Source organism: Phoenix dactylifera, chromosome 6 (assembly GCF_009389715.1).
Source record: "Phoenix dactylifera cultivar Barhee BC4 chromosome 6, palm_55x_up_171113_PBpolish2nd_filt_p, whole genome shotgun sequence".
In the NCBI taxonomy this organism is placed as follows: domain Eukaryota; kingdom Viridiplantae; phylum Streptophyta; class Magnoliopsida; order Arecales; family Arecaceae; genus Phoenix; species Phoenix dactylifera.
The window spans coordinates 10,673,422-10,817,600 of record NC_052397.1 but is presented as its reverse complement, the minus strand read 5'-3'; the positions used below and the strand labels follow the sequence as shown (position 1 = coordinate 10,817,600).

Below are 144,179 nucleotides of genomic sequence, written 5' to 3'. Positions count from 1 at the left end.
TAACTTTCTGATCTTGTAATACCTTACATCTATGTGCTTAGTTCTCGCATGATACACCTGGTTCTTCGCTAAATAGATTGTACTCTGACTGTCACAATGCAGCTGAACTCCACCTTGCTGAACACCTAGGTCCTTGACTAATTTCGTCAACCACAATGCTTTCTTGGCAACCTCAGCTACTGCCATATACTCTGACCAAGTCATATATAGTGCAATGAGAGACTGAACCATGAACCTCCAATTGATAGGCTCTTCTACAAGAGTGAATACATATCCTGTAGTCGACCTCCTGTCATCCAAGTCTCCTGCATAGTCTGCATCAACATACTCCATGATTGAAAGATCATACTGTTGTCTGACAAACATGATACCATAGTCTGTAATACCCCTCAAGTATCTGAAAATCCACTTAACTGCATGCCAATGTTGTCTCCCTGGATTCGCCATAAACTTGCTTACTGCGCTAACTTCATGTGCCAAATCCGGCCTAGTACAAACCATAGTATACATCAGACATACCACTGCACTAGCTTATGGAACCTTTGACATGTCTTCAATTTCTTTCTCTGTCTTTAGGCATTGTGAGGTAGACAATTTGAAGTGATTCGCTAAAGGTATGTTCACTAGTTTCGCATTACCCATGCTAAACCTCTCCAACATCTTTTGTATATAACTACCCTAAGATAACCATAAATTTCTGGAATCTCCATCCCAAGAATCTTCTTGGCTGTGCCCAAATCCTTTATGTCAAACTCTCTACTCAATAAAGTCTTCAACTTGTTGACTTCATTCATACTCTTTGCAGCAATCAGCATATCATCTATATAGAAAAATAAAAGAACCATCATCAATGCTTTTCACATTAACACAACAATCATACTCACATCTCCTGTAGCCAATTCGAATCATGTAGGAGTCAAAATGCTTGTACCACTGCCTCAAAGATTGCTTCAGCACATAAAGTGACTTTCTCAATTTACAGACTAAGTGCTCCTATCCAGGTTCAGAAAACCCTTCTGGCTGCTGTATGTAAATCTGCTCCTCCAACTCACCATGAAGAAAAACTATCTTTACATCCTTCTACTCTAACTCCATGTCATAATATGCTACCAATGCCAACACTACCCTGATGGAAGTGTGTTTGACCATTGAGGAAAAAATCTCATCATAGCCAATCCCAACTCTCTGTGAGTATCCCTTTGCTACAAGATGTGCCTTAAATTTTTCTCCTTTTTCTGATACTGCTTTCTTTTTCTTGAACACCCACTTGCATCCTATCGCTCTCTTCCCCTTCAGAAGCTCTACCAACTTCCAGTCTGATTTTTATTCAAAGATTCCATTTTCTCCATCATAGCATCTATCCATCTGCTCTTCTTCTAGCTGTGTACTGCCTTCTAAAAAGTAGTAGGATCTCTACAACTAATGATTAATGCATAGAAAACCAAATCTTTGAAACCATGGTTGGTGGCCTGATAGTGCGCCTGAGTCTATCTATGGCTATATTGTGATGTACTTAATTTATTGAGATAGAAGTCTCTGTACCCTGAATATTGTTCTTCCGGACAAAACTCTCTAACTCCACCAGCACCACCTGCTCATTGCTGCTGCAATTTTCTAGCACCTACTTCTCTTCTTCCTGAGTACTCTTCAACATGGCTTTCTCATCAAAAACCACCTCTGCTGATCACCACCTTGTTTGCCTTCGGATTCCAAAGCTTGTACCCTTTCACTCCTTTCTGATACCCTAGAAAGATATACTATCTAGACGTCGAGTCTAGCTTTGACCTCTCCTCACTAGGAATATGTACGTAGGTTGGACATCCAAACACTCTCAAACCTGAGTAGTCTACCTTATTACCTGTCCATACCTCCTCTGGAACCTTACCATCTAGTATTGCCCTAAGTGACATATTAATTAAGAAGCATGTCATATTCACTGCCTTTGCAAGCCCTACATTTAACCCGAGACACCGTGCTCTTTTGGCTATAGTCTTGTTCGTCCTTTCCACCACACCGTTCCGCTGAGGTGTCTTGCATACTGTGAAGTGCCTCTTAATCCCATGCTGCTCACAAAACTCTATGAACTTTGAATATGTGTATTCAGTCTCATTATCTGACCTGAGGCATTTGACCTTTCTCCCTATCTGGTTCTCTACTTCAGTTTTCTACAACTTAAACTTGGCAAATGTTTCTGACTTGTGCTACATGAAGTATACCCAGACCTTTCTTGAGAAATTATTAATGAAAGTAATGAAATACGTATGTCCACCCTGTGATGCTACTCTGACTGGTCCTCAAACAACTGTATCAATATAGTCAAGAATACCCTCTGTCTTGTGTGTGGCAGTCCAAAATTAAATTTTGTTCTATTTTCCAAGAACACAATACTTACAAAAATTCAGTTTGCAAGTTTTAACATCCTTCAGAAGATTTTTTTATGCAGTTCCAGAAAGTGAATCCTAGGTTCTTCGGTGTTAAGCATGCTGATTTTTTTTTCTTAAAAAAAACCATGGCTGAACCTGATCGGGTTGCCTACGTACCCCTTCATAAGGGGGATCAAGCCATACGTAGTTCTTTTTAAGTTTAAAAATGCAGCAAAAAAATCGAATCAAACAATTTAATTCATGCATGCTTACAAGATCAAATCTAGAAATCAGCACCTTAAGAACACATAGGATTATGCCGGAATCGTTTAAACAATTATGCTAAAACTTTCATGCATGATTAACTATCAGATCTGAAACTTAAGAACTCTATTCCGATTAATTCCAAATATCCATTGAATGGATTCTGGAGATATCTCCGTGAGGAGCCCCAAAAGAGGGTAAAACCTCGGGAAATCAGACCTAGATCTTGACACCATAATAAAAGATTAATGTAGGATTAATACCTTTTATGATGGATGAAACTTATGGATCTGATCCTCGACTTCGCAGCCACGCACATGAATGGCCTCTATGAGAAGTCCACGCGAAGTTTCTGAAGAGATCCAATCCTGCGGAAGTGCTAGCTTGCGCAGAATTTCTTGAGGCTGAAATTTGATCTTCCAAACGCTATCAACTTTTGATCCGCCTTCTTGGAAGAACTTGGAAGAAAGGTTTAAAGGGATTGAAGAGGACTTAGATCTGATCTAAAGACTCTTATCAGGGACCCCTAACACTAATGGCGCGATGGACTTAGAGGAGGAAGAAGTCAGCTAGATTGAATGCAGAATTTTTCCATGCATGAACTAGGGTTCCTCTCTTTTCTTTTCCCTTTTTTCTTCTTCTTTTTCTCTCTTTTTTCCTTGAATTCGACCACCAGATGATGGAGGTCCTTTTAATGTTGCTCTCCTACCTAACTTCATGCCAACCATCCCATATTTGTGGAGGATTTTGTGGGGTTTTGAATTTTGAATTCAAAATTCAAGTTCATGTGCCATTACATGATGAAGCTTGATCTAATCTAAACCATTCATCATGTTGCCACTTTCCTCTTTCAATTTCGAAATTCCCATGCCCCCAAATAGATTAGAGGGTCACGTGGTGATTTTGTGATGATTAAATTCAAAATTCAACCTTAATTAGAAGTGAGATAAAGATAAGGATGACATATGTCATGAAGAGAGAGAATTTGATCTTATCCAATTCTTTTCATGAATTTATCTCTCCATTTCGACCCATCTAATGATGAAAGAGATTTCTGATGTTGCCAAGTGTCCCATGGCACCATTAAATAAATTAAATTAATTTTTAATTATATTAAAAATCAATTTATGGCGCCATGCATGGATATGTGACAAGTGGATTTCAAGATCCGAACAATTTCAGATCAAACCCATTTAAATTAATTAAATCCTAACAATTAGAATGATCCAATTACCATGGGTTGAACCTAATCCAATTAGGTCAATCTCTAATTAAGCACAAATTTAATCTAATTTAATTTGGTCAACCTAAGTCCTCTTGATTCAGACCTAATCCAATCAGGTCAAAAATCCTGATTGAGCCCAGAATTGAATCTAACTCAATTTGGCTCATCCTTAGTCTAATTACTCAATCCAATTGAGTTCATTAGCAATCTAATTACTAATTAATCCTTCGATAATTACTTTAATTATTTTATAAGATAATTTGCCAATCGAATTGACCAAATTACCCCTGAATGATTCTTAATCATTCATCAGCCTTCTTGATCAATCAGGAATCTTCTATGCGTGTGACCTCATAGGTTCGAACCTAAGCCGGTAGTATAGGAATGACTTCCTACACTAATCGATGTGACCATCTAGCAATGGTACCCGACGTCCGAATAGGCCGAATATATGCGAAGCAAATATTCTGGAACCCTGAACTATGGTTACTGTATAATTCAATCCCTTTGACTCTTAATGCCAGGATGACTTAGAGCTCACTGTCAACCCTATAATTAGTACATCCATTATGTGATTAACTTTAGATATCCCGTGACTCCTCACTGGGATTACCCTGGCCAAGGTTTTGCTAAATTAATCACAAGACATTATTCCTGTTTCCAGGAGAGGTCAATTCCATCTCGACTCACAACTGACTACGCAAGTACTTGACTGCACCCAGTGACCTTCCGTCACTGAATTAGAAATCCAGGTAGTCCGGTACCAAAGTACAATGAGTTGCTTGCTAGTCACAAGTTGCGGTCTCAAGTCAGAGGGCCAAACTTATACCCATATCCACTCGGAACATCTTTTGACAGTATAGCGTTCCGGAATTGGTCACGTTCAGTGAAATGTACTCCTACACTTCACCTGTATGGCATACCAGTGTCTCCACACTCCTTGGTTAAGAGGACAACCAACGTATATGTCACACAACGACCTAATCTTGATAATGCTGTCGTCCTTGTAACAACATATCATTTGGTCGCGAACTAGTTTAAGGACTCGAAGATAAATCCTTCTTTATCATTAATAAGTCCTAAGGACTTCATCATATAAGAGTTCATTTGAAGATGTAAAATGATGAATAATGCCAAAAAAAACTTTATTGATTTGTCAATTCATTTAATCATCAACATGCTGACGATTGACATTTAGGATACATTTTCCAACAACTCCCACTTAGCCTAAAGCCAATCGGCACAGTATCTAATACCCATCTTCGACTTGTGTTCGTTGAACTCTTTGATGCCGAGGACTTTGGTAAATGGGTCAGCCAGATTTTCTTTTGTTTCGATCTTCTGAAGATCAATATCACGTCGTTCGACGATTTCTCGAACCAAGTGGTAGCGACATAGAATATGCTTGGTCCGCTGATGTGCTTTGGGTTCTCTTGCTTGAGCTATGGCTCCAGTATTGTCACAAAATATAGGTACTGGACCATCAATGGAGGGTGTCACTCCAAGCTCGGTGATGAACTTTCGCAACCATACAGCTTTCTTGGCGGCATCAGATGCTGCGATGTATTCTGCTTCACATGTAGAATCTGCCACTGTATGCTACTTGAAACTCTTCCAACAGATGGGCCCACCCTTAAGAGTAAAGATATATCCCGACACACTCTTGCTATCATCTTGATCTGACTGAAAACTTGAATCGGTATATCCTTCAAGTTTTAAGTCAGAATCACCGTAGACCAGCCACTGATCTTTAGTATTCTCAAATACTTAAGGATGGTTTTTACCACCTTCCAGTGGTTGATACCTGGATCAGACTGGTATCTGCTCACTACTCCTAGTGAGTATGTCACGTCTGGTCTAGTACATGTCATGGCATACATTATAGATTTCACTGCCGAAGCATATGGAATTCTATCCATACTCTCTCTTTCTTGAGGGGTTGTCGGACAATCCCTTTTAGAGAGATTAATTCCATGGCCCATCGGAAGATAGCCTTTCTTAGAATTAATCATACTGAACCTCTTCAATATAGTATCAATGTATGTGGATTGGGATAATCCAAGCAATCTTCTAAATCTATCTCTATAGATCTTCATCCCTAGGATGTAAGATGCTTCTCCCAAATCCTTCATGGCAAATTGAGATGATAGCCAAACCTTTATTTCTTGTAATGCAGGAATGTCATTCCCGATTAAAAGAATGTCATCCACATACAAAACAAGAAATATGATAACTGAACCATTTGCCCATTTATAAATGCAAGGTTCCTCTTCATTCTTAATGAAGCCATATGATTTGATCACCTTATCAAATCGTATGTTCCAACTCCGTGAAGCTTGCTTTAATCCATAAATGGATTTTTGAAGCTTGCACACCTTAGACTCATCTGCAGATATAAAACCTTCAGGTTGCATCATATACACCTCCTCTTCTAAATCTCCATTTAGAAAAGCGGTTTTAACATCCATCTGCCAGATCTCATAATCTAAGTGTGCTGCTATCGCAAGCATAATCCGAATAGATTTGAGCATTGCCACAGAAGAAAACATCTCGTCATAGTCAATACCATAACGTTGACGATATCCCTTGGCAACCAGACGGGCTTTATAAGTCTCTACTTTTCCGTCTGCGCCCCGTTTCCTTTTGAAAATCCACTTACACCCTATGGGTTTAATCCCTTCGGGTGGGTCAACTAATGTCCATACATCATTGACCTTCATGGATTCCATTTCGGATTGCATGGCTCCAAGCCATGCATCAGAGTCATACCTCTGCATCGCATCCATGTAGGTAATCGGATCCTCATCGTTTTCATCAAGTTCGATAGGATCCCCGTCCCGGACCAAGAAACCGTAGTATCTATCCGGCTGACGTGGTACTCTACCTGATCGCTTTAATGGTGCATCTAAGATGGGTTTTGGATCTGATCTAATCAAATCCGACTCAATTGGTTTAGTAGATGGTATCGGATCTTCTACATGTTGAACTTCCCTAAGCTCAATATTAGAGCTTTTAGTTCCTTCACTAAGAAATTCTTTCTCTAAGAAAACAGCTCTATTGCTTACGAACAACTTTTGTTCTTCAGCAAAGTAGAAGTAATATCCTTTAGTTTCTTTAGGATAACCAACAAAGAAACATCTGTCAGACTTGGGTTCAAGTTTGTCTGTTTTCAAACGTTTGACATATGCTGGACACCCCCAAACCCTAAGGTGAGAGAGCATTGGCTTACGTCCAGTCCACATCTCATGTGGTGTTTTATTTACAGACTTACTTGGAACCTTATTTAGAATGTAGCAGGATGACTCAAGTGCATATCCCCAAAAGGATATGGGCAGACTCGCAAACCCCATCATGGATCGAACCATGTCTAACAGAGTTCGATTTCTTCTTTCTAATACACCGTTATACTGTGGTGTACCAGGAGGAGTCCATTGGGAGAGAATCCCATTCTCTCCTAAATATGTCAAAAACTCATTGGAAAGGTATTCGCCTCCTCGATCTGATCGAAGAGTTTTAATACTCTTTCCAGTTTGTTTTTCTACTTCATTACGATACAATTTGAACATTTCAAATACTTCAGATTTATGTCCAAAGTAAGTACTAAAGTATCGTATCTTATCATTATCAATAATTTTATATGTATCTTTTGAAAAAAAGTAAACCAAATAGACATAACCATACCTAGAAAGGTCGTCTGTAAACGTAATGAAATATGAATACCCACCTCTAGCATCTGTGCTTATTGGCCCACATACATCAAAATGTACAAGGGTCAATAAATCACTGGCTCGTTCACCTTTTCCGGTAAAAGGTGATTTGGTCATCTTACCAAGAAGACATGACTCACAGGTTGAGGATTCCCTCTTTACTTAACATGTTCATCCTGTTCTTGTTAATAGGACCTAGCCTATGATGCCAAAGGTAGACATTCGTGACATTATCTATTCTAGGACGCTTACTTGACGTGTACATTACATTAACAGGTTGTGATAACAAGTAGATGCCATTGCTCAATTGTCCATTCATTACAGTAACACCATTCATAATGATATCACAAGAATATTTCTTTATTGAAATTTCATAACCGTTCACGGCCAAAAGGCCTACGGAAATTACATTCAATAAGAATGTAGGACAATAGTGACAATCACTCAAGACAACTACATGAGAATTGAAAACAAGTTTGAGATTTCCTAAAGCTAGAACTGGAACAGATCTTCCATCTCCAACATTCAGGAATCTCTCGCTGTTTTCAAATCTCTCATTGACTTGAAGTCCTTGCAACGAATTGCATATATTAAACGGACTTCCAGTATCTAATACCCAGATCGAATTATCACATATAGAGAAATTACAAGGTGTTATCATATAAATACCTTGATCAGCAACTGATTGCCCTTTTCTCTTGCTTAGCCTGTTCGGGTCAAGTGAGGTAAGGTACTGAGGACAATTCCTCTTCCAATGCCCCTGCTTCTTACAATAGAAGCATTCTGCCTGACTTTGGTCATCCTTAATCCTTTTGGTCTGACTATGCTGAGTTTTCAGCTTTCTATACCAATTATTGAAGTTGGGACCAGTCAACTTGTCATTATCCAATAATGAGCGAAATGACAAACTTGTGGCCATTTCTACATAAAAGAAAATTTAGCTATTAGCATATGAATTGACTAAACACAGTAGACTTGGACTTTAGTCTAAAGATACTCCCACTATTTTATACAAATTGGTAGCCTCTACCTCCAATTCGAAAAATTACTCCTAATTCTTTAGTGGGCACTAGAACCCAATAGATCGCATATAAGTCCGAGTGTGGCTCGGCTAACCCATATGCACCTATTGGTAGGTTCTAAACCAGTTGCTTCACCAAGCAACTTCTAGTGATAATTTTGCCCTAGGTTCTTCGGCAGGCGTGTGGCGCCTCCACCGAATACCCTAGTCAGGTCCAACCATTAAATGATAGGGTTAAGTCTAATCAACTAATAGACGACCAAGCCCGAGTGTGGCTCGGCTCACCTGACTGCCTATTGAAGGTACACTTAACTCATCATATATTGAATGATAATTCCAATGCTTGATAAGTACCAGGCGTGTCGCGCCTCTAATAATTATCAAAACATTGGACCCATTATCACCCAACTTAATGGGAGGCTATGACCTAGTTATCCCCATAACCATTTCATTTTAAGGACCTAATAATTTTAGAAGATTTTTTAATTAGGATAGATAAGAAGATCCGGTTAGTCTAATTTTTTCCACTGACTTCACCAAATCATATTAGACTCAAACCGGTTAAGGAGGCACCTAAATCAGTCAAACTGATTTTCCTTATAGGCATGGGCTAACTCGAATCATTAAGTGATCCAATCAAAATGTGATTGACCATGTCGGCCAGGTAAGTGAGATCGGTGGAAGGGATATGCCATTAACTCGACAAAGACAAATCAGTGCGAGTAGCTCCCAATTAAAAACCACCGGTCAAAACTGCCAAACTTACCTTAGACACCGACTGGTTAATCAATTTCGATTTGATTACTCAAATGACTCGGGCTACACCTCTGAGCCTAAATCAAGTTCCATCTTGGTCTAATCAAAGACATGGACTTGATCCATCTACAACTATTGTAAATTGACCTAGAATTTTCTTGACCTAATCTAATTACTACTTAATTAGATGTGATCAATTAATTCTATTTGTCCATGCATGATTCTAACCTTAGGTCTAACCCAGTCCTAGAAACTTGATTCAAGCCAACCCATATGCCCAAATAATTATGCAATGTCAATTAATTGAGTTACAATTCTATTTCATAATACTTAATTCTCAATTAAGTTTAGACTTATGAAAGTTTTGATCATTGCATATTTTTTTTTAATTACATATTAATTACAATCTTTCAGTTCTTAAAACATATTTTCATATCTGAGTTTTTATAATTAATCACATGTAATCAGATTTAATTCATGTTTAAGTCATTATATTTAATGTTCATGCATCACATATACATGAATTAATACAAACAACAAACATCTTATGTATTTATTTTTTCACTTTTATTTTCAGATCTGATTTGTTCATTAAAATCAGAGATCATATAAATCATAAACTTTATTTAGATCTAATCTAAATAATATTATAATTTCAGATTTATTCATGTTACTAATCCTAACACAAACATGCATCATATGCATCCAAAATTTCAGATCTACTTAATCATGCATAATCAGCAATTAAATCAATCATAAAAAATACTTTAGATCTAATCTAAATATGTTAATGATTTCAGATTTAATTACAAGAATTAAAACATAAAAGTTTAAATATGAACCTGGCCCTGATACCACTGAAAGTGAATCCTAGGTTCTTCGGTGTTAAGCATGCTGATTTTTTTTTAAAAAAAAAAAACCATGGCTGAACCTGATCGGGTTGCCTACGTATCCCTTCATAAGGGGGATCAAGCCATATGTAGTTCTTTTTAAGTTTAAAAATGCAGCGGAAAAATTGAATCAAACAATTTAATTCATGCATGCTTACAAGATCAAATCTAGAAATCAGCACCTTAAAAACACATAGGATTATGCCGGAATCGTTTAAATAATTATGCTAAAACTTTCATGCATGATTAACTATCAGATCTCAAACTTAAGAACTCTATTCCGATTAATCTCCGAATATCCATTGAATGGATTCTGGAGATATCTCCGTGAGGAGCCCCAAAAGAGGGTAAAACCTCGGGGAATCAGACCTAGATCTTGACACCATAATAAAAGATTAATGTAGGATTAATACCTTTTATGATGGATGAAACTTGTGGATCTGATCCTCGACTTCGCAGCCACGCACATGAATGGCCTCTACGAGAAGTCCACGCGAAGTTCCTGAAGAGATCCAATCCTGCGGAAGTGCTAGCTTGCGCAGAATTTCTTGAGGCTGAAATTTGATCTTCCAAACGCTATCAACTTTTGATCCGCCTTCTTGGAAGAACTTGGAGGAAAGGTTTAAAGGGATTGAAGAGGACTTAGATCTGATCTAAAGACTCTTATCAGGGACCCCTAACACTAATGGCGCGCTGGACTTAGAGGAGGAAGAAGTCAGCTAGATTGAATGCAGAATTTTTCCATGCATGAACTAGGGTTCCTCTCTTTTCTTTTCCCTTTTTTCTTCTTCTTATTCTCTCTTTTTTTCTTGAATTCGACCACCAGATGATAGAGGTCCTTTTAATGTTGCTCTCCTACCTAACTTCATGCCAACCATCCCATATTTGTGGAGGATTTTGTGGGGTTTTGAATTTTGAATTCAAAATTCAAGTTCATGTGCCATTACATGATGAAGCTTGATCTAATCTAAACCATTCATCATGTTGCCACTTTCCTCTTTCAATTTCGAAATTCCCATGCCCCCAAATAGATTAGAGGGTCACGTGGTGATTTTGTGATGATTAAATTCAAAATTCAACCTTAATTAGAAGTGAGATAAAGATAAGGATGACATATGTCATGAAGAGAGAGAATTTGATCTTATCCAATTTTTTTCATGAATTTATCTCTCCATTTCGACCCATCTAATGATGAAAGAGATCCCTGATGTTGCCAAGTGTCCCATGGCACTATTAAATAAATTAAATTAATTTTTAATCATATTAAAAATCAATTTATGGCGCCATGCATGGATATATGACAAGTGGATTTTAAGATCCGAACAGTTTCAGATCAAACCCATTTAAATTAATTAAATCCTAACAATTAGAATGATCCAATTACCATGGGTTGAACCTAATCCAATTAGGTCAATCTCTAATTAAGCACAAATTTAATCTAATTTAATTTGGTCAACCTAAGTCCTCTTGATTCAGACCTAATCCAATCAGGTCAAAAATCCTGATTGAGCCCAGAATTGAATCTAATTCAATTTGGCTCATTCTTAGTCTAATTACTCAATCCAATTGAGTTCATTAGCAATCTAATTACTAATTAATCCTCCGATAATTACTTTAATTATTTTATAAGATAATTTGCCAATCGAATTGACCAAATTATCCCTGAATGATTCTTAATCATTCATCAGCCTTCTTGATCAATCAGAAATCTTCTATGCGTGTGACCTCATAGGTTCGAACCTAAGCCGATAGTATAGGAACGACTTCCTACACTAATCGATGTGACCATCTAGCAATGGTACCCGACGTCCGAATAGGCCGAATATATGCAAAGCAAATATTCTGGAATCCTGAACTATGGTTACTGTATAATTCAATCCCTTTGACTCTTAATGCCAGGATGACTTAGAGCTCACTGTCAACCCTATAATTAGTACATCCATTATGTGATTAACTTTAGATATCCCGTGACTCCTCACTGGGATTACCCTGGCCAAGGTTTTGCTAAATTAATCACAAGACATTATTCCTGTTTCCAGGAGGGGTCAATTCCATCTCGACTCACAACTGACTACGCAAGTACTTGACTGCACCCAGTGACCTTCCGTCACTGAATTAGAAATTCAGGTAGTCCGGTACCAAAGTACAATGAGTTGCTTGCTAGTCACAAGTTGCGGTCTCAGGTCAGAGGGTCAAACTTATACCCATATCCACTCGGAACATCTTTTGACAGTATAGCATTCCGGAATTGGTCACGTTCAGTGAAATGTACTCCTACACTTCACCTGTATGGCATACCAGTGTCTCCACACTCCTTGGTTAAGAGGACAACCAACGTATATGTCACACAATGACCTAATCTTGATAATGCTGTCGTCCTTGTAACAACATATCATTTGGTCGCGAACTAGTTTAAGGACTCGAAGATAAATCCTCCTTTATCATTAATAAGTCCTAAGGACTTCATCATATAAGAGTTCATTTGAAGATGTAAAATGATGAATAATGCCAAAAAAAACTTTATTGATTTGTCAATTCATTTAATCATCAACATGCTGACGATTGACATTTAGGATACATTTTCCAACAGCATACCACATTCACTCATATGACCCAAACGCATATGTCACAAAACTATATTATCAGACTCAGACTCTATAGCAGCAACTCCACCTACAACAGTTGTTTCTATCAACCTGTAGATATTTTCTGCTACTTTCTGCCCCTTCATCACTGTCATAGCACCTCTACTAATCTTCATTACTCCATCTTGAGACTTGTAACAAAACATGTTAGTGTCATGCCCCCGCCTGCATGGAGCACGTGAGGCACCCAGTGCCCACATGGGGGCCACATGAGGGGGAATACACGGAGCTCCCCTGCCAGATATTATTCAGTTCCGGAGCTTCACGCAAGCGTTCTTCACCCCTCCCCAGTTTTGCTTTCCTCCCAAAATGCGTCTGCGGGATTTGGAGATACCCACCTCATATGCTTCGGCTCTTGAATGAGTCTTTTTGACGTGGGATTATTGGGCTTCACACCCTTTCCACCATCGAACAAAAGCCGTCTTCGGCTTTGATACCAAAATGTCACGCTCCCGCCTGCGTGGAGCACGTGAGGCACCCAGTGCCCATGTGGGGGCCACATGAGGAGAAAAACATGGGGCTCCCCTGCCAGATATAGTCCGGTTCCGGAGCTTCACGCAAGTGTCCTTCACCCCTCCTCGGTTTTGCTTTCCTCCCAAAACGCGTCTGCAGAATTTCGAGACACCCGCCTCATATGCCCAGGCTCTGGAAAGAGTCTTTCCGATGTGGGATTATTGGGCTTCACAGTTAAGGTCTAAGGTACCTAATGAAATCATATTCTTTCTCAAATCTGAAACATGTCTAACATCACACAACGTTCTAACCACACTGTCAAACATAGTAATCCTGATATTTTCTATTCCAATGACTTTGCAAGATGCATCATTCTCCATCAAAACAGAACTAGAATTAACTAATCTGTAGGTGTCAAACCAATCTTTATTGGGTGTCATGTGATAGGAACATGCTAAATCCATAACCCAAGAATCCACGAGATGATCTAAACTAGATGAAACTGAAAGTATATCACTGTCACTACTATCTGTGTCTTCTTTCACTATATTTGCAGACTTGGACCCTTCAGATCTATCACCATCTTGACCCTTCTTTCTCTCTGGACAATTCCACTTTATGTGATCCTGTTTTCCACACTTGTAGCACGTTATATCCTTCTTTTTTCTGGATTTAGACCTAGATTTACTGCAATTTGATCCATTCTTTGTGTTGCTTCCTCCACGCTCATGGTTACCCTTCGCCACTAGACCATCTCCCTGAGAACTCTCATCACCGGCTTTCTTCCTCTGATGAAAATCTAACAAGGCTCCAATGACGTTCTCTAACTCTAGGGTCTCTTTTTCCTACATCAGAGTTGTAACCAAATTTTCATACGTAGGAGAAGCGGGTAAAGAATGTAATAACAACAACGCTTTGTCTTCGTCTTCAAACTTTATATCAACACATTGCATATCACTGATAATCTAATTGAACAAGTTGATATGTTGGCTTAAATCAACACCCTATGCCATCTTAAGACCGTATAGTTTCTGCTTAAGATAGAGCTTGTTCGTCAACGATTTGGACATATACCGACTCTGCAGTTTCGACCAAATTGCTGTTAGAGATTCATCGTCCATGATATGATACATCACGTCATCAGCCAGACAAAGTCGTATATTTGAAATAGCCTTAGCCTCCAATTTTTTCGACTCTGCATTACCCATGTCATTTGGTTTCTTTCCGTATAGGACCTTCACCATACCCTATGATACTAACAAATCCTTTATCCTGCCATAGCCCGAAATTTTCAGTTCCATCGAACTTTATTACATCGAACTTTGCAGAAGAAATTCCTACCATCTTATCTTTTGCAAAATAAAATAGAAAAAATATAGGATTTGATAAAAAAAATATATCAAATAACGCTCTTGTTCTCCTGATCAAAATGTGAGCGGCGTCGCACGGATGCAGAGAAATCACTCGCATGGTCCTCCTCCACCACAAGATCTACTCACTGTGGCAGCGGCACGGACGCAGACGGAGACTGGCGTGGGCGGAACACTCGCACGGCTCCTCTCCTTCCTCCTCGGGAGACACCTGAAGAACCGAGGACCCACGGAAAATGGGAGACTTGGGGTTTCGGTTTGGGAAGTAGAAACCCACGAGCCCCCTTTCACGTGAACCACAATGCAAAAAAAACCACTGGACCTTTGTTCCTTCTCTCTCTCGCTCCAATGTTGATGCTATGGGACTTGGGAGAAGACACGCCCAAAATGAGAAGAAGAATTAACACAGGAAGAAGATGATTGTTTTCCCCTTCACGTGAAGCCTTTCCCTTTTTTTCTTTTTTTTTTCTTTATGGCTTGGGAAGGATGCCACCAGCATGACGGCCCTACTTCCTCTCCGCAACTGATGGGCTGCATAACCTCTCTAGCTAGCATGGGGTTGGAAATAAACCACGTGGTTTCGTGAGTTTGAATAAGCGTGCCCTTTCATTTTCCTTATTGTTATCAGGTTGTTATGGTATTTGTAATCCTCTTAATGAGGAAGGTTATCAGGTTGTCAAGGTATTTGTAATCCTCTTAATGAGGAAGGAGTGAGGGTAGTAATCATCTCCTTAATTAGTGGAGATAAGAATATAAGAGGAACCAAGAGTCTCATGGTGTAGGCATGCTAATTATTATCCTTGAATCAGATTCCTGGAGGGTGGTTCCTCGAAGAAATCTGGAGGCTGGGACCCTCAAAGATCCCATCTTCTCACTCTTCCATTTATTTTCTTTTTCTCTGTTATTGTTCACGTGACCCTCAAGGGTCCCATCTTTCAACTTTTCCATTTCTTTTCTTTTTTCCGGTTACTGTTCACGTGATATCTTGCATGAGAATTTAGGTTCTCTGCATTGGTATCAGAGCAGGACGTTCTAATGGTGGCCAACACTGAGCTTTTGTCTATGATCAAAGAGAATGATGCTAAATACAACCAACGCATGGACGAGATGATGAGGATGATAGAGGCGCTGGGCAGCAAGGTGGACACCATTTCCTCTTCGCTGACCGAGAAGGGGAAAAGTTCACAGGTGGTAGATAAAGGGAAGGCGGCAGCCTTGCCTGAACCCCCAACGCCATCCTTGCCACAAGGAGCTAATGGATACACTAGGGGGAGCCTAATGGGGATCATTCCCAGTTCTGGTCGGCTCACCTCCAGCTTCCAAGGTTCAAGGGAGCAAATTCGGAAGCCTGGCTATATCAAGTTGAACAATACTTTTTACAACAGCAAACACCCAACTCCCAGAAGGTCTTCACCGCCTCGTTCCACCTGGATGGAAGAGCTCTATGCTGGTTCCGTCATGAGGACCGGTTCGGAGGCATCAATAGTTGGTCCGATTTTCACAAAGGTCTCATGACCCGTTTCGGTCCCGACCAGTTTGATGATCCGGTGGGCAGCCTATCGAAGCTCCTACAACAATCCCCCGTGGAGGAGTATCGGAGTAAATTTGAAGAGCTGGCTAACAGAACCGAAGGGCTTAATGATCAGTTCATGAAGAGCTGCTTTATTAGTGGCTTGAAGGAGGAACTTCGGTATGATGTACTGATGCACAACCCGACAACCCTACAACATGCTATTCACCTGGCATTACTTCAGGAGCGGAAGATGAACGCTATTAAGCACCCACACCGCTTTGATCACTCCAGGTCGGGCACTAATTCTTTTAACCCCATCTTACAAAATAACAAGGTTATATCTCAGAAAGAAAGGGAGGAACGGCGGCGTAAGGGTTTGTGCTTCAGATGTGGGGAGAAGTTCCACCGTGGTCATCCATGCAAGATGACCAAGGCTATCCATGCCATAGAAGGGGGAGAGCCATCTGTCGACGATGAGGCTAATGCGAGCGAAGAGGATGGAGAAGCACATGGTGAGGAGCACCCTGAGGCCGATTATTCAGTGGAGGTATCCTTGAACGCCATTTTCGAGAGCGTCTCCCCTCAAACGATGCGGGTGAAAGGATGGATCCAATAGGTACCAGTTATGGTGCTCGTTGACTCGGAAAGCACACATAATTTCTTAAACCCTTATCTTACAAAGAAGACAGGCCTCAACATAAACCAAGAGGTCATCCTTGAGGTGGCAGTTGCCAATGGCGACCGCATATCTTGTAAAAGGAAGTGCTCTGGCATCAAGATAACCATCCAAGGAGTCCCCCTGAGAACTGACTTCTACTTGATGGAGTTGGGAGGTTGCGAAGCTGTTCTGGGTGCACAATGGCTCCGTAGCCTTGGTGCGATCACTTGGGACTTCTCCTGCCTCTCGATGGAGTTCCATATTGGAGACCAACTCTGCCGGCTACAAGGTCTTGGTGCTCAAGAAATGGAATTTATGTGTGGACGCAAGGTTAGTAAAACCGTGCCCTCTTTGAATGCATGTTATTACTGCATATCCATGCTATCCAAGGTGAAAAGAAGGATGAAAGCACTCCAGCTATATTGTCGCCCTTATTGGAAGAGTTTGCGGATGTATTTTCGGAGCCGCGAGGCTTACCTCCCACTCGCTCCTGGGATCATGCGATTCCCTTGTTATCGGGAATGAAGCCTTACAACTCTCGTCCCTACCGGTATCCTCACTACCAGAAAGCTGAGATTGAGAAGATTGTTACCGAGCTTCTGGACACTGGGGTAGTGCGGGTGAGCCAAAGCCCCTTCGCCTCACCAGTGCTCCTTGTCAAGAAGGGAGACGGGTCATGGAGGTTATGCGTCGATTACCGAGCCCTCAACAATATCACTATCAAGGACAAATTTTCAATTTCAATGATCGAGGAACGGCTGGATGAGCTTCACGGAGCTTGTATCTTCTCCAAGTTGGATCTTCGCTCGGGTTACCACCAGATCCGAGTTAAGTCCGAAGATGTCCACAAAACAGCCTTTTGGACTCATGAGGGGCATTATGAATTTTTAGTTATGCCGTTCGGCTTAACTAACGCCCCGTCCACCTTCCAAGGCCTCATAAATAAGATTTTTCGACCACACCTTCGAAGGTTCGTGCTGGTTTTTTTGATGATATTTTGGTATACAGTCATAACATGATGGATCATCTACATCATCTCCGAGCTGTTCTTAAGCTTCTGCAATCTCATAAATTGTATGCCAAGGCTAGTAAATGTGTTTTTGGGGCTTCTTCCATTGAATATATTGGCCACATTGTTTCAAGGGAGGGTGTTGCAGCTGATCCAGAGAAAATTAAATATATGCTCAGTTGGCCACAACCCCACAATATTAAGTCCTTGCGTGGGTTTCTTGGTCTTACCGGTTATTATCGCCGCTTCGTCCAAGACTATGGCAAGATCGCGAGGCCTCTCACGGATATGTTGAAGAAGAACTTTTTTTTTGGACTGACGAGTCCTTATTGGCCTTTGAAAGATTAAAAGAGGCAATGACCACACCACTAGTATTAGCTTTACCAGATTTTGAACATGAATTCTACGTGGAGTGTGATGCCTCCGGATCTGGGATGGGCGCAGTTCTCTCCCAAAACAGACGCCCCATATCCTACTTTAGGAAGGCACTGAAGGGTAAATCTCTTTTTTATTTTGCCTATGAGAAGGAGTTACTCGCCTTAGTCCTTGCGGTTCGGAAGTGGCGCACTTACCTTTTGGGCAGACGGTTCATTGTCAAGACCGACCAACAAAGCTTAAAATTTTTGCTCAACCAAAAGATTAGCACTCCTGTGCAGCAACAATGGGCTTCTAAGTTGATTGGCTTTGATTTTTCGGTTGAATATCGAAGTGGTGCATCTAACGTGGTGGCAGATGCTTTATCAAGAAGGAAAGAAGGTACCTTGAATGCGATCTCTTCTCCTATTCCTAATTGGGTGGAAGAGATTAAGAAGGAGCATGCAACCGATCCCCACATCCAAGATCTGCGCCTACAACTAGAGGAAGGGTAGTTGGACCCCACCCGATATATCATACAGGAGGGCATCTTGTTTTACAAGGGGCGATTTTACTTATCTTCCAATTCTCCCTTCTGCCACAAAATCCTTTCATATTTGCATAGCAGTCCTATTGGCGGACACTCTGGGTTTCTTAAGACATCATCGGGTTAAACGAGATTATTATTGGCCACGACTCAAAGCAGAGGTTTGGCAGCTCATTAAGGAGTGTGATACCTGTCAACGCACCAAGATTGAAAATATTCATCCAGCCGGGTTGTTACAACCCTTGGAAATTCCCACTACGATCTGGAGTTCTATTTCCATGGACTTTATAGAAGGCTTGCCAAAATCCCAGGGTAAGACTACTATCTATGTGGTGGTTGATAGATTATCGAAATATGCCCATTTTATTTCTCTCGCACATCCTTACACTGCTTCGATGGTCGCCAAGTTATTTGTGGACCATGTCTTTAAGTTGCACGGGATGCCACAATCCATTGTTAGCGATCGCGATCGGGTGTTCATCAGTAATTTCTGGCGTGAGTTCTTTTTCCTGCAAGGTACCACTCTAAATATGAGCTCGGCCTATCATCCTCAGTCGGACGGTCAAACGGAGGTTGTGAACAAGTGCTTTGAGCAGTATCTCCGTTGCTTTTGTGGACTGAATCCCAAGGAGTGGAATAAATGGCTTTCTTTAGCAGAGTTTTGGTATAATACATATACCCACTCCTCTACAGGTTTAACTCCTTATGAAGTGGTCTACGGAGTGCCCCCTCCTCGTCTCCTATCCTATGTCAAGGGCGACACAAGAGTCCCAGCAGTAGAGGAGACCTTGAAGAATAGAGATACTATATTACGCCTCTTGAGAGAGAACCTGACTAAAGCCCAGGATCGCATGAAAATCTTGGCGGATCAAGAGCGCACGGAACGCTCCTTCTCAATGGGTGACTGGGTTTTCTTAAAACTCCAGCCGTATCGCCAGCAAATAGTTAATAGGAGACGCTTAAAAGCATCGTCGTAGGTCCACTTCCCACGCTTCCTAGCGTCATCTTCGTTTGAGGACTGCAACGATGCTTTTAAGCGTCGTCTGCTCTTTCAAGTTGCCGACGCTCAAGAGAAGCATCGGCAAAATTGGGCGCGGGAACTAAATTTACCGACGTATCTCCCTAGCGTCGGCATTCAAGAGTCGGCTTTGCTTCTTTTTTTTGTAGTGATATTCGCCATGTAACCAACAAAGTGCCAAACCTTCTAAATTAATTTTGAGGGTTCAAACTCAAAATACGATCTTCGCCTGATCTTTGATCCCCTTTGTTTTTGTTTGATGCTTTTCCTTCTCTTTAATTCTTCTATCTTGTTACTCTGTTCGACATGATCTCTCATGACTTGAGAAACTGCAGAAATGTAATTGCACATGCCTGCATGTGTACGTGTGCGTAAGCGCACACACACAGGCACACGTGCACGTGCATGCGTACATGCACGTCACACATTCATATGGTTCAACCCATATACTTTTAGAGGGCTACAGAATGGTTGATGGATTGAAGCCACAACAGCTACACGTACGGGAGGAAAACATGAGCCGCAACTTGCTCAATGCAGGTCTAAGATCTCTAGTCGTAGCTCTCATGCGCCTTTGCAATTGTCTGCTCATGATCATTAAAGAAAAATAACCGTTCTAATTAAAGTTTTGCTTAATCTAGCATATATTCTTTCTCCTGTTAGGAAAACAATGGAGTTGTTCCCAATCCTTAATTTTAATGAAATGATGCCATAATTACCCACTCAGAGAAGCAGCACCAAGATTCAGAAAACATTTGCCAAACAAAAAAGGGGTGCATATTCTAAATGCTGCTTGTTATGCCAATTCATGTTTACTGTAGTTGAGGCATTTCTTGCTTCCAAATCTCACAAAATTGTATGATACCAGATCCACGGTCATATTTGGCTTTGAATTCTTATCAAACTGCCATTTTAGTATATGGCGATCCGAGAAAGAATTTCTGCATTCGTTGCCGGTAATGGTTCTTCTGATAAGGTGGTGATAGATGGGTGACATGTAGGCCTAAAAATGGAGAGAACTGGAGTTCCTGCATGAAAAAAAATCGGAGGAGGAAGGGGAAAGGTGCTGCTGGATATATATCTATGTGAAAGTCTTTCTCAGCATATTTTCATACTAGTGCTTGGATGTTCTACGGCATTTCCATGGATCTTGCAAAAGTTAAATGCCTTTAGAAGAAGATACTCAATAGGGTTTGATGGATCTTAACTCACACACGCACAGAGAAGAGAGGAGAAGAAGAAGAATTGAGCAAGTATGCGACCTATCCAGGAATTACATATATTTTATATAATGCGATATTGAGATTTGCCCATTTTCTTGCGGAAATTGGTATTGAAGTACATTATTTGGGAACAAACAAGGGCCTTGGTGATCAAATCTCATCATTATATTCAAAGCTCATTCTGAATTGATCACTCTCACATTTATCACATCTCACATGCATGCATCACACACCATTGTCCACCTTTCCGCCATGAATGTCCCCCTCAGCAATGAACTTGCCCCAGAACCAATGCTTCTTCCAGACATGGACCATCTCTTCAATGGGCACATTCTTGGTCTCAGGAAGAAATAGGGCAATGAAAATTGTCATCACCAGCTGCCACCCAGCAAAGAAGTAGAAGAGACCAAATTTCATGTGGCAAAGCAACGTGAGGAAGAATTGGCCAATGACGAAGGTAAAGAACATGTTGACAGAAACATTGATGGCTTGACCTGCTGAACGGATCTCCAGAGGGAAAATCTCACTAGGAACCAGCCACCCCATTGGGCCCCATGACCATGCAAAGGCAGCTACGAAGACGCAGACAAAAAGCACCACAAAGAATGCATATTCTTTGGATAGTGTTGCTTCTCCAGTGGTCCCAAACTTGATGCCAATCAAAGTCCCCACAATTATCTATGCCACGAAAAGAATAGTTAAATCATCCGATCTAGAAATACTTGAACATTAATCTAGAATTATACATCGTCCATTACCGTAATGATATTGTTTAGCTAGCTATTGCATGTGTACCTGGCTTATGAACATTTGCGTGCCGCCTTCCAGGAAGAGTATCCTTCGACCAAACTTATCAACAGTTGCAATGGAGACAAATGTTGCAACCACATTAACGAGACCGCTGATCACAGCGGACATAAGGGAGGCATCGTCGCCGAATCCAATTGTTTTGAATAGCACCGGGGCATAGAACATGATAACGTTGATTCCGGTCAACTGCTGGAAGAAGGGGATCAAGATGGCCATGGTGAGCTGAGGCCTGTACTTCCTCTTTATTATGTTGGACCAAGGGTGCTGCACGGCCTTGGCCTCTTCACTGGCAGCCACAATATCCTCATACTCGCATTGGATCTCATCAGTTCCACGAATCCTTCTGAGCATGACTTTTGCATGGTCACTGTGCCCTCGCTCCACAAGGGAGTTGGGGGTGTCAGGAAGGACCAGTGAGCCGAAGGTGATGATGGCAGCAGGGACGGCTGCGAGGGCAAGGCTGACCCGCCACCCCCATCCTCCACTGATTTGATTCGTTCCATAATTAATGAAATTAGCAGCCAGGATGCCAATGGTGATCATAAGCTGAAAGCCAATGTTAAGCATCCCACGTAGCTTGGCTGGGGCCATTTCAGAGAGGTAGAGTGGTACCGACTAAAAGTAAGAAGAAAAAAAAGAGAGGCAAGAGTAAATAAGTATATCTTTATTGCTGTAATATGTAGGATAAGACAACAATATTAATTTTATGTGTTGCATTCTCACCTGATTGGCAAATCCTACTCCAATACCAAGTAAAATGCGACCAAGGATGAGCATGAGGACATTCTCAGCTGCACCATTGATGGCAGAACCTGCAAGGAAGGTGATCCCACCGCCAAACATTGACCACTTCCTTCCAAACACCCTTGTGACTGTAGATGCAAGTAATGATGCAACCAAAGCCGCCAGATAGAGGGAAGATGTGAATGCTGTCAGGAGCGGGCTATCAAACTTGCAGTACTGGTTGTTGCTCACTGCCTCCTTCTCCTTCTCGAGTACTGAGGGGAAGAACTTCGCCAAGAATGGTTCCATCGATGTCACTCCACCTTTATTTCCATGCAAAGTTAAAATGATAAAATTATTACAAAATCCCATAAATAGAATGTTTAGCTTCGAATGGATAAATTGGATAAAGTCAAAGAAGTTTTGGATGTCGAATGTTACCGGAAATCCCAATATCGTAGCCAAAGATGAGGCCACCACTAGAGGCTACAAGGCAAGAAAGGAAGACAAAGAGTGTCATCTTCCCAGGGTACTCCTTCCCTCCTCCTGTATTCACAATTGCACCACCCGCCATTTTTATTAAAACTGAAAGCTTCTCTAATACAGCGAGACGCGGAGGCGGAGGTGGAGATGGAGGTGGAGGAGGTGGAGGAGGAGGAGGAGATTTTTTGGCCGCTGGCAGTAAATCAATGGAGCTTCAGGTATTTATAGTGCAGTTTGAGGTGGAAAATGGTTAGCGGTTTAGGCGGCAGAACCATTGCTTCCGGGATAATATGATCCACATAATCTCAAAATTAGATATCGTCAAACATGTCGAACTACTATATTCTAATTTAAACAACCGAAGCCCGAGTTTACCTCCCTATTAAGAAGGATTCTTATAATATTAGTATAGTGTTTTCCGGTTTACAACAACCCTTCAGTTTTATCCCCTTATCTCCATAACGGCCCTTCATTATTTTTAAAATGGTCCGCTATTATATCTAAACTCGTTTGACTCGGTATTCAGAGATCTCCTCATTTTAGCTCTCTGTGTTCAGAATTCTCATTTTGAAAAGTGTAAATTTTGTAATTCTGAAAGAATCTTTGATTTTATTTGAGTACCAGCAATCCAAGAACAAGAGGTGCGCCATCAAGAAAATTAATATATAAAATAAAAAATGATTGAGAGGCATGGGCTTTAGTGGATTAAGGGTAGAATACTCCTAGATCATTTAAATTTGAATTCGGTGGATTTAATAGGAAATAATTCAAACAGTTGGCAACTAAAAAGATAAAATAATATAACATAAATACTATTTTGGATATCTAATTAAAGTACCATTATTAACATGATCTTTTGGATTAGAAAGATATTTATAATATGGTATAGAAATTGAGTTACAAATTGCTTCCAAGATATGTATTTTTGCTATTTGGTTCTGACCATCCAAGCAAGAAACTTTTCATGATTTTTTGGATTGTGGATTATCAAGGTCACTTCGAAAGTAATACAATGGGCTTCTACTGTACTGCAAGAACGTAAAAATTTCATCCACTCAAAAGTAACAGCATAATATTTGTGATCCAATAATCTCATGAATCATACAACCCCCTTGTCACAAGATGGCATCTTTCACAAAGTTCATTGCATCCACATCATGGCCTACATGGCATCCATTGCAAGTTGCTACAAATGCTAGCAACGATAATGTATCTTTAATTTCCACACTAATATCAATTCATGAACTTGAACAGTGATTGTGATCACCCCTATCTCTGAGACACTGCTAGCTAGTGTGCACCTCAATCTACAAGCCTTCTAGCATTCTCACATATTTAAGGAAGGTAAATAGGTTGCTGATTATCTTGCTGGTTTGTTAGTAAAAAGCATCGGCAAATTTTGGCATAGTAACCAAATTACCAACACTTCTTTCTAGCGTTATCATATTATAGTTGCAAAATTCTGTTTCTCTTATAGTGCTAGTAATGTAATTTGTTCTCCAACTTTCCCTCTTCATTCAATCTCTTGATTAGGGCAGATACAACTAGCCATTTTTACATAAGAGTCCTTTGGAGGTCCTCTTCTTTTGTACCAACCACCAAGAGAAGTCCATGATTATTAATAATTAAGGTTATAAAAAATATATAATGATCTAGAGGCGGGGTGAATAACCGTCCGGCCGGCAATTGATGGGCCGGATACCATATCCCACAGTAGCTACTCTGGATTAATAGTTTTCCCCTTCCACCTTTATAAATACCTTCCTGGAAACCTTCATGAATTTTCTTGTTTCACCCCTTCACAAGCTCTCTTCTTTTCCAACCCAACTCCTCTTTGCAATCACTTAATCCCCGTCCAAGTCTCCTATGCAACTTTGGATGCTCCTTCCACTTTCATAATCCCATGTCAAAGCTTTGAGCATAAGACCAAGTTAGGCTAGCAACTCAAGCACCATCAAGACCTAATTTGCCCATTTTCATATCTTTTATGGCTTGCATGTAATTTTGGATGTTTACTCCATGATAGGCATGCATTATGGCTTGTTTAGGCCTATTATTTGAATGCACGAATATGTTGAACTGAAAGCTAACCATTTGTAGGCCTAGATGAGTATCATAGGATTGCTATAAGTAGCATGGGATTTTTGTAGGTAGAAATCTCTGATCATCTACAAATTTGATCATATTTTTTGCCAAATTCCTAGATTAATAAGCTCCTAAAAAAGTCACTATATGACAAAGGGTTATCGCTTTTTAATGAGAAAAATGTGTGGTAATTTTCTATCTCTTAATGAACCAAAGCATAAGTACCTGTAGATTAAATTACGATTAACATTTTAATAATCACCGAGTTTTCATTCTTACTAATGTAGGGTGTGAGATATGCACTAAGTTTTATCAAGTGATGAGATCAAGGAAGGTCTTCGTTTTTGTGATCCAATGTTCAATGGAAGTTGAAGTCACCACCCTTATCCTTTTGTTGTAGAAGAAATTTTCACTTCCACCAAAATAGACAAGAAGTATTTTTGAATGAAGCTATACATGAAATTTTCAAGAATGGAATAATGTGAAAAGTAGTCTTATTGGAATTCTACATGTCAGATAAACTAATCAACTTATTTTATTGACCTTGCTCAAAATAGTTCAAAACATCGGTCTAAAACTCCAATAGCTTGGAAAACAAAATTATTGGTATATACAGATTATAACTAAATAATTAGTTTTTTAGATTAGTAATTTTGCTCAATATTGCATGTGCACTTTTACTTGTACTATATAAAGTACCAATAAATTTCTATCAACATGCATTTATGATCAATGGATGATGATTATAGCATCTTGGCCGCCCATCTCATGTAATATTATATTTAAATCTTGTTAGAGGTCCACCTAGTCCACCGTTCATGTATGCCATAATTCAATCCACTTTCAACACTTCTTAAAGCTTCCCCAAATCTACTGCTTCTGTGATACTAGCACCTAAGCACATACAATGCATATTTGACGAAAATAATATAATTTTTTTAGTTTTGCATGTTTGGAATGCAATAATATCCCTTGGCAAGCTATCATTTCTTCATGTAAGACTGTCATAAAGAGATGGCCTTGTTATATTAGTTGTAATGGAATGACTATTAACTTCATTGATAAGCGTTGGATTTTTGATTCCCCTGTTAAGCATGGAACCTACTTTTTCTAATATGCAACAATTTTCTGATAATATATCCATTTCTCCTTTCTACAGCAAAATAGTCAGAAATATCTATGTCACAGTAGGTTTTTGGCGACAATATAGTGTACAAGCTCCAAGCTCTCCCCTATTTATTAATGGCTTATGTGGCAGATGGAGTTTGCGGTAGGGATGCAAATGGGCCGGGTTGGGTCATGAGTGACTCCGACCCAATCAGGTTCCTTATTTAGTTCCTAATTTTGAATTCAAATCCAAGCCAATAAAAGATTGGGTCAGGCCGAGTCGGCTCCACTGCTACAATTTTTGACCCAACGGATCATTTGGGTCAAATTGGGTCTATGTATAATCCGGATCCAACCCAAAAAATTCGGATTTAGTTCGGATCCAAATTGGGTCCGGTTCGGGTCAACCAATGTGGCTTCAGAACTTGTTTGCACCCCCGTGGGCTACAGTCCGCGGACCTAAATAATTTTCGAATATTATGACAATATATGATCTTAGTATGGATATGAATGATTTATTTTGACACCTCATGATTTTAAAACTAGAATATGAAACCTAAAACTATTTGAATTTGGACCTAACTATGTTGAGCACTCTACCAATAGGGGCTAATACATTGGCATATGATTTCTCCTAAAGGTTGTGTCCAAGAGAATTAGTGACATACCACCAGCAGACCAACGGTCTTAAAGGATTTTGCTACAAGATGATGTGCAGCTCATCGCAAGATGATTAGTCGGTGTTATGACCCTGCTATAAGATGATGTAGTCATAACTTAGGATTGATAAGATGAAATAAATATTTGAAAGAATTTAAATCCATGAATAGAATTTTAAGATTTTAAAAAAAATGTGATTCGTATATTGGTATTGCATATATGCTTATTTTCTGCAAATTATTATCTATCTGATTGCCTAATTTGTTTAGCTAAAGTGATCATTGCTTAGTAGGTTGTTTAGCTCATTATATGATTTCTTATTTTTTATTTTTTTTACAGATGCGGAGAACTAGCCTACTTAAGTTTTTAATATGGGAGAGTGGCTAAAAGAACTGTGACAAAAGTTATCTTAGATTAGAGTTTATTTAAATTGATGTTTTACCTTAGTATTAGATTTGTGAGACATTGCAAGTTGAGTTAGTTAGTGAAATAAAGTTTGTATATAATTAGTTAAATTATTCTGCTGCATATTTATAATATCATGTTGAGATGCCTTGCATGCTTGTGAGGAGAGTTTTCTACGAGTATGTAGTGGTTGATGCGGCCCCTGGCTCATGATCTCGGGTTGGAGAACTTGATAGAAGTTTGAAGGTGCAAAAGCATTCGCAAATAGAAAATGGCTTGTTGGGATAGGGAATGGGCAGTGAACACGTTGGCTTCCATCATGCGAGACAATGAACATGTTGTTGCATGTTAGGGTCATCTTGGTAGTATTTTCCATCTAAGAGGAGGATCTAGTTGCTTGAACTTTTCCTACGTCAAAAAAATCTGATTTTGTCATCATCTTAAAAAATTATTATTAACTTTTACTACATAAAAAATGATACACCAAAAATCTTACTTACTCTTCTCCCTTCTTGATAGCTTTATTTTGCTTTTCAAAATGCCCTTTAAGCCTAAATATAGATTTATCTAGGTATATAATAAACTCTATTGTGAACCAAACCTCACCCGATAGTTCCAAAAAAGGATAAGGACAATTTGAATGTTCAAAGTAGGTGTGGGGAGTGTGTCCGGTGTTGGGGATAGTGTAGGTGTAGGTTTTGTGATCAGAAGTCATGACTCGAGGTTGATTATTGCAGGGGAAGGCGAAGCATGGCTAGATTGACAGCCATTGGAGCGGAGCTTAGGGCAGCATGGGAAGATATTACCTATATGAGACAGGTGCTGAGGGCAAAGCGCATCCTACTTGAGAAAAATTCAGCCACAATGATCGATTGGATCCAGATGGAGGGGGAGAGAGGGGTGATAACCCTCTGTTGAGTGACATCTAGAGGATGGCAGGCGATTGTAGGGCCTTTCAGACCGTACATGCATACCATGAGGCGAACAGGGCTACGAACTAGTTCGCCTTCTTTGTTGCTCGCATTCTAGCGAGGTCCTTTGGACACACTAGGGGCTCGTTTGGTTCGCGGGAAAAGAAGGAGAGAAAGTGTGGTCAACGGAAAAGTAATGAGATGCCTCTTGTTTGGTTAGAGTTTTCAAAGGAGAGAGATAGAAAAGTTGTATTTCCATGGAAATATGATTCCCACATTTCATAGGAAAGTCTTTCCCATGAGAAACATGGAAAAGTTACTTTCCCATGAGGCGGGAATCACTTCATTGTTACTTTTTCCCAAAAAGGCCCTTCAATATTAAAGAAGCATTAAAAAGGTATTAAAGATCTAATTTTTATGAAGGGCATAATAGAAATTATACATAACTTTCATAGAAAAGTGGATGGCCAACCAAACATAAGCACTTTGGAAATTTGTCACTTTCCCTTGGTCAACCAAACATGCCAAAAGTACTTTCCTAGGCATCCTCTTTCTAGGAATTTGTTTTCCAGGAATCATATTCTTAGGAGAGAAAATGCTTCCTGCGAACCAAACGAGCCCTAAGAGATCTCTCCTCTATTGCTTTGTCATTTCTTGTCTCTTGATTCTGTTGGCTATACTTGTACCACTACAACAAAAATAGTCTTTTCTGGCACTTTTTAGAGCCTATACCGATGCTTATAAGTGTCGGTAATTTTAGTGTCGATGCTTTTAAAAGCGTCGGCAATATGAGAGTGAAAAATTTTTTTACTGGCGCTTTTGAAAAGCATCGGTAAAAATAGAAGATTTTGCTGATGCTTTTAAGCATTAAACTATCCTGGGTCTTTGCTGATACTTATAAGCATCAGTTCACAACCGATATTTATAACGACACTTAAAGCATCGTTATAAAGATTTTTTAAAAAAAATTATTTAAAAAAAATAAAAACTGGAAACCAAAGTTTCAACTCCAATATCTCATTTTAAAACTGGACATCATAAAATCTCATTCTGCATCTCATCCCAATTGTGAATCCGTTCTTAACATCAGCTTACAAAAGAACAAACAAAAAAAGACAATTAGAGCAAACAGGTCTCCTAGTGAAAAACTGAAGGAGCATTCCCAACCATGGTTTGCAGTAGACGATGAACAGACTGCCGTTTGAAATAGCATGTGATGCAGTTGCAAGCACTCCAAGATGTATACTCTGGCTCGATATCACTGATGTTGGAATCATGCTTTGTTGCTCTGTAGAAATGCATCTAATGTTTGAGGGCTTGGCACACGGTACTTGACACCACACGAATGGTGAAAAAGAAGAGGCGGAATTCTTTCTTGCAAGGACCCTTACCTCAGGAAAACAAATGCATCCCCTTTTGATGGTGTCGGCCACCGCTTGGCAGTAGAGGTCGAACAGCGGCTAGGAGGAGGCAGTGGGCGACCATGGCAATCTCCAACAGCTCTTGCTTCTCCGTTTTGACGAAGTCTTAGTCCCACTCCTTGAGAAGAGGTCCCACGAAACCCTAGGCTCTCCAGCTCCAAATTCATAGAAAAACAAGAAAGGATCGTGAGCTCCAAAACCCAAACTCTAGACCTACAACTAGGAAACCCTAGCAAACCCATCAGCTAGGCCGATCTAGCGATCCAGGATCCTAGAACTACAAATCAAAAAGGCAAAGTAGATCACCTTCTTTTCGAGGGCGGAGGTGTGGATCGAGGAGGGGAGGGAGTGCTGGGCCTGCATGCCCTCGCGGTGCTTCTTCTGGAGGCTCTCTTCCTCCCTCCAACGGCATCCCTCCTTTGCGTCCACTGCTACCTTGTCCTTGTTCCGGCTGATAGAGGCAGTACAGGAAAGGAGGGGTTGGGATGATGCAAAGGGGGCTGGGTCGAGGAGGAAAGGGGGGGTTTGGGATGATGGCAGCTAGGTTTAGAGATTTTGATGGGGAGGCGGGAGGAGGAAATTGGGGGGCTGGACTATTTGGGATTTCTGGTGGGGAGGGGGGCGAGACGATTTGGGATTTATGGTGGAAGAAGGAGGGGGGACGCGATTGACCTCTGACGACTCTTTAGAAAGCGTCGTTTTGGGTGAAATACACTCCGAGACGATTAGGCCTCCGATCGATGCTTTCTAAAGCGTCGCCCTAGCATACTTAGGTTTCCAACGACGCTTTTGAAAGCATCGCCTTAGTGCACTATGCTTTCCGACAATGCTTTTATAAAACATCGTGTTGGGTTAGGCTGACGACGCTTATAAGCGTCGTCGTAGTTCTCTTTCCACTTTCGTAATATACCAACGCTAGCCACTCGCATAGGTAAAATTTGGCACAGTGACTAAATTAGCGACATTGTTTTATAGCGTCGGCGGAAAAGAGTCGGAAAATCCTCCTTCTCTTATAGTGTGCTAGAGTAGTGTAAACAGTTGTTGAACCAAAATAAAAAAAAAAGAGGCAAAAGAATCATGAGCTATGTAGTACGCTAGTCAATACATACGTGCAAATATATGTGTTTGAGGGGAATCACCACCATCAGCTAATAGATTATGACTAATTTGAAAAACAAATGTTAAATAGGTAAGGATACTATTGAGAACCCAGCCATCTTCTTATGTTTCACAAATGAAGGTATGGAATCAATATCAGTCAAGTTTATTTTCAAACAATATGCAATACAACGAACTTTTCAAGCACACTTTGGCTATCTTTTTGGGCACTATAATTTGCATTCTTCTCATTGTTGTGCATTCAACATTTCGAACCAGAGATAATCTGAAGCGAGCTGGGTTCTCCCTCTTCGTCACATGCGGCGGCTAAAACCCGACGCGCGGCACAACCTCAGAGACGGACATGCATCATGCTTCGAAGGCCGCTGGACTCCCCTTTGATGTTATATCTAGATTTTTGATACAGGATGCTTCATCGTCATCTTATTTTACTTTTACAATTAAAAATTCTGATTATCTTAGTTTTATGCCACCTTAAATTAAAATTAGTTCATATATCCATATATGTAAATGGGTATTTCAATACTTGTGCCACAAGGTTAATGAATGCATTTTGGTTTGTTGTTTGCAGGTTGTAGATATGAAAAAGGTAACCCTCGAGGTTATAAATTCCTTGTGGCCAGATATGTTGAGATGGTTGAGGGAGTTTGAAAGATATTGAGAAATGTAAATATTTGTTCATTCTACTAAATTCAAGCTGACATTAGTATCTCTATCTTGGATTTGATGGAAATTGTCCTTGTAGTGCTGCAAGTTAGATTGGAGCTTCCTTGTCTTGAGGCTGCAAGAAGTTATGTAGGTATTGTGTACTTGATTATATATTCTACTATGTACAATAAGAAAATAATAATTTAGATAATTGTGCAGGTCTCATTCGTTAGATTCTGGCTATCTGATCGACTTCAGTATTGCATCTCTGGAGCGGAGGTTCTTCATATTGTTGACTTGCATAGCAAAGACCGCCAGAGTTTATGTGCTGATGTGAAGATATTCATAGGAGGATGCCAAAAACCACATCTTGATTTCTATAATTCTTCATTATATGAAGGCTGAGTGTCTGCACAAATACTCTTCATATGAAAGTTTTGGGCATGATATAAAGATTAATCAATGTTTAAGCCATTAATATATAGTAGGTGTTATGTCAGTAAGGGATATTGTTTACTATATTGTTTGTTGGAAACTTTTTGACGGTGTTAACGTGCTCAGGTTTCATATGAACAATTAATGTTCAAAATGAAAGGAATATTGTGCAAGCATATATTATATTTGTGCAGGTGGATATGTTTGTGTGCGCTTTGGGTTCACTGTGTACGGATAGACATCAGTGTCCAAGTTTCATGAACTATTTCAAGATGACACCGTGTTCAGATAGCTATCATTTGTACGTATTTGAATTAATTGTGTATGGATAGATATTAAGTGTTCAAATAGGTATTAACTGTGGCCAGGTCTAATTAACTTTGTTTAGGTTGAAAGCAATAGTGTTTAGCTAGACATTTGTACCGGTGTACTCAAGGATAATTTCGACTTTTTATATGAATTAATTATGTTTAAGGTGACAGCAGCTATGTACGTTCAACTAGACATCCTTTTACATAAATTTGAATTAAAACTATGTACAGGTAAATATTAAGTTGGAGACAGGATGTTGATAGCAATGGATCTCAATCTTCATGGACAACGCTACTAGGACAGCCAAAAACTAGGATCTCATGCCTTTAGTTCCTATTATGGCTCCAGTTTTGTATATGCCTTTGTTCCAATATTGTCATTTTGGTTCTCGTTATCTTCCTCCATCTACCCTTTTTTTAACTACAATCTTTTTCCCACTTGGCATAATCAATCTACAGAAGTTATATTAGGATAGCAAATTAGTATGTGTTAAAGCCATCGATCAGGAAAACCATGAAACAAAAGAAAACCCGGGTCCCACTAACAAGAAACTGATTGCCATGCATTTGAAACTAGAATTATTTAGGGCTATGGACTAGGTGGCCTCGTTTGTGGCTAGTCACCTCGGGGATACTTTGTAGGTTAGGAAGAGGCAATTACTTAGAGCGCTTCGAAACTTATTATTTTCTGATCTTATTAGATGTATCCGTACTAGAACTATATAAATCATCTGTTTCAGCAAAATATTATATATATATATATATATATATATATATATATATATATATATATATATATATATATTGCTACATAATGATGATTTTCTCTCTACCATCACGGCAAACATACATCCCAAGTTGTTCTCATAGGAATAGTTATTTTTGATAAAGATTTTGCCATTTTAAGGCTGTCTAAGGTGGACAGTTGCTATTATTTGTTTGATGGTGACAACACTGTCTAAAATGAAAATGCAACAGACTGCTAGAGATAAAAATTCCATTCGCGTCAATGGGATTTAAGCTTTTAGGCGTACGCAATGAAAGAAAGTAGCTTCTTTATGTATTATATACAGCTTTGTGGAGTTGGAGAGTTTAATGGAAATTCTTGGAAAACAAACTTAGAGATCTTCAACAAGCAAACATCTTATTGCTGATTGCATGCATGCCAATATGAAGAAGCTGCATGGTGCACCACTTTACCCAAGACACAAATTCAATAAAAATGCTTAATATTGAGAAAAATAAGGAAAATTTTTCGCTTGGGATCGCAATGGACATCGTAAGCATACCACAAGTGAAATTATGTCGAATGTAAAAAATATTTAAATGTCAAACTAAGCATCACTTTAATTATACAAAAATATCTGAAATTCTCATTGACGACCAACTTATGGATCAAATTACATGCAATTAAATTCTTCGACTTTAAACATCAGAAACTCATGGTTTTGAAGACCTTTTGCTTCAGACTTTATCCAAATTAAAAATCCACACTCTAATGTAAAATAAAGCATGCCAGAGAGAAAAGAACACTAAGCATTTAACAAGAAGAATAGGTTCGAATCCATTGGGAAATAGAACCTAGGTACCCCAAAAAAGCCCTATATAATACCAACGAGGCCCAATTTTCGAAGCTATGGATTAGCTCAAAACCGCAACGCCCTTCTCGTAATGAATGAATGATAGCTATTTCTCAGGGAGTTGTTACCTAGGGGAAAATACATCATCACCATCCATTTCTTATATTACTCCATGCTTAAAAAGCTATTGTTTACCACAATTTTCTTGTCTGCTGCAGTTGTCGGTCATAGATTTTAGACATCAAGTGTGTGGTCAGTAGAACCCTCTTGATGTGTGACTGATCATGCGAGTCACGGCCCACCTAATGACTTCTCACATGTTTGATGATTTCTATAAATTTCCACCTCCATTGTTTAGAAAGTAGTTAAAGGTCTGTCTCGGACAGGCTTTCCTTTGATAGCAAAGCATAGGCCAACCCATATAATTTGCAAAGTGCAACCTGTAGTGGTCTTAACAATTTCTCCTTTACTACCTTTAGAGCATCCAAGCTTTTTTACCATTACTGCTTGTGCTTCATTGTCACACCCCTGACCCAAAACCCAAGCAAGGCACGCGATATAGCCACATATACCAAAGGCATAGCCCTAAAGATATGCAGGACCTTAGAAATGATACAAAATTCCAATAAAATTGAATAAAATATAATTCATGTTCATTATTTTTGTAATAAAGGGAGGGCGCCCTCAGTGGGGGCGCTCCCCTCTTTGCTGGCAGTTTAAGCCGAGCGTTACATGCCGTTTTGCCAACAAATAATGCCAGCAAATGGCCATTGATGGCCGGATTCAGTTATGTTTTGGGGGGCCTATATAAAGCCCCTCCTCCCTAGTTGAGTGCACATGAATATGAACAAATTTCTCCTCTTAATTATTTTAGCGTTCTCTCTTGATTGCGGCATTCAGGCTGTGGAAATAGTAGGCGTTGCTCTTGTAGTGCGTTCCGTCACCGAGGAGAAACTCTGGCGGATCAAGCTTTGGGGGTTCAAATCTTAGAACATGTGAAACAATCCTTGGAGGATTAAATTTCTAAGATTACTAGGTATGCAAATTTCCGCTGCAATATTTATTTGCATACTTGATGTTGGTTCATAGGATTTCTAACAATTTTTTAAACAAATAAATCATTTTCACTACTACTAGCAAATAACAAAAATATCTAACTATAATTCCAGGCACTAAAGCGATATCAACATGTTCTAATTTTTCTACTACTTGCTAATCACTCCGAACTTAGGTGAGTTTTAAGCATCCTATGGCTCTGAAAGAAGAAACAAAAGAATAATATGAGCTAAGAGATTAGTAAGAATTTTCTACGTATACAAACATATATTTAATAATGGATAAAAGAAATTGTCTAACAACAAATCTAGCAATTAGAATAAGATAAAGATATCATCATTATATAATACACATTATTCCTCTTTCTTTTTTTCTTTTTTTTTTTGCTGAAAATGGGTATTTCATACAATACGTGTACGAATACATCCAAGAAAATCAAAATAAAGCAACTCGCGGAGCGCATGTGGCAGCTCCTCCTCCCCCGACCAAAGGGTATACCCTGAGTGATGAGCCGCATGGGCCGCCACCCAGTCGGCTGCCCCATTAGCTTCTCTAAATACATGTTGAGCCTGGAAGGCTCGCTCATCTCCCATCATGCTCCCTATGTCGCGGATCAAAGGGTGGTCTGTACCATCACCCGTCGCCCCCCTCCGAATCCATCCGATGATCGTGGTGGAGTCGCCCTCCAAAATGATCGACCTGGCTCGCAGGATCATCCTCGCATGGCGCACGCCCGCCCAGGCTGCTCGAAGCTCTGCCTCCAGAACCGACATATCGAACAGCTGGTAGCCACCTGCTGCAACTACCCTGGAGTGCGGGCCTCGTATAACAAAGCCCGCACCACCCCGCGCACCGCCGTCCAACACCGACCCATCAAAATTGACCTTGAGGAAACTCGGGGGTGGGGGCTCCCAGGTGAAAAACACCATATGGTGGGCTGCCGAAGCAGAGGGGGGGCCCCAGGTGTCCCGAGCTGTCAAAGGTCTGTCTGAAGAGGTGGTGGGTACAAACTCAAAGGCCTGAACACGAGCAAGCTCCGCAGCAAACCTCGGTGACACCCTACGATCGCCGAGAGTACGAGCATTTCTTGCCAGCCAAATCTGGTGCGCTGTGCAAGTCGCTCTAATAGCCTCCTGACACGTCCCGGAACTGGGTAGCCCCTGTCGTATCCTGTGAAGGAACTGTGGCCTGTCACTCCGGGCCTCCTGCGGGATCCCGGCCCACTGCCATGTCAATCTCGCCCATACACACTGAAAGAGCACATGGTCTACCGACTCCACAGCCCCACATGCTCCACACTCTGCAGGGATCCCCCAACCACGCCTACTCAGCGCAGCTCTCGTCGGAAGGCGATCCCAGAACACCTTCCATAAGAAGAGGGCTACCCGCGGGTGGAGACCGTGCCTCCAGATCCATGTGCAATCCGGCCCCCTCTCCCGCTCTGACTGGATGACACGGGAGAGGTCTCCTAGCCTGACACTGGCCTGGCTCGATGTGCCCCATACCCTGACATCCCGCCCCCCACATCCTGGTAACGGAAGAGACCGGATCCTCGCTGCGAGGTGTACCCCAAATAGCTGTCGAAGTCTAGTATCATCCCACTCTGCTCCACCTCCTGCCAAAAGGTCGCTAACCCGTAGTCCCTCTACTGCCTCTACATCGACCATGGTCGGCCAACTCCTCAATGGCAAGGTGTCCACCCATGGCTCGCTGGTCACATCAATGCTCTGCCCGTCGCCGATCAGCCACCTGGTGCTCGCTAATGCAGTCGGTAAGTGCCTCACAATCTCACGCCACATGAAAGAGACTCGGCGGCCCCTCCATGCCCCCCCTAGGCCCCCTCGTCCATATCGGGCTGCCATCACCTGACTCCATAGGCTATGTGGCTCAAGTATAAACCGAACTGCATGCCGAGCGATGAGCGCCTCGCGCCTCTCCATCAGGGACTGCACCCCAAGACCGCCCTCACTAATAGGACGGCAAACCTGCTCCCAAGCCACCAAATGCACTCCATGGCCTCCACCGTGTGAGCCCCACAAAAAACTCCGGAGAAGACGCTCAATCCTCAACAAGGTCGTCTTTGGCATAACAGTGTTGGCCATGAGATACATCGGTATGGATCCCAACACTGATCTAACCAAAGTCAATCTCCCCATCATGGATAGGGAAGATGCTCTCCATCCCTCAAGCCTGCTCTGTACCCGCTGCACCAGGCCCGAGCACTCTGCCACTCGCGGTCGCCGGCCGGTGATGGGAACTCCCAGGTAGGTCAGCGTCCCCTCCTGCTCTGGTATCTGCAGTAACCCCCGGATCTCCTGTCGAACTCTGGACTCCGTATTGGGGCTGAAGGTAATAGCTGACTTCCGGAAGTTCACTCTCTGGCCAGACGCTATGCAATAGTCCGTCACCACCCTGCGAAGAACCCGTGCCTCATCCGCTCGTGCCCTGGTCAAAAGAAGACAATCATCAGCGAAAAATAAGTGGGAAAGGGGTCGGGCCCCTGGTGCCGGACTATACGGCACCAGCTCCCGGCTAGCGCAAACTCTCTGCAAAGCTCGTGACAAAGTATCAGCACAAATAATAAACAAGTATGGAGATAAAGGACATCCCTGCCGTAGCCCCAATGTGGACTCGAAGAAATGTGAGGGCGTGCCGTTGACCAAGAGGGAGAACTTTGGTCCCCGTACGCACCCCATGACCCATCCGATCCACTGCCTGTGAAAACCATATGCCTCCAGCGCCTGCTCCAGAAAGCTCCACCTGACCCTATCATAGGCCCTCTCCATATCCAGCTTGATGGCCATCAAGCTGCGCCGCTTCGGTGCTCTCTGAAGGTCCCACATCATCTCCTGAGCCAACAAAACATTATGTGAGATATTTCTACCAGCTACAAACACCCCCTGCTCCTGGCTAATGATGCCTGGCAAAAGGGGCTTCATTCTGCCCACCATTATTCTTGCCACGACCTTATATAAAGTCGTGCACAAGCTAATAGGCCTGAAATGACTAGGCTCAACCGCATCCGGACGCTTCGGTATAAGCGTAACGAAAGTGGCTTTCCAGTCCTCCGGCATAGCAGCCCGGGAGAAGAAACACTGGATAGCCTCCACCACACCTCGGCGGAGAATGCCCCAGTACTGACGAAAGAAAAAAGACGGAAAACCATCGGGCCCTGGGGCTTTGTCTGCTGCCAGTGCCCAAACTGCCTCCTGCACCTCCTGTGCCAGCACCGGTCGGATCAGGGATGCCCTCTCGACATCACCAATACCCGTCTCCACCCTCAAAGGGCGGAGCCCATCACTGACCTCCTCATCCTCCGTCCATCTGGCACGAAAAAAGTCAAATAAGGTCTGTCGGACTGCCTGCTCGCCCTCCACCCGGTGGCCCGAGTCATCTCGCAAAGAATGGATCATGCTCCGCTGCCTCCGAATAACCGTCGACCGATGGAAGAAGCTGGTATTACGGTCGCCCTCACTCACCCACTGCACACGGGATTTCTGACGCCAGAAAATTTCATGCTGCCGCAGCAGGGAGTGGTGAGTTGCTAATAATCCCCGAAGGTCGGACATATCGTCCTCCGGGAGTACACCCCCCAGGTCTTCTCTCCTCTGCAACTCCGCAATCGAGGACTCTACCCCCTCCAAGCGTCGGAATATGTCGCCCACAACCTCACGATTCCAACGGCGGAGACGCCTCTTCGTCAACTCCAGGCGGCGCGACACCTGCTGCATGGCATCACCACGCACCGGAGTACGCCACGCGTCACGAACTACGTCCCACGACTGGGGGTATGATAGCCAAACCTTCTCAAAACGGAAGGGGCTATGGTGGACATGTACCGATGAGGTGGATAGCAGCAGGGGGCAGTGGTCTGAGGCTATCCGGGGCAGATGCCTGACCCGGGAAGTAGGGAACCGGAGGACCCAATCAGGGGATGCTAAGGCCCTATCCAGACGCTCCCAGACTCTAGTATTACCTGACTGGTTGTTGCACCAGGTAAACTTTTGTCCGGAAAAACCTAGGTCTACCAGGCCGTTCCGCAATATAAAATCGCGAAACTCCCTCCTATCCAGCCTATCTGCAAAGGCTGCACCCCCCCGCTTCTCATCCTCACCCTGCAAAGTTCCTCTTTCTTTCACTAAATGGGATAATAACAAAAATAACTAGCTACATAACTTCAGGCATTCATTATTGCCCATTCGTATTTATAATTCTTTATCAACGATCCAATCCAGCAAATATCAATTAACAATTATAATTTAATTTGAATTTGTCTTAAGGCCAATCATGGTCATATTTTTTAGCCTGTAATGGGGCAACGATAGTGTTATATAGCCATGAAAGGACAACAATAATATTACATTTTTAGCTTGTGATAGGGTAGATATTAAGAAGACTAGCCTGTAGCCCAAACTTATTTATACTTATTAAGAGAACATATTAAGTATTTTTAAGTTAGTTTTCATTTTGGACTATCCATGGTTATGTTTCTAGCTCGTGATGGGGCAACGATAATGCCATAATTTCATTCTGAAATGGGGTAATGATAAAAATTGCTAGTTTATCACTACCACCAATCATCAAATTATGCAAGTCTCATTTATATTAATTTCATGCATTCATTATGTTTATATTGTATCATGCAAAATATTATCAAGTTTATTTACCTACAATAATAAACAACATATATTAAAATATACATTGATGCAAGGAAGCACGCAAGGGAATCCTTTCCTCTATCGGCAGCTAAAAGCCAAACACAATAGACCTATCAATTACATTTCGATCAAATGATTAGCGTAAAATCCAGTATGGACACACAGCCATCAAATTCAAGCTCCCTCTATCTGCCACATGGAGGCCCTCGCCATCAGCCCTTGAAGGTCCCGAGCGCTCACCCTCGGTCTACCGGAACTGCTCCAGACCCTCCTGTCAGCCCTCTCCTCGATGATGATCGGCACAACCAGAATTCACTCAGTCAGTGCCTCCCCAAAAGCCTCTCGAATAAGGTTCTCATCCCAACTCCGCTCCCCCAAATGAAAGAGATCGCTGACTCTGCGGTCCGCTAGCCACACTGGATCGAGAAAGATGGGCCACCCACTCAGCAACAACGTTGTCAGCCGCCTGTCCTCAAGGATATCAACTGTCTAGATGGGCCACCCACTCAGCAACAACGTTGTCAGCCGCCTGTCCTCAAGGATATCAACTGTCTGCCTATCACCTATCTCCCATTATTTTGGTTAGCATCTAGCTACACCTCCCAAGACTCAGGCTGGGTCAATTTGGCCAGCTGATCCGAATCGACCGGTTCCAATTCTCACATCCATATAGTCGAGCATAATTCCATGACTCATAGTCATGGTGTTTGCTTTGTTTTACGAAAAATACTGATTTACGTTTTTTTTTTTTTTCAAGGAAACGTTATATTGTGTAATTAATATACTGCCTTAAATCAATTTGGCAAAATAAGCAGTAGACGTTATCTCAAAGTTGGATGAACATACGGAGGGCTCCTTCGTCATCAGGTGCACTTTAAAATGTTCCCCCGAATAATAGTCCTTACATGCCATGTTTAGAATATTGGTCTTTAAATCAGAGAATAAACATATCCTGATTTTCTCTGATGCGGGCATCCGAGAATTTTTGTTTCTTTAGACTTTACCAATCTTTAAAACTTCCATCTTATATTATTGTCTCTTATTTTATTATTTTAGTTTAGTTAGTACTTAACTAAATGGTCTATCCGCGAGTGAGACGCCATCTTTATATTATTTTACTAGTCATTCATGAAAGCTTTATAATTTTACCAGAGTAATTTTATAATGCATCGCAGACGTTCATTTGATCACTAGCATAAGGTTGCAGGAATTAGTGCACCCAGGACAGCTATTGTTTAGTTTCATGCCCGGCATTTGTAGACCCAAACAACGATTCAAATGAAAAATAACGCATTATCAGTACCCCCGAGTATTTTTCATCGCATCCATAAAATTTGTTCACTCCTCCCAAAAAAAAAAAAAAGAGATAAACAAGCCCAACTGCTGACTTTATACTAAAACGAAAAAGAAATAGGTCTACCGTTTTTTTTTTTATACAACCGCGACTCATACTAATCATGCATGAGTACAACCAGCAAAATCAGAAAAGAAAAGTTGACTAAGAGAGAAAGGAACAGTCGCGAGGTTCTTCGAAAGAATCCCTTCCGAATGATGAGCAACATAGAAGACGGCCCAGTCAGCAGCACCGTTCGCCTTCCGATAAACATGAATGGCCTGAAATAAGACACCCTCTCGAGAGTCTATGTATATCCCGGAGTAGCGGTTACCCATCCTCATAGTTGTGCTGGCCTTGAATCCACTCGATCACCGTAATTGAGTCCACTTCAACGTAAATATTGTCTGCACCCACAACAAGCCTCATATAGGTAAGCCCTCTCACACAGCTCTCATCTCTGCACCAATGACGGTCACGTCGAAAATACGTTGACCCCCGACTATGACGAGTTTAGAGTTATAGTCTCTGATCACAAAGCCTACTCCCCCACTACCTCAGTCCTAAGAAACATTATCATCAAAGTTTACTTTAAGAAAGCTAGGGGTGCGGGCTCCTAGAAAACAAAGGTCATCCTAGTCGTTGCATAAACTGAGTGGGAGTCCTGAATATCTCTAGCCATCGTAGGTGAAACCACCGCAGACATACTGGTGAACTCAACAACATGAAGTAGTGTTCTGTCAACCACTGTCCTCGGGTGCACCCTTCTACCCTCGAAGATCAGAGCATTCCTGTCTAGCCATATATGATAGGCTAGGTAGGCACACTTGATTCCCCTTTCTACAATGTTGGGTCTCCACATGGACTCCTTCAAATGGCCCAAAAAGTTCTCAGCCAATGACACACCTTGTTACGTACTGGGAGAGGCCATAGCGCACCTCCATATCTAAGCCGCATGTGGGCATCCTATAAGAGCATGACTGATAGACTCCTCCACATCAGGGCATACCTCGTAGACTAAAGAGACTCTCACTCCCCTACTAGCCATCACGCTCTTGGTCGGCAGACATCCCTATACCACCTTTCAAATGAACAAGACGAAACGGGAATAAATGCGCATCCTCCAGATCCAACCCCTATCAAACCGTCAGGTCGTCCCCCCTCTGACCAAGCCATGTAAGTCTTAGGTACGTACCTTCGACCACCCAGTCTCTTTTCATACCCTCCTGTCTGTTGTCTCCTCTATGGGGATCGAGAGTGCCAAGACTCTCTCGGCCAGCTGATCCCTAAAGGCCCGCCGAATAAGGCCCTCATTCCACCTTCTCTCTCCTTGGACAATCAAATCACAGACTCTACACCCATCCAAGACATCAATAGCCTGCCCATCTCCAATCTCTCATTTGATCGTGGGGAGCATCGTCGGGATACAGGCACATATCTCCCTCCAAATAAAGGAGCTATCACGTCCGATGCGAAAGTCGCGTGCAGTGGTCGAAGCCCCATACTTAATTCTCATCAGGGTGCACCAAAGACTCTCAAGTTACAGAAGACACCTGAACGTATGTCTAGTCGCAAGCATCTTCCCGCCTCGTGATCAAAAAGTAAACACCCGACCTACCACTGCTAGTCGGCTGACAAATCATGTCCCAAGCCAGCAGGTGAATGCCGCTCCTCCCCTCTCACCTACCCCAGATAAAACTCCTAAGTAACTGCTCCAGAGTCCTCTACGATGCAAGTGGCACGATAGTGTTGGACAGCAGATAAACCAAAATTGAGCTGAGTACTGACCAGATAAGAGTGACTCTACCCATCATAAATAGAGCAGTCGCCTATCATCCCTCCAACTTGCACTTGACACTTTGCTCAATGATGGATCACTCCCCTCTATAAAGGCGATGACCAGTAATGGGAGCCTAAAGATATCTCATGATGCCCCTTGCTCACCCACCCCCAAAATCTTCATGACGGAGGCCTTCACCCGTTGCTTGATCCTTGGGCTACAGTAGATAGTTGACTTGGCCAAATTGACTTGTTACCCAAACGCCACACAATACTCCACTAAGATCCTCTAAATATCCTATACTAACTGCCTCATCGCTCGAGCAAAAAGCATACAGTCATTAGCAAACAGCAAATGCACGATCTAAGTAGAATCCGATGCCGGCCTATAAGCCTCCACAATATGAGTCTCAGAAGCGCGCTAGATAAGGCATCCGTATAAATGATGAAGAGAAGAAGCGAGAGCAGACAGCACCTACTTACCATTTTAGTAATAACACCATCATATAATATAGCCTGCTACCTAAGTGAGGCTAAGAATGATTTTTACCATAACCTTGCACCATTACCATACGATCTAAATCTTCCTCACACGGACAGCCCATACCACTCCTTTACCCCAAACCATAATTATTTATTTGTGCAAAATCTTGCTTCTCAAAAGAAAAAAGTACCAAAATCTTGGTGATAAATGACTTTTTTTCTCTAGTACCTCTAGGATCGTCTGTATACAGAAATTTATATTGCCGAGGGATGCTTGTGGGAACACAAACTCCACCAACCGCACAACTAGAACTTGGATCGACAACCAAATAGTTATCACTTACCCAATTTAACCCTAAAAATATGGATCAAAAAAATCCTCTCCTGACCCTACCCTAACATATCCATGCTTAAAATATATCCAACCTCAACTCACTTACCAAGGTGAATGAAATCGAGTAGTAGCCAAGGACTTCTTTGAAAAAGAATGAAGTGGGGCCCGACTAGAATGTTGCCCATCAATCAGAAAGGAGCTTGACAGCACCTCTAGCAAAACCCAAACATCAGCTAGCAAAATAGGTGAAATTATAAGGCACAGATGTATTGAAATTTTCTGCAATAGATAATTTTCCCTTGAGCCCTACAAGCCAGAATAACCAGTCCAGAATATTTTAAGAATTGACGATAACGATGAAGCAATCTCAACAAGATGCTGCCTTTCTGATTGAACCAGGTTGCAGATGAGTTGGCTGCCTATGATTAACTTGGCCTTGCTCACCAAATGTAACTTATTCAAGATAGTTGGATTAGCAAATGACCCAAGCTAAAGCTACATTACAAGGCCCTTCTATGTAGATACCAGCTCACAAGAAATAAGCACATGAAATGCAGCAATAACTAGGTTAGGAACCTATAATTTAGCACAGCATGCAAAGCACGCCCACGATATTTGCACAGAATACTAGCATAACCACCAGTTTTCTTCTTTTTGGTTATATAATTACATTCTGATAAGTATATAATTAAAACTATATATATATATTATTACAAGGCAAAAATAAAGAATGCATCATCTTCTTACTGATTGATGTTTCTGAAGATTATCTTTTTTCTGTAGATACAGAACAATGGTCTGTGCATACTCCATGCCAGATAGCACAAAACAGGGTGATTCCATCTTCTAAATTTACAATTACATAATAAAAAATAATATAACGGACATGACCATGCAGGAGAACTCTTGGTACTTACAGGGCAGCTATCTCTTTGATAACTTGAGATTTGTCTGCCTCAAACTGATCATCCTCTGCAAAATATGATGAAGATGCGATGTCATAAGCTCCAATCCAAATAATTTCTAATAGCAGGAATGTTAGCAAGTGAAGTTTCTACAGTGCTGCACTATAGAATTGATTCAACAAGAAACAACATGAAGATTTAACTTGGGAAAGGTTAACAATCATAAAAAACCCTCACGTGATGATATGAAAATATACACTAAATATGAGAAAAAAGCACATGGATTGCACAAATAATCTGAGAACAGTGCTCAAAGCGGACACTAGTCAAGGCAAAATGGCACCTTTGTCTGTCTTAAAGTCAGCTAGAAGCCGAAGAAGCTTGTTCCTGTTTGTGACGAGTATGCTTATTATCTCCTGGGGCTTATTTTTATTAGCAGCAAATAACTGCAATTTGAAACAAAGAATTATTCATGATTCAGAAAACTAAAAAAGAATGGCTAGTCTAGAAAACAAGCAAAGACACTAGCACCGCACCTTGAATACATGGAATGCCTCTATTTGGATATTCTTACTTGATTCCTGTGATTAAGAATCAAGTCAAATAATTGAGAATATGCTAATAATCATGCAAGCATGTGCAAACAAGCCAGAGCACAATGCATATCTCTGTACTTTATTACTTATTAATGATTTAGAATTGGCACATACACAAATAAATCCCACATTGAGTATAATTTCATGACAAGCCCTACATCACCTATATCAGGACAGTCCAATCATTACTTATTCAAATCACATCATGGTTTATGATGATAATGTAAACCAACAAAAAAAGGAAAAAAAACTAAGATTAATAGAAAGAATCTCAACCTCCTATTATCTGCACCATTCTATCCCTAAATAGAGACCTTAATATAATTACACTAACAAGTATATAAGTAGTTGGCAGCAAAATCAAGGTCTCAAACCAGAAAAAATAAACATTCCCACGAGAGAATTTCATTCCAAATTTACAACTCATAAAGCCTTTGATTTAAATGAAGGACCTCCATTTACAAGAAATTTGGATCATTGATACCAATAAAATCTGATTAATGAATTAACGAATAAGCATACTTTAAGAACGGAAGTAATAAAATCTCTTTGGTTTTTTAGCTCAGATGGTTGAGATTGCTCAACATCCTTGTTCATCCAACTTGTCGGAGGCCTGCTAAGGCCTATTGTTTTGATCAAAAGACCTTTTGGGGCCAATTTTTTAACAATTGACAATTTAATTCAATATTTTAATTTTTTTACTTAAATATTTTTTCTTTGGTGTCCATGTAATGCATCTCACACCCCAATTTGCATCCGTGAGTCACTAGTGGAAACATGTCACACACACTCTCTTCATATACATGCTTGTATCTTTCCCTCACATTTTTTTCTGAGAAAGATCCCTTCATGAAATTTGATAAGTTCACTTTGTTTCTATTCAAAATATTTCTTTTTGAATATGTTCATTATTCCATACAACAAGAATTAAACAAGGTCTGAATGTATCTATTAATGAAGGGAGTAATTGGATATAGAATTTTAGGAGCGCAGGACAAGCAACAAATTTGGTTTGAAAGAGATGAGAGTAGGTCGGGACTTGTAGGAGAATTTTAGGAGATGGCCATGATAAGAGGGCAGACATTGGATATACTTAAACAAGGAAAGAATCTAACACTCTGTTTATCTGTATTAATCAAAACTAATTTCCAAATTATTAGGAAGAGGTTTGAATTTATTGAGATTTGGAAGGAGCCTAAACTCTTAAATTTGCATTAATTAAAATTAATTTCACAGAATATTAAGCAGGAGCCAGAATTTACCAGGATCTGAGACAAGCTGAGATTATAAAGATCCTTTTTTTTATTTTGGACGTCTTTCCGAAAGATGACTTCCCTTTGCCAAACATGGATTTGCTCATAAATGCAGCTAGGCATGAGGGATGTTCTCATTCATGAATGGGTATGGCGGCTGCAAGACCCATAGACATCTGGAAAAAGAAAATTCATAGACCCCGCTGGTCCTCCCTTGATTCCACCCTTGTACAGACACCGAGAGTGGTCTTGACACAATAATTCTCTAAAAATATATTTAAGGCATTTCAAGAGAATTTGATCCTAACTTTCTTGAAGTCTACATGCTAGTTCTCTAAAATATCCATAATATAAGTTGGAGATGCAACAGAGATCTTAAAAGAGGGAAAACACTTGGTTTTTTGCAAACTAGAAGCATTCAGCTGTTGTTAATGGTAAAATAACAAAATGCACATCAATAATTACAAGGGAAGACAAGATAAACCATACCCTGAGAAGATTCATTAGAATCATAAGATTGTCCTTTGAGCTAACATAGTGCATCATAACTGCAGAATTTGATCGTTCCAGTAACATGTCTCCCAAAAGCTGAAAAAAAAAAACTGGGGCTTTAAAAAGACATTGCTCTGAGATGCTCTAATACATAAAAACCATGAAACATCCTAACTAAACCATATAAATACCCTCTTAAAGAATTATTAAAAAATCAATTATTATTTCATTAGTGAAAACAGAAACCACAAAATGCAGGCCTTAGTAAATTCTTGATCATTGTATATGAGGTGTGTTAAAAAGAAATTCCTAAAGGTACAAAGTATTGAGGATAAGATTTGGAAATACTTATTTATACTTCTTGATATGCATTATCAGTAGTCTTTATAATAATCAAAACCATGAACATCAAAGTAATTATACCTTGATAGCTTGCCTTCTTGTTATGTAATTGGGAGACTCCAGCAGCTTTGAGTTAAATTCATTGAAAAACTGAAAGCACAAGAAATGGTCCCGAAAAAATAAATACTATCAATCTGACAACAATGAGAGCAGATAAAAGATCAAAACAAATAAAATATAAATAGTCTGAGTTAAAAACAAAGTGCAAATTCTGACAAAACTAGAAGCTTTCAGTTTCATGAATGCTCACCTGGCTGCTAGTGTTTAGGATCAATTTGGTATCTTATCCAAGCAGAAATTAACTTAATATTTGGTTGAAAACATGCACGCTATGGATCAATGATAATCACAAGTCAACCAGTAAGTCAAGGGTCTAGATCATGTGCTAATTTCTTATTATGATGATGTATACCCTCAACCATCTTCTAGAAGTGTCAATAGAAATATTGGGGCATCAAAGTTATTTGATAGTTCAGATTTAATCATAAAATAAGTTTGTATTTGTTTTAGATATATGATATTAGATTACTTGGGCCTTAAGTTACATGGCATACTAGTTAAATGGGTCGCAAGTTACGTGTATTTTAATATATTAGGTTACCTGGTACTTAAGTATCTTAGAGTCTAGTTACTTGGGCAGCCAAGTTTCTATTTTTATTTCATTCAGTTACTTGAAGCTAAAGCCATGTGGTTATGCAGTGCCTGGGATAGTGAAAGGATAGTCATGAGCTGCATTATATGAGCGAGCATTGCCGAGAAAGAAAGCGTTTTCTTTCCTCTCATCCCTCTCTCATGCATTGTCGAGAAAGAAAGTGATTTCTTTCCTCTTATCTCTCTCTCTTGTCTCCCTCTCACTCCTTCCTTTGTCTCTATTGTATTTCTCTCTCTTATGTTTATTTCCATGATTCTCCTCATGTGTTGAGCCCATCTATGCATAAGCAATCCATCCCCTAAGTGTTCTATATTAGTTTGGTATCTAAAGGCTCCGAGCTTGCTTTTCCTTTCCTTGGCCTTCTTTTCTTGTTTCCTTTCCATTCCATCATGCTATCAGACAAGGAGTTAACTTTTATGCCTTCTATAAACATGTCAAATATGCAAAGAAGGTGTTTGGGCAGATGCATTATGATTTGACATATAGCAAACATGATTTGGCATCAATAAGGCTATGTTGCAAGAAATTGAAGTAAACCTAGGTGCCGGACAATGCGTAAATGTGGTTTTATCATCTCCAACCCTCAAACATCAGTTTCCCATGCAGTTTAAGCTCTATGAGCATCCAACCAAGGTTTCCCCATACAAGCAAAGAGTCTATGCAGGGAGATAAAGGGTCCATAAAAAGACTACAATAAGCCTACCTAATTAAGTTGGTACAAACAGGTTTCTCATACATAGCCAAAGATTCATACATTCAAACGAGCGAACTGGTTTCCAGTTTCATAAATCAGTTGAAATTTAATTGCATGGTATTTTATCGAACAAGGCAATAACTTTAATGCCCTCATGATTAAGTTGACTAATAGCATTTTGAACAGCAAGATAATTATAACAAGTCAACTTGAGATGAAAATAGACTCTCTTTTTTTGAGAAAGGGGAAGAGGTTAGCCTCAGCCCTCGCCAACACCTAGTTGTAGGCAAGATTTCAACCCAGATCAATGAGTAATACAGCCCAATAACTTTACCAATTGCACTAGTTGTTACCAACATAATAAATATAGACACCATACAAGTACTTAAGCATTTCAGGAGATGAATATGGTCATCCTAAAATACTTCAGTGGCACCTTAAACTGCTATAAGGCACGAAGCTATCAAAGGGAACCCTTCAAGCATCTAAAGCTCATGCCGTATGTGAAGTCATTTAGATATCTATTTACATGCTTAATAGGCCTCTCAGATTGTTAAGTCTCCATATAGTGATTTAGTGATTGGATTTGAAACTTAAAAATTAGTGATTGCTCTAAAAGTTGACAAACAATGTCTACTGTATTTTTTAACATGATCTAATATCTAGATCGAACTTTTGTTGAACTTAGTATTTCTTCAACAAATACTGAATAACCTATAATTTGTTGACTAAGTATATCTCAGCATGCAAAGAGAAAAAAGTGTATGCATTGTCAACCCATACCCAACCCTTGTTATCTTTATTAAGAAATGTTTTAGTCAGTGAACAGTTATTAGTTTAATAATGCACACAAAAGCAAAAAAAGAGGTGTCTGTGAAACTACTTTGACAAAACATTCATATAATCACTAACTATAAATGTCATAATGTTCCAACAGAAACTTCAAGAAACTTTACGTCCCATAAATCCATAAACACGTATTCAAGAAACTTTCTAAGATAACCACTTATGCTATCTTTATTACCTTAAGTAATACAACCCTTAGAGAATTTAAAGAAGTATGAAAGAGAACTGAATGAAGAAATTCTCAAAACATAAATGAACTACATACGTGAAAAAAGCATGACTTTGACCTAGCAGTAGATAAGTCTCATATCAATATTAGGTAGATGAATAGGAAGAAAGTAGGTTGTACTGATTTGCCTGACAACCCCCAAACGTTAATACCTCTTTCACAGCATATGTTTCCACCAAAGTTAAGCTGGCATTATCTTCTAATGTAGTCATTTCAACTATTTCTGAAAGTCAAGACAAACGCTTTTAAACGAATGCATAGTCCTCGTCAGTAGGGCTAACAAATGACCAAGTTGTTTGCAAGCAGCTCGTTTCAGCTCAAGATTCAGCTTGAACTGAGTTCATCCCTTTAATAAATGAGCTGAACACAAGCTACGTTTTTGAGCTCAAAATCTATATGAGCCAAACATGAGGTAGAATTAGCTTGCTTGCATTTACGTCAATCTTGCTCTAAAAATGTTTGCAAATATATAAACATAGATATGAGTACATGTATTATTAATTATTATTCAATCCTTTCAATTTATTTGTTCCATTGTATTAACCTACTATGTAATCAATGTGTTTGTTTACTCACAATATTAGAAGGTACGCTTGCCTTCTTCCCTCTAATGAAAAAGTAATAGACAAAAAAGAAATAAACTAAAAACAGACAAATTTATTAAGGATGGGAGTACATATATATGAGAAGAAGAAAACTTTGTATAGGCAAAATCACCTCAGCCACTTGATTTTGATCTAATGGCTGAAATGAAGCTCATTCCTTTAACATATAGAATGGTAATGCACAGCCAGCTCTAATCCTAATCATATTTCACATCTGTTGGCCCTTTCCTCACCTCTTTCCTCCTTGATGCATAGGGAAGAACAGTTTTAACTAAATTACGTATACTCGGAGATGTTGAAACAAATGTATACATTTAGGTGTTTTAATAAGCACGCTACTCATTCAAACTCATAAATTAGCTGAGGGATACAATAATATGACATTACACAAAGTTTTTTTAATACCTACAGTCTTAACTTAAGCTTCAGAATGCATAAACAAGAAAACCTCCCTTCTAATGTCATTATGAAGGGTCAAACTAATTGTTAGAAGCTTCCAACTCAATCTGTAAGACCTGCAATATAAAATTTTAGAGCACTTAAGTGTCTGAAACATAATTGACTCATTGAAACTTATCTGACATGGATTCTTCAAGTTGAACATGGCAGTATGTAATACAGGCAGAAACAGATTGGTATGTTGAACACCAAGCCTAAACTGACCTCAGAATCTTGATTTGAATCAGTTTCCATAAGTTCCACCTGAAGCAAATTATTGTATCTTACTCACGTTCAGCCACTTTCAGATCAACACGTACCATGAAAAGTATATTTATTTTTCCTTTTGATAGCAGAAACTCCATGTATTGATTACTTTAGTATGTACTTTCATTTTTAGGGCATGTCTTCATCTCTCTAAGTATATTTGGCTATATAGTTTGAATTTCTGATCACTCAAACATCCAATAATAAATTAACTGTTAGAAGCATTTCCTTAAAGATCAAACATGCAGTTTTTGCAATGTTCTAAAAAATTGAAAGAAATAAAAGTGTGGCTCTCATAATTTACGAGAAAGGTGGCTTTTACTAAATGGATAATTTCAAGGAATGCTAAACCGGCCCATACCGGCCGGTTCAGCCCGTACTGAACCAGTCAGATCTCGGACCAGTCCGGTTCGGCGTTAAAAAATGGTTTCGGCCCCATACAGAACCAACTGGTACCAGATGTGTACCAGACGCAACCGGACGGTTCCATCTGGTATGGCTAGGAACTGATGCGAACCGGTTCGCACTGACTCCGGTACCACAGTGCATTGCACACGCTATGTCAAGGTAACCAGTTCAGTACCGATCCCAACCGGTCCGAACCGATATTGAACCGGTCTAGTGGCCAACAGATACACCTACCGGTACTGAACCGGTCCGGTGGCCGACCAGTACGCCTACAGGTACCAGTTAGGCGATCCTTAGATCATTTTGTGATTTTTGAGAGATTATGAAATGGAAATGAGGAGAAAATGCATGCATGTAGTAGATTATGCCCCTTAATAGTGGATTTGCAAGATTTAAGCTAGATTTGTTCAATCTTAGCTTAAATCCTATAGGCATTTAGATGAAGTATATTTAATTGTAATCTGATCAATGAACTAATAGATAATAAGTTATATGTTGGTATTTAGTATTTTATATGATGGCAATTATCATATCAAGTTTTTAATTTATATGCAAACTTACACTTGACAATATTTAACCACCAGACATTTAGAAATTAATTTTTATCAAAGAACTGAACATTAGATAATTTTTTCTTAACATCTTAATTTGTTTACAAAAGATTTTGTAATAATCATTTCATGCTTGCAGCTTAGAGGAAAAATCAAAACCACAAATCCAAATGTTACAAACAACATAATACTCATAAATTGTCAAAAATTTTCCTAATTTGATTTATCTTCTTTAAATTTCAGGTTTTTCCTGATCGTTTTGGCCAAAAACTCTAAAACTACCTAGACTAAGACTTAGCCGGGCCTGGCTGAAACCAAATCAAGTGTCTAGATGTTGGGCGCAGAGGTGCAAGCAATACAAGCAAAATTTTGGAGCGAACAAAATGGCCTTACACAGAAACAAAGTTGTAGCCAAACTATGAAAGGGAAGATTCATCATGTACGAGCCAAGATAGACCATTACATGCTTATAATATAAGATCCATAATGGTTTTCACAAATTACTAAAGAAGTATGTTCCATGTGTCCTAAACACAAAACCATGAACTATATATCATAACTTAATATGGATGAGACTAAAACACCAAACCAGCAATTTAAAGGATATAGAGGCTATGTAAGAATCAAAGAAATAATAAAAGCAATTACAGCTCCAATAAATGCCTAAATGCATTCATGAAGAGCTAAATGGGCATACCAGGCCAAACTAGATGCCAAGACCCCAGGACAACTTTCCAATTAAAGAGAAAGGAAGAAACTATGGGCTTACAAAAAGCAACAGAAGATGAATAAAAAGCAAATCTAAATCAGGTTGTTTGACAAGCCAAGAAGACTATAAAAAACTAAAGGTGAACTGATGTATAAAGAAATAATAATGTCCCAAGGACCACGAAGAGATGGAGGAAAGATAAAAGACTCAAGGCAGATCTTCAGATGGTGGTTGGAGGATGAAAGATATCTAGAGAATAAAGAATAGCTCAAAAAAAAAAAAAACCTGCATTTCTACTAATTAGCAAGGTTCGTGCTCCAATATCAATATCTAGAACAGAATATTTGACAAACTCTTCTTAAACTGTACTTGAAAGAAAGCAAACGGCGTTTCATTGCTTGGCCATGTTTTCATGAGAAATCCCACATAACAAGAATCACATGGAATGATATGTTGGATGTCAGTAGATAATGCATTTGGGGTTGAAGTCCTCACCAAACTCATATATGAGATAAAACAATCTGTTACAACGTGACTCCTACTCTCCCAAAAATCTCACAATTGCAAGCTTGGTAGCTAGCCTCTTCAAACCTGCTAACCTCTTCCTCCACCTCTTCTCCTCAGTTGAATAGATGCCTTCAAGTTATATGTTCTGCCGCATGCAGCGCATCACACAAAGAGGATGGTTCAGCACAAGATGACCTTCCAAAACATTTTCCTAATCCACAACGATATTTTAAAGTATCCAGCAGCCAAATACGCCCATGGATGTTGGCATCAAGGGAATAATAGTATCCATGACATCATAAGAATTCAAGCCAACATTAATGTTGACTTGAAGATCGCCAATTTTTAGAATTGATTAACAGTTTTTGTGTCAGTTTGGCATCAAAAACAGCTGCCAACATGTCCTCTAGACAGAAACTTTCAGTAAAATTCCGTAAAAAAAAAAAACTAGAAACATATGAAATGTTTAGCTACTTGATTATCAAGACTATGCATCTATTTTTACTTATTTTCTCGAGAAATAAATTATGCATCTACTATGTCAGCCAAAAAAACTAAAAAGGCATAATCACATCCTGCCCAAGACATCATTTGCAATCACTTCAAGTAAAGCATAATGTCGATACATCATCCAAATAGGAAATCAGACACTGATTCTTAAACCCAGATGATGAAGTTCTAGTTTTGACATTTGAGCACTGAAGATTTCCAAAATACAAATAATTTCAGAATGAAAATTGCTGAAAGAAAGTTGAGATAGTATATGCATACATTATTGAGATACGCATGCATATGCCAATATTTTACAACGTAGACACAAAAAATAAAGCATTCAATTCTTAAAAAAGGAAAAACTTTAGTCTCATGGATTTTCCTACAAGGATTAGAGGCTGTTTGGTTGCTTCTAGGTCTTTCTACAATAGATAACCATATAACATGATTCCATGTAAACAATGTCTTATGAAAAGCAGGGGGATATTTATTTTTCATAAAAATCAGTTTTCAGGTTTATGATTTTTTAACTTTGGAAAAACAGGTTTTATATAAAATAACCAAAGAACCATCTTTGCACAAGCCATTGATTATAAGTTTTCTACATACCTGTTTTTCTAAAACTGCTAAGCCAAACAATCCCAAATAAGCAAGGAAAATGTGAAAACAGGCACGTTAAATGATGTGGTTTGTGTTTGGACTTGATTTTCAATCAAGACACACCTTCCAAATGCCAAATGTATCAAATCTTAATGGTTAGAATATATTCATTTCTGATAATTCCTAGGTTTCAAATTGAATAGCAAATACTTCACAGAAGAATAAGAAAAAAGGATTTATCTGTTTCCTTTAAGTGGCTGCACAAATTTCCAAAGCTTTATGTTATACCTCCCACATGGTGTATAATTTAGGTGCAACATGTCCACAACACGTAAAGCTCAATAGGTAATACATATGACTCGTCATAAATTACAAAGCCCCATATATGATATAAATAGCATCTTCAATTGACAGGTCCAGAGTATGCCATTTAGACAAATGATACACATGCGCATGCACCTGCAATAAGCATGTACAACCATATGCATGCATGTACATTCATACATGTACATGTCTTAATGCAGGACAAAGGTTGTATCTTTCACACGAAAGGATTCATCTTCCTTCTCGCAAATCATCATTTGATCGTGCAATGATCGTTTTGAGGTCTGTGCAGGCAGATGAATGGAGGTTTTTGGAGTGCTTTGAGATCTATGCAGGGCAAGATCCAACAGTCGGTGTTGCAACAGAAGATCAATCATTCTTTCATGTGAAAGATACAACCCAAAGCCCTTAATGCATGCATACATGCATATACATATGTATCCAAACATCCATACATATGTAAGTACATGCATATATGTGCATCTCTACAGATGGTTATCATTTGGCATTAAGTTTCATTTAGTCTACAAAAAGATGGGATCCACTGGAATGATGCTATCATTAAACTTTCATTGGAAATAATGACTATTCCATTTATTTATAAATATCCATATTTTCGAACAATATAAATCAAATATCTAATAACATCCTCTCTCTCTCTCTCTCTCTCTCTCTCTCTCTCTCTCTCTCTCACACACTAATTCACACACATTTAAGCTTACTTATACAATTAACATTCTGTTCGGTTACAATGCCTTATGCAGAAGATAATTGCTCATGAATATTTCAGAAAAAAGGGGGAAAAATTAAGAGCACTTGCATGTGCAAGAACCCACGCATAGACAAACTTCAGTTAGCCTTCTCTTCAAACTAAAGGCAGTGAATTCAGTGCATACCAAATTTCAACTTTAGCAGGACTACAACATTCCATGTCAAATGTTTGGTATACAACAATATATATACAGGCGTATATCATGAAAAAAATAACAACTACAATTATTTTGTTTTCTGATTCATTTAACCTAAATGCTATCCACCGAGTCCTAGTTTGGTTCCTAACTAAGTCTAACCTGAATATTTGAATAACATTATTCAAAAAGGTAATTATGTATCATTATCCGGATAACATAATTCGGCCCCTACCCCCCAAATAGTTTTAACCTGGTTAAAACTGAATAAGTATCCAAAAGGTAATTTACAATTTCCTGATATCTCCAAGTACCCATCATTATTGGGGCTTTATTCAAGTGGACTGAAAAATTACTTGGCTGAAAACAGCTGAATAAAGCTAACAAAAATGGACTTTGTTCAGATTTATTCAGGTTTATTCAGGAACGAAACAGTTCCTAGATGAATGAATCCACAACACACAAAATAACAAAAAAGTAAGTTCAATAGGCCTACCAAAAAGTGTACTTACCCAGTCATAATTTTTAGAAAGAAATTCAGCAACAGTTGATTTATGCCTTGTCAAAAGCTCCTGCAATGCAGTAGAAGAATAATATTACCACTAAACATGAACATGTGCCAGTTAACTAGAAATCAAAATGCTGCCATCAGCATAGAAAGAGCATTGCTAGATCGAGGAATGGCAGAAAAGGTCACTCAAAGGCCATCTAATGCCTTACAAGTTAGAGCCCCAAAAACATTAACTTCCCAACATTTATAAAAAAACAAATATTACAGCCAAAATTGATGAAAGTGATAGTCAGAGTCAAATAAGAGGCCTCGATTAACATCAGCAATATGCAAACGTTATCTAAAGAAATCAAGCTCAAGAACAGATAATGCAAAGATAAAATGAAGCAGAAGGGCATACATGACGTATGCATATGCAAGCATGTACATGTCTGTATATGTGTGAATCTGATAGCAACATCATGAATCCTTCTCTCACCAAAATAGGCAGCCCACTTTGAACAAAATGGTTAAGCACATTTTTAAAAATCCAGCCTGAACACTAACCCATTTTGTGTCCAGGTCACAGGTCAACAATTCAACGACAAGTTGTCTACAGTTCAACTGGTTGCCAGCCCATCCTAACCTAAAATCTCCTCCACTCCATCCTATGCCAAAATTTCTCCTCTACCCTGATCTAACCAAGGTTCCATGCTCCACCTTCACCGCTAAAGAAGATCACTGATGGCCAGCCCAAACTTCGTTGTCAATAAGACAGACCTCAAGCTTCAGGGGCTTTCAATCATCAGCAATGGTTCTCTCAGACAGCAAAGAACCAAGAGAGCAAATCAGAGAAAGAATAATATAAGAAGAAAGGAAGCCCTAGCTAGCCCAAAAGGACCCAAACAGAGTTAAAAACCCTGCCAGGTGATCAAATCTTGACACAGAAGATAGAAATAAAAATAATAATAACAACAACAATCACATTAATAATCCTATTAGGATTAACCTTACATTTGAGTGTTGGAAGAACTTAAAAACCTAAACTGGGGAACTGAAAAGTAGATAGAGATCTTAAAAACCTAAACTAAAAACTGGAAACTAGAAAAGTAAAAATGAAATTCAGTAAGGTGCAAGAAAGCCCTGGAAACACATGCAAGAAAGAAGGTGGAAAATGGTTGAGCACATTTTTTGAAATCTGGCCTGGGCACTTTGTGTCCAGGTCACAGGTCAACAATTCCACGACAGGTTGTCCACAATTCAACTGGTTGCCCGCCCATCCTAACCTAAAATCTCCTCCACTCCATCCTATGCCAAAATTTCTCCTCTACCCCGGTCTAACCAAAGTTGCATGCTCCACCTTCACCGCTAAGGAAGATCACTAATGGCCAGCCCAGACTTCGTTGTCAATAGGACAGGCCTCAAGCTTCAGGGGCTTTCAATCATCAGCAATGGTTCTCTCGAACAGCAGAGAACCAAGAGAGCATATCAGAAAAAGAATGATATAAGACGAAAGAAAGCCCCAGCTAGCCCAAAAGGACCCAAACAGAGTCAAAAACCCTGCTAGGAGATCAAATCTTGACAACAACAACAATCACATTAATAATCCTATTAGGATTAACCCTACATTTGACTGTTGGAAGAACTTAAGAACCTAAACTGAGGAACTGAAAAGTAGATAGAGACCTTAAAAACCTAAACTAGGAAAGTAAAAACTAGAAAAGTGAAAATGAGATTCAGTAGGGTGCAAGGACACCCTGGAATCACATGCAGGAAAGGTGGTGGAAAATAGGTAGCCCACATTGAACAAAATGGTTAAGCACATTTTTTGAAATCTGGCATGGACACTAACATGTTTTGTGTCCAGGTCACATGTCAACAATTCAACGACAGGTTGTCTGCAGTTCAACTGGTTGCCAGCCCATCCTAACCTAAAATCTCCTCCACTCCATCCTATGCCAAAATTTCTCCTCTACCCTGATCTAACCAAGGTTCCATGCTCCACCTTCACCGCTAAGGAAGATCACCGATGGCCAGCCCAAACTTCATTGTCAATAGGACAGGCCTCAAGCTTCAGGGGCTTTCAATCATCAGCAATGGTTCTCTCGGGCAGTAGAGAACCAAGAGAGCATATCAGAGAAAAAATGATATAAGAAGAAAGGAAGCCCTTGCTAGACCAAAAGGACCCAAACAAAGTCAGAAACCCTGTCAGGAGATCAAGTCTTGACACAGAAGATAGAAATAAAAACAACAAAAACAACAACAATCCCATTAATAATCCCATTAGGATTAACCCTACATTTGAGTATTGGAAGAACTTAGAAACCTAAACTAGGGGACTGAAAAGTAGATAGAGACCTTAAAAACCTAAACTGGAAAACTGAAAACTAGAGAAGTGAAAATGAGATTCAGTAGGGTGCAAGGAAACCCTGGAATCACATGCAGGAAAGGTGGGAGAAAGGGGGAGCAAGACAAAAGAATGATAGGGCAACCAATGAGGAGATCAAGTTGGATAAGGAGGATTTTGTTTCATTTTAACTTATAAATCTCCTATTTCCTATATTGAACCATGCAAGGCATGGCTGTTCACTCAGACACTTTCAAAAGTTGGGGCGCTATAGTCAGCTATTCAAACAGTTGATTGAAATTTTCGGGTTTTACACTAACCTGAACCAGGTTTTCTTGTGAATGATGGATCAACATGGTCAGCAACCATCTAAGAAGCACCGCCAAACTTTTAGCAAGTGCAAATTAAGTAAAGAAAGCAGCTTGCCATGAAACCCAAAAGACCAACTAGCAGGTGTTGAGACCGATATAGTCAATGGCACAAATCCAGCAACAAAATCTGTACAATCATTATTTGAGTCCATATCCAAGGTAAGAAGCAACAATGGAGCATATCGAAGCATCAGCAATACTGGATGACTCAAGTTATGCACGACAATAGAGAAACCTGGACGAAGCCAATACTGCTTCCTTCTTAAGGTAGTGTGAAGATCCATGTGGGTGTGTTTAGACCCACATCGACTATGCACTACGTAGATCTTGGGTACTTATACACTGCAAAGGAACTCAAATAATATATTCTAGCGAGCCTTTTTGGGCAAGATCCTATATTGTTACAAATGATCTCAAAGTGAACCTGGGCCCATGGCCTATATGTAGGAACCACTGCAACACAGGCCCATTAAGACTGACCACGGGTCGATCATGGTGCTTGTGATTAAATTTGAATGGATTTGAATCCTTAACCTAGCAAAAACGCCAGCGCTTAGACGAGGGAAGTATATAAGAAACCGTACGAACGTATGTTTAGTCCCATATCCGCTATTCACTGGGTAGATCTTGAATACTTATACAGAGTCAAGAAATCCAAATAATATTTTCTGGCTAGCCTTTTTGGGTGAGGTCCAGTGCTGTTAGAAGTAGTCTCTTAATTTGATTTTAGAGAATTAATTTAAACAAGATTACAATGTAGAGGTCTTATTTTAGTTATATACTTGTTGGGGATTCTTGAAGCCATTAATAATTAGGTTTGGAAAAGTGCAAGTCTCCTCCTTCTATCTCAGATTCTATGGGGATCTGATTATTGTTATATACGGGTTTTAGGCATCAACAATGGGATGAATTTAGATTTTTCATGGCGTACTAAGGAGGGCAGGTTAGTTGGTTTTCAGGGCCTTCTTGGTTGTCGTGCATGTTGCTTTAAGTGCAAAATAATCTCAAAAAAATTTCGATCTTCAATTGGGTATATTCGCCCATAACAAATTTAGTGCAAATCAAAATTTTATCTTGCTTAACTACTTTCTGCAGATTATGCTTAAATTTTCTGCACAAATCAGACCAAGAAACCAAAATTTTAATATTTGGTCACCAAGAAACTCCCCAAAACCTATAAACCTTAGAATACCCCTCCTAGTGTTCATCCCCACCTTCCAAACCTTATGGGAGGTTTATTAGCTCTTCCAAAATTGTATTTATTTATCTTGCCTAGTTCTCCCATCTTCACAAATCTGGACATTAAACTGTCAAATTTACCTAACCCTAGAAAAACTTATTCTTTAAGGCCTACCAATGTTGATACATAATCTTGATCCCTAAAGTTGCAAGCCAACTTATCAGCTTATGATCACATTGCCAAGAAGCAATCCTCCAACAATCCCCTAAACTTTGAAAAAATCTAGAGGATAAGAGAAGATGACAAGGTTTAGTATAGACAAATGAATTTTTCATCTCCAAGGCACAAATTGTATTTTAGGATATTATATCGAAACAAAGTCCAAACTTATTCTGAATACACATATTAGATACATCAAGAAATGCATGTGTGTCTACGTGTATATAAACAGTGAGTGCTTATATTGCATGGCCCATCACTCATTTTAACACACTAAACCCTATTGCTACAGGTTGGATGGATGAAGTAGAGAGTGCTTCTAGTGTGTGAATTGACTTTCATGCCTTGGCAATAGTGTTGTATATCTTAGCATAATAAAATTAGTAGCAATCAATAGGTATCGGTAAACAACTAAAAAAAAAGGGAACCAAAAGATTGGTTTTTTCCAAGGGTCGTCGTACCAGATACGAGAAGCTATACCGGTACAATATAGTATGATACAGCTCCCGCATCAAGACAAGGTCGGGAGACCCTTTTTTCATGCCCAACCAAGGTACCACATGAAACCAAGCAGTATGGTCCATACAATATGAAACTAGATAGAAGTGATTGATTCCACCACATACAAACTAGTTTGGCCCTTGCGCCATATTGAACCTTAGTACCTCATTGGTATGGTACGCTGCACCCGCTATTGGAGCGAGATGGCTGTCGATACAGCAAACCATACTTTTTTTTCATAATAAAATAGCATTTCATAACAAAAGTTTTTAAATATATTTATTTAATATTTAAAATAAGATTACAATATGGCCAATGGTGAAATGTCACATGAACTAGGAAACTTCTTTTTCGCTCTAAACTATTTAAGCATAGCAATTAATCTTTTGTATTAAGGTACGCTATCTCAGTACTGGACCCTATAGCGGTGCCACCCTGTTACTATGTCGGTACGTCTAGTACGGAGGACGGTTCAGCATACCGAGTTTCAATATGCCTCTCGTACCACGCACCGGTATCGAACCAGTACGGTATGGTACGTTCCGTACCATCCAGTTCAGTACGATATGGTGTACCTTGTATATATTGCTGACTCCCTATAATCAAGTATATGAAGTGATGCTTAAAAGGATTAAAAATTTATCTCATGTAAATTTACAGCCCTTCATCCTCTTCCACTATGTAAGACCACTACTCCACCTATGCCTTGTCTTACTTTCAGTTAAACACGATCCAAACCCTACTCTCCAAAATGTGATTGATGTAGCAGTCCATAACTCCCTGTATCATGCTATCTACCCATTAGAAGTCATATCCATCTTCTTCACCTTTTTCTCTTGCATGTGGACCACATGTTTACCCCACTCCCCTAATATCCCTGCTAACATAGGCTGAACAGCGAGCCACTTCCACCCTGACCCAGCATATTCTGTGATGGTCATGTGGATTGTATCCAGAAACTATCTTAAATTTTCAATGGGGGCTCATCCAGTATTAGCACATGTAGTTATTAAGAGTATGTGAATGTGTGATATTACTAATATCAAATGCATTTTTGCTAGCAAAAACAGGCAGGAAAAATCTAATACACAAAAGAAGCCCAAAAAATTAACTAGTGATAATAAATTCTGAAGCAGAGGAACAAAGTGAACCAAAGCAATAACTTGACCTTAAAAGTTGCAGAGGCATCCGATGCTATGTCAAAGTTTGGAAGCTGTATATAATTAAAGAACTTCTTCATATGCTCAGACTCTAAAACATACCTGCAAATGAACAACTTAGGCATTTGAGAAAGCAATTCATTATAAGTTTATAATCTTCAATTAATGTTATAATCGTCAATTAATGTAAAGAATATGCTTGAATAGGAAATGATACCGCTCTATGAAACAGATTGAACTAATACATGTGAAACAGATCCTTGGAGAATAGTGGCAGACATCAACATGCAAATGATGGCCTAGAGACATCACTGCTCATACTCTAGATATGATATTACTTCAAGTCATGGATAAATTAACACATACTTTCATATATAATGGCCAAGCAACAAACCGTACAGGTTTAAAAAAGGAAAAAAAAAAGAAAGAAAGAAAAAGAAGACTGCATCTAGTTAGTAGTTATAACCCCTTTCTGGAGCTAACTTCAAAAGAAAAAGAAAATAATTAAAATAACAAATGGAAGAAAAACATGATATAAAACAAACCTTTCACCAATTTCTGTACATATCTTCTTGTAAATCCTTCACCTTTCTTTACAACCATGGACTACATGTCAAAGTAAACTTTCTTGAGTCCTCTCCTCCCTTTCTCATTCTTCTCTTTTTAGTTGCATAAAGATCTGAAACCTCTCCATAGTCCATATGCAGAAGGAAAATGGTCTCGATATGTTCATTGCTATTCACTTTTATTGCCATGACTCTTAAACCTTCAATAATGTACTCATTTTACTAACTTGATGTCATTGATAAAAGTAGTGAAACCCCATATACTAACAAAAAACCAAAATAACAAGCTGCATCATTTCAATCAAAATCCGCTTGAAACAGAATCCATCAAAAGAAAAATAGATTGAACACAATCATTTTATCATTTTTCTGAAGGTTACCGGTGGAGAGAAGGGGAATAAGAGGAATGATACACATTTCTAAGTGAACAAATATGGCCTTATATGGCATGGCTACCAATCTCTAGTTTTCAATATTTTCATAGACACAAAAACAAAGGCAGAACAGGTGTTTGGTAACCAAGTTTTTAGTTTCAATTTTTCAAAACCGGTGACCAGTTTCTGGAAATTGTGGACACCAGAAAATGTGGTTTTGACCTTTTTGAGAACTAGGAACCACCTACCACTACCTACCACCACCACAATCAGCTGCCACCTCATCCCACCGTCGATCATCATGGGCCACCACTTGCCGCCCATGCTGGCCACCACCAGCCATCAATGTCGTTGTCGATCGCCACCGACTGCCTCTCATAGCCAGTTGTCAACATTGCTGCCAGTCGTATCCCCCCCCCCCTCGGGCACCAACTCACTGCTCTGGCCATCACCAACCACTACCCGCTGCTGCCACTACCTACCATCGAACCACCATCTCCATCACCATCACATTATTCACCACCAAACAAGTTTCAAGTTTTTGATTTTTGAAAGAAAAAAAAAAGAGAAATTGGATTCAATTTTTAAAAAATCCAAAAATCGAAATCTGAAAGCCATAACAAATACTACCTAAACAACTAATATTCCAATATTTATGTAAATATAAAATGAATTAGCATGACGATGAACATGTCTGAAATGTTTATAGTATTTTTTGCATTATCTTAATTGAGCCAAATTCATAATGTGAATTTTACCCTAATATAAATGTTTCTAAATATTAAACAAATTTTAATTTAAGTTACCCAAAAAGTTTAATGTAGACCAAATTTCTGAAGTCATCTACCAGTTGTGTTAGAAACAAGGTCTACTGAATCTAGTTTGGGATGCACTAAACAGGACCAATCAGTCACCAACATGGTTCATCCCATCGATTCAAAATAATTTTCTTTTGTAAATTTCAAATTGAAATCGGCAAATGGTTTACCGATTTTACTTAGCAGAAAGTCTGTAAATCATTTGCCGATTTCAATTCAAAATTTACAAAAAAAATAGAACATCCTTTGTTTCGAAATGAAACAGGGGCGACCCCCTATCGATGAGGGCTTTCGAGCCTTCTCTCTCTTTCGGCCTCTCTCTCCCTCCATTCCTCTCTCTCCCTCTTCCTCCCTTTCTCTCTTTTCTCCTCTCTCTCTCCTCCCTCTCCCCCTCCCTCTCCAACTCTCCTTGTGTCGGTACATCTCAGAACCGATCGCCGGCCAGTACCCCATCCTATACCAATTCGGCAAATCTTAGTTAGAAGCCTATATTAAGAAAGGGCAAAAATGTTTAGACAGAAGTTCATGTTAATAATGGGCGCATCGGTTGCTTTGAGATGAATATAGGCCTAGCAAAGGCAAGAGAACAAAGGAATATAGATCTATCTATGAAGATATAAGATTATTGGATGGAATGATCCAGGGAGAACAAATCATCTTCTTGCAACAACAGATGCACACTTAAGTGTCTACCAACTACATAGTTCATGATTTTGGTGATCGACATGGAAAAGAGAAATGATAAAGCTGCTAAACACCTAACAGGAAGTGAAGACACCAAATTTTTATGAAGTAGCATCTCCTTCCTAGCACAAACCCCATTTTAGGAGAGATGAGGAAGGTCATACATAATGAATTTCCAACTCTCAGGATTCCAGATCAGTGGACAGCATGTTGAGCACATAATCTTTACAACTGCTCTGCATATTGCAGCCCATCAACATCTGATGATCCATACAAGTCAGAAGACTCACTAATCCAGCACATCCAGACTGATAACTTCCTGTGCTTCTAAATGGATGTGTGAATTGGTTTACCCCACAAACTTTTTTCCAGCAATGAAAAAAAATGTGTTAATCTCGTTTAACTTGTAATTAGTTTTCAAAGTAACAAATTTAATGCAAAATACACATGAAATATGCATACGAGGGCCAACATGATTCTGAACAAGACTAGATGCTAATTTTGTTTTGGCAAGCCACAAAGTTATGAATTCACCATTTCATTAATCCAAACACATTAAATTAGATTAAGAGTTGGTTTCCTAGTGTACATCCATGACTATTTTTATATATCTACCTACTTTAGTATATTGATATTTTGTGTCATAGCACACTGCATCACATCTTATAGTAGATACCTAAAATTGGCATAATCTGAATCACTTTTGAACATTACTGCGCAAGGAGCTACACAAGGTATGCCGTACCGTACCATACCTGACGGCACAAAGTGTACCGTACCATATCTGACGACACGGAGTGTACCGTACCATACCAGTTCAGTACCAGTACGCCGTATGGAAGGCATACCGACACTCGATACGTCTAATCGACCCATGTACCAAGTGTACCGATGCAATAATAGGGTGGCATTCGTACAAGGCCTGGTACTAAGACGGCATACCTTGGAGCCAACGCTCCTTGTCATGTCTCGTTGCATATCACATAATAATATGTGATTAGATATATCCTCTAAAGTTAGGATTTGAACCCTTTTATTTCCGCAAATATAAGCCTTGTGACATGGAAGAGATTAATGCTTATTATATAGGATGACGAAATGTTGGAAATCTTAAAAATCCTAAAGCTTTAACTTTTACTCAATTGGTTTGCAACATTTTCCCTAATTCATGCTATATGTATTAAAGGAACAACACTATGCAAAGATGTCAACATATGACTTGTAAAATTGATTGACATCTGAATCTTAGTCTCTAAAAAACTTGTTGTATATGTTAAAACTTGGATGCTCATGATAGAACTAGAATTACTGAGGGATCATACTATATTATAGGCATAAAAATAAGTTATTTTCATCTTCACCAATTTCATCCCAGTAATTCTGAAAAATAAACTTATCAATTACCATCCTTAAAAAATATTAGTAAGAATGATCAAACCAATAAAAAGATATCAGCAAGTGATAATAACAATTATTGCAAAACAACAAACACATACAGAAAAGCTATTACATAAATGCAATGCAACACCTATTTCTACTCAATCCCATGCCACCAACTCTCTCAATGTTTCATTTCCATGATAACCGAAGACATAAGAAAAACACATGCCGATCAACCAGAGATGAATATACAGAACATACAATAACGGCAAGAGAATAGCTGCCACGCATGACATTGAAAAACAATATATATATATATGCTGTCATTTTCCATTCTTTATAAAATATCATCTCAATAGACCAATAAACTTCCAGCACACACTTGTTAGGCATAAAGCTTTTAGCTTTTAAAAAAGAAGAAAAACTAATAGATCAATAACATTCACAATAGTTTACCTTGCTATGCTTTGATGACGAATACACTCCCTCAACATAGCACCATAGTGTAAAGCAATGTCCATGTTCTCATAACTGTATAATAAATCCATTAGTTTGTACCCCACATAAAAATCCCATCAATAGTCATAGTTCAAGGGCAGAAAATCCTGCGAAGCCTAGACATTGCATCTCCCATATAGAAAAATAACATGGAAATAAGTTGACATATAGCTGTCCATAGCAAATAGAAATTTGAAAATTAAAGTATGCTGCTATAAAAATTGCTATCGCTATGCCCGTTTCCCTGATTTTGTGAATGCTTCCACTCATATGACTAAATCTTTTTCATAAAATTCATATAGTACATATTAATATAACCTAACAGACCCTAGGTCTCCAATTTGTCACTCTATATTTCTAGGAAATTTCAACCACTATATCTTAGACTACTAATTCATATGACTTCAAATATCCAGGCAGCTAATACATTGGTAATAGGTTTTAAAAGGGCCTCCTTTTCCTAATCACCATTCATCTAAATGCCCTATATCGAGATGAGATATCTTAGAGACCTCAAATATCAGACTATTATAGTTTGTGTTCGCTTAAAATTAACCTTTTGGAAGAGGTTGAATCTTAATGTTGTCTTGCACGCATCATTTTATCATGATGCCACATAGTGCACAACCCAGGTTCATAATAAAAGACATGACCAACAAAATTTATTAACTGAAGCTTTTCATAAATCCAAAATCATCATCATCACCAAAAAGATAACTTTCTTCAAGTTTAAGGAACCAAAACAACTTCAGCAGCAGAAAAAACCTTCCGAGAATTAATAACCAATATTCAAGCATAAGATTTAGATGCCAAACAAATAACAATAGTAATGGCATTTTTCCTTCAGAAGTAAAAATGGCAAGAGTTTTATCAAAAAAAAATGGAAAAGCTTGTTTCGGACTACTGAATCGTTTTTACCTATAGAGCTTAAAAATCTAGATCTTACCCAGACACTAAAAGATCCAAAAGATCTTTGTTTGCTTCCAAATAATCAGAAGAAATCAACCGTGAATGAACTTGCTGCCTTTGCAAATTTGCAACAACTTGCGTAGCATCTTTCCGAGCCTGCAAAGATTATAAGGAACCAGATTTCAGCAACAAGTTGACAGCTGAATATATATCAATCAGAATAGGATAGGACATAAGCTTGGATACAGTTGACCAGATGAATGCATATCACTGGGATTAGCCAAGATTATATAATAAGCCAAGTTCAAGATACATAAACCTAGATAAGCTTGTTGCGTTCAATTTGTGACAATATCAATAGTATATCTGTATATTTACCTCTAGGTTCAATTTCGGGAGACAAACAATTAGCAGGCGTAATGTGTTTCCTTGAAAAAACTCTTGAGTCAGTTGCACACAAGCTTCAGAAACTGGTTCTGCTTCACTGTTGCCATACAGAATAGATTTCAATTCCCGGATATTCTTGCTTAGCTCTTGCATCTGCAATGGTAGAATTGAAAACAAAATTAACGACAAATAAATAAATGTTAATCAATAAGATAAGGAAGAATACAGGACTTCCACATAATCCATCTTACTTCCATTTTTTTATGCTTTCTATGTAATTGAGACAGAATAGTAGCATATAAGAAAAGGCAGATAGAATTTAAAGGAAAATTACAGGGATGAATCCACAAATTTTTATGGACACCAAGAAGCATTAAAAATATATTCTTAGTGCCAGGAGAAGAATCAATGTTTCTGGATGGACTTGGAAGATGATGTGTCATGATTTTGCACGCCTTGGGCTCAAGTCTAAGGTCCATTTTGGTTGATTGGGGACTTATTTGGTATGACTTTATTTCCAGATGGATGGGGCCCTTTCTCTTATATTCCCAGTCATCTATACTTCACTAAATTAAATCTTGACCGCTAATATTGTGACAAAAGAGTAATGAATGCAATACTGGTGAAGGTTGGTGATTGAGATGGAGAGATTTTAGGAATTATAAGGAACAAAATTTAAAAAGATAATAGATGATTAAATTACTATGTTTAACTGTAGTTAAATAATCAACAAGGATAAAACACGTTATTAGCAACGAAGTAATGCTTTGGTGCCTGTTTTGTGCAGAGAAAAGTTCTCTGGCCCACAAAAAGATGGCATGGCAACTCAGCACTCAATTAAAGCCCAAGGGAAACAATTCTAGGGCTCCACATATCCCCTCCCGCCACATGGCAGACAGAACTTTTGTGCACAGAACTTTTGTGCGCACATATTAGGAGCCACATAGCATTTCTCTTAGTGATTAATGGGGCCAATCACCTCAATGCCCCCACTGCATCTGCTAACATTTCTTGTTGAGGAGATATTGGGGGCTTATTATGTATTTTCCTTCTATAGAGAGATTACAAGAATCAACGGAGGGTTTTTGATGATGAATGCAGTTTTGGGTTGCCAGAGGGGTGGGGGCAGTTTAAATTGCAAACACTGATATTGTCAAGCATGGCTAAACAATCTCTCATAGAGAATTTTGAAACCTTGAAGGAGATGTGGCCCCTGCTGGTACACCCCTATGTCTGCCCATGTGCATGCATTTTATATAAAATTATGACTTATGCTTTCAATGGAATATTTCTTGCATTATTCTTCCAGTCCAAGATACATGGCATAACTTCTGCTTATTAGAAAATATAAGTTACACTCCATCCACAGAAATCATTCAGCAACTTGAACCCCAATATATGCATCCACTGACGCACACTGAAAGAGTGAGCAAGCCAGAGAGAGAGAGAGAGATACCATACCCATCATGAATAGTGCAACATATTGGAAGTAGATTCACACCTGCTTCCACGTATATTAAAATTAAAACTCATTAAGATGACACCTATTTATTGGAAGGGCAATGAAAATTGTGTCCACAGCCACCATTGAGCCGAAATTTATCTTCCTGGAAAAGCAATATATCACATCCACATATGAAATACATAATGCCGCCATTTGTTCGATCCATCAATGAACCTAATGCAGTAGGCGGTAGCTAGGACATATGACAGCAAAATATATGCCAATGATGGTTCTGAGAGTACACATTTATGAATATAACTCTAGACTGTAACTATGAACAAGCAAGTAAATGAAAATGCTGGTACCAAAGCTCTTGCATTTTGCTGGAACTAATGGAACAAAGGAAAAAGAAAAAGAAATTTCTTTAGTCTAAAGGAGGGTGACCTGATGTCTGATGAACAATGTACCTTGAAATAACTTGAGAAATTCAAGCAAAAGATATATTACTCCAGAGCTTCCTGCCTAGAAGTTTCGGTTCCCCTTCTCAAAACTCTCAGTGTTCACTCTATAATTTTCTGCTTTTACGGAGGCCATGCCTGGATTTCCTATGTGATTCCTAATGTTAGAATTTTCTACTTTTAAATCTTTCTCCCTATACGAATTATAATAATCAGTGGAAACCTAGAATTACTGCCTACCTTTCTGTAGAAGAAAAGAGAAAATGAGCACATTGAGCCTCTTCTAGAAGAAACTAAAAGAACTATATTTAGTTTACTGGGTTATCAATTCTACTGATGCATTACGAGATAAAGGCTCCATTAACCACAAGTGAAAAAACTCCTCCAATACCAGCCTCCACTCTCTGCAAACACAAAATGCTTCACTCCAATCTTATTGCAAACAATATAATAACTAAACAAGTCTACAATAGAACGCATTGTGGAAATAACAGACTTCTATAATTTATTTATGTTTGTGAAAACAATTCTCAATCGCCTTTGAGTTTCTCCATTTTATATGCAGAAGAACCAGCTAGTGAGTTAATATTACAATTATTCATCCTCCTTCATCATAAGCAAAGAATTAGTATGCATACCAACAGCGGGATAAAAAAACCAAATAAGAAGCTTTACTATAAGAAAATAACAAAATAATACTTAGTAGTCTCTTCCTGCAAATTACAAAATAGAAATCCTGACTGTAGACTAATACTTAATTATTTTAATTCATATAATTCTCTCATTTACCAAAAGAATCAAAGTAAAATATACCACAACCAAAAAACTGAAAAAAAAGAAGAAAAAACAAACCCCAGCAGCAGAAGTTCAAATTTCTGCATGAAAAGAGAACAAACTTAAACCCAATGTGAGCAGAAAATTGTAAATTTCAAATCAGAATCCATCAAAGTATACTTATGAAAGCAATCCAAACCAGAAAATAAAAAGGAAGAAAAGAAAATGTGCATAACAAGAAGGTCAAAAAGGATGGAAGAAGAAGAAAGAGGCCGGGTATCAGCACCTTTTCCTTCCACTTGGCCTCCCAAGGATTCCAGTTAAGGTCAATGTAGATTAGGAGTTCCTGTGTCTGCCACATGACATCAGCCGGCATCTGTGGCTTAGACTTAAGGATCCCCTTCATCTTCCTCTTCCATGCAGGCGGGGGGCTTCGGGAGGGACCAGGCCTCCATATTGCAGAGCACCCCCGACACCATGGCACTAGGGTTAGAGCTAGAGCAAGGGTCAGAGTTCATGGGGGCAGAGAAGCAAATGGAGGCCGTTCGGATGCAAGAGGAGCAAGTTCTACTCTTATAACATTCTCCTCCACCAGTTTTAGCAATCAATGAAATCCTAGTGTTACTGCATATCTTTCCTCAGGAAACAAAAAGGGAAATAAAAAAAAGAAAGAAAAATGAGCACATGGAACCACCTATAGAAAAGAAACTAACAAAATCTTATTTAGTTTAGTGGTTCGTCAACTCTATCGATGCATCATAAGACAAAGGCTCCGTTGCTTCACTGCACAACAACCTCCACAAGCAAAAACCTCCTTTAGTACGAGCCTCCACTCTCCACCAGCACAAAATACTACATTCTAATCTTATTGCAAACAATGTAATAACTAAACTAGTTGACAGCAGAAATAACAGATTTTTTAAATTTCTCATATCTTTGGCAAGCCTAAATCATATTATCTTACCAAAGAAAAATCCCGATCATATTTGAATTTTGCTATTTTATTAACAGAACCAGCAACCAGTTAGTGAAAGCTTGCAATCTTATTTTTCTTCATCAGAAATGAAACAAGAAAAGGGACAAATGGAAATAAGCAGCTTTATTACAAGACAAAAGCAAAAATTATTACTTAACACTTACTTCATTCATGCACATTATAATATAGGAATCCTGATCACAGATAAAAACTTCGTGATCATAATACCATAAGTTCTCTCATTTACCAAAGGAATGCAGTAAAATTATAACGAACAAAAAACCCACATCAGAGCAGCCTCAAGTTGCAACTCCGGCGAAAATGGACAAATTAAACCCAATGTCAGCAGAAAAATCAAGAATTTCAGCTAAAATCATCAAATAGAGCCTATAAACATGTTTCAAACCCAAAACTCAGAGGAAGCCAAATCGGATCAGATGTTAGAAGAGGGAGAAACAGGATAGGAGATCGGCACCTTGTCCTCCCGCTTGGCCTCCCGGGTGTTCCAATTGATGTCGACGTAGATAAGGAGGTCCCGCGTCTGCCGCACGACATCAGCCGGCGTCCGCGGCTTCGACTTGAATAGCCCCTTCATCTTCCCCTTCCTCGCCTGTGGGAGGCTTCGGGGAGAAGAGCCGGGCCTCCAGATCGCAAGGCAACCCCGCAACACGGTGCTAGGGTTAGGGCGCTCGGGCTAGGGTTAGAGTTACGCGCGGGCGGCGCCGGAAGTAGAAGGAGCCGACGAGAGAGAAGAGAGGCGGGCTAGGGCTTGAGGAGGAGAGGCACCGGGTTAGAGCGGCGGCCTTTCCTCCTTGGCGAGGCCGAGAAAGGGGGAGCGATGTCCATCCGAAACGTAAGTCCGTCTCTCTCTTCCCCTCTTCCGATGAGCGGCCGAGATTTAAACATCCCAGCGGGCGATGGTGGGAGATCTTAAAATTTAAAATATGAGGTTCACTGGATTAAAAAGAAAAATTACATGAATATCCTCCACTGTACGATCCCACAAAAATCTCCGAAGAAAACGCTCGATACTCAAGAGAATCGTTTTCGGTACCACAATGTTGGCCATGAGATACACCGGTATGAATCCTAACACCGATCTGACGAATATCAATCTCTCCATCATGGATAGGGAGGACGCCCTCCATCCCTCTAACCTACTCTGGACCCGCTGCACCAGGCCCGAATACTCTGCCACCCGTAGCCTCCGATTAGTGATGGGGACTTCCAGGTAGGTCAGCGTTCCCTCCTGCTCCAGTATCTGCAATATCCTCCGAATCTCCTGTCTGACTCTGGTCTCTGTGCTGGGGTTGAAAGAAATGACTGACTTCAGAAAGTTCACTCTCTGGCCGGACGCCGCGCAGTAGTCTGCCACCACCCTGCGAAAGACCCATATATCAGAAATCCGTGCCCTAGTCAGGAGAAGACAATCATTAGCAAAAAGTAAGTGGAAAATAGGCCTCCAGCTTCCGGCTGGCGCACACTCTCTGCAAAGCATGGGATAAAATGTCAGCACAGATAATAAACAAGTATGGGGATAAGGGACATCCCTATCGCAACCCCATAGTGGATTCAAAGAACGATGATGGCGTGTCGTTGACCAAGATAGAAACTTTGGCCTCCGGACACACACCATAACCCATCCAATCCACCGCCTGTGGAAACCATACGCCTCCAGTGCCCGCTGGAGAAAACTCCACCTGATCCTGTCGTAAGCTCTTTCCATATCTAACTTGACTGCCATAAAGCTTTGCCGCTTCGATGCTCATTGAAGATCCCACATCATTTCCTAGGCCAACATGACATTGTGGGAAATATTTCTACCGGCTACAAAAGCCTCCTGCTCTTGGCTGATGATACCAAGCATAAGGGGCTTCATCCTGCCCACCATTATTCTTGACACAACCTTGTATAAGCTTGTGCACAAACTAATGGGCCTGAAGTGACAAAGCTCAGCCGCATCCTGACGCTTAGGTATAAATATGATGAAGGTGGCCTTCCAATCCTCAGGCATCGCTGCCTGGGTGAAGAAGCACTGAATAGCCTCCACCACCGCTCGTCGAATAATAGCCCAATACTGCCGAAAAAAGAAAGGGGGAAAACTGTCAGATCCCGGGGGCTTGTCTGCTGCCAAGGCCCCGACTGCCTCCCGCACCTCCTATGCTGATACCGGCCGGATCAAGGATACACTCTCAATGTCACCAATACCCACGTCCACCCTCAGAAGGTGGTCTCCATCACTGGCCTCCTCATCCTCCGTCCATCTGGCGCGGAAAAAATCAAGTAAGACATGTCAGATGGCAGGCTCACCCTCCACCCGATGGCCAGACCCATCTCGTAGAGAGTGGATCATGCTCCACTGTCTCTGAATAACCGTCGTCCGATGAAAGAAGCTAGTATTACGATCACTCTCACTTACCCACTGCATACGAGATTTTTGTCTCTAGAAAATCTCATGTTGTCGTGGCAGCGAATGGTGAGTCGCTAGTAACCCCCGAAGATCGGTCATATCATCCTCCGGAAGCACGCCTCCTAGGTCTTCCTTCCTTTGCAACTCAGCGATCGAGGTCTCTACCTCCTCCAATCATCGGAATATATTGCCGCAACCTCGCGGTTCCAATGGCGAAGACGCCTCTTGGTTAACTCTAGTTTACGCGAGACCCGTTGCATAGCATCCCCATACACCGAGATACGCCACGCATCGCGAACAATATCCCAAGACTGGGGGTACGATAGCCAGACCTTCTCAAAGAGGAAGGGGCTATGATGAGTAGGACCCAATGAGGTAGAAAGTAGGAGCGGACAATGGTCCGAGGCAATCCGAGGTAGGTGACTGACCCGGCAGGTACAGAATCGAAGGATCCAATCTGGGGACGCAAAGGCCCTATCTAATCGCTCCCAAACCCTAGCACAGCCAGACTGATTATTGCACCAGGTAAACTGTGGTCCAGAAAAACCTAAGTCTACCAGGCTGTTCTGCGATACAAAATCATGGAACTCCCTCCTGTTCACTCTATCCGTGAAGGCTGCACCCCCCCCCCCCCCCGTTTCTCACTCTCACTATGGATACAATTGAAGTCACCAACCACCACCATCTGGATACCCTGGACGGCCAGGTTGGTGATCTCCTACCAGAGGACTCTCCTAACCCTGTGATCCGTGCTTGCGTACATGCCACACAGTACCCACAGAGCAGCGTCAGGTTTCGACACGACCATGACTATCTGTTGGGGCCAGTTGTGGAAAACATCAACTGTCGCAACTCCTTGCCTTCACAGGACCAAAATGCCTCCCGACAGCCCCTGGGAATTGACTGCGTAGGTCTCCCAGTCCCTCTCTAAGCGCCACCTCAGTCGTCTAAACCTCTCGCCAGATAATTGAGTCTCGTATAGGAAACAGATCTACGGACAATGGACATGCACTAACCGCTTAAAGGAAGACATGAAGGACGGCTTGGCAGCCCTCCTACAATTCCAAGAGAGAATCATCATGGATCACAGTCCACATAGTCGGTCTCAGACTCATCCTCTCCTAGGGTCGCGGGGGCAGCATCAGGCTCGACGCCCAAGCTACCCCTCTCCTTCTCCTCGTTGCATGCAATGGATATGACACCCATAACTACCGCCCTTACACGCTGCGCGGCAGTAAAATGGTCCGTACCCCCTTCTAGCGATAGTGGCTTAGTGGTGCTCCTCTCCAAATGCGGGACGGGGTGTCCCCCCGCCTCGCACCTACCTGAAGTAGCGTCCTCTAGCACACTCGAGGTCGGGGGTAAAGGGCCAAATCGAAAGACCCCGTCTGGGCCACTCCCAAGGCCCTCATGAGCGTCCCATGGCCGCGGCTCGCTCGACGTGCCCAACATGGGGAGGTCCTGGCCAACGGACAGGGGGATCCCCAACCCTGACTCCAACTCTTGACAGGGTGGGCTGTACTGGAAAGGCTCTGCTGGTGCCTCAGGGGGCCTAACCAGGGTCTGCTCGTCCTGGGCCAGCAAGTCTGGCTTAGTCAAAACCCCCAGCCCCAAGGATGACTGGGCCAGTGGGCCCACCATAGCCTGGGCCCGTGGGCCCCCGATGTCCTGGCCCTGTGGGCCCCCTATAGGCTGGGCCTAGGCTCGCGGGCTCGCCCAAGGGCCCAGCACCACCGAGGCCTGCGACCCTGTCGCGAGATGGGCCCGCGGGGCTTGCGCGTGGCCTTGCGCCCCGATCGCGGGGTGCGGCCCCGGCATCAAGCGCACCCTCGATGCAGGGCGCGAACCTGGCGCGAGGCGCGCCGTCGATGCGAGGTGCGCCATCAGCTTGGGGCGTGCCCTGGGCCGCACCCGCCGGCCCACGTCCCTAACGCTCGGCCCTCTAGGCCTGGGCGTGCTGGTCTGGCATCCTACTGGCCTGCTGGGCCGTTTGGACCGTCGGGCCTAGGCCTTTTTTGGGTTTGGACCCGGACCGCGACCACCCCGCTGGGCCCCGGGTCGGCCCGCTCCGTGGCCGAGTCGACCTGCCTGCTCAGCCCGGGTCCCCCGACTCAGCCAAGCCGTCTCCTGGCTCACCGGCTATGGCAACTCGAAAATGGCTGATTGGGGGTTCCAGGTACAGCCCGTCCTCCTCCGCCCAGCGGCGACAGACAGTGCATGACCTTCGTTGGCTTTTGCCAACCGTCCGGGTCCGTCGGGGATGCCGGCAAGGTCGAGCGGGCTCCCGAGGATGGCGGCCGGGTCGAGGACGACCCAGGCCCCTAATCAGGCTCGATCGTCTCCCCCGACCGCGGCGGACAGTTCTCCCGCAGGATTCTCCTCCACATCTACACCATCCAAAGGCCATAGACTGGCCCTTGGTTCTCCTCCCCAGCGGCCGGAGGCGACTGATCCGACCCGCCCCCCGGGTCCACTGCCCCTGAGGGCAAACCCTCCACGGCTTGGCCGGTCGCCGAAAGACGGCAGGCCGCCTCCCCATGTCCCATCCGCCCACAATGGGGGCAGAGCGCCGGCACATTTTCGAAGATGAAGGGCTGCCAGCGCACCTTCGTCTTCCCTTGAATCAGAACCCTTGGTAACAGGGGTTCGGTGGCGTCGACCGCCACCTTTACCTGGGCAAAGCCCATCACCCCCTGTCACTCGGTGACCCCGTCCACCGCTATCGGCCGGCCCTCCCAAGCCGCAATGTGGAGGATAAACGAAGTCGACTAGTACTCCAGCGGTAGGCGGAGCCACACCAGGGCCGTTTTCACGGCATCCTTCTCGGGCTCGAAATCTGGGACCCATGGGCTCATGGCAAGAAGCTACCTCGCCACCACCCATGGGCCCTCACTGAGGGCTCGGTCCCGGTCCTCCATCGACCAGAACCTCAAGGCGAGGTAGTCGTTCGCAAGTAGGATGGCCACCACGCCTTCAGCTTGGCACAGGCAGCCACGTCTTTGAAAGTGAATCCTAGGTTCTTTGGTGTTAGGCATGCTGAATTTTTTTTTAAAAAAAAAAATCATGACTGAACCTGATCGGGTTGCCTACGTACCCCTTCATAAGGGGGATCAAGCCATACGTAGTTCTTTTTAAGTTTCAAAAATGCAGCGAAAAAATCGAATCAAACAATTTAATTTGTGCATGCTTATAAAATCAAATCTAGAAATCATCACTGTAAGAACACATAGGATTATGCCGGAATCGTTTAAATAATTATGCAAAAACTTTATACATGATTAACTATCAGATCTAAAAGGTATACACTCTATTCCGATTAATCTCCAAATATCCATCGAATGGATTCTGAAGATAACTCCATGAGGAGCCCCAAAAGAGGGTAAAATCTCGGAGAATCGGACCTAGACCCTGACTCCAAAATAAAAGATTAATATAGAATTAATACCTTTTATGATGAAAAAACTTATGGATCTGATCCTTGACTTCACAGCCACGTACATGAATGGCCTCTATGAGAAGTACACGCGAAGCCCTAGGTAGATCGTCTTCCGCGGGAGTGCTAGCTCGCGCAGGAACGTTGCAATGGCCGAAGCTTTCTCCTTCTAAACACTCAACCTTTGATTGTTCTTCAAGAAGATGGAGGATGGACGTGAGGAAGAAGGATAAGAAGGGATGGAGGCCCTCAGAGAATTTTTTCAGAATTTTCTGAAATCTCTAAATATTGTATATCTTGAACCCTAGGCATGGGGGTCTTTTATAGCTAAAAGATCCCCCCACGCCTCACACCTAATTTAGCCAATTAATTTGGCTGATAAAATCTCCAAAAAATTCTGATGATTTGGCAGCTAAGAGGAGATAAACAAATCCAAATTTTGTGCATTTTGGATCCCTAAAAGATAGAAATTCATGCATCCAAAGTTCAGCCACAAACCATCCTATTTTATGCGCCATACAATCTCTACAAATTAGGAAATTCATCTAAATCTTTTTAGGAAGATTTGAGGTGCCATTTTTATAGAAAATATAGCCCCACGCCTCCTCTCTTTTCACGCCAATTTTTGGCCAAAAATAAAGAGGATGGGCATATAAAATATTAGGGATAAATCAATGTATCATTCTTCTCTATGAAGATAAGGATGGGTTCCTAAAATTTAGGGATTCTTCTCCTTATCCAATTCCGATTATTTGGACTCATAATCTTCATCAAATAAGGTCTTCTAATTGATTTGGATCAAGCCCAATCCAATTGGGTCAAGCTCAATCTATTTGGGTCGAACCCAATTTAATTAGGTCAAACCCTCATGCAGCCCAAATTGAATCCTATTCAATTTGAACCTAAGCCCAATTACTCAATCAAATTGAGTTCATTAGCAACCTAATTGCTAATTAATCCTCCAATAATTCAATAATTATTTTAATGCAACTTTTGCTTAGGATAATTTGTCAATCGAATTGACCAAATTATTCCTGAATGATTCTTAATAATCAATCGGCCATTTGATCAACCTAGAACTTCAGTGCATGTGACCCCATAGTTTCGAACCTAAGCCGGTAGCACAAGAACAACTTCTTGTACTGATCGAAATGACCATCTAGCAATGGTATCCGACGTCCGGATAGGCCGAATGATTGCAAAGCAACATTCAAGAACCCTTGGACTATGGTTACCGTATAATTCATACCTTTGACTCCTAATGACAGGATGACTTAGAACTCACTGTCAACACTATAATTAGTAAATTCATTATGTGATTAACTTTAGATATTCCGTGACTCCTCACTGAGATTACCCTGCCTAAGGTTTTGCTAAATTAATCACAAGACATTATCTCCTATTTCTAGGAGGGGTCAATTCCATCTCGACTCACAGCTGACTATGCAAGTACTTGACTGCACCCAGTGACCTTCCGTCACTGAATTAGAAATTCAAGTAGTCCGGTACTAAAGTACAGTGAGTTGCTTGTTGGTCACAAGTTGCGGTCTCAGGTCAGAGGGCCAAACTTATACCCATATCCACTCGGAACATCTTTTAAAAGTAGAGCATTCTGGAATTGGTCACGTTCAGTGAAATGTACGCCTACACTTCACCTGTGTGGCATACCAGTGTCTCCACACTCATTGGTTAAGAGAACAACCAACACTAACGTATATGTCACACAACGACCTAATCTCGATAATGTTGTCTTCCTAGTAACAACATATCATTTGGTCGCGAACTGGTTTAAGGACTCGAAGATAAATCCTCCTTTATCATTAATAAGTCCTAAGGACTTGATCATATAAGAGTTCATTTGAAGATGTAAAATGATGAATAATACCAAATAACACTTTATTTAATTTGTCAATTCATTTACAAAATTCAATAATCAATATGCTGACGATTGACACTTAGGATACAAATCCCAACAGTCTTTGGCAACCCATTCCGTCGGGACACAGTGGCCAAAGCTGCGAGCCACCACTGCCCGCCCTTCCCACTCCAGTCGAGCCGCCATAATCAGTTCCTCTGGGAGTTTGAGGACGTCCGGAAAGCGACGACTCCGCCGCTCTACCTTCGCAGTCATAGGCCACTGAGTAACCCACAGCCTCAGCCTCGACCAGACGCCAGGTTCTCCCCACACCCATGACCGTGTGCCTTACCGGGGCCTCTTGCCGCTCCCGCCGTCGCCTTCCCCACCGGCTGCTTCTTCTTCTGATCCATGGAACCCGAAAGAAAGAGGGTTAGCCGAAAAGCAGAGTGGAGTGAAGTTACCCCGCCGCATTGGGATCTCTCCCGCTAATGGAAGCACAACGACCGGACCACAGGCTGCCTGAGGCCCGACCACCTCGCCTTCCAACTCAAGATCCTTGGTGGACCGCCCCTTGCTTCCTCCAAGCCACCAGATTTGAACGCCGGATGAGCCGAAGGCACTCGCAGAATATTATTCGAAAAAATTCCCACTGCCCTGCCCGTCGTGGGTACCACGCCGGTCGGCCGGAGCACAGTCAAACTTTCCGGCCGGACGCCGCTTGGGCACTACTGACTAGCCATTGGCTTTCTCTCACTACACTAGAGCTTCTCACTCTGAAACTAGCCGTTAGAGGAATCCTCGGATTTTTTTCCTTTGGCATTCAATTTTCTGGCTTGCCTGCTACCATCTTTCTGGGCTTGGTGGTTGAAATCACTTTTTTATCCTTCATCAGCATCATCTTATAAATATTTTTTTCACATGTACTCATTAAGGATATTTTAGTTATTTTAATTTAAAACCGTTAATTTTTTAACAGCATTAGATGGCATGGGTATATATGCAAAAAGAAGGATAAAAAATGAGTAGAATAGCAAAACAAGTGCTTTACGAAGGTATACATGTAAATATCAATTTTCGAAAGATATTTATGCAAAATTCAATATTTAGGAGAGCATTCATGTAAAAAACCAAAAAAAGAATAATAATTAGTTAATTACAAAGGAAAAAATAAAACATAATTAATTATCAATTAAAGTGGAGATAAAAGAAAGGTAGTTTTGTCTGGGCTGGATTCATTGCTGTGTCTATCTATTTGTGTGGTCGTATGTCGTAATATATGATCTGTAAGTTTGTGGTAGAGCCTGCCCACATGGAACGGGGGTGTTGGTGCGTCGGGTGGGACATCCTTAGTACCATTCAATTTTGGTCACATATACCAGCTTTTAAGGTTCCAAATGGAGGTGGGAGGGTAGATATTTTTGGCCCTTTAATTTCACTCGCAAGTTGGTTTAGAATTGCAAGAACGCCAATTGGAAAAATGATTTGGATTGTAAGGTGACTATAATGTCCTTTTGTTGTAGGATCCATGGATGTTTGTATGGGAAGTTGTCATGATATATGTTGATATTGATGGCCTAGTTAGGTTGTCTAAATGATCGGAAAGTAAGCAGAAGAAACTTCAAAAGGATGAGCGAGTGCCCCAAAGGAAAAAAAATAGAATTATAATAGAATTATATTATAGAAAGTTAATTTATGCTAATAATTATAATATTTTATATCTTTATTATTATATTATACTATAAATATTATATTATATTATATTATATCATAACATGATATGTTATGTTAAATAATTTAATAATATATTAAATTATTATGCTATAGTATACAATATTATATTACTATATTATAATAATATTATATTACATTACAATAATATTATACTATATCATATATTTATGTATTAATACATATTATAGTTTATTATCCTCTGTTGTATAATACTTTGCAATATCTTTTATGGTCATTTTATTATACCAAAAATACTTTTTCAATTTGTTTACCAAATATATGTTAAAGTGGCACAACACTTTAGAAATGTAGTTACCAAACATCAAACAACTTTTTATAAAAGCTCTACTTCAGAAAGCTCTACTTCCGAAAACTCTACTTTCAAAAGTTCTATTCCCAACAGCTAGCCTTAATCGGTCGACTTAGGAACAAACCACTTTTATTGGCCTTAAAAAATTAGAACCGACCCAGTCTTCTTTAGAACCCGGACCAAACCAACCCAGCAATTGCTGTTGAACCAAACCCATGTTCAGCCTAGTGTAACAGTAGGCTGGGCTGCGTCCTTATACTGGCCCATGCAACACGGCCCAAATCTATGAGCTATGGGCCTTGCAATGGGAGCCACAACGTGGGAGCCGTGAGCCCGCCTGCATCGCGTTCCCTCCACCGATCGGACCAATAAAACCAGGAGCTGGGGACCGGAGCTTGCTGCACGGAACCGCGACTCGGACGTGGTCCGAATTCCTTCCCTGCCTCTCCCTCCTCCTTCCGCCCCCCTCTTCACAAAAATCTCGCCGACGCGCCGCCACTGTGCCGCCTACCGGTTCCCTTCGACTCTTCCCGCCTTTGATCCCTGGCACGATCCGAACGAGTGCGTTCTCCAATGTTTGATTCTTTCGCCGCTTTGTAGACATCTAAATGATTGTAGATCGATTCTTCTCCTCATGGTCTTTACCACTCTCTCTCAACCCCGTTCCATCTCCCACCTTGTAAATCTCCTCTCAAACCCCCCCGTTTCTCTTCTCCGCACTTGCTTGCGCTATTCTCACAATCAAAATCCGAACTTTACAACAAACCAGGCCTCATTATCAACAGACCACATCCTCTCCCTCTTGGAAAGATGCAGCACGTTGGACCAAGTGAAGCAAATTCAAGCTCAGATGATCCTTTCCGGCATAATCTCAGACGCATTTGCTGCGAGCCGCCTCATTGCCGTCTGTTCTTTTGCGGACCCTCCCAAGCTTCTCTATGGCAGTATGATTCTGAGAAAGCTGGAAAACCCGAATGTCTTCTCTTGGAATGTTGTAATTCGAGGATGCTCCGGTGGCGATGACCCAAGAGAATCGATTTTGTTGTATAAATTGATGCTTCATAGCAATGCTCGGCCCGACAAATATACGTACCCATTCTTGTTCAAGGCTTGTGCTAAAATGGTGGATTTTCAATTGGGAATGGAGTTGTTTGGCCATGCTTTTCAATTGGGTTGGCGCTCCCATTTTTATGTGATCAATGCATTGATTCATATGATTGCGATGTGTGGTAGATTAGGAGATGCACGTAAATTGTTTGATGGAAGTTGTGTCAGAGATTTAGTTTCTTGGAATACTATGATTCATACCTATGTTCAAAGTGGATGTCCTAGAGAAGCCTTGGAACTCTTTCGAGAAATGGAGGTGGGGAAGGTTAGGCCCGATGAGGTGACGATGATAGGACTTGTCTCATGTTGTACCCAGTTACAAGATTTAGATCTTGGAAAGCAATTTCATCAATACATAGAAGAAAATGAGATAAAATTTACGGTTCCTTTGACTAATTCACTCATGGATATGTATGTAAAATGTGGGAGTTTAGAGCCAGCACTAGCATTGTTTGATAGAATGACGAAGAGGACAGTGGTCTCTTGGACCACAATGATCGTTGGGTATGCAAAATTTGGATTGCTGGATGCTGCTCAAAGGGTCTTTAGAGAGATGCCAGAGAGAGATGTCATACCATGGAATGCTTTGATAGCTGGGTATGTTCAGTGCAAGAGAGGTAAAGAGGCAATAACGTTGTTTCATGACATGCAAACTTCACATGTAAAGCCCAATGAGGTCACTATGGGTACTCTTCTGTCAGCATGCTCCCAACTTGGAGCCCTAGAGATGGGGATGTGGGTCCATCATTGCATCAATAAACATGGCTTCCCTTTAAATGTTGCACTGGGGACTGCTCTGGTGGATATGTATGCAAAGTGTGGGAATATTCAGAAGTCATTACGGGTATTCAGAGAGATACCTGAAAGAAATGCACTAACTTGGACAGCTATGATTTGTGGTTTGGCCAGTCATGGGCATGCAGATGATGCCATCAAGCACTTTTTAAAGATGACAGAAATTGGGTTACAACCTGATGAGGTTACCTTTGTAGGGGTTCTATCAGCCTGTTGTCATGCTGGTTTGGTTGATGAGGGTAGGATATTCTTTGACCAAATGACATCAAAGTATAAACTTGTGCGGAAACTGAAACATTATTCATGCATGGTGGACCTTTTAGGTAGAGCTGGCCTCTTGGATGAGGCAGAAGAGCTGGTGAAGGCTATGCCTATGGAACCCGATGCAGTGGTGTGGGGTGCACTGTTTTTTGCATGTAGGATTCATGGAAATGTTGCCATGGGTGAAAGGGCAGCCTTGCGGCTCCTTGAGTTGGACCCACATGATAGTGGAATATATGTGTTGCTGGCAAACATGTATGTAGAGGCAAACATGAGGGATGAGGCTGATAAGGTGAGGGTGCTGATGAGGAAGATGGGAGTAGAGAAGACTCCTGGCTGTAGCTCGATTGAAGTGAATGGCATGGTTCATGAATTTATTGCGAGAGATAAATTTCACCCAGAGTGTAAGGAGATATACAAGTGTTTGTTGCAGCTTGGAAGGCAAATGGAACACCATGGAAGGATACCTAGCACATCTTAATTTGCTACACATAAAGTTATACTCTAAGCAGAGATGAGTCTCAAAGCTGTGAGATGAAATCTTCATCATTGCAGTATTTGCTTGACCAATGAGGATACCATCCTGCCTTGGAGAAGAATACAGAGCCAGTTTTGAAACACTGCCTCACCAACCAGCCAATTTAATTTAATATGCCACCAAAAGTAATGCTAAACCAAGGAGCCTGTCCAAAACTTGGTTGAGAAGAATTTTGCCGTCCTTTCATGGTCAAAAAGGTAACCTGTTAAATTGTAAAAAGGTTAAATTGTCCAATGTGACAGTAATTGTTAGCGCATTGCCTTGTTTTGTGTTTTTGTGTAAACATTGCTTTATTTTTATATAGACAATGCAAAAGGAGAAAGGAAAAAGGATTCTAACTGCTTAACCTTTTATCCTTTTAAGATGGTCCATGTCAATACATCTTATGTGCAATGTTCAACTCTTTTTTTCCTTTTTTTATTTTTTTGACTAAAAACTATGTTCCACTCATTTTAACAGCCTCCTGGTCACTATTACACTTTTACTGAATATAGAGCTCAAAAGCATGAAGCTCAAGAGAGGTGGGATTTCCTCATCATTGCTATTATGGTATTACCTATGTAGGATCACTTAACATGGAGGAGAACACAGTGGAGACTCTTCAAAACAGAACAGTTCAATCAAGTGTTGATGGAGGGGTTCTGTATGCTGACAGGTTATGGTAGGCAAGTATGATGATGCATTGGGATGAGTTATTGATGTCAGCTATCTTTGCAAGACTAATAACCTGTCTTTGACATCTATTTCTTTTTGTCAAATCCATGCTCTATAGATTGTTTTGCCCATATCTAGGACAAGGTTTTTGTGGTGGCAACAAAATAAGTTTAATTGATTTTGTAATCTCTCAGGTGGTGAAAGTCCATGGCATGTCAAAATGTTGGAGCTATATATCATCCTATGGAAAACTCATGTACGTGAGGTGAATGCTTTTTGCTTAAAGTCTTTTCTTTTTAAATAGATCATTAAATTGGACGATAACTTCATCCTGCATTTGTTATTTTATAGTTTATCTGTGAATGACTTTTTCCTGCTATACCATTTAATCATTGTAAATTTTGGTCCGCTTTTGAGAGTAGTTTTCATAATTTTATTTTAGTATAAGGAATATGGAAGACACTTTCATATAGCATCTCATATTTCCTATTAATGCTTCCTAGAAAGACAGCATTTTTTTTTTTTGGTGTAACGGCGTCTCACCACATACGTCCGTGAATACGCCCTGAATAATCAAAGTACAAAATACGCTCCAGTGCCAATGACACATGCTCCAAGGCCCCCTATATGACTGCTCTAGTATGATGTGCAGCAAAGAAGGCGACCCAGTCCGCAGTACTGTTCCATTTCACTGGTGGCAATTATGAAGTGTTTCTGAGAGTTCCATTTTTCCTTGTGAACCAACTAGCAAACAAGCCAGTCTCCAATCTTTCATTGGTCAATAAGAATTTCATTTCAAAGTATGCACTGCAGACCATAATTTCCCTTTTCTTTCTCCAAGCTTGCTTTACAAACCTTCAAACCTGCCAGTGATGTATTTTTCATCATCATAGAGGATTACTTAAAATGAGTGAAGGATACCTCCATATGAGCAAATCAATTTTCACAAATCTTTTAAGCTCTATAGATTTTATATCGTGTATGAGCTTTGGTGCAATAATAAGGCTGCTCTATTGTAAACTGGTTATAATGGGTTTGAAACATGAATACCGTCTCTCTACATGCAAGAATAAGTTTGCGTACATCTGATCCACCAAGCACCATAGTTCTTTCACTGGGATGCCCTTTTTGTACACCTAACAAAATTAGATTGTGCATATAAACTCTTTCACTAAAATCAAGGGATATAAGTAACTTGAACATTAACATACAGGGAAACATATTGCATACATATGTATGTCAGGTTTTTAAATGATTTGAAATATGTCTACAAAATGTTACCTTCAAGATATGTTGTAGATGCAAAACAACAAAAGGAAGCATGCTAAGCTTCAAATTCCAATCTTCTATGCTGTAACTTTGAGAACCTTAGCTACCATTGCTACCATGCTGGACAAGGACTAGCTTTTTACTAGGAACTTACATGTACTCTCATTATTAGAACAGCTTAGCTTATGGGCAACTCATTGGTGCCATGAAATTGTAGTGATGTAATTTGCTCCAAAACCTATGTGGCAAACAAGTGTGCTGCGAGTGTGGATGCAGGACCCATGTTCTGGAGTAGCAGCTTCCAACCTTTTACTTGGCAAGACACTTTAGTCATGTCAAGTGCCATGTCTTCAATACATCGGACAGCTATCCTGCAACAGCTGTAGATTCAGCTAAGGAGTAAAAGAGAGAGAAGGCATAGTATTGTATGTAGGACATATCAAGATAAGACAGCTAGTATTGTATTTGGGTGTGTTTATAAAATCATATATGATACCAGAACTCAATTATTAAATTTGAATTATGTTTGGTCATCATTTAATTCTTTGTATAGCATCTAATATTTTGGCAAACTATAATACCAATAACATAGAAGCAATAAATATAGTTATTTAAAGATGAAAATAATATACGTACATTGTTTCATTTATATTATGTGAGAGGCTAATTTTCTTTGCTATATAGTAACGAATCATTTTTTCAGAAGTTCTAACAATATTTTTTTTTTAAATTGCACAAACATGATGATATTTGCCAGGTTGAAGTAAAATGGGAAAAGCGAAAGACCGTTTTTGGGAATATGCTGATGATCTAAAGAGTAGATTTAGATGTAAATTTTGTTCAGGAGGAATATTGCAGTAAAGTCTCACCTATCAGGATTTATAGGGCGCGATATGGTAGTTTGTGACAAAGTGCCTGAAGATGTTCAAGCTTTAGCTATCTGGCAGTTGGTGGACCTAATAAATAACCTAAAACATCATCAATCTCTTCCGGTGTCGAGAGGATTCAAACTGGATCATCAATTTACCCTTCCAGTTCTTCAAATATTGGTTCATCGGCGGGTTCAAGCTAGACAATATTGCCCCAAATTTATCATGAAACGGTTGTGGCAGTGGTTGATAAGGCTGTAATGCTTTTATAATGAAATAACCTTGTATTCAATGTCATTCTTACCATCATTTTTTGGAATGTGCAATGCTATACCTGAGCTTGTTTTTGGCTATAACTTGCTATTCAACTCTCAGAAAGAGATATGTGGTAGATGCCAGGTAGGTGTTAAGCATAATAACTAAAAGATTCTTGGCCTACTACTGGATGAATATTGATGTCTAATATGCGGACAGAGTGAACCGGCTCCGGAAGCTTCCAACTTTTAAGGGTCGGGGGAAGGGAGTGCTGAGTGGTGGGGAAGCCCATGGGCTTTTGGTCCACCAGCTGAAGGCTGCTGTACAAGGGGCGCACCAAGGGGGGGCCGGTGAAGATGGGAGGCTAGAGGGAAGAGAAGGTGCTGGCCCTGGGGATGGGCTCCAGGACACGTCCCAAGTTGGTAAATAAAGATACTACTCTGGAATTGCTGAGGGGCCAAAAAACCCTCCGACTTTCCGCAGGTTCGTCCACCTACACAACCCTGAGGTATGTGTGTTGTTTGAAACCGGCTATCCGGGAGGAGTTTTCAGCGAGCAATGCGAGCCTTGCGAAGATCCTCAGGGTTATATGCAGTGGAATCTCAAGGGCTGTCTGGCAGCATCATTGCAACATCGAGGCAAGGAGTTTGCAATATTGATATATTTAATGTCTGTAACCAACATGTTATAATGATTATCACTGAAAGTACCAAGAAACCATAGATCCTAGCAGTGGTGTATGCAAGTATGGACTTCAGGGAGAGAAGGACACTGTGGAATAAAGCAGCGAAACTAATCCAACAGAGGCACCCCACGGTTATAGTAAGAGCTTTCAATTGCATAGATCGCCAGCAATAGATGATGGGGGGAAGGCTTTCACCAATAAGAAGGAGGTCAGGGAGTTCCGGGACTTCATTATGGACAATGGGATGGTGGATCTTGGTTTCAGGGGTTCAAGATTCACATGGTGCAACAAGAGATAGAGCCGCGCCAGAGTTTGGGAGAGGCTGGATAGAGCTTTTGCCACCACCACATGGGTGCAGTGCCACTCGGACTACAGTGTGAGTCATCTGCCACGGATCGCCTCGGACCACTGCCCGATTCTACTTAGTACCTTCGACTCTCTCCATTATCAGTGTTCTTTTAGATTTGAGAAATTTTGGCTGACTTATCCCCAATCGGGGGAGATTGTGTGGGAGGCTTGGTGACGCGATGTACAGGGTGTCCCACAAACTGGAGCCGACAAAGCGGAGACTAAGGCGTTAGGACCGAAAAGAGGTGGAGAACATATTCAAGAGATTAGAGGAGGTTGAGATAGCTATCGCGGGTCTATAGTCCCAGGAGGCTCATGATGGAGGCCTGTCGGTGGAGCGGTTGGGGGAGCTCAAATCTCAGCCATCACTACATGATTCGCTTCTTCGACAGTAGGAAATCCTCTGGAGGCAAAAATCACAGGTGCAATGGATCTTGGAGGAGGACCGAAACATCAATTTTTTTTGTTAGACGGCGATCATTCAGAGGCAGAGGAATAGGATCAGAGCAATCAGGAGGGCTGATGGGCAGCTGATGGAGGACGCAGATACCATCAGAGGGGTACTCGAGCAATTTTTCAAGATTAGGTGGACATAGCAGCTAGACAGTGAGAGGACACCCGTCATGCCGATGCCATTGGTAATAGTGCCCGAGGAGGAGAATGAAGCCTTGATTAAGTCGGTTACTGTTATAGACCGAGGTCGGGGTCCTTCCAGGTATCACATCTTTTATTTGCTAATGATTGCTTGATCCTTGCTCAAGCCACAAGACAAGTGGCGATGGTCATTCGGAGGACCCTAAAGGAGTATTGTGTTGCTTCAGGCTAGTGGGTCAACCTGGCCAAGTCAGCAATTTGCTTCAGCCCGAAGATCAAGCCACAGGTGAAGACATCCATCAAACAGGTCCTGGGAGTGGGTGAACAAGATGGTGCCCTGAAGTACTTAGGGGTTTCTATCATTGGGTGGTGCCTTCGTCGTGGGGACTGTTCTGATATGGTGTGCAGCATCAGATAGAGGTTAGAGGGTTGGCAGATGGATGCACTTTCTATGATGGGCAGGGTGGTCATAGTGCGATCGGTCCTCAACTCGATGCCGATATATTTATTATCGAACACCATTGTGCCGATAGCGCCGCTAAGGTCCATGGAGCAGCTGTTTAGGAGTTTCATTTAGGGCAGGAGGGGAGGTCGCGGTGGCATTCACTTGGTGGCATGGGAGACGATTTGCCAGCCAGTCAGGACAGGTAGTGTGGGAGTACATTCACTGATCATGAGGCGGGAGGTTATGATGGCACAACATGCCGCTAGGTACATCCTGGAGCCGGATAGTTTGTGGGGTACCCTCGTGAGGAGCAAGTATGGCACCCATTCAGCGGTGGCTGACTTTCGAGTGGGACACCATAGCTCCTTCATCTGGAAGGAGATCTGTGCCTACGCACTGATGCTTCTCCCAAAGATCAGATGGACGATTGGTGATGGACGATCTATTGATGTGCTAGAGGATGCCTGGATGACTGAGTAGCCATTAGGGAGGATGCCGACGATGGTGGATTCGGTGAGACTGTCGGGGTTCTGGAGCTCCTGATCCCTAGTGGGGAGTCGGTGGACATGTTGGTTTGGACTTCGACAAGGAGGACGAGATGTGTGCTAGGGATCTGTAGGCATTGATGGGGAGGGAGACTATCCTGTGGATAGAGGGTGGGTGGATCTGGAGATTGTGCGTCCATCCCCGAGTTTCCTTATTCTTATGGAAAGTGGCTTGGGGATGTCTTCCGACCCGCATCGTATTGGCTAGGTGGAGTGTCAGGATTACTCCCACGTGTGAGGACTGCCCTGATGGGGAGGAGACCATCAGTCATGCTCTTCTTTGTTGCTCTCGAGCTATACATGTGTGGAGGAGTGCAGCACCATCCTCGTTGTGGGGATGGGGATCGATGGAGGACTTATTATACATCTGAGGGAATCCATGAGGAGACCGGGGTTGGTGGAGTGGGGCGTCACCTATGCCTATCTAGCTTACAACATATGGTTAGATAGGAATGCCTATTTCTTCGAGGGAAGGATGGCACCCCCGCGAGTTATAGTGGACAGAGCTTTCTAGTATGCGGCCGAGATCATCTACTCTATCAGGGCAACTTCACCTGGAGGGACTAGGGACACCTGGGGTTCTCACATCGCTGTCACAGCGCTCAGAGTCACTTTTGTCACTTGGGAACTCCCAACCCCTGGTCACCTTAAGGTGAACTTCGACGGTAGTGTGTTAGCCGGAGAAGACAGAGGAGGGACGGGATTTGTGATCCGTGATCACAATTTCAGACTGATTGTTGCGGGAGGGCGACATATCTGTGGTATGACAGTCATAGGAGCAGAGCTCAGGGCGGCATGGGAGGGCATCACTTATGCAAGGAACGTCCTAGGGGCTGGCGAGATCACCCCAAAAGGAGACTCCGCTATGGTAATTGATTGGATTCGGGATGCCGAGCGACATATTGATGACCATCCTCTCCTTAGCGATATACGGCGGATGGTGAGAGATGGTGACTCCTTTCAGATTGATCATATATACCGGAAGGCGAATAAGGCCGCTGATTGGGTTGTTTCTTTTGCTGCCCATCACTCCGAAGATGGTCTCATGGACATGGGCTGAGATTGTACCCCTATCTTTATGCCACATATTGTATCTTGACTCAGTTGGTTGTATCACGCCAAATTAACATGAGCGACCATGTAACCAAAAAAAAAAAAAAAGAAATGATCATTTATTGATATAATTGCATAGTCTCCTGGAGGAGCTATCTTGTTAAATTCATTTGACTGGTCAGCTGAAATAAAAAACTGGTCATTTTCTTAATGATATACTCTACTATGGAGGTGATCGGAGGTGGTACAAATTATAACAGATAAGGCTTCTAATTGTGAAGTTGCAAGTGATATGATTATTGGAAGATGTTTGCATATTTCCAAGACCAATTGTGCTGCTCACGGAATCTAATTTTTGTTGAAGGATGTATATAAAGAAGTTGAATGGATATGGATAGTATTTGATGATTCAAAAGAAATTGTGGACTATATGTACAAACACATAACTATTTTGAACTTCATGAGAGCTCACACAATCGACAAAGAAATTAAAAGTCATGTAAAACAAGTTTTGCCTCTCATTTCTAATGCTGCAGTCTATTCGCGGAGTAGAAGACAATCAAAGGTTGATGGTAGCAACACCTGAGCGGAGAGCTATGGATTACAACAGATGCCTAGAAGCCCAGCTTGGTACAGGCATAATTTGGAGTCTAAATTGCTGGTCTCCAGACAAATATGTAATATCAGTTTTGGAGCCTCTGACTTTGGTTCTTCATTTAGTTGATGGTGTGGGATCTATTGCAGGTTTCTGTATCATGCAATGGGATGAGCAAAATTTGCACCTCCAACAATGATCCAGCAAAGTATTGGAAACTCTGGGAATTAATTTAATGCAAGTAAGAATGTACCTCACAAGATTCATGCAGCTGCTGCATTTCTTAATCCATCTCTGATGTATGAAGGAAAAACAAAATGTGAACAAACAGATGTTAAAGATGGCATGAATTATTTGGCAGAGAACATGAGGCTCATTTTGCTGCACAGTTTTTACTCTATAGTAATCAAAATTCAGATTTGTTTAACACTCTCTAGCAGTGATGACAGATGCTCATCCTCATTAGAATATCCTTTATCTAGATTATTTTTGTTTCATAATATTATTTAAAGTAACAATTTCATTTTATATAGGAGTATGGTGGCAATTTCATGGTGGAGATGTGATAGCCAACTTTAAAGACCACACAATAGCACGTATCTTGTAGGATAGTGGCTAATTATGGGTATTGATCCACGGGGATTGGGAAATAGTTGTTTTTGAAGAATATTAAACTATAGTAATCTAATAAGAAGTGCAATTGAAAATGTTATGAATAGAAGGACCTAGGACAAGGAATTCACTACTAATATAGCAATAATGATTAATTGTATTTTATTTCATTCTTGGATTAATATGCAAATTGGTGGCATGAGATGCCTACCCTAATCTAAGGTGGCAGCATACCGCATCTTCTTTAAGCATGGACTATCTTATATTTACTTAGTGATCATGAAGAACATAACAGTTGTATAAACATCATACTTAAAATCACAGAATTTAAATATGGGATAAAAAGATATTCATTAAGATCAAAGAAGTTCATACAACTCCAAGAACAGAAATTAAAAATACAAAACCGTTGTTGCCTTTGTTAGGGCTTCATCCTGCCCTAGTGAAGAGATCAGACCTCCATGTAGATGTGAACAACAGCAGCGCATAGGGATTCTTCCATCAAGGCTGGCTTCTCCTCTTTTCTTCCTCCTCTCTCTGATGTCCCCTTCTTGCTTCTGCACCCCTCAATTTATAGGGAGGGGGTTGGCCCGATGTGGAAAGAAATCAACTGATTTCTCGAGAGAAAAATCAGCACAACATCTTTTGGAGATCCCGATTTGATTTGAACAAAAATAGAAGAGCTCACCCCTCATTTGGCTGCTAGGGCCTTGAGGAAGGCTGCGAGGGGTGGCTCCCTCGTCCTCCACAAAAGGAGAATAATTAATACAATGTATCCATGAAGCAGAGTTTGATTTGGAATAGAATCACCCCAGAATCTACCCTTGATTTCGTGTCTTTAATTGCGGTCCACTTTTGACCCAGGAAACGTCCGAATTTTGAAATCCTTGCAATACACTTTTGTTCTTTTTTTAAGTTAGCTTTCCAACGAATCTAATTTCAGCTTAATCAGAGATGTATGTCAAAAGTTATGGGTAGAATACCAATACTTGTACAGGCTAATAATTTCCAAATCTAGCTGTTACATTTTTAGAGATGGGATCTCGCCTCCACTCTTTCTTAATTTGATCATGCACGCCTCCAAGAGTCTATGATGACAAGGAAGTCTTATACTTGGTCCTCCTTTCACCTTGGATTTGGTCTTAGCCTAAGATGGAATGGGTTTGACTTAACTTGCACACATTGGACTCGACCAATATGACAAAAAAATCAATCAAACTCGAATCACTTCTGATAATTTATTAAAATGCAATGGTGAAGGGGAATACATATTTTCATGATTAAATTTATAAATATGTGCATGAAAATAATGATAAGTACAATGAGAAAGGGATTAATTTATTTATTATTTAGCACTTATCAAGATGTTCCTACAATTCAAAAGGTTGCTATATGCATATTAAGCCAACCTAGCAGTTCCTCCCTATGCGAGCCAACCTTGCTAAACATATATTAAGCCAACCATCATGACATCATTTGCATGTTATATGATTTTTTTCATAAAGTTTTCCATGATTTTCAAACATGGATTTCCAATCGTATGTACTTTCGAAAAGAGCTCTAAAACATTTTTGTGAAGCGAATCAATGTTTCTAAACCTTTGTACCTCCAAAACCCTTTGGCATGGGAGCAAGTGGCAGGTGAATCACCTTCCCACAGGGCGTACCACACGACCTAGGACACTAGCAGTGAGGGCAAAATGGCACCTAGCAGCAACCTCTTTTGAAGTCTTTTGAAAACACTTGCAAAGGGGAACTCTCCCACAAAATTTTTTTTGGAAGGTTGTTTCCAAAATGCTCGCAAAGGAAAACTCTCTCTCCCATGAATGGAAGCATGTCTCGAGCCACGCCAGTCAACGAAAGTAGATTTAGACATGGTCTAACACCCCAAGACTAGGAGCTCGTTGAAACAACCCCACATATTGCTTTAGATTTAGGCTACATACAACAATGCAAAGGAATCTGTTGTAAAAAGCCTACATCCAATATTTTTGGATGTGAGTTAGTAGTACCTGTTAGACATCTAGACTTTTTGATGAGTCCAGAAGTCGGCTGTTGGATCTGATAGTATGATTTTGGCGACCAGATCTCTTATCTGATGATAAAACCCCTACCATCTGATCTTTTTTTATGCTGGACTGCTTGCTGTCAAAGATGGCCAAACTATTTTTTTGCTGGTGCGCTTTGGGACCTATTATTTTTTTGACTTTTTTTTGATTACATCCGTATCCGTAATATATGATACATTCGTTTTAGCAAAAAAAAAAAAAAAAAAAGAAAGAAAAAGAAAAAGAGTGGCAAAACTATCAGAGTGCCTAAACCAACATCTCAACAAATCATCCAGCAATTGCTTATTCTGTAGAAAGAAGCCTATTAGCAAAGCTCAGGCAAAATCTTGCCAGGAGCTCTAAAGGCTTATCTGAGCCAGAGAATAATCGTTTGTGGCTGCTAAGTAGTAAGTATGCAAAGGGTTAGGAGGCATTGAGAGGTGTTCTAGCCAAGGGAGTAGCAGTTTCGGGAAGCCTTCTTTCTCTTTTCTTTTCTTCATTTTTTCTTTTCTACTCTTATTTCTTTAATTTCTCTAGTAGGATTAGTTTAAATGTAGCATTAGCATAGCATGACTTAGCCTTGCCTTTCCATGGGGTTGTAAGGGAAAGGAGAGGTTGCCACATCCTCTTCCTTTCACACCAATCTCTGAGGTTGAGGTTTGATTCAATTTGATATCTTGACCAGAGAATACAATTAGAGTAAATTACCTAAATATTAACTTCAAGGCTGCATCTAGATCAGGCCGATAAGGCAAAATCCTCAAATTATAGTTTGGCTAGGATAAAAGTTGATATCAGTTATATCCTATTAACCTCTTGGTTATTGGATAAGAGAATGTGGGGGGCACAACATATTTGCACGCATACGTAGGCCAATGAGCCGGCTGAGCCATATTGGTTATATAATGGGTACACCGAATGAATGGATTGGATAGCTTCAAAGTTCAATAATATATTTGGGTGGGAGAAATCCATCTACCACAAGTTTGAATGTATGGCCAATTAGAGGCAACAAAGTGGGTGAGTGAGGAATAACTGAGCACTACTTGTAACCACATAAGAAGATGAGATGTATAAAAGAAAATTTGTAATGAGAGTAAAGAACCTTTATCAAAATAATACAATTGCTTTATATTATCTTTTTCTATATTTTGCTCTAGTTTTTACAATAGATTTATGGTAGATTTAGATAGCATTTTGTGATCTCAAAAATCCTTGAAGATTCAAGACAACTGAACCTAATCTTATCTTCTTCAAATTCTGGCCGCAGGCTGGTGGCATGCCATGCAAATCTCCTCATGCCGCCATTTGCTTGGTATCTTGGTTTTGGTTTGAAACCAAGTAAAACAATAGGTACAAGCAAAATATTCTTTTTCTATGTTTAGGATTTGTATAGATTATTACATGGCTTGATATGCTAATCAATCGTGAGAAATTTATATAGTGCATATATAATCACATCCCTAAATATAGTCTGAGGTGATATTTTGTTTGATAGCCATGGTCGGAGGAGACAAACTAATGATGCAAAAGACAGATAATGAAAGATCACTTGAGTCCAGAACATGGATCCACATTTCTTGTCCCTTAACAAGGCATAGCATCCTTTGTTGAACATCAACAATAAGAAGTACAAATTTCTTAACAACATCACCTCCTTATTATCCATAGCCTCTCTTTTACATTTTAACACATAACAATTCTGCACTCCTAAAAGGAATACTTATAATAATTCAACAGAGGATGCAACAAGCAGCTAGACATTTAATTATTAAATGGGTCGAAGGATATGAGCTTCTTGATCCCAAAACCGGTGCTCACCAATACCACTGCCTCATAGTCTGACGTTGCTCCATTAAACATGACCTCCAAGATAAGCCTATATTTTGTTCCATCTTGCACCTCTTGGGTCTCGCCATGCAGCACTCCACTTGCAATAAACCTAGTGTTAGCCTGCTTGTTGTGCATCGACACTGCGAACTCCACAATATCTTTGACATGGGGGTCGTTGAGGTTCTCGATTGGTTGCCAATCGTCGAGTAAAGCTTTGCTCTCAATTCCGTGACCTCGATGAGGTTCATCAATGGCGATGAGAAGAAGAGGGACCAAAAGAAGAAGAGGAAGGGATCTCATGGTGATGATTTTTATTTTGGGATGAGATGGGAGGATGAGGAAAAGAATGGGTTGGTCAGGGTGGGCAAAAGATTTTATTGTGGTGAATATAGTAGAATACATGGAAAAACCAATTAATGTACAACTAATGCATTCCAAATTTACTAATAATCTATAGTATTATCTATCTACCAAAAAATTCTATAGCACTATTTACTATAAATACACTACTGATCTACTATTGTAAATGGAGATGTGGTGGGTTCTAAAACTAGTAACACGAGAAATTGAGGATGATATGTATTAATATATGTTTCCAAAGGAAGGACCATAGATCATACATTCAATGTATGATGTAGCACACAATTACATCATACCTAATGCATGTTAATCTTGTATACTGCACATCATAATTTTTTTATAATTTGATGCAAGGTTTTAAATCCTATGGGTTGGGGGTGTCCTTATTTTTTCATGGAACTAGATGTCCTATTGTCCTACCTTATCCCACCGACCTTTCTAGTTAAATGTCTTGGTAATGCTCTCTACCTCTCTCCCCTTCTTCTTTCCTTTATTTATTTCTTGCTTTTTTTATTTTTGTTCTTTCTTTCCTTTCTCCCATTCTTTCTTTTACGCCTCCCTTCATTACTCTTTATCTTCCTTTTTTTCCTCTTTCTTTTGCTTCTTCCTTCTTTCATTCATTTCTTTCTTTTCTTCTCTCTTCCTCCCTTTTTCTCATTTCCTTTTTTCTTTTTACTTTTCTTTCTTCCTTCTTTCTTTCTTTCCTTTCCTTTCTATTGGTTCTCCCTTCTTTTCTATTTTTCTGTACTTTGTTCTTATCCTTTTCTTTCTTTCTTTTCTTCCATTTTCTCCCATCTTTCCTTTAGTTCTTTCCTCTTTTTTCTTTACTTTCCTTGTATGGATGGGTTTTAGAGTCCCTCCCCCATCCCAATCTTCATATCTCATAGCAACCAGATAGGATAGCCGAGGTACCCTCCATCCACCTTAGACCTAAAACCTTGGTTTAATATGCAATCAAAATTCTAAACTAATTATTCTTGAACCATGAATGTGTTTTCCGAAAAAAATGCTTTAAGCCATCTTCTAGTATGTATCAAGATTTTTGACTAGACATAATGCGGATCGGCCAACTCAGCTTCAATTTATTTATATGATTTAGAGAAATATTTTCAATTCTTTTATGACTTTCCAATATTACTTTTACTATTTTTATTAAGATAATTTTAAATGTTAAACTAATATTATAATATTAAAATTAAATTTAATTTTGTTATATTTTCAATGATATATAAATATCTTGATAGCTGAGACCCACAAATTATCCATATTTTCCTAGTTTGATCATTCTTTTCAAATATATCTTCTCCTCCCTATCGGTTTGGGCAATAAATAGAAACAACCAACTAAAATGATGGAGATCTTTGTATTTAAAATCTTGCTTGGAATATTTATCTGGATGTTCTTGGATAGCATTCACTTATCGTAATTGAAAAGATGAATTTGGTTATCTAATTTTGTCAGAATGCTAGATTGCAAGAGATTGGAGAAGAGTCATAATAATATTCAGTACAGTGGAGCTTCCGATTAAAATGTTCTCTCACTCGAATCAGTGCTCTTATATATTGGTTGGCTGTTGACTCTATCTAATAGCCTACCTATCGGGCACCAATAAATAAAAAGATCAATTGTTGCATGGACTCATCACCTAATGCAGAACCAATGTAAGAGGGATGAAAAAAAATGGGAGGAGATTGATAGCTTTCAAGAACTAGGAAAGGAAAGAGAGGTTTATGTCAATTTAGGCCAAAAACTTCTTCATAGGTTGTGGACTCGAGTCCTAATTCTGGGGAACTACTCATTTCACCTAATGTTTAGCACCACACTCTGCATCCTAATGAAAGCCATCATTGTTAACAAACGTATAGAAAAAAAAAATTGCTCTCCCTTTTAAAAAGAGATAAATATGGCGAGCAGGTGTGATGCAGGACGCATAAGCCCAAGAGTGAGGCGTGCGTAGAGATTGAGTTCTTTCCTTGGGCTTGCAACTAATTATATTGGGTCCTAGAGTTCCAATGCCAAATTACATTGAGTCCATGTGGCGTTGAAGAGTTCTAGGTTATTTAGAGTCTTGTTTATTGAGTCCATGTGTTCTTAAAGAGTCCTAGCTGATTAGGAGTCTTAATTTATTTTTAGTTGATTGTGTCAAATTATTGAATTATTTTGATTGAGTCCTAGATTGTTTTGCTTAGCTATTTGCGTGTCCTTTTATTTAAAAATTCAGATGTATGTGAACTCATTCGGCGTGCGCAAGGCTCCTTCACGGGCGTGCGCAAGCCAATCTGAGTCACAAGAGTCCTTCTATTTTACTTCGTGTATTTGACTCCTTCAAAGATTAGTATTATCAAGTCCATGTATGAAGAGTTTGAATTATTTCAAACTCCTAATTTTCAGCAGATAAGAGCTGGATTGTTTTGTTTGTTTCCAACCTCCTTACTCTATATAAAGGAGGGTTGATGAATAAAGCGTACAATGAATTAGAGTTGAAAAGTTCTGAGTGAATCTCCTTGGAGTGCGATGCTCCCTTCTCTTTTTCCTGGTGAGACGCCAAGATTTGGGAAGAGTTTGAGTGACTCTTCACCCATTCTCACGCCCAACCCCTTTGAGAGTTTGAGTGGAAGTGGAACTCTTCCACTCCTCCTCTAATTTATCCTAATCCTCCCACGCCACCTCAATTAAGAGTCCTAGTGTCACGCCCCGAACCCAGCACCCGGGTCCGGTACGCGACCGGCCGCATGAGCCCTAGAGTAGTGCCCTAAAGATCATGCAAGGCCTATGATTAACAAAAATTCTAATAAATCCACAATTAATCTAGTAATTCAAATAGAGCAGTCCGACATGTCCAAATAAACAAATTAGTTCAATTACAAGATCTTCAAATGTTCATCGACATCAAAGAAGGACAAACAAACTAACTAGCTAATGACTCTGATACTTGCACTCTGCGCCCATCCCATCCAAATCTAAGCATCCTGCAACTCTGATAAAAAGAAAGAAGAAAAGAGGATGAGCTTTACAGCCCAGTAAGAATCCCTATACATCCACACCAACACAATAATAATATAAATCTAAAAATCACGACAAGTCGATGCACATATCATGAAGTCATAAACCAGCTATCAAAGCTCAAATAATCAATATAAGTATGTACATAAAACATCAATAAAAGTCCAGCCACACAAGAATGATATAGCATATGATAGCTTATAAACCTGTATTATAGTTTCAATGCCTTTTCTTCAACTTGATCCGGATTAATTATCTTTCCGACTTTGGGCCAAATCTCGGTCACATTTCTCAGCCTGTGGTAGGGCAACCAAATTATCACATTTTGAGCCTGTGGCGGGGCCTGCACATTATAGTTCTACATTTCTAGCCTATGAGGGGGCCTGCCAAAGTATCACATTTTCAGCCTGTGGCAGGGCCTGCACATTATAGTTCCACATTTCTAGCCTGTGAGGGGGCCTACCAAAGTACCACATTTTTTAGCCTGTGACGGGGCCTGCCATAATAACAAGATAAACCCAAAGTCCCTTTTCATACAATCCAGTTTACATCCACACATCAATTTCTTTATATTTATTTCCGGCTTTAAACTAACCACGGTCACGTTTCCAGCCCGTGACGGGGCAACCGATATCACATGGTTAGTTTAGAGCACCATATCCATCAGTCCAATTATGTAGGTGTAAGTTATGCGCATGCATGCATCCATCATAATACCAACCACAAGCGAATACGATCATAATATCAACCACAAGCCAACACGATCAAAATATAATTTAATATAAAACTATTTTTGATTTATCTGGATTATAGCATATCATATATATCTAAGTATAAAAATATTATATCATGCAGGATTGGCGTACAAGGATCCTTACCTTTGTTGAAAACTCAGACAGACTAATCACGCGCCCTCACGGCGATCTATGAACCGGGATACGCAAAATCCTGCTCAACGTCCTCTCGTTCAACAGATTGTTCCCCTACAGAACCAAGTCAATATTAAAAATTTACCCAAGATATATGACAACCCAGAACCCTCAAAACAATGATCTCCCCGGATCTAAGTTTAGAGAGAGAACCCCAACTAGAGAGATAAACTAGAGAAGAAAAAAAAATATATTAAGAAAAGGGGAAGGGAAGAGAAGAAATCTCCCTTTCTCTCTCTCTTCTTCATTCTTCCCGATGGAAAGGGAGATGGTGCTCGGCACCGGGCAGCCCATGGCCAGCAACGCCCCATGGTCGTCGGCCTGTGGTGGTGCCGGCGGTGCGCCACGGCCGGCGACGGCCAGCTAGAACGAAAGAGGAAAAGCAAACCGAAAACAGGGGAGTTTGGTTCACATCGATCCGGCGGCTTGCCGGCCGGATTCCCAAGGAAATAGTGGCCCACGGCCAAGAGAGAGGAAGGAGAGGGACCTCACCTCGCCTCCGGCGAGCTCCTCCGACAAGCCCGACGGCGAACAACCCAAACTTCTTATGGATCTCCCTTTTTTTTTTTTAGCTTTTCTGGAAATGCTCTCGGTTGATGCCCTAGGAGGAGATGAATAGGTTCTTTTATAGATGGAGATTGATGCAAATTAGGTAGGATTTGATCCCGTCTCCCTCTCCCTTTATTTTTTTTTTTTTTGTTTTCTCTTTCGATGGATTCGGGGGAGTTCGGTGAAGGAGGAGAGGAAGACTCCAATCGGGAGTCTTCCTCCTCTGCCTCACGGCTAAACAGCCGGGGCCCTTAGGCCGGCCCGGGTGCAGTGGCCTAGGGTTTAGCCCAAGCCCAAATAAAAAATATGGGTTCTTACATTCTTTCCTCCTAAAAAAAATTTCGTCCTCGAAATTAACATACTTAAGTTTCAGACTTTGAGAGGTTGCAACCGTCACATACTCCTCGAACTTCTAAACAATCTCCCTCTCAAAATACAAGCTCACAAGATTTGACATACAAAATCATGGCATGACAAAACTTGATCTTTTCCATCTATAACACATAGCAGGTTATTTTGATCTCCTTCTATTATCAGCATAACTCTTTTAACGACTCTGAGCTGTACGAAGTCGTTCTCTGATCACTTACACCTTATATATGGTCTATTGCACTATCTCTGGGCCTAATAATTTCCTCTCGCCCACATCATCCCAACAAAATAGAAGATCCATGTTAAAACATTCCAAGTCTAAGGCCAACCAAGGAATCATCAGCCGTTAACGCTAAATTTAATATGCCCAAGGTTCTCCCAAAAATTGTCAACAATAGAAGAACCTACTGGTGAAAATTACATAGCTACCTCTAGATCATCTCTAGAATCAATAACATTCTTCTCTACTAGAAACTAACTCAAGTGTTCCATCATAATACCTTTTAGATCAAATCTTAATATCCTTAACCAGTTTCAAAATAACTCAAACTACCACACTTCCGCTGCGTACTCTGATTTGATCCATTAAATACTCTAAAGCCTCTAAATAATTTATGACTGAAACTCAAGCCATAAATCAAGTTTAAGGTCACTACATGATCTTCACAACCGTTTTAGAATCCAAAATATCTAGATTTAATTAACCCTAAATTCCTTAGCAATTCAATTAGATAATCTAGATTGATCTTTCTTCCAAAAGGATTTACTTCAAATTCAATGGGTTAAAAGTCATTGAGCCAATGTCACTATGAGTAGAAATTAACTCTATCAATCTTCAAATCTTTCTTCACCAAGGTTCTTAATATCCATCAGCAATGCTATATATGATAATTCATATAAGCATCTCATGACTGGAGTCTTTACTCAATATGACATTTATTAGTGGCTTCATCAACAATGATAAACAATCCCAGCTCAAATCTTAAACCTAGGCTTTAGTTTTAAATTAACACATCAAATAGTCTTCTACGATTATAAGTAAAATCCAGTAGCCCAATCCAAACATGAGAATTCAAATAATTAGAATTCCCCCGTCAATAATGCATACTCTATGGCCTCAAAATAATCAAATACATTAATAGAAAATAGATCTATTTGCAATATTCAACATGTATATAATCCACATACATTTTCAACTTTGAAGAACATTCCTTTCAATATTATGAAATCTCCTTAGCTCACTCCAATATTATAGAAGATCTACGTACAAATCCCACTCTAATAATTAGCAGCAAAACCAAAAGTACGATCACATCAAAATCTATATCAAGTTTGAACTTCCAGGTCATTTAAATAATACCTAAACATGGTATAACCGATATGCCATTGTTGACCTTCCTACAATTATCTTAGGTCAAACCTCTCTTATCATGATCAAAGACAATTTATACTTTTCTTCCACACTCATCGAGAACCAAACCCGATGCATACATTTTATCACAATGCCCAGTGATCTTACGCCTTAAGCATTGAATTTAATTGTCATGTTCCAAGTGATCATAACCTTAAGCTATAATATATTTCAGTCACAGTCCCTAGTGATCTTAAACATATGCTCAGATTCTAATTTATCACTATCCCAAATGATCTTAAACCTTAAACTCTAATGCCACTAAGGCCACAATCCCTAGTGGTCTTAAACCTTAAATTACATTATCATTCCTGTTACAATCTCAGGTGATTATAAACTAAGGCTCTGATAGTTTTTCGATCATAATTCCACACTCACACTCACCTGAATCTAAACCCTAGGATACCTTAACCTTAAGCTCTGATACCACTCTGTCACGCCCCGAACCCAGCACCCGGGTCCGATACGCGACCGGCCGCATGAGCCCTAGAGTAGTGCCCTAAAGATCATGCAAGGCCTATGATTAACAAAAATTCCAATAAATCCACAATTAATCTAGTAATTCAAATAGAGCAGTCCGACATGTCCAAATAAATAAATTAGTTCAATTACAAGATCTTCAAATGTTCATCGACATCAAAGAAGGACAAACAAACTAACTAGCTAATGATTCTGATACTTGCACTCTGCGCCCATCCCATCCAAATCTAAGCATCCTGCAACTCTGATAAAAAGAAAGAAGAAAAGAGGATGAGCTTTACAGCCCAGTAAGAATCCCTATACATCCACACCAACACAATAATAATATAAATCTAAAAATCACGACAAGTCGATGCACATATCATGAAGTCATAAACCGGCTATCAAAGCTCAAATAATCAATATAAGTATGTACATAAAACATCAATAAAAGTCCAGCCACACAAGAATGATATAGCATATGATAGCTTATAAACCTGTATTATAGTTTCAATGCCTTTTCTTCAACTTGATCCGGATTAATTATCTTTCCGACTTTGGGCCAAATCTCGGTCACATTTCTCAGCCTGTGGTGGGGCAACCAAATTATCACATTTTGAGCCTGTGGCGGGGCCTGCACATTATAGTTCTACATTTCTAGCCTGTGAGGGGGGCTGCCAAAGTATCACATTTTCAGCCTGTGGCAGGGCCTGCACATTATAGTTCCACATTTCTAGCCTGTGAGGGGGCCTACCAAAGTACCACATTTTTTAGCCTGTGACGGGGCCTGCCATAATAACAAGATAAACCCAAAGTCTCTTTTCATACAATTCAGTTTACATCCACACATCAATTTCTTTATATTTATTTCCGGCTTTAAACTAACCACGGTCACGTTTCCAGCCCGTGACGGGGCAACCGATATCACATGGTTAGTTTAGAGCACCACATCCATCAGTCCAATTATGTAGGTGTAAGTTATGCACATGCATGCATCCATCATAATACCAACCACAAGTGAATACGATCATAATATCAACCACAAGCCAACACGATCAAAATATAATTTAATATAAAACTATTTTTGATTTATCTGGATTATAGCATATCATACATATCTAAGTATAAAAATATTATATCATGCAGGATTGGCGTACAAGGATCCTTACCTTTGTTGAAAACTCAGACAGACTAATCACGCGCCCTCACGGCGATCTATGAACCGGGATACGCAAAATCCTGCTCAACGTCCTCTCGTTCAACAGATTGTTCCCCTACAGAACCAAATCAATATTAAAAATTTACCCAAGATATATGACAACCCAGAACCCTCAAAATAATGATCTCCCCGGATCTAAGTTTAGAGAGAGAACCCCAACTAGAGAGATAAACTAGAGAAGAAAAAAAAACATATATTAAGAAAAGGGGAAGGGAAGAGAAGAAATCTCCCTTTCTCTCTCTCTTCTTCATTCTTCCCGATGGAAAGGGAGATGGTGCTCGGCACCGGGCAGCCCATGGCCGGCAACGCCCCATGGTCGTCGGCCTGTGGTGGTGTCGGCGGTGCGCCACGGCCGGCGACGGCCCGCTAGAACGAAAGAGGAAAAGCAAACCGAAAACAGGGGAGTTTGGTTCACATCGATCCGGCGGCTTGCCGGCCGGATTCCCAAGGAAATAGTGGCCCACGGCCAAGAGAGAGGAAGGAGAGGGACCTCACCTCGCCTCCGGCGAGCTCCTCCGACAAGCCCGACGGCGAACAACCCAAGCTTCTTACGGATCTCCCTTTTTTTTTTAGCTTTTCTGGGAATGCTCTCGGTTGATGCCCTAGGCGGAGATGAATAGGTTCTTTTATAGATGGAGATTGATGCAAATTAGGTAGGATTTGATCCCGTCTCCCTCTCCCTTTATTTTATTTTTTTTTGTTTCCTCTTTCGATGGATTCGGGGGAGTTCGGTGAAGGAGGAGAGGAAGACTCCAATCGGGAGTCTTCCTCCTCTGCCTCACGGCTAAACAGCCGGGGCCCTTAGGCCGGCCCGGGTGCAGTGGCCTAGGGGTTAGCCCAAGCCCAAATAAAAAATATGGGTTCTTACACCTAGTGAAGTAGGACTCTACCCATTTTCTCACGCCATCCTAGCCATATCCTTATTCTCATGCCACTTTTCTTCCTTACACCCCAAATTAAAGAGGTTGAGTGCCATTAGGACTCTTTCAATTAGCCAGGCCTCATCTAGTTTAGTCAAGCCACATCAAGCCTAATTACAACTCAATCAACCAAGTCCTCACCCAATCCACATCTGGCCACATCCAATCTAGTCAAGCCCACACTCAATTGACAACGCCTCTCCCTCTCCCTTTCTCGCATTCAGCATGCCTTCCTTCCATCCGCATCCACATCCAAAGAGAAAAAAAAAGAGAAGAAAGAAAAGAAAAGAAGAAGAAGAAGAAACTACCACCATCATCCCCAAGTTCGACCTCCTTCCACATCCCCGTTTGTGTCAAGGTGGTATCGATATTGTATCACATATGACTCTTCTATCGATGAATGTTCAACTATTGTACATCATTTATATGATATGGTATTAGGTATTGTATAGATAGATTTTCATGCTTTCCTAGCTCATGGGCAAAGGCGGTAGGTTGACTAGAGAATAATAGGACTGCACATTTTTTGACACATTGCTTAAATTGCTATACTATGCTATTTAGATGTTATGTATGTAGAAAATTCTATATCGATGGACTTGGATTTGCAGCATGCAACATTCAACTAGGCCCCACTTAATAGCTAAAATGACTAACCTGTAACTATGAGAGGTTTTCAATTAAAAGTTGATATTTTCAATTGAGTCCTTTTAGTTATTTTCATCTATATCCTATATATTTTAATGCCACTATATAAAAATAAAGGTTTCAAAAAAATTTTGATGCTTTTTATTGGTGAAATATGAGACACATTACACCAAAATCCAGAAGTTATGCTCTATAAGTTTGTCTAACTAAAATTTGAAAACTTTATAAAAACAAATCACCAAGAAGATGTCTTTTGATATAAAAGGATCACTGGACTCAATATGGACCACTTTGGCTACTGTGAGTAGGCTAGGTAGGGTCTAGAAGTGAGATCTATCAAATTAGAAAGTTGAGTTACATACTAAACTTCATGAGGCCATAACTTGATCATGCGACACAAATTTAGGAGTCGTCCCCAAATAGCTAGGTGTCGACCTCAAAACTATCATAGGGTGAAACAAAAGACCATATTTCTAAAGCATTTTAGGAGCCAACCCTAGTCAAGGAGGAGTTGACCTTAGATGATCAAGAGTCGACCCAAAAGATCAGAAGTCAACCCCAAGATTATCATGGGGTGGAAGATAGAAGACCTCACTTTTGAAGTAGTTCAGGAGTTGACCCTAAATAGGGAGGGGTTGATTCTTGATGCTCTGGAGTCAACCCATTTGTGTCGAATAGACTATAATGACTAGTTTTTGACACATGCAGTGTACATTAAATAACCTCCAATGACTCTCTAACAGACTCTAATGGTCAAGAGATCTTTTTCAGCCCTTCCTCTTGATATAAAACCATCAAAAATTAATTAGGAACCAACTCTTAAGTTTTTAACATTGAATAGAATTTATTACAAAAGGAACCACCAGCATAATGAGCATTAACTTGAGAGTCCAAGCGAGAAGAAGCTTCAAGGGCACATTTCAAGCTTCCCTCCACATTCAAAGAGTGCTGCAAAAAAATAATCTTGCTCGCCACAAGGAGCATTCCTTTTGTAACAGTTTTCTTTCCTTATTGTTTGTGTGTGTAATAAGTTTTGAGGGGATATTCAAACTTGAGGATAGGCTTGACCATGCCTTGAAATGGGTTGATTGTACAAGCTTGGGGATTTATTTGTCAGTAAGGAACCAACGAATTTTGAAATCATTGCAAATGATAAGTAAATTAAATTCTTAAGGAGGAAACCTTAGGGATAGGATGTAAGAGTTAGGTTTTGCTTCGAACCTCTGTAATTTTTTTGTGTTTGGTGTGTGCTTGCCTACATTTTATTATTTGTTGATTTTCTTGTTACAATTACCTAATACTTGTTTTAATTTTTTTCATATATTGGCATCCTAGTGACTGTACATTGATTCACTCACCTTTTCGCTACAAAATTTGTTTTCACTGCACATTTTATGAATTTTTTTTTAAAAAAACCTAATTTTCCCTCCCTTTTTGGTTGAATATCTAGGCAACAAATTTGAGGCAAATTCAAGGATCTAATCAAGGAGTAATTCTACCCAAATTGGTCATAAGATAGATTGATAGATTGTGGCAATACTTGCGGCAGAAGTATGATCAATCTATCCAAAATTATACCAACAAGTTTCATAAGCAAGGTATCTCACTTAGGATCTCCATTAATAATTATACAGTCTTCATGAAGTACATCAGAGGTCTCCATGAGAGTATCCAAAAAGATCTGAAGCTCTTCAAAATTGAAGACATCAGTGAAGCTAGTGTGAAGGCCATAGAGATTGAGGAAAAGAATTGGCCTAGGAAATGAAAGAAGGGCGAAAATTTTATGAAAGGTGGCAGACAACCAAGTAGAAGGGGGAGCATAGTAAGAAGCAAGTCAACATAATGTAGAAAAACTATTGTGGCCACTATAGGATTAGTGGGCATAGAAGAAGAAGTGTTAGAAGCTTCATCTTGAGTTATAGTTGAAGAGGAAGAAGTTGAAGGATGAGGATCTTAAGAAGAAAGGGAAGGTAATCCTCAATGTCATAGAGATTGAGGAGCTATCCGAGTTTGAGCCAGTAAATTCAAACTTGTGCTTGATGGCGAGAAATTCTAAGACAACAACTAAGGCAGACCTGGAGGTGCGCAAGAAACTCTTACACTTGAAGATTTAGGTAATGTAGAGCATCAATAGAGCTATTATAGATCCTAAAAGATAGAAAATTCTCATATTTGAAAGTATGATTCAGAAGCTAGGGTTGTAGACCAAGCCTCATCCACGTCCCTACCCTTTCAGTTGAATTCAAAAGGATGTTGGGTTGAAGATCACCAAGCAGTGTATCTTCAAATTCATAATAATTGAGAGGTATATTCACATGGTAACATACGATGATACAAAATAGTTCTTTTGGATGCATGCTATATCATCCTTGGGAGTCCATACTTATGGGATCAAGATGCAGTCTTCTATATATAATATAGGATGCATCAACTCATAAAGGACGGAAAGGAGTTTATAACGATGCCTCCAGAATACATGGAAATATAGGCCTTGCAATTGTTGCTCAAGTGAAGCGACTTGTTAACTTTAGCAATAAGTTTGTGATGATGACACGAGAAGCCAATACCACTGATGAGAAGTCAAGCTCTCACCTCTTGGTTCTACCTATTGATTGACCAAGATCGAGATCAAGGGGAAGTCATCATCATCAATAAGGAAGGGCAGTAAGGAGAATCCCTACCTTGAGATTTAGATGTGGAAGCTGGATGAGCGGTTTGCTAGGATCTTGAGGTAAGAAAGACCAAGGTCAAGGAGGCCATTGGATAAGGATAGTGTCGTCAAAAGGAAGAGCACAAAAACTTGGCATGGAAGGACACAGTCTTACCGAATCAATCAAAAGGTCACCTTTCGAGCAAAGCCAAGTGGTTTAGCTAATAGGCGGGGAAGTACACATTTTTTTCATCTTTAGTTTTGATTTAGTAGGAACTAAATCTCCTAAACATAGGAAACCCTGATCTGGAAGGATTACTAGACCTTATGTGGACCACTTTAGCTACAACAAATAAGGCTTGATAGGATCCATGATTTTCCATATCAGAAAACCAAATCGTAAGCCAAACTTTTAAAGGCCATAACTTGATTATACAATACTCAATTAAATAATATTTTTAAAATTGACTAACTTTTCAAAAACTTTGATGAAGAGTTAACCTCCCAGAGGATTAAAATAGCCTAAAATTTCATCATTTGGATATTGAAATAGATTGGTCAAACTGAGAAATTGACCAGGTATATCTTCCAATTCAAGAAGAATTAGGTAGAGCAAAGAACATAAAGTCGATGTAAGAGTCGAGATCTATCTTTTATGAGATTTTAGTTTTCTATATATTTATTTTTACTAATTATATTTATTTTGTAATGCTAGTCTTCTTTGAGGTGGAAGAGGAATCCGACCCAAATTGTATAAGGATGGACCTTACTATTATAAATAAAAGATATATACTTTAGTTTATGGATCATCAATAAAAGAAAAGGAGAAGTAAACCCTACTTTTGCAATTTTTTCTATCTTTTCTAAATTCTTCTAAGAGACTCAAGTTGAGCTAGTTAAAAAAATTCTTCCTTCTTTCCGATCAAATCACCTCTTGTGTGAATAGATATTTTTAATCTTATATGTTCAGTCTCAGTATATGTGAGACTATTTCACCGCTTAACAATTTGTTTCCTCCTTGCTCTTACTTCGACCATTTGTAGGGAGATGGGAATGCTAGAAAAAGATTGTTGGTGGGAAAAGAATAAATAATTTCACTAGTTAGGCTAGGTAGATGTGCGGGGTGATTCGAATAGCGTAGGTTCGCAGACCTTGACCTTCAATGACTTTTGCTACCATCTTACCTTACATTCAAAAGAAGATGGATAGGGTTGGATAAGGTATAGCTGGGACTACGATTGAATAAATCTACTACTACCACTACTCTTACGGTAGAGTCCTCCTGATAATCTAAAAACAAGATAAAATAATGATAAGGTAAAGATAATTAAACATAAACTAGATTCATTGATGTGTCGAAGAGTCCTTTCTCAAAGTGTGATTCACTTATTTATATACTTAATAATAACTGAGAAATAACCGTTGACTACTATAACCGTCTATGTTATCACAATCTTCAGCAGTTCCAAAGTTCACTTCTATAATTTCTTGTATGGCATAACCATGAATCAAATCACAATCCAAACAAAACCAACATCTCTCGACCTATATCCCCGTACATTATGGTGGGTTATGGCCAAGTCTTGCTCCTTCGACATGCTTGTCATGATCGTCCTATCCTTTGGCCTGAGTCTCCACACTTAGATTATTATGGTCGAACCCTATTTAATTTAGAAAGGGTTACACGACTTTCCATTGCTCTGACTTTTTAACATCACCCATGTAGTGCTTATTCGTAGCTGCTAGCTAGGATGTTGAGATGGGATATAAATAATGCCCCCCATATCTTGTTGATTACAGTCAAGAACTTATGGGTATAATTTTCTTTAGGCCTAAAAATATTATTTCAACTTCTAGGCCACTAGAATTGGTGCACATGGACCTTTTTGGTCCTACTACGACCACGAATGTAGGTGGTAAGAAGTATGGTTTGGTAATTGTTGATGATTTTTTCAAGATTTACAAAAAAAAAATAAGAAAGGTTTTTCAATTATAGAAAGGTTCAAAATAAGAAAGGTTTTTCAATTATTTGTATTCAAAGTGATCATGGAAAAGAGTTTGAAAACTAGGGTTTTAAAACGTTGTATGCTGAAAATAATTTTCAACATAATTTTTACACCTAGGATCCCTCAATAAAATGATACTATTGAGAGAAAACATAGAACCCTTGAAGATATGGCTTATAAGCAACATCCCAAAATTCTTTTGGGCTAAAGCTATGAACACAACATGTTACATCATAAACAGGACTCTTATTAGGCCAATACTTAAGAAAACAACTTATGAATTATGGAAATGAAGAAAACCTAATATAGGATATTTTCATATTTTTGGATGCATATGCTTTATTTTGAGTAATAGGAAACATAACCTTAAAAATTTTGATGCTAAATCAGATGATGGTATCTTTTTTAGTTATTCAATCACTAGTAAAGTTTACGGAGTTTTTAATAAGAGAGAAATCAATTCATATTGTCTTTGATAAAAACTAACCCTCTTCATCAAGAAAGATAGTATCTTTTGATGATGAAATAGGTTCACTTGAAGAAAGTATGGAAAAATTAACAATCAATGAAAAGAAAATGAAGAAGAAGAAGGTGAAGATGATGAAAAGGAAGTAAATAAACATGAGACACCTCATGCAGCCAATAACTTATCGAAGGAATGGAGTTATGGTCATAATCATCTTAAAGAGTTAATCATAGAAGATCCATCATATGAGATAAGAACTAGATTATCTCTGAACCTAAAACTAGGTCATCATATGGATCATCTCTGATCCATCATATAAGGTAATTATCATTCTTTTATTTCACAAATTGAACCTAAGACTATAAAAAACACTGCAAAGGATAAAAATTGGATGCTTGCAATGCAAAAGGAACTCAACTAGTTTGAAAGAAAATAGGTTTGGACCTTGGTACCTAGACCTAAGGATTCCTATTATAGGTACTAAATGGATCTTTAGAAATAAGTTAGATGAATTTGATATTGTTGTAAGAAACAAATCTAAACTTGTAGCAATGGTATAGTCAAGAAGAAGGGATTGATTTTGATGAGGCATGATGAGAGGATCCACACTGCTACTCAAGAAGAGTCTACGATTGTACCATATAGCAGCACTCTAGTGGAGATGATGAACAACATCAGTTACCAACTGACAAAAGTTAGCTCTCTGCATTGCAAGGTCATAGTTTGAAATCAATGGTCAGGGACTTGAAGAAAATAGTTTATTAAGAAAACCAAAACCTCAAGATAGTTGTTGTGCGGCTAGGAACATAAGTAGAGAAGGGAGTTGGACAACTAAAGAATTATGGCTCTTTAGAGTGAGAAACTCTGAGGTGAGAGAAAGACTTGGATCGTGCCCTAACGGCTAGCCCTTCGCCGGCGGTGCTCGGCGAGTGTCTTCTCCGTCCGTGGCGGAGGATCCATGGGGGCAAGGGGGTTCTACTGTGACTTGAGGAGGTACTGGCTTTGGCGGTTCTGTCATCAGTCATGCGTACTGATCGGCAAGCAGGAGAGAACCCAAAGGCCAGCCTCGCCGGTGGTGTGTGGCGGAAGCTTGGGCATAGCTCCGGTTTCTCTTAGATATGCATCTTGCTCTATTTGGTTTTTCTTCTAACAATCTGTGTGCAGGATCGATTCGAGGAGAGAGGAAGCCTCCGAGGAGGGGCGAAGCGCCTAATGGCTACTTCCTCGCCAAGGAGAGAGTTAAGCGAGTCTCTGTTCCTCACGACTATTTCCTCGCCAGCGGCGCGGTGCGGTTAATCAACACTCGACGCGGGTGGTTGTCGGAAAGCTGTGGGCACTATCTGTGATCTGTGCAAGGAGGCTTAGCTTCGGCGGGTGCTCGATGCTCGCAGCCACCGTCTCTTCTTCGGCCAGCAAGGGTGCTACCATAGGCGGCCTTGCCGATGGGCGGGTGAGAGGTTGAACCTTTGTCTTGTTTCTTTAATCCTCTTGTGTTCCAGGTGCTATCAGGTGTTCTCCCCTTGGGCTCTGGCAACCCGATGGAGCGAATGGCGGGCCCTGTAGCTAAGCAGACGTCGGGGAAGAGGGTAGAGGCGGAAGCTCAAGGGAAAGGTACGTCTTCGGGTAGCCTGGGGGAGAAATTCGAGGCTTGGGTGAGGCCAGGGCCTTGGGTAACCTACCTACCCATGGAAGCGGAGGTAGATTGACTGAACTGCTGCTTCTCGACAGTGCTGGAGGAGCCAATCAAGGCTTCTCATCGGGAGTGGGAGGGGCTGTTAGTGGTGGGACGCAGCCTCGGCTGAAGGGTTCCGATCGAGCGGGCAGCCAAGGATGTGGTTACCCAGCTAAAGAAGATAGGGTAGGTGGCGGTCGTAACTCTCGCCAACGACCACTTCATCCTGTGCTTTCGGTCAACGGCGGATCGGGATCGCACATTGATGGAGGGGCCGTGGGTGGTGGCGGGGTAACTCCTTGCCATGGAGCCTTAGGTCCCGAACTTTCCGCCAAGGAAGAATCCGGTGAAGACCGTGGTGGTCTGGCTCCGGCTACCCAGTCTTCCACCGGAATACCGGTCAACCTCGACCATCCTCGACATCGCGGCCCGGGCGGGATGGCCGACGGCGGTGGATGGGTGACTGAGGAGCAGCGAGCCATGAGCTTTGGTCGGGTGAAGGTGGCGATAGATGCCACCGAACCCCTCCTCCTGGTGGTCCAGATCCACGAAAAGACGAAGGTGATTTGGCAGCCCTTTGTCTTTGAGAACATCCCAGACTTTTGTGTTCGGTGTGGAAGAATGGGGCACCTGGCGACCGGTTGCCAATTTCTAGATCCAATTCAGTGGAGGTGGGTGATCCGGCAGACATCGGGGTTCTCCCCGATGCGCCAGGGCCGGGTTTGGGTGAGGATGACCCTGGGCCGATCTATGGCTTATAGTTGGTGGTGACCCGCTCCCGGATCCCTTGGGAGAAAGGGCCGTCGTGGCTGGGGAAGACGACCGTGCTCGGGGCCAAGTCATTTTCAACTCGGCCGCCCTCCCCCGAGGCTGCCCCCCCCCCCACCCGGCATCCCCGTCGGACTTGGAGGGTTGGCAGAAGCCCTCTAAGGTCATTCGTTGCCGCTCTCTGCCGAAGGAGCAACCGACCGGGGTGGCGGGTTATCCAGGGTCTGGTAGCTCGGCTGGGGGCTTCTGAGTTGGCCCGACCTTCGGCTCGCTAGCCGAGTTGGGTGACTTGGATTCCCCGGTCAGTGGGGCTGGGCCAGCGGAGGTGCAAGCCGACTTAGCAGAGCAACAGGCTGGCCCAAGCATTGCAGTGGGCCAGCCTGTGGGCCAATCTCTTAAGCAGCCCAGGAACACTAGGCCGCTATTTGACTTAGGCCCCGGCATTGCGGGTCGAGGATGGGCTGATGGAGCGGGCCGCAACCCAATTGGGTCGCAGCCGCGTGGAGCACGCGTGCCCTACGCAGCACGTGTGACGGGCCTCTTGGCCCGTCGCGGGGCCTTGGGCATGTGGGCCTAGGGAGCTGGGCCGCGTGCGCGGGAGAAGGGGAAGGCCCTTGTGGGCCTTCCTGGGGGGGAGTTGGTGGGCCTTGGCAGGCCCGTTGGCTAGCTTGGGCTAGGACTTTCTGTGAGAGAGCCTGCTAGGCCGGTCGGGCCCAGCACCAGCTCCGGTTGGCCAGCCTTGAGGAGCATACATGGAGAGGGGGTCTCTAGGACCTAGGGTCAGGGTGTATTTGAGGAACTGGAAGGCCTTGGTGAGTTAGGCGTGTCGGGGCCCCTAGAGTTATCAACTGGGGGTGCCACCGTGGTCTTCCAGTTTTGGTGTCATGCCCTTATAACTGGGGGCGCCCCTACGGCGGCCCCGGTCTCTGAGACAGCCCTCTCTAGGCCCGACAGGGGTGCTTGCAGGGCAGGGGGAGGTAGTGTCTGGCGAGTCAGGGGAGGTGGGCGGGGACCGCTTGGCTAGGGATCAGGTTGTGGTTGGATGCACCCCGGGAGATGCACAGGTGGGGCGGGATACGTCTGTATCTGTGACGGCAGGGGTAGGTGACCTGACTAGATACGAGGGGACTCGGACGACTGGTAGGCCGTCCGCGGACCACCCGACGGGCGTACAACAGGTGAAGGCGGTAGTGATGCGAGTCATCTCCGGAGCCAATGCGGACGACGAGCAGTGGGGTGATACTTACTATGAGGCGGAGTTGGACCCTGCGGCCCAAGGGGTGGATGGCTTGTGGCCGACCTCTCAGACTTTTTTCATGAGAATTCTCGTGTGGATTTGTAGAGGGGCGGTAAAGCCATCTTTCATGTCGTCGTTTAGGAGGCTAGTGCAGGTCCACAGTCTAGAGATCCGCTTCCTCTATGAAACGTAGTTATCCAGTAGAGGGCTCTGCCAAGTATTACGACATTTTGAGGTCGACTGGGAGTCCTATGCAGTAGAATCTTAAGGGTTATCTGGAGGCATTGTGGTGTTGTGGAAGCGGGGTGTGGCAACAGTAGACATGTTCCACAATTGCTCCCAACAGATCATTATAATTATCTTGGAACCTAACGCAGCATCGTGGGTTTTAAGCGGTGTTTATGCTAGTATTGACCACAGGACTAGGAGAGTTCTTTAGGACGAGCTCACCTACTTAGTCGCTCAGGGTTTTCTGATAGCTGTGGTGGGTGACTTCACCGTATCCAAGATGGAAGCGAGAAACAGGGAGGAAGGGCTTTCACTGACATAGTGGACAGGAGGGAGTTCCATGACTTCCTATTATGGAACGGCCTGGTAAACCTGGGCTTCTCCGGATCGTGATTTACCTGGTATAACAATCAGTCTAGTAGAGCCAGGGTGTGGGAGTGACTAGACAGTGCTGTTGCTTCTACTGACTGGCTTATTAGGTTTTCCTCTTACATGTTAGTCATCTACCTCGGATTGCCTCAGATCACTGTCCACTACTGATCTTGATGGCATCAGGTTCCAGTCACCACTGCCTCTTCCACTTTGAGAAGATTTGGTTGTCTTATTCCCAGTCCTAGGATATTGTCCGAGGAGCTTGGAGCCTGCCAGTTCGTGGTGACGCCATGCAGAGGATTTCTCATAAATTGGAGTTGACCAAGAGGCGGCTCCGCTATTGGAACCGTGAGGTTGTGGGCAATATTTTTAGAAAGTTGGAGGGGGAGGAGGCCACGATTGCCGACCTCCAAAGAAAAGAAGATCAGGTGGGTGCGCTCCCTGAGGCTGACATGGTGGGCCTCCGGGGGCTCCTGGCTACTCATCACTTGATCTTGCACAACATGAGATCTTTTGGGGACAGAAGTCCAAAATCCAATAAGTCAGAGAGGGAGATCAGAACGCCAATTTCTTTCATCGGACCACGATCATCAGAAGGCAAATGAACATGATCCATTCCCTGCAGGATGTGAGGGGTCATCGGACGGAGGGGGATTCGGCGGTCAGCCAGATCTTACTTGATTTCTTTCGTTCTTGATGGACGGAGGACAGTGGGCATGACGTCGGTAGCCAGCTCCCGAGGGTCGGAAATGCGTTACTGGTTTGACCGGTGACGGAGGAGGAGGTGCAAGAGACGATCTGGGCCCTGGGAGAGGATAGGGCCCCTGGTCCAGATGGTTTTTCACCTTTCTTCTTCCGGACGTACTGGGGCATCGTCTGGTCTGCTGTGGTGGATGCAATTCTGTGTTTCTTCAGTTGGGCAGAAATGCGTGACAATTGGAAGGCCACATTTGTCATACTTATACTGAAGCATCCGGATGCAGCAAAGCTGAGCCACTTTAGGCCCATTAGTTTGTGCACAACCTTATATAAAGTTGTGGCAAGAATACTGGTGGAGCATATGAAGACCTTGCTCTCCGAGATTATCTATTAGGAGCAAGGTGCTTTTGTGGAAGGTAGGAGCATCTCCGACAATATCATGTTGGCCCAAGAGATGATATGGGATCTTCAGTGGACCCCGACGCGGTGAAGCCTGATGGCTGTCAAGATGAACATAGAACAAGCTTACTACAGAATCAGGTGGAGCTTCCTTAGGCATACGTTTGAGAGTCTAGGATTCCACAAGACCTGAATTGCTTGGGTTTGTGTCTGGAGACCAAGATTTTCTATTCTGGTCAACGACTCATCGTCCCCTTTCTTCAAATCCACCATGGGGCTTCGACAAGGGTGTCCTTTATCCCCATACCTGTTCATCATCTGTTCCGATGTCTTGTCTCGGGCACTGCAGGCTGCGTGCGCCGCTGGAAAGCTGGAGGCTTATGTTCCAGCTCTAGGGGCCCAGCCGATATTCCATTTACTCTTTGCCGATGACTATCTTCTCTTGGTGAGGGCACGGGTAGCGGATGCTCGGGCCATTAGGAGGGTTTTGGACGACTACTGCATTGTATCTGGATAGAGAGTGAATGTCTTGAAGTCCACCATCTCCTTCAGCCCTAGCACATTGCGTGGGGTTCGACGGAGGATTCTGAGGATGCCAAGTAGGACGAGACCTGAAACTACCTGGGTGTACCGATCACAGGTAGGAGACTGTGGGTATCTGAGTGCTTCGGGTTGATGCAACGGGTCCAGAGTAGGCTGAAGGGTTGGTAGGCAACGTCTCTATCTATGATGGGTAGATTAACTCTGATCATATATGTTCTTGGATCCATGCCTATCTATCTAATGGCAAATACGGTGGTGCCGAGGACAGTGTTGCTGAAGATTGAGCGGCTACTCCGGAGCTTCTTATGGGGCCGCTCGGTGGTAGTCGAGAGGTGCATTTGGTGGCTTGGAAGAGCATATGCCTCTCTTTCAGTGAGGGAGGTCTAGGGGTCTCCTCTCTCCTGGATAGGCGGGAGGCGCTTATTGCCCGGCATGCAGTCCGCTTTCTTTTGGAGCCACAGGGGTTCTGGTGTCGGACCATGGCAACACGCTATGGGGGGGCCTGAGGCTCTGGCTCGAGGAGGGCGAAGATGCTCCTTTCTATGGCGAAAGATAGCGAGATACCTGTCTACGGCGTCGGTTCATACTTGGTGGCTGATTGGTGGTGGGCGTAGTATTGATGTGGCTGGGGACCTATGGGTAAATGCCCTCCCTTTGCAGCATTGGCCGACTGCAGTTAGTGTCGAGGCTGCAGAGCGTCTATATGTCTATGATCTCCTTGCCCTCGGGGGCCCCGCATGGGATGAGACTCGGCTGGTCCAGCTTTTCCGTGTGCACCTGGCAGAGAGGATTCAATCCCTTCCATTACCTGGGTGTGGTGGTCCAGATGTGTGGGTTTGGAGCACCTCTACCAGAACCAGAGTCAGGGCGGGCGATCTTTCCCGCATTCTTCGGCAGGAGTTTGAGCCTGGGCCAGATTGCGCCTGGATCTAGCGCTTCAGACTACACCCAAGGATAGCACTGTTCCTTTGGAAGGTAGTCTGGGACCGTCTTTCCATGATAGTAGTACTTAGTGGACATGGACTGAGGGTTCCCGTGGAGTGTGGAGTTTGCGGTGTGGATGAGACGGTGGACCATGCCTTGTTTTAGTGCACCTGGGCTAGGGTGACCTGGCATCTGACAGAGTTTCTGCAGGAGGTGTGGGGACATAGGGACCAGCTCTTACTAGCCATGCGTCGAGGTTCGGAGTCTCCATTGTTTTGCCAGGAGGCGGTTTGAGCGATTTGCACATCCTACCAGATTTGGCTGGCCAGAAATGCTCGAACTTTTGACGAACGTAGTATGCCACCAAGATTTATGGTGGAGAGTGCCCGTGTGCAGGCGACGGAGCTCAGTCTCACTATCCCTATTGGAGGTTCCTTGAGAGCTTGGGACATCTGGAGTTCTCATTCTGCTTCGGCGGCATCCCGTATGGTGTTTTTCATTTGAAAGCCCCCACCCCCGAGTTTTCTCAAGGTTAACTTCGATGGGTCTATTTTGGACGGTGGCACGAGGGGCGGTGCAGGTTTTGTTATTCGAAACCCGTATGCCAGGGTCATGGCTGTAGGGACCCTCAACTCTTTAACACTTTGGTTTCGAGTGCGGAGTTGAGAGCCGCTTGGGTGGGTCTTTGCCACGCCCGATTTATTTTATAGGCTAGATCTATTGTCCTGGAGGGTGACTCAGCCACGGTCATTAGTTGGATCTCGGAAGGCCCAAGGAGCGACTGTTGCGCTCATCCATTGCTCCAGGACATCTGGGCAATGGTAAGAGATGGAGGGTTTTTTCAGGCTAAGCATGTTTTCCGTGAAGCCAATGGGGCAGCGGACTGGGTGGCTGATGTTAGATATATGCCCTAGAAGCCAATCTGGCTGACACATTACTTTTTCTGGGATATACTTTTGTACTTGACTTTGTTATTATTTAATAATATTGGGCATCTTTTTTCATTTATGTTGTGTATGTGTCCATGAATCGTCCAAAGAATTAATAAGATGATGATATATATTTTCAAGAGTTGAAAATTTAAGGCACGTGTCATTGGTGATTAATTTCTAAATGCTCCTGATCAATAGATCATCACGGAGATGGTGATTGATCCGATGAGATTAATGCACAGATAGCTTTCTTTTTCTAGATGGATGAGTCTCGAGTCCACAGTGTAGGGACACTGGAGTGATAGTGCAAGTGCTTGTTAAAAAACAAGGGTACCGAGCGTGACCAATGCAAGAAGTCACTTGGATGTCTATCCACTCATCAGTGACTTACTTGATGCTGCAGTAGTATGAATGGTCCTTTAACTTGCGGTGCCTCGGCTATTCATAGTAAGGTTGCTGTAGTTTGACTGCACATACACATGATCTCTAGCCATATGGGACCTTGTGGTGCAGATTAGCTGCAATAGGTTCACTATAGGAGTAGGGTGTGCACCTACATGAAATTTATCGATCTTGGTAGATAAGAAGTGGTCCTATGTGATTTATGAGACTGAGTTCGAAAGACCTCAGCCGGGGCGGTATGTATAGTGGAAAATAAGTTTTTACTCTCGAACAAAAATCGAATAAATCTTTATATATGACAATCGATGGGGTTTGATAAGTTGTCTATGACCTCCATCTTGTCGGGATCCACGATAGAAGAACTGTATCATACGGTAACTGCACCTAGAGGTTCATCTATTTTATTCTGCTGGGTTATCACTACATGCTGCTAGGTGTCACTGGTGGATGGTGAGACTCACAGGGATTATTTTGATGATCAATAATTTCTAGTGAGATAAGTTGGAATTATTCCAACCCATTGAAAGGAGTTTTAATGATATTATGATAGAGATCACAATATATCTTACTACTAGACAAAATAGAACCTATGGGGTCACACACATAAGAGGTTTTGATTGATCTGATGGTTGGATTGCGATTTGGAATCGCAATGATCATGATTATCAATTTGATTGATAGTTGGTTTGACCCACTAAGAGTTAGTGAGTTGAAGAAGGAAGAATTGCAATTGGATTGCAATTTGATTGATTCAATTGGACTAAATGAATTGGGCTTGACCTTATTAGATAAGGTTTAAGAGTCTTACTTAGAGTAGGACTCCTAGAGTCCTGATTAGATTAGGACTAGAAATTTTAATTGGAGAAGAATTTGGATCCTTATTAGATAAGGATGAAGAATCCTAATTGCAATAGGACTTCTTATTAGATAAGGATTAAGAGTCCTAGAGCCCAAAATTGAGTCATATTCTAAAAGAGAATTAAGAGTTGTACTTGAAATAGAACTCCTCTTATGATTGGGCCATCTAATCCTCCTTAGAGGAGGATTCATGCACGTAAAGAAGAGGGGACGCATGCCTCTCCTGATTTTTTGTTTTAGGCGTGCGTGAGCTCCTAAATTTTAGGAGCTCCACGCCTAGGGTTGAAAGAAAGAAAAGGGAGGGCGGCAGCCTCCCTCCCCTCCTTCCTCTTCTCTCCTTGGCGGCCCTCTTCTCTCCCCTTCCTTCTTCTTCTGCAAGCAAAGAAAAGAAAAAGAAGGGGCGGTCTCTCCTCTTCCTTCTTCTTCCGCAAGCAAGAAAAAAAAAACGAAGGGGGCGGCTCTCTTCCTCTCCCCTTCTTCTTTTTCTTCCTCTTGAGAGCAATCAAGAGTTGATTGTTTCGAGAGAGAACTTCATCCATCAAAAGTGATCTCTACAAGGAAGCTAGCACCCTAGTGAGATCTAGGTGTTTGGATCGGTCTATTCCTCATGTGAATATTCATAGAGGCCGGACGCATGTGCAGCTTCAAGCAAACCTTTCAAGTTTTTCACGATCATCAGATTGCGGTGAAAATCTACCAGCGCAAGGTGAAGATATAAACTCTTTCTTATGTTTTAATCTTAATCTATCTACAAACGATTTTTGATTTGTTCATGAGATGAACAACCGTGCAAGCATCTTTCGCTGCAATTTTTGAAATATGCATAGTTTACCATCAGTTGCTTATGTTGCTTATCACTCCGGTAGTACCCTGTGGGCTGGGGATGGGGAGTTGGCCCAAGCACTTCAAGATATTCTGTTTTTCGATTTTATTGGGTGCATCCGTACTTGTCAGGTATGATCCACCTGCTCTAGCAGCAAAAAAAAAAAAAGAAGCAAAATTAGAAGATCAGCAACACTCTCCTTGTATTTTCTACTAAGGTAGCCCACAACCTAAATAGAGTTGTAGAGTAGCTAAACTGACCTACCCGTGCTGCACCTCAACCTTCTAGTGGCCCTACATATGAACCAATAAATCTTAAGCCTAGGCCCCCTTAGCAAACCTTTTCTAGACCCTCAAATAGATCTTCTAGATCAAAATCTTGGGAAGGAACTACAAAGCCCAAGTCTAAGGAGGAGCGTAGTTCTAGTCAAGATGAGGGCATAGGTGATCTTTGAAGTGAATGATTTTGATGTAATATCTTGCTACGATATACTCCAATACATATAAACTTCTTTTGTATTAATGAAACTTTATGTTCTTCGATTCTATCTATCTACTTGTATATTTACTCCAATATATCTTGATACTTTTGCTCCGATACATTTGAATATATTGGTCTGATAATTGGCTTATATTGTATTTGCTTGGATACTCAATCCAATCTTTTTGATGTTGACAAAAAGGGTGATATTTATTAGAATATATGCATATGAAACATATTAAGAAAGGGGAATCATCTAAAAAGGGGGAGAATCATATAAATAATATATGAAACATACTAAAAAGGGGGAGAATCACCCCAAAATCTAAAATTTTAGGTATGTGTTTCAGTACATATGAGAATCTAAAACTTTAAATGCTCGGATACTTAAAACTTTAAATGCTGTGATAGATACAATATTTATGCTCTGAAACAATACTCTGATACTTGATGAATGCTCTAATACTTAACAAAATGATAATGCTCTCATGGACAATCTTTTGTGCTTTGATATATTCAATTACATGCTTTGATATACCTTAACACGAGATCTGATACAATGAAATAGATTAAGGCAAATTATATTTTTATTGCACATACTCAAGGTTTTATCATCATTAAAAGGGTGGAGATCGCTATTTCCAAAAAATTGATTTTGATGATAATACGATACTTGAGAGACACTTAGCTGAATTTGCCTTAGAAAAAGAAAAAGAAAAGTTGCTGGTTATAATTGTGAGAAGCCATCTCCGAAGATGGAGGAGTTGAGCCCTTTGCATGGAAGAAAAACTTCATAGGATAAGAGTCATCTCCAGCTAAGGAGGAGCCATCTCTCGGATCTAAGAAGTGTATTGAGAAGATAAGAGTCATCTCCGCATTAATAGAATTCATTTCTCAAAACTAAGGACTCGTAGATAAGGGAGGAGTCATCTCCACCATTCTAGGAGTCGCCTCTACGGGACTAAAGCCAAAGTGCATTACCCAGAAGTGATCCTCGATGTGTCAGAAATTATGTTCGGGCTACAAAAGTTGACTGTATTGTCTCCAGAGTTCAGGACCAAGATATGGTCAACTTAATTAAATCTCCCATTTATTTTGTGAAACTAATCCTTATTTAACGATAGACCAAAAGTGTTGAAAAAAAAAGTAAAAGAAATCTATATAAGCCAAACACCTTTTGGTCACCCATCCTGAAAAGGCCCTGACCTCCATGAATGGAGATTTTATGTATGACAAGTCCATGGGCTGACCAAGCAAGGCATCCTAGTCATGGACGGCTTCTGGAGGTTGATATATGATAAAAATTCATTTTAAGTGATTGTGGAAGGAGGAATGGTGTTTAAAAGGATTAGGTTGGTAATCTATAACTGTCCTGTCTGAATGTGAAATATGTGTACAAGCTAAGCAGCCCCAAAAAGATCTTTCAATTTTGTTAAGAAGAACATCAAAATCTTAGAACTTCTATATAGTGATGTTTGAGTCTTAAACCAAACTTCGACTAGAGTTAACATCAAATATTTTCTGATCTTTGTAAATAACTATCTAGATTTTCTGATATTTATGTAACAGAAACTAGAGATGACGATATTTTTTTCCCTAAAACGATGATGGTATTTCAAATACATAACATAGAAGTGGAAAATCAACTAATAACATTGGAGACTTGAATTTGATTGAGATTTGATTGAGATGCGGAGTATACTCAAATGACATGATCTTGACTATTTGTGGACTAGCTATTTCGCTTTAGATAGATTTTGATAAGTTTTAGGACCAAGATTCTAAGGCTGAAAGATGGTCGGATTATATCCAATTGTATCCATTTCTGTATTCGATTCAATTAAGTCGGATTCGAATACTACTTTGATTTGATTGGATCCTGATATGAATCCGAATATTTAGCTCAAAAATCCTTTAGATATGGATACAGATTTAGATGTACTTGGTTTTCCTGAATTCAGATCCGAATATCCAAATAACAATAGTATGGAACCGTAACCTCATAACCTGGATCCCAGGTAATATGATTCAAAGTCCTATTGTCCTAATTTCATTTGAACTCGCCCCTCACAGCCTTATCCTCTCGTTTCATCCCTCTTTGAGCAACTAGGGTTCTGACTTGATCCCTTGTTTCCGCTCGATGATTGGAAATCGACAATAGCTATGAGACTCCTTGGAGGCAACATAGGAACTTCGGCGAAGAGCAGCCATAAGCAGCAGTACGAGGCAGTCTGTGGCATTAATTGGTCCATTCACTTATAGATCTTGGTAAGGGATGATGAATCCTTGGTTTATTCTTCAAATATTCGTCTTCACCATCTTATATCTCAGTTTTTGATTTGGGAAGTAGGTTCCTTTGCTTTTTCTGCTGAATTATTCTCCTGGTGGAGGTGGCTAGCAACATACTTGAAGGGTGGTTTTTCCGAAAATCAGGATCCTTTGCATGCAACGGAAGAAAGTATAGGAAAGAATCCTGCAAAACAATGAACAATGTGATAGAAACACAGATCTAACTAGTAGCAACCCAATCATGTTGCCTCCTAAGAGATCCACGCTCACTGCCTCTCTCTGAGTTTTTGTGGCTCTCACAACTTTTGTGCGTAACTGATGGTTCTGATGGCCAACCCTGGCTATTTATAGCCACCACATAAAACCCCAGACAATGATATACGTGAGATCCTTAGGGATCTCTAGTCTTGGCCGTAGGATCACTGAAAAATAATTTTTCACAAAACCCCTTATATTCTTTTAATTCCAAATTTTGGGCTCCTACAAATTACAAAAATGTCCATCAACACTTTGCAATTGACCCTCAAGAATAGAAGATTAATTTAGTAATATCTCTTTTGCTTAAATTTTGTTTATTTATCCTTCCACCATACTATATTCCACATAAGCCAATAGGACCGAAAAAATATCACTGATTAAATTTCTATCTTATATAATTCTTAATTATTTATTCTGTAAATTCAGTTGGACCCCAAAAAGTGTTTCTAAAACCATTCACAAATAAATATTTTATTTATAATAATAATAAAACATAATGAAAATAATTTTCAACTAGCCAGTTTTTCTTTTGGTCCAACCTTATGCAGACATACTGAATATACTACCTCAAATTGAGGCTGGTGGATTTCTTATTGAGCATCTATACAAATCTATCTGGTGCATCCAAGATCCAACTTTGTCCGTATATTTGATCTTAAGAAGACTATCAATAATTGACTCAGTGAAAGTACAAGAACACACCAAATATATTTGCATAGACCTCTCAGGTCAAAAGACGTATAAACTAATTATGCCGAATACTCTTCTCGACATAAATGATCACTTCCAGAAGGTATTCATATTTGGATCCCGTTCAGTGCATGTAATCTTACAGTGCACCTACTTGTCTGCTTAAAGTCTCTACCTTAATGACGGAGCCTGTCATCCTATTTATATAGTGGCACAACAAATGTAGGACTAAAATATGTAACTTGGCCAAGAACAATATGAGTTAACAAGGAACCAAAAAACACCACTCCGCGCTTATAATTCATTAATCATCGGTGTGGTCCTTCTACAATGTTACTCAACATAAATACCATGTGAACATCTCATGTCACAATAAAATATTCAATAAACAAATAAACGTATATGTGAAAAAGGAGACATAGATAATTCAATAATTATTAAAATTGTCTTACAAAATTGGTTTCTGAGGGCATATATCGAACAATACTTTCACCTAATTTGTTCTTTATTCATCTTCATCATCCTGTTCTTATTCATAGTTATTTCTATCTTCCACTGGATGTATGCTCTGTTGTCCCCACAAAGGTGCTTTGGATAGGTAGGAGCCGCACACTTGATTTATTCTCTTCCAGACTAGATAGACTCTATTGAGTCTTAGCATGTTGGTGATAAACTCCATAGAGTTCGTACCGGTCACAGCCGGCGGTCGTCCACAGCGACCACCGCTCTAGTAGGGTATTACAATCACATCCTCTATTTTCAAAGTTTATCCTCCCCCCCCCCCCTCTTTTTTTTGAATAGGTTGCAGTTGGTTGGGCTGGCCGACTTCAGTCTAAGTCCAATTTGAGCCGATTATCACACCCTACATTATAGAAATATATTTCTAGAGTTTTTTGCATAAATATCCTTCTAAAAATTTAAATTTGCATGAATACCATTTTCAAATTTATATTATTACTGTATCCTCATAAAATACTGTTTTTGCATAAATATTTCTAATATAACAGTTCTTCTAACACCGTTAATAAAAACCATATTTATTTTAATTTAAAATAATATAAAATTTTAAAATTACTATTTTTGTTCTTCATCGCGATCGCCTTATAAATATTTTTTTGCACGTCTATCCATTAAGAATATTTTAATCATTTTAATTTAAAACTATTAATTTTTTAACGGCGTTAGATAGCGTGGGTATATATGCAAAAATAAGGATAAAAAAACAGCTAGAATAGCAAAGCAAGTATTTTACGAGGATATACATGCAAATATCAATTTTGAAAGGATGTTCATATAAAATTCGATATTGAGGTGGATATTCATGCAATATATATATATATATATATATATATATATATATATATATATATATATATATATATATATTTTATATTTTTAGTTACTTAACTCGTGAGACTTTGTCTTCCCCTTCATGGTCAATTATCTAGAGGCCAATTCCTGGCACCTAACAATTGGTTTACATTCGCTAAGGACATAAAGTTCTCTATGACAATTAATTCACTGAATCATAAAGCAATTAGTTATGATGATATGAGGTATTATGGAGATCTCAATATTTGTGATATTGACAGTTTGGCACCCATCGAGAGAGCTCATGGGGAGATAGATTGTCGTTAATTTTTCAGTTACAAATGCTACCTTTGGCCACATAATTGCAATTTTATACTCTCTCAGACTTCGACATTATATGTTATATAAATCAAAATTTCCATCTTTGCCGCAGAAAATTTGGAAGTTTAGGAGTCATCATCTACCTTAATAAGCCTGAAATCAGAAGCCCTGAAAATAATCATCTTGCTCTAAGCTGCAGTTAGTAAATGTTATGCTCAACGGATGATAAGCTGGGCACTGTATCTTCATAATATATGTAAGCAGCTGTCACCTGTTCAAATCTAAGAACAAAATGCGCATGTTTTGGCTCTACAAATTTCCTTCAAAGTCTGAAATCTGGAGGTGCATGCCTTCTGAAGAAGTGCCAAAGAGTACCCTTTTCCATCCTTTTAATGGGATCTAGATTTATGGACCCAATGATGTTATGATCACATCCAAGAGAACATATTTATGACAATCTCAAGTACATATGCAGGAAAGTTGATCTTCCAAATCATTCTTGGCATGCGTTACGAACAGAATTTTCAGATATTTTTCCAATGTTTTGGTGATGCAGGTCCGTGCATGATGGGTGCCAATGATGGTGCATACGATGTTATCTTAAAAGTGTTGCATCTGATGGATGATTTCAGGATTGTTGCTACGATGATTAAGCAAGATAGAGTAAGGCTTTGCTGCAAAACTCCATGCACTGCTGCTTTCCCTGTCCAACGTGGTAGGAGGGGATCCAGTTTCATGCAATAGAATGACGAGGTTTGGACCATCCAACTATTACGAGTCCTCATTAATCTCTTTATTGCTTGAGGTATCTAAGGTGTTTCTCGCAATACAAACGTTCGAGTTTTTGAAATGGTTCTCTTTTTGCACAAAATTGCTTGTGATGGAAATCTACACTAAAGAAACAAAGTTTCAGATTATGACCCATTAAGCAAGATCGGAATATATAGATCCAAAATGACAAGTAGTAGCTACAGTCTCAAGAAAGTGTAATTGTAAAGGATGGTTCAACTCGGCGCTTTCTTGGTTTTATAATCAGGTAGGTAACGTGTGATAGAAAACCACAGCCTCTGATCGGTCACAAGTTATGTTGCTAAGAGAACCACCCAAACTTTGACTCGTGACCGATTGCGCACGTAAGAAGTTGATGGTAGGCTCATGCAATTCTTCCTAATTGCACAATCTCTGTTTGTCCACCTAATCTTAGGCCCCGAGCAACCAACCCAATTATGCCTATTTATCTCTGTGCTAGCTTAGTTCGCAACCATACTTGATCATGTGCTTGCATAAAAAAACCACATATCAAATTTGATCGCAAATGACATCATCCATTTGCATCACTTGAATCAATATAGGCATCAAAAATTTTCTGAAACTGCTCATGAGGAAGGCAGAAAATCCTCTACATGTTTGAAGCTTTGGCTCTAGCGCAAGCGACAAACAGATGCAACTACCAGTTCTTGACTCCAATTAGTTTAGTTTCCATTCGTGCTGATGCAACCACTATTTCAAGAATCAACGCACAAGATAGTGATGCAAGTGACATTTTTCTATCTAATTAAATCCCCAATGCATGAGGTTCAATGTAATTGCACCCATAAAAAAGTCTAAATAAACTGCATTAGACTTCTAGTTCCAATAAAAATATTAAATCAAACATCAAACCACCAATTTATCCTCCAGATCAAAGCCAAGTAGTTTAATTACTAAATAATCATTCCATCCCTTTCAATGCAATAAGGAATTCCTCTCTATGCCGATATCGCTCTTCAAATATTGATAGTCTATGATTGTAAGCCTTATTACACTCATTATAATTGGCTGAACATGCGAGTACAGATCCAAGCTTATTCCAATCCCATGCATAACAGCATAGCACATATACAGAATATTGGCATATCTATCCCTCTAATTTATCTCAACTAATAGAATAGAACCCTTGCAAAGTCTTCTCCTAAGCACTGAGATATCAAGGCATCTATCTATAGCTCCCTAGTCCCGGACCACCTTAAGGAATAGTCTAGCCTGGGGCTGGTGAGGCTGTTCCTTTATTTTTTACCTTTTTGGTGAATTACTCCCAAAAAGTAAAATTCCACGCCAGCTCCCTACCAGCCAGCCTGTCCCTCCCAATTCGGGATTCGTGCTAAGGTACGTCGCAACTTCACTTTTGTCACGGGCGCCTCGTGCTTCGCTCCCAACCCGTCCAAGCTTCCCCTCTTCCCTTAAAGTTCCCCTACTCTCCATCTCCTATCAGCTCTTAAGCTCTTTAGCTTATTAGCTGATCCAGATGAATAACAAGGCGACTACAAATTGCTCTACACAATATTTTGCTGCCTAAAGACCAACAACTCTGGTCTGAGCGGGTTCGGCACCAACCATTTGTTGCAGATATTGTTTGTCTAAGACCTCGTTTGGCAGAGTAGGCCCGTTAACGAGCCGAGCTGCTTGGGCTCGGTTTGGGCTTGGCTCAGTAGTCAAACGAGCCCGAACTCAAAATAAGGCCCGTTTAAACCCGAGCTCGAGCCCAAACAAGCTCAAGCCCAAAATGAGACTCGTTTAAACCTGAGCTCGAGCCCGAGCAGCTCACGAGCCCATTTGGGCTCGTAACTTAACACTGTATGGACCCTTTTTGAGTCTCCCCCCTCTCCTCTCCGGCCCCCTAATATTCTCTCTCTCTCTCTCTATTTTGTTATGTGCGGAGAGTCGCTCTGAGCCCTAATCGGTGTAATATTTTATTATGTGCGGCATTCTCCCAGTATTCTCAGTGGGTGGCTCTCAAAACCCTAGCCCTAATCGTGTAATATTGGAGAATAGAGAGGGGAAGAAGAGGAAAAGCGGTAGAACACGAAGCCGGGCGGCTGCGAACCGCCATCCGACGTCGGAGATGGGGAAGAAGAAGTGACAGTGGCTTGGACAACAGCAGTTTCGAAGGCGACGAAGGCAACCGACCCGATTGTGAGCTCGGCACAGAGGGATGGGGATTAGCCTTGCTCGGCCTTTTGTTTAGGGCGATCGGAGGTGGGATCATCTTTCGAGACGCAGGGGGTGTCATGGCGAAAGCCATGATGGCGGGAGCAGCGCTGCAGGGGAGATCGCGGAAGAAGAAGAAGAAGAAGAAGAAGAAGTATTTTTCTTTTTTTCCCTCTTTCTTCACAATGTTCTGTCTCTAAGACTTTTCCGTGCCCACACAAAAAAAATATGTTTGGTGAATTTTATCAATAATTTATACTGGTTATGGTGTTTAATGTATACTGGATCCTTGTTATTGAGCTCGAGCTCGAGCTTGGGCTGCTCGTAATTGAAATGAGCTTTATGAGCTCAAGCTTCCCAAGCAAGCCCGAGCTCGAGCCCAATACAGAGCTCGGTACTAAGCCTGAGCCCAAGCTTCTGTGAAACGAGCCGAGCCCGAGCCTCCGAGGCTCCCAGGCTCGGGCTCAGCTCAGTTCGTTAACAGGCCAAGGCCTATGGCAGAGCAATTGACAATAGAGCTTTCAAAAGTAAAATTTTTTGAAGTAGAACTTTTTAAAGTAGAGATTTTATAAAAAGCTATTTATTGTTTGATAACTCCATTTTTAAAGTATTGTGAGACTTTAATATTTGTTTGGTAAACAAACTGAAAAGTACTTTTGGTATGACAAAATAACCATAAAGAATATTACATAGTATTATACAACAGAGCATAATAAAATATAATATATATTAATATATAAATATATAATATAGTATAATATTACTGTAATGTAATATAATATTATTATAATATAGTAATATAATATAGCATAATAATATAATATAATTTGATATTATATAACATAATATATCAATGTATTATGATATAATGTAATATAATATTACATTTATAGTATAATGCAATAATAAAGGCATAAAATATTATAATTATTATTATTATATTTTAATATTATTATTTTTATAATTCTTATATTTTATTATGGATATTTTGGTCCCAAAAAAAAAAATTATAACTCAAAACAGCTTTTCGACGGACCTAAAAGTGTTTTTCTAGAGAAGCTCTAAAATGTAGCTTCTCCCAAAAAGTTGTTTTAGTTTTTTGGCAAAGCTAAAACAACTTTTCTTTTTCTTTTTACTAAACACTCTTATTTCATCTAAAAGTGCTTGTAGATGGTCAGAAAGTGCTGCCAAATAGGGTCTAATTAGTTGGCTGATGATTATGGAGAATTGTCAAACATTAATTAACAAAGCATGTAGCATGATGGATGTGGTTTGCCAATTAAGATAACTTTTGTTTTTTGGCGGGCCATATCCTAGGAACATGTACAAAGACTCCACACATTAGCTACCATGAAAGGCATAGGATAAGAATCCGATCAAAAGCTAATTGGATGCAAATAGCCATAGTTTTATAGCATGGTTAGGCAAAGTTCTCACGCCTGCTAATTGTTTCATGTTGAAATCACTATTTGTCCTAAAAGCTTAAGCTAATAGGATGAGGTAGATTTATTTATATATTTTATATTTTCTTACACTCTCTCTCACATGTGGGCCGGACTTTTTTTTAATGGACGAGCCCAACATCTGAAATTTTTAATAATGGGATTAAAGTGTGCGAAGAAAGGGTTCTAACTTAGGATCTCTGCTCTGATACTATGTTGAAATCACCATGTGTCCTAAAAGCTTAAGCTTATAGGATGAGGTAGATTTATTTATATATTTATATTTTCTTACACTCTCCCTCACATGTGAGCTAGACTTTTCTTTTAATGGGTGAGCCCAACATGCGATTTTTTTTTTGAAATTCAAATTTTTAACTATCATGACAGTTAAGAATTCCTCTTTTGGTGACTCCAAATTTGGCAACTGTTATGACAACTAAGAATTTCTCTTCTAGTGAGTCTAAATTTGAATGAATTTGAAATTCAAATTTGAATGAATTTGAAATTCAAATTTGAATGAATTTGAAATTCAAATTTGAATGAATTTGAATTCAAATTTGTAGCTGTCATAACAGCTATGAATTTCTGGGAATGGGCTTCTCCTTCACTTGCGCAGAAGACTCGGTCTCTTCTGGTGAGTTCGTTCTAACACGCCACCGCAATCGAATAGGCAGTTCTTGCACATGAAGATTGTCTCAAAGATACGTGAACCTCACTACTGATAGAGGTTTTGTGAGTAGATCGGCTATTTGATCTTTTGACGATAAAAATGACACTCTCAATTGTTTCTTCATCATCTATTCTCATACGATATGGAAATTGATTTCAATATGCTTCATTTTGGCACGGAAGACTGGATTGGAGGAGAGGTAGGTAGCACCTATGGTGTCACACCACAATGTAGGAGTTTCCTGTAGAGGCAAATGAAGATTGTTAAGTATGGACTGCAACAATTGAAGCTCCGCAGCGATGCTGAACAAGAATTTATATTCTGATTCAGTGCTACTTCTTCCAATTGTTTGTTGTTGTTTGCAGCTCCAACTAACGAGGTTTGCACCATGAAAAATACAATAAGCACTAACACTTCTTCTGTCATCACAGTCCCCGACCCAATCAACATCGGTGTAACCATGCAGAGTATGATGCGAATGAGAGGATAAGTGGAGATCATAGAAAATTGTGTTTTTGAGATACCTTAGTATTCTTGTAATAGCTTGCCAGTGAGGTACCCAGAGTTGATGCATATATTTGCTGACTCTATGGACTGCAAATGTGATGTCTGGTCTTGTAAAGCCCAAATAGCGTAAGGCACCAATAGTACTTTGATAGAGATGGGGATCATCAAATTCTTGACCTTCAAATTTTGATAACTGACAGGAACTAGACATCGGGATACTGCAAGGTTTAACTTTGTCCAGAGAGATCTTTTGTAAAAGATCAACGATATACTTTCGTTGACGTGGGTGGAGATAGGTGATATCAAAACGATGGAAGCACTTGTGGACTGTGTGTTCGGGCTTTTCACATAATTGGCACCAAAGTGAGGAGTTATTGTCACCATAGGAATTGCGGTTTGAGATGGAATTGTTTCCCAGACCATTACCACCCCGCCAACATCATATTGCTCACGTCGCCGTCCTCGATAATTATTAGAATTGCTGTGGCCTCGGCTCGAGGAATTGTTTTGTTGCCTTGTTGCAACGTTGGCATAACCTCCTGGTAAGGATAGGGGTAGGTTGTTGTGGATGATGCGAGCCTCACTAGTAAGGAGTAGGAAGTATACCTCTTCTAGTTGTACTGAGTCCTGGCGGGAGTTGATCATTGCAACCATAGAGTCGTACTCGGGGCCAAGACCCGCAAGTATGTGGGTTAAGATGTCATCACACATCATCGGTTGACCAGCTATGGGAAGTTCAACTAATCCTATACAGCTCACTGCACGGAAGTTCAACTAATCGGTTGACTAGCTCACTGCACGGAAGTTCATCGGTGAGTCTCTTGATATGCATGAAATAATCAGTAGCCGACATGTTACCTTTCCATGCGAGTTGAGATCGCACTTGGACGGCTTTGGCTCTAGATTGAGCAGTAAAGGCAGTTTCAAGGGCATACCAGACATCTCTGGAAGTTGTACAGTGGACAACTTGAGCGAGCACTTCATCGGTGAGTGAGGAGTTGATTGCACTAAGAATGAGGTTATCTTTTCTATCCCATACAGCATAATCGGGATTTGGAGAGGTAGAGCCGTCAGGTGCAGTGAGCTCAGTAGGAGGTTTTTTTGTAGTGCCATCAATGTACCTGAACACTTGTTCTTCTTTGAGGTATGGCAGCATCTGTGCTCTCCATATGGGGTAGTTGTTGCGGGTGAGTTTGGAGATATTGGGAGTGAAATTGGGATTGAAAATGGGAAGAGAGGTTGTTGTGTTATTGGAGGTAGAAGATTGAAGAGAAGACATATTGAGTGACGTTTGTCTTAAAGATCTGATACCATGTTGAAATCACCATTTGTCCTAAAAGCTTAAGCTGATAGGATGAGGTAGATTTATTTATATATTTTATATAGCGCATTTGATGGGAATGGATTGTGGGGTGAGGCTTGGTTCAAGAGCCACAGGGTCAAATTTTGTGATTGTCCATAGTGCAATTGGCGTGGATAAGCATATTTTGTGTATTTGTATAGTTGGGGAACGAGCTTGAAATCATAATTTGAGCCTAAAATTCAACGTCAAGTTCATGTTGCTTTTTATCTTGATGATCATGTTTTGAAGTCAAAAGCAAACCTACTAGGATCAAGCTCCATTTAATTGATCTCAAACTTGTACTCATGCATGTATAGACACATTTATGCCTCTACAAACAGTTTAACTAATCCTACCATATTGAATCCCATCTAGCTAACTGCTTGATGGCAACTACTGTCCTTTCATGGAAAGACAAAACACAGGACCTTATTGTGAAAGGTATCCATACCTTCAGCATGGTGATCATAACCTATCTCTGCAAGTAGCTTTTATGGTTGGGGAGGAGGTATGATTTGGTTACTGCTTCCAACAAACACAAACGTTCAGCAGCAGTATTTTATTATCTGGTCGTTCAGTAGGTTAAACAACTAATTCCCACCTCTTGTAACTAATCAAGTATCCATGAATCCATTGAAATGGCCATAGATAGAATCCATCACTAACGTGGTCTAAAGGTGTTAGATTAAAGAAATCGAAAGAGAGTCATATTGTTACAATATTTCTTGTCACGCCTTCAAGCCAAAGGTTCAGGTTGTATCATTGGCACAAAAGAATGCCATTCATGATATCGTCTCTCGGATCGTGCATCATACAGATCTTAAAGCACTCTGAATTTTTTTTTTTTCCTCTCATCCATCTCGGCAGATTTTGAAGCATTCTTACAAGATCTAAAGGTGGATTCGCGCGAAGACAATGCCATGGGCAACCGAAAGCTGGGAGGGAGGGCGGGCTGCTCCTTGGGCACAGGTTCAATGTAGGCGAGCTCCTTTTCGGCGAGAAAGAAGGAAAAGAGAGTTGCGAGTGAGTGAGAGAGAGCGCACGCAAACGAAGAGGAGAGAGAGAGAGAGCAAAAGGAGAATTCCAGGCGTCATATTGTTGACGGTGAGAAGTGCTCTCTCTCCATATGTGTGTGTCTCTCTTGATTGCAACCTTGCGTACGACCCAAGCGTTCCCCACCAGTATTCAAACTATCCGTTAGTGGGGACGGGGGCTTTAACTTTATTGCATTTATAAAAATTTAATGGATCGTTTTTTCCGTTCTTTATGTTTACTAAATTAGTGAACCGAGGATCCTATGGGAAGCGGCCGCGTGGAGGAATCACCCTCATGAGCGGAGCGGTTTTCGGACAGCGCTACCGTTGTCTCTGTGTGTGAGAGTAGTTGGCCAGCTCAACCCCGTCGGGTTTCGCGTTTTATCGAGCTCAGTATCGTACCGTATCATCTCTTCATCTCGTGACCAGTAGAAGCTTGCACGTAAATGACTAAATCGCCCTCGTTCTCAAACAGGGTATTCGGTATTCCTGTCCTCGTCAAATACATCTTTTCCCATAATACTTTTTCACTAAGCAGGTGTTGGCACCTTATTTATTATTGGATTTATACATTCCATTACTTTAATTTATGTACAACTTAATACTTGTGATTGAACTTTGTAGAATTTAGAAAGGGATTAGTTGTACGATCCATCCTTTGATTTAGTAGTATTTATATAATTTTTTTTATGAGAATCTTGTGCATATAATATCTATTTTATGGGGAGGATGGTGGTTTATTGGATAAAAAAACTATATAAACAAGAGAAAATAATTTAGTTAATTGGCTAGCTAGAGCTTTTATTTTTAAAAAAATGATTAGAATTTGGACTTAATGTACCTATATTGTCTCAACTATGATTTGGTATAGTATATCTGGAGATTGGATGTGTAATATATTATATGCTATGACCTCCTAATTTAAATTAGAATCCAAACACATATTAGATAACCAACTTAATTATATTTAATTAGTTTATTTAATAGATGTAGAATTTATAACCTCATCTTCTTATTATATTTAGATTAAAAATGGTTTATTTAGGGGATCCACATCCACTAGCAATTCTAATTATATGATGCTGGTTGGAAAATTTGGTTGGAGAGGTAATTACTTCATATTTGATTTGTTTCCAACTATCAATTCTCTAAAATTAACTTAAAACTTAAGCAACCCAAACTAAGCATGATCCATCCAACTCCCTAATTTCTAACACGAACACAAATATGTCAAATAACATTGCATCAAATATGGTTGGATACTCAAGTACGTGATGCTTGCGTATATAAATTATGAAATCAAATGGTGTTGCTTCACGGGACTTCAGCTCTGGCCGTTTCCCGCATGTCCAAGAGGGTGAAATCGGTAACTAGGAAACTGATGGCGCAAAGGAACGCCGTATCTTCAGGTCCGAGGGCACCAGATGGCGAGCTAATCCATCAAGATGCGTGCCATCAGGAATCGAACGGACCACAACGAGCGTATCAGGTCGCTGTCGCGTTCTAGACCTCGTGTCGCGAGATGTCACGCTCCAGGCGTCATATCGCGCGCGTGGTGTCGGGGTTCTCCGGGACGAGGATTAAAGGAGGCAGCAGCAGCAGCAGGGGAAGAAGAGAGAGACGGACTATAAAGAGCCCCGGGACAGAGCCAGGACAAGCCCCCAAATCCGCCCTCCTCTCCTCGCCGCCCAAACCAGAGAGAGCGAGAGAGCGAGAGAGAGAGAGAGAGGGGAGAAGAGAGAAGAGGGAGAGAGAGAGAGAGGGAGGTTTCTCCGCTCCAAAGCCATCCCCATTGCCGTCGAAGCTCTCAAATCTTTGCTTCCTCCGCTTGCAGTTCCTTGCTCCCTCTTTCTTCCAGCATTGTTCGGATCGGGAGCTTGAGGAGCTTTTTGCTTCGGTTTTCGGTCGAGAGTAGAGGGAGGGAGTGGACTGGGGAGTGTTTTGAGCGATCGTGGTCGGATGAGGTGCGGATTCTTGCGTTTGGAATATTCTGGTGAAAGATTTCCCTAAAGGTAGAGATTAGTGGGGTTGGTTTGGGCTTTTTGTCCAGAAAATTTGATTCTCTTGTGGTTTTCTCGGGGAATGGTTGCAGAGTGGAGGCAGGTTGGTGCAGATGGGTGGAGAGAGTGGGAGATGAGGTATTTTTAATTATTTTTAACCCTAGAATTTGGTTTTGTTGATGCTTGATTTAGAGAAAAAATGAGTAAAATAGGTGGAAGAAGGACGGATTTGATTCATTATTTACTTTGGAATTTGATGTGGTCTCTTTTGTAGTTTGGAGGACTTTTTTTATCAACGAAGAAATCTAAGGAGTGTGTTGAGTGTTCCTTACAGCTCTGAGAGATTTCTGCTTGGCTCTCTAAATTTCTAAAGTTTTTTCGTGTGGTCATAATAAAATACAGGTACAACTTTCGACACTAATTATTTGCTTTTATATGACTGAAATTTTGTCAGTTTGTTCTATATTGATTCAAGGAGCTTGGAATCGATGTCAATAACTAGATTTATGTCTTGGAAAGAAATCCTTGAGAAAGTCGATAATCTGACTTACCTATCCTGAGAAATGTTTTTATCAAAATTGATAATATTATGCGCATATATTGATTATTTACTGAAAGCATGCCATGTGGCAACAAGAATTAAGAACTATGGTTCTCAAGATTGTGTCCATGGATTATGCTGTAATTGGTTATTATTGCAATTTTTTCAGGAGTTAATGCTGAAAATAGGCCCTGTTTTAGTTCCTGTTGGAAGAAAAGATTTCTTAATTTTTGACGATAAAGGGAACAGACACTGACATTTTCCAGCATTCCTTTTCTTATATTTTTTATTCTAGTTTTGTGGAAAATGATTTATTCTGTCTTTGATTCAAAAGTTTCACTTGTTAATCTGGCAGGTCTTTTAGTAGAAAAATCACAAATGAACAGTAACCGACAGATGGAGGTTCATTACATAAACACTGGATTTCCTTACACTGTCACAGAAAGCTTTATGGATTTGTTTGAAGGCCTCGCATATGCTCAGGCTGATGTTGCTCTTGCAGAAGCTTTTCAAGATCAGGTGGCTTGACAAAAGTGGCATATCTATCTCCATTCCATGTGATAAGGGAATTCAATTCTTTGCTTCAGAGAGTGTGGAATTTCTCATTCTTTCTGGCATGGCATTTAGTAGATTATATATGTCTTTAGATGTCTGGACAATTGGGTTTACTAATAATATGTGGGTTCAGTTTTCTTTTTGCGAGTTATTAGCAATAACCTGTGTCACATTGATTTATGATTATGATAGAAATTTCGTGGTTAAATTTGTTTAGATAGTAAGGCCCCTGCTTAGTATTAAAAATCATTTATATAGATGTGCAATCTATGCTGTTTTCTGTAATAATACGTTGATCCTGATTTTACTTAGAAATTAATTAGTTTCCTCACCTCCATGGTGCAGGTGATATTAATTATTTGCTTTCTTAACCATACACATGCTCTTTTTTGCTTCTCTTTTCTCAGAATATCATACTTTTTATGTTAACACATTTATACAAATTATGTAAATGTGAGAGAATAATATGCATCTCTCGATTATCACATACATTTGCTTCTTTGAGTTCTAGTTTGCGAATCCTGGCTGTGATTTCACCTGTATCAAATATATAGAGCTGATAATCAATGATTAATGGTACTTTGGATAATTAGTTAATATTTATGTGTTTTTTATGCAGGGAAATCCTTACTGGTCAATGATGCATACAAACTTGTATAAATATGGATTGTCTGATTCAGGCACTAATAGTTTTTATTACAGCTTTGACCATGCCTATGAGATAAATGATTACACACCCAGATTAGATGGAGGAAGGAGGACTTGGGACAACACAACAACATTGAACAATGTTGATTCAACACAGGTAGCTGTGCATGGAGGTGTCAATGCTGATGTAAATGCAAATGCAAATCCTAGCACTGAGGAATGTAAGTTTTGACTCCAAGGCTATCATTTATTCAGCATATATTAAATAATTCTGCTCAAAAGCTTATTTGCAGGGACTTTGAATTTTGAGTTTTTATAATGTGCTGGACACGAACATTTCATGGTACTCCATAACCCTAATAAAAGAAAATGCTTGGCCTATTACATCCAAATGTTTGGCACTTTTTTATAAAAGTTGCCAAGCCTAGCCTAATATATAGCAATAAGCTTTATCAATTGAGCAATTGGTCCAATTGATTATACATAATTACATCCATTCATATTACCAAATACATGTACACAAATCTATGATATGAATGCCCCTCCCCCTTTCCTGTTTCCCTTGTGTCAGATTTTTTGAAGATTTCGGTGTTCAATTCTTTTGGATACCTTCTAAAATCAATAATTAGGTGAAGCTTGTTTCATTGGTGGAAAATTAAGATCTTGTGGTTGGTCTCTGCTATTAAGTGCCATTAGGTCATGAGGTGAAAACTCAGCTCCCCTTCATTGCCTTGTGTTATTAAGGAAAAACCACTCTTTAGGCATTATGTCATTGAGATATTGCTCTAGTATTGTTGATTGGCTTGGAGCCATAAACTAAACTGATTTGATCTGGATCCATACTGGACTTCATAAGCCTAGCTGTCCTCTCTCCAGCTGTTGAGTAAGGTGATGAAAGAGAGGAGAGCCTGATGGTAGAAACAGAATTAGAGTCTGCCACACATCATCATTCATTAGCCTTCTCATCCAACCGCTCCTCTTCTCAACCATTTCATAGAAAAGAGAGAACAATAACTAAGACTGCTTCCAGGGGGACCTTAGTGAGATAAGATTAAGAGAGAGAGAGAGAAGAAGCAAATTTCTTTTCCACTGATATAGCCATGCCATTAATTCATTTTTCAGATAATTCATAGCTATCCACTAGTATTTTTTGTAGTAGAGAGAAAAATAATAATGTCTGAATAATTTTATTAAAATGAGCTGATTTTTATCGGTTCTTAGGTCCTGTCCATAAGGTTTACGAGCTTAGTTTAGATAACTTTTCAATTCTGTTTTTTCTTCATTTAAGATTCAAATTGTTACTAGTCATTATAAAGAGATTACCATCATGAAGATAATTCAAGACTAGTCTTGAAGCAATTGGCTTTGGTCTCATTACCAGCTCAGTTCCTATGTGTGGAATGTGGTATTTGATTATCAGTTAAGCTTTCTAAAATCATCGCATTAGATGTTTTAAGTTGTGATCCAGAAATGACATTAGTTTCCTCCTTGCTTGGATCAAGGGCAGATGTCAAAATTTTTTATCATTCAAATGATCATCGATAGGTTTATAATGATTTCATACTATCTAGTAGTTTTTTCAAAGTCTGATAACTTTAATTCTTTGAGGTTATGTAATAATAGTTTGTATGACAAAATGCCTGGCTTAGCTGCTCCAAATGCAAAAAATTAGTTAGAAGACTGCTAGGTACATTTAACTTTATAAGCTTTAAACTTCTGGTACCTGATATAAAGTTGCTGAATCTTTATGAAATTAAAATTTCTTTGAGATTGTGTAGTGCAGTAATATTACCTAGCTGACTTTGTTATATTTATTAAAATAAATTATTTTGGTCACTTGTTAGAGCCCATTGGACAATTTTCTCAGTGTGGATTGCGGACTTAAACATAACCCATGGGACTAGTTCTACTTTCAGCTTGTTTTATTTTTTTCATGTTGGACTTGTGCATGGTTTGCCGTCTTGGTACTGGACCCCGTACCGGTGCCACACTAGCACAGTGTCGATACGATACGGCACGGAATTTTTTTGGTATATCGAGTATCAGTATGCCACCCATACCGGGTACCGGTACGTAACCGTTATTGTACAGTATGCTCTGTACTGCCCAGTTTAGGCCGGTATGGCATACCATGGACTTGTATAATTCGTGATGCGAACCGTGATTCATTTAGTCTTATTCTCTTGTCCAATAGAATGTTGTAAGCTGGTGGTTATTAGCCCTGTTGGCCATGTAGGCATTGTAAGCCTTCATAATGGGGTGGGTTACTTGGAGTCTGGTGCCTCTTAGTAAATCAAATCTAGTCTCAATGGAAGTCCTTGATTGAGATGGAAAATACCTATTAGTATAGGACTCAAGCTTTGAACCTTATTTTTGGTCAATGCCAATTGAGGGATACATATTTTATGACTTCCCTTCCTCTCTCTCTCCCTCTTTCTCTGACTCTCGCTTGTTCATGTGCATCATCTATCTACATCTGATTTTTAGGGTGGGATCAGTACCTAAATTGCTGGGCTTATAGGTGTAATATGAATTCTTATGTTTCAAACTGATTTACAGTAAGATTCATTTTTTTTAATTCAAAAATAGAATAATTTTATTCATTTAAAAATAAAGATGACTAAATATATTTTTTTGGGTGGATAGGACTTTTAAGATGGAGTTTGGCTCTAATAATGCTTGTTGGCTGCATAGTGAAGTCTTTTGACCTTTTTGGGCTTCAAATTGAAGAGGCCAATGAGAGGAAGATTCCATCTACGGTGGGATGGAGATGTTAGGTGGTTGAGGAATGAGGAAGTTGAGGGTTGGTTTGGGATTACAGGAAAAATAGGAAGCCACTCATAAAACCAAGATTCGTCGAACCGACACCGAGACCCTTACCGGTCGGCGACCGGTACTGTTCGGTACCAGTTCGAACCGGTACCGAATCGGAGTGCTGGTTCACAGACCGACACATCCTAATTTTTATTTTTTTCTCTTTTTCGAACTTTTCTATAAATTTAAGCTTAATTTGCTTTTTTTTTGTTATTTTCTTGATGTCTTTTTGATGTTTTTTGATGTTTCTATGATTCCGTTATGAGTTTGATGATGTATCTTATTGCTTCAAAATGATACAAATCATAAAATAAACAATATAAAATTATACTCAAATCAAGATACAATTAATTGCATACTTTTAAAGTCCAACAAATACACATAATGATATCTAAAATCGGGTCAAGTGGCAATGCCTCTCGTAGATATCCAGATCATCACCATAATCAGGAGACACATCAACCCATCTTTCTAATCAAGTGGCGTTGTAGTCTTGTATGCTCATTCCATAAGACATGCGTGCCAGGTTATAAGTACTCTCGGATTTCTCGCTGAAGCTCTAGCTCTAGCTCTAGCTCTGAGAGCTGTCTTCTGGCTGATAATACGATTGTGGAGGGGCTCATCCGAATATGCCGATAGCAAAATCTGATCCGTGAGATGCTTGAGACTGGGTAGAAAAGTAGCCACTGGAAGATGCCTCAGATACACTATATCTGTATCCGTATGGATCATAAGCTGTCTGTGGCTGCGGATAATAGGATTTAGTATACGATCTTGAATCTGATACGTCTATGAATCCTACTTCATGTGCGAGGTCATCTGCAGCTGCATCGTATTCTCCTGAACGACCTCGAGGAGCCTGTCTTCTATATGCAATTGTATCCTCGCGGGCTCTACCAGATCATACACCGTGGTCTTTATCCTGTGTAGCATACGTAAATTGAGACTCACCGGTGTATTGAAGACCATCCTTCGGCTATCTCATAAATTGGGACTCCTCCGCTCCCTTCAGTGCCAGCAGATTCATGATCATCAGAATCATCATTATTGCTGCTCCAGGACTCCCTCTCGACACTCTCCATTGGGGCCTTTTGCTTTTTTCTTGGTTTGCTGGGCAGCTGCTTTCTTACCCTTCGTGCTTCTCTCTGCTTGACTATGTTGCCCTCCTGACCGAGTCGATCGGGTAGCGTAGTGGACTCATCCGAGCATCTCTCGATCATGTCTTTGAGGATGTCTCGAACAAGGAGTCATATGGTTACTGGCTTTCCTACGGCTGTGGTTGATAAGATGTAGGAATGCGTGGAATATTATGCTCAGCCCATTGTCCTGCATCAAATCTAGCCTCGCTGGCTACGAAGTTGGCCAGCCGTAGAGGCGATTCTGGCTTGTCAAGCTCCGGCTCTTGCTGCTGGCCTATAAGCCATCCGATCATAGGATTATTGTAATCATCAACGAAAGTACTATGGATCGGATCTGCATACTTGAGCTCAACTTTCTCATGAATATACTTTAGCCTCATCCTTAGATTGTAGTGGATATAAATAAGATCGTTGAGGCGCTTTTGTGTTAAATGATTCCTCTGCTTGTGGATGAGGGCGAAGGTGGACCAGTTGCGCTCACAGCCACTCGAAGAGACCGTCTGGGAGAGAATCCGAATAGCTAGCTGCTTAAGATTTTTTGCAGATAGCCCAAAATGAATCCACCATTCAGCTGCAAAAACATTGATTTAAAATAGATATAAGATAGTATGATATTAGTAACCATCTAATGCTAGGCAAATGTTCTCCTGATGGGTAACTTACTTGGATTCATAGTTATCTTACTCATGACAGCTACTCGCTGTCCGAAGCTGTTGCTGCCCTCTCTAAATAATTTGATCTGTTAAAAAGAATCGTGTTATACTATATTAATAATAGAAGATACCAGTTAACTTGCATATGCCACTTAAGTTAAGTTACCTCTTCTAGACATATGGCCATAACTTCTGGATCAAAATTCATCTTGTAAATGACATTACGCAGAGCTAGCAGAAATTCGTCATCCATACCAATTTCAGCTACGCTGTACTAAAACCGGGGGTTTAGGTATTATGCAGCACATAGAGACCATCTTAGTAAAATTACATAAGTACTGGAGCAGTCTAATTTTTCAATGTTCTTGCTTGCTAGATGCAAGCGCCTACCCATTTGGTAGTCCCACCGCCGCTCAATGATGCCGATGTACTCCTAGGCATGGGCTGGATCTGCTTCCATGACTGAGCCTTTGCCCTCTCATCATGTGATACAGGAAGCCCATTTGGGGGTACCTCTTGCTATCCATGGCCCGCAGCACTTCATATAATGGTTTGATAGCCTTCACTATCGAAGTGGCCCGTTGCCAAAATGTCTACCTCGTCACCAAATCTTCGACCCTACTCCCTTTAATGCCGTGCTGAACATATCTATTTTTCTGCCATTTGGGACTAACAAACATCTGACGTAGTTGATAGTAAACCGTGTGACTTCTGATCTTAAAATCTCTTCTCCTGCAAACCTCCTCATCTGTGAAAAGACCCAAGTATGGTTATAAATATACTTGGTGATGATTTGGGCTATTTTTCCTGTATGTTGCACCCTACGGATCTTCACAATGTCCATCGACATGAGGTCGATACAATGTGCAGCATATGAGGTCTAAAAAATAAGTGGTCGTCGCTCCATCAAGATCCTTCCGACGACCTTATATTATGATCCATTATCAGTGACGACTTGCACGACATTCTCCTCTCCTACTTGATCAATCACCTCCTCCATAAGTTTGAGGATGTACGTGGAGTTGGGCACCTGATCAGAAGCATCAACCGACTTATGAAAGAAAGTCTTTGTATCACAGTATGTTAGAAAGTTGATACTCCATCTGACCAGTCCAACCATCACATATCACAGTCAATCCATATGTAGGACACATGCTCTTGTAGGATGTAATCCATTTTTCTAGTTCCTTATTGCTGTCAAGAAGCTCACCGTAGATGTTCTTCGAGCCTGGAGGATCTACATCGAAACCGGTAGCCTGTATGGAGAAAATGATGGACCTCTAGTATGAATTGTCTGCCACATTTGTTAGGATGTGGCTAAAGTGGAACCAGGATCCAATAGCTCGCCACATATTCTTCTTATCCTTTTTCAACATTGAGTCAACCTTTTGCTACTTTGAATCTCTGCCGGAAAAGGCATGCAGATTTAAATCATGGATTGCTGCTCCTGGTGGAATCTCTCTGGATGACTTCTTTTTGCTACCACAAGTTTCCAGCATAGATGCAATCCAGCCACCGCCTCTGCTAACGCCCTCTCTGATTGAGGAGGTCCTTATTAACTTTGTATCTGCCCTGCTACTTGTAGAATCGAAGCCTGATTCGTAGAACGAGGGCCCAAATCGAGCTCTATGCCTAGCCACCTCCTGCTGCCACTGATCATTCAGGCTTGCTTGCATGGTAGTCTGGATCTGTGCCTCGTCATATGGAGCGTACACCTCTGACTCTCTAGAGTGATAAGAAGGTGGCTCTACCGCTCGGCGTTCCACCTCCGCCTTCTTCTTGGTAGCCCTCTCCTTCGCTGCTTTGAAATTAGCAAAGTGCTTCTTCATCAGTAGCCGAACCTCCAGTGGGCATTAGCGGCACAGATACGTTGCGGTAATCCCCAGCTAAATGTTGCTTTAAATTGGTTCTCTCCTTTTCTGAATTTTGTTTTGCACTAGTTGCATTGCCACTGGTGTCGGCCCTCGAACTCTGTAGCATGCTCCCAGCCAATATCACGCTTTGGGTCCTTTTTTTCTTGATGGCTCCATTCCTACATTGGATCCATCAAGTACGCTAGTTTATCAATTATTTAAGATTAGAAAATTATTAATACGAGGATGATAATTTTTTTATCTTAGAAAATACGTTTGATTTATCCAATACATAATCTTTTTTTTTTATTTTTTATTTTTTTTACATTTTTAATAATTTCTATTTTAAAAAATGTTTATATATTATAAATTTAGAAAAATATGATTTCTACCTTAGAAATTACTTCTGAATTATGTAATACGTACTACTAGTTTTTCATAATTTTTGATATTAATTATATATTTTAAATTATTTTTTATATTTAAAATTAATTTATAAATATTAATAATTTAAAAATTAATTTATAAATATTAATAATTTAAAAATTAATTTTTGCTCAGACCCATGTAGAACCCAATAATGGATGCTACATATATTTTTTAGGCTCTCATGCATGCATAAAAGGTTCTTATTTCTCAATTTTTTTCCAAATTTAGGCCTACGCTATTGTGCACATGATCGTATCAAAACTTGAATGAATGGTTACCAAATATTTATGTAGAGTAGCTTGCATAGCCCTAAATACGTTTCTAATTTTACAGTTTTTTTTATTATGTTTTTTTAATCTGAAAACATAT

At 40.5% G+C, this 144,179-nt stretch overlaps 4 protein-coding genes across 17 annotated transcripts in view; 2 read left to right on the top strand and 2 right to left on the bottom strand.

Annotated features, from left to right (window-relative positions):
* Positions 1 to 21,041: 21,041 nt before the first annotated feature.
* Positions 21,042 to 23,218, bottom strand: LOC103713363 (sugar transport protein MST6-like). Its single transcript, XM_008800262.3, has 4 exons — positions 22,991 to 23,218; positions 22,550 to 22,872; positions 21,812 to 22,441; positions 21,042 to 21,694 (listed from the first exon to the last, which is right to left on the bottom strand). The coding sequence occupies exons 1-4, from the start codon at positions 23,121 to 23,123 to the stop codon at positions 21,242 to 21,244; spliced, it is 1,539 nt and encodes a 512-aa protein (XP_008798484.1). The 5' UTR covers positions 23,124 to 23,218; the 3' UTR covers positions 21,042 to 21,241.
* Positions 23,219 to 44,067: 20,849 nt separating this feature from the next.
* On the bottom strand, positions 44,068 to 71,644 carry LOC103713364 (putative MO25-like protein At5g47540). 2 transcript variants are annotated; one of them, XM_026807062.2, is made up of 12 exons: positions 71,247 to 71,644; positions 67,111 to 67,272; positions 66,770 to 66,888; positions 65,782 to 65,856; positions 61,512 to 61,605; positions 55,748 to 55,807; positions 50,695 to 50,733; positions 47,027 to 47,095; positions 46,601 to 46,699; positions 44,799 to 44,843; positions 44,606 to 44,708; positions 44,068 to 44,329 (listed from the first exon to the last, which is right to left on the bottom strand). In XM_026807062.2, exons 1-12 carry the CDS (start codon positions 71,364 to 71,366, stop codon positions 44,271 to 44,273), a joined length of 1,044 nt encoding a protein of 347 aa, XP_026662863.1. In that variant the 5' UTR covers positions 71,367 to 71,644; the 3' UTR covers positions 44,068 to 44,270. The 2 variants fall into 2 exon arrangements, with proteins under 2 accessions (XP_026662863.1, XP_008798485.1); XM_008800263.4 differs by lacking the exon at positions 50,695 to 50,733 and having other exon boundaries at positions 71,247 to 71,643.
* Positions 71,645 to 80,899: 9,255 nt separating this feature from the next.
* On the top strand, positions 80,900 to 86,359 carry LOC103713365 (pentatricopeptide repeat-containing protein At2g22410, mitochondrial). 11 transcript variants are annotated; one of them, XM_039127392.1, is made up of 4 exons: positions 80,900 to 83,411; positions 83,779 to 83,875; positions 84,063 to 84,133; positions 85,895 to 86,359. In XM_039127392.1, the coding sequence occupies exon 1, from the start codon at positions 81,148 to 81,150 to the stop codon at positions 83,155 to 83,157; it is 2,010 nt and encodes a 669-aa protein (XP_038983320.1). In that variant the 5' UTR covers positions 80,900 to 81,147; the 3' UTR covers positions 83,158 to 83,411; positions 83,779 to 83,875; positions 84,063 to 84,133; positions 85,895 to 86,359. The 11 variants fall into 11 exon arrangements, with proteins under 11 accessions (XP_038983320.1, XP_008798486.1, XP_026662869.1 ...); XM_008800264.4 differs by having other exon boundaries at positions 83,779 to 83,883; XM_026807068.2 differs by having other exon boundaries at positions 83,674 to 83,875; positions 84,063 to 84,124.
* A 48,436-nt stretch (positions 86,360 to 134,795) lies between these two features.
* The window catches only part of LOC120111052 (E3 ubiquitin-protein ligase BIG BROTHER-like), a 12,046-nt gene continuing 2,662 nt past the window's right edge, over positions 134,796 to 144,179 (top strand). Inside the window, exons 1-5 of one of the 3 annotated variants that reach the window (XM_039127391.1) lie at positions 134,796 to 135,142; positions 135,271 to 135,316; positions 135,453 to 135,580; positions 136,075 to 136,238; positions 136,894 to 137,143. In XM_039127391.1, coding sequence (XP_038983319.1) covers positions 136,098 to 136,238; positions 136,894 to 137,143 — 391 coding nt within the window. In that variant the 5' untranslated portion in view covers positions 134,796 to 135,142; positions 135,271 to 135,316; positions 135,453 to 135,580; positions 136,075 to 136,097. Of the gene's footprint in view, positions 135,317 to 135,452; positions 135,581 to 136,074; positions 136,239 to 136,893; positions 137,144 to 144,179 lie in introns of all 3 variants that reach the window. The other 2 variants (XM_039127390.1, XM_039127389.1) reach the window with 2 other exon arrangements.

Excerpts from the sequence above, each read along its gene's own strand:
- LOC103713363 (XM_008800262.3), bottom strand. The coding sequence starts at position 23,123 with ATGGCGGGTGGTGCAATTGTGAATACAGGAGGAGGGAAGGAGTACCCT. Across the intron at positions 22,442-22,549 it reads GAGTAGGATTTGCCAATCAG|TCGGTACCACTCTACCTCTC; the intron begins GTGAGAATGCAA and ends TCTTACTTTTAG. Across the intron at positions 21,695-21,811 it reads CGCAAATGTTCATAAGCCAG|ATAATTGTGGGGACTTTGAT; the intron begins GTACACATGCAA and ends TTCGTGGCATAG.
- LOC103713364 (XM_026807062.2), bottom strand. The coding sequence starts at position 71,366 with ATGAAGGGGCTATTCAAGTCGAAGCCGCGGACGCCGGCTGATGTCGTG. Across the intron at positions 61,606-65,781 it reads CGTCATCAAAGCATAGCAAG|GTATGTTTTAGAGTCTGAGC; the intron begins GTAAACTATTGT and ends GTTCATTTGCAG. Across the intron at positions 46,700-47,026 it reads CAAGAAGGCAAGCTATCAAG|CTTTTGGGAGACATGTTACT; the intron begins GTATAATTACTT and ends TTTTTTTTTCAG.
- LOC103713365 (XM_026807070.2), top strand. The coding sequence starts at position 81,148 with ATGGTCTTTACCACTCTCTCTCAACCCCGTTCCATCTCCCACCTTGTA.